General features: G+C 37.3%; 2 protein-coding genes and 1 non-coding gene across 8 annotated transcripts in view; all 3 read right to left on the bottom strand.

Annotated features, from left to right (window-relative positions):
* Calhm6 (calcium homeostasis modulator family member 6) overlaps window positions 1-1,650 on the bottom strand; it is a 6,934-nt gene extending 5,284 nt beyond the window's left edge. The window contains exons 1-2 of the mRNA XM_047557082.1: window positions 1,028-1,650; window positions 1-266 (exon numbers count right to left, since the gene is read on the bottom strand). The exon at window positions 1-266 is cut by the window's left edge and continues 5,284 nt beyond it. Coding sequence (XP_047413038.1) covers window positions 1-266; window positions 1,028-1,555 — 794 coding nt within the window. The 5' untranslated portion in view covers window positions 1,556-1,650. The remainder of the gene's footprint in view (window positions 267-1,027) is intronic.
* A 20,314-nt stretch (window positions 1,651-21,964) lies between these two features.
* On the bottom strand, window positions 21,965-90,746 carry Dse (dermatan sulfate epimerase). Of its 6 annotated transcripts, none has more exons than XM_047559619.1 (6): window positions 90,618-90,732; window positions 60,556-61,024; window positions 31,863-32,116; window positions 29,057-29,296; window positions 26,691-26,898; window positions 21,965-24,580 (listed from the first exon to the last, which is right to left on the bottom strand). In XM_047559619.1, the coding sequence occupies exons 1-6, from the start codon at window positions 90,631-90,633 to the stop codon at window positions 22,819-22,821; spliced, it is 2,949 nt and encodes a 982-aa protein (XP_047415575.1). In that variant the 5' UTR covers window positions 90,634-90,732; the 3' UTR covers window positions 21,965-22,818. The 6 variants fall into 6 exon arrangements, with proteins under 6 accessions (XP_047415575.1, XP_047415577.1, XP_047415576.1 ...); XM_047559621.1 differs by having other exon boundaries at window positions 90,622-90,716; XM_047559620.1 differs by lacking the exon at window positions 90,618-90,732 and adding an exon at window positions 86,453-86,800.
* On the bottom strand, window positions 59,560-59,633 carry Trnaa-cgc (transfer RNA alanine (anticodon CGC)). The gene has a single exon. It is a non-coding gene; the product is annotated as a tRNA-Ala (tRNA).
* Window positions 90,747-129,257: the final 38,511 nt, after the last annotated feature.

Genomic DNA, 129,257 nt, shown 5'->3' on the forward strand with positions numbered 1-129,257 from the left:
TACAGTGTTGAAATTTGCTGCCAGTCTTTAATGCTTGGGGTGTTGCATTCTTTTGGACTGGAGGACTCAAAGAAACATTTAATATTCTCTTTTGCCAATTCAGTGGCATGTTCCTTGGCTTGACTTTTAAAGATCTCCTGCTCCTTTTCCAAATAGATTTTCCAAAATTTCAGCTGCAGAAAACTAACTGGAGACAGGCACCGTGAAATAGATGTAAAAATCAGAACGAAGATAATAACAGTTGCTATGAGGATCCAGCCCAGTACCTTAAGAAAACACAACAACATAGCAATTTTTAGTCACTCTTTAAAAACAAAACCAAACTCATATATCCTCAGATAAAGTTTAAACTTCTCACCGGCTAGGATTGTGAACAAGCAAGAATCTTAAGTCTTAACCCCTTAAGAGTAAGGAGTGGCGGAAACTTCCCCAACTCTTCAGTACAATTGCTTGCTTGGAAAGTCAGACACAGTCCAAGTCATGTCAAGGACCCAGGAGGAGCCCATATGTCGATCACTCTCCCTAGAACTCAAAACGTGAATTTCCAACAAATCTAGCAAAAGGAAGACTCTACAGAACCTCTGAACTTTATAAGCCCAGAGGCAGCTTGCTGGTGGCTTTAGGTCAGGCAGACCCATTTTATTTGTACAGACCCATTTTATTGTGATAATTCTGCTGCCTTCTCCTGCACAGACAACTTAAGGTAGATTCTTAGTTTTCGCTCTTCGCTCTACGGAGGAGATAATAATATCCCTGCAGGGCTATAAGAATAATTAGGAGGTAAAGGTCCAGCGCAGCGGGGACGTGCCTACTCTCACTCTCCACCTTTCACTCACAGTGCCTCAGACTATATAGAGTGCCTTTTCTCCTTTTTATTCGTTTTATTTAAATATTCGCCTATGGTTTCATTAGAAACAGGCGCCACTCCAGCTTCTCTTTGTCACCGATTTGGAGAAAAGTCACCGATTTCTCCTTCAGGACGTCGCCCCCCTGTTTCTCCCAACCGCGTCCAGCGCCAGCGCCTGACCTGCGACTGAGCCTTGAGTTCCTTCAGGAGGTCCTGGAGATTGGACTTCTGGTCCTTGCTGCAGGGGACCCGGGGCAGCTGGTCCGCGCAGTCGGGGTAGCGGTCGCTGCACAGGTACTGCGCCAGGACCTTGCTCCCACTGGCCGCGCACTCATAGAACGAGCCCCCCAGCAACGCCACGGCCACCCAGGTGAGGGGTGCGAGCGCCGCGGCCACGCTGATCTGCGCGAACACTAAGGTGCCCCGCAGCCCCGAGCTGCACTTCGCACGGGCGCCGTGCGCGCAGCAGCCGGTCAGTAGGCGCCACGTGCGCGCGCTCAGTACATAGCCCAGGAGGAAGAGCGCGAGCGCCGGCACCAACAGGAAGACCAGGCCGTAGGGCAGGTTCCAGGTGGCGCTACAGGGGCACTGGAACACCGCAGTGGAGAAGATGCGCTCCCCGCCCGCCGTCAACAGTGTCACCAGGCCGTAACCCACAGCGCTGGGGGGCTTGATGTGCAGGTCCAGCACTGTCTTAAACTTTTCCATGGCTTCTCCTAACCCAAGGGAGCCGTGGACAGGCCCAGAAGTTTCTGTCTCTTCGCTGGCGTGTTTGTCAGATGAATTGGGTGGACTGAGTCTGGGGCTTTCCAACTTCTGCTGAGAAGCAGCTTTTGAAAAGGGAAGAGGGCTGTTCAGGCCTTTTGAGGTTTCACTTTCTTATTTCAACCAAACCAACTCTGGCTGATAAAGAGACGCAGTTATATACCCCTGTTGACTTTGATCTCCCCAGTTCCCAACCCTTTCCAAAGGGAGAGACACTGCTTAGCTTTCCCCCCAGCTCAGGAACAGGGTTGTGTAACCCTGTTCAGTTGGTCATTCTCTTTGTTTCCTTCAGTCTGACAGCAAACAAGGGCACGTTCATTGCCCTTTCTGATTTAGAGCAGTCACTTGAGAGAAAGGGGAAAAAACACCAGAATTTCTTCTATTGCAGTCACCCCAGTTCCGAAGTCAACTCCCAATTACAAAAATGCTGACCATTTACATGTAACATTTAAAGACAAACTTTTTCTTTCACAAACTAAATCACACCACAGCCCAGAACAAAGTCAAGTTCTAGTAATTCCATGGTGCTCTGTCCTCCTGAACAGAACCATGGCCTTAGTTCATATGGACTTTTCTCTCCTAATCTCCCCCATGGCATTAGACTGAATATATTGCATTGATTTACTCTAAGACCATCAAGTTGATAGTACTGAAGGGGGTACTTGGTTGTTCAAAGATCATTAGTTGAACCCCCCAAAATTCAAACTGCAGCTACATCTAACCTGTTGTTTCCTCTGCCCTCAATTTTCTCAAGGCAGCTTTGCTTTGACACAAACTATAACCACTTCCGTGACACTGAACCTTACTTTGGCTTCAGAATAAGGTGAGTTACTTAAAAGAACATGGACCTGAAGTCAAGTGCATTGGATCTGTGTGTAACTTTACGTGTTCAACAAGTTAGCTTCTCTAAAACCTTCAGCATCCTCATCTGTCATAGAAGGATAATAGTGCCACTTCTTAAGATTGTTGAAATGAGTAAATTGAGTAACATATCTAAAGTGCCTTAACATAAAGGGTCTGTCATTAAATTAATGCTCAATGGGAGGGATTACCAAACTGCACCTTTGGGAGTAGAAAACAAATAACTGTACAATAACAAAAATCCTAATGCATGCTCAGTTTCAGATGGAGGATTGCATGTAGTTACTTGATGACTATCTGTTTTAAAGAATAGGTGTATCTCTTAGTTAAGTCTCCCTAACTACAAGGAGTGTATTCAGATGCAAAATTCAATTGGACAGTTTTCAATGAACCGGTTGCTGTTGGCATCTATCCATTAGGTTTGTTGATTCTATCAGAAAAAAGTAAATAGTTTATGGAACTAAGTGATTTGTTAAAGAAGGGGCAAGAAACATACTATTCTTTTCTTACTCTTACTTGCCTTCTTAACTACTTCCTCCCACCACCCCCATCAAGGCCTAGCATAGTACCTAGCACTCCTGGTGTGACAAATAGCTAATTTTTTTTTCTGTGTATTTAGAAGTCAACTCCAGATCAGGATCTTCATTTTCCTGCAGGATAGTTGGGGCCCTGTTCTCTGAGATGAGACCAGGTACTGACACGCATTGTGTAAATTTGCAGCAAGGTTGCATGTTTGAGGAAAATCACTTCTGCTATGACTTATCTTTGTGATCCTCCATCTTCAAAAGCCCTTCCTTCCTTCCCTTGTGCCTTAGGTAACTCTCCTCTTACTGATAGACACTTCTTTGCCCCTTCTCACTCCCCTAAGATGTTTTCTCTCTCTTCCACACTCCCCATATACTCCAACAGGAACAAATCTCACTGTATCCACAACCTTTATGCAGAGAACTGTAGTTTATACTCTTACAAGCCTCAAGTCACTCAACACCATCTCTTCCTCCACCTCACCCCTACCATCTGTCATTTCTTCATTTAAGATTTTAATTAAGGTGACAAACTTCTGCTATTTTTAGTCAAGGATTTGGTTTCATATGTGTTTAGCTACAGAAACTTTTATCTGTTAGCCCCTTCCCTCAACTAAATTAATTCATTTATTAACCAAACAGGTACCCTGTTCTCCTTGAGCTTATAGCACAAAAGCAGGGAGAGTTCTAAAGATTATTCAGGGAATGTCATAGTGTCAAGGAAAACCTCTGTGAGGAGATGACATCTAATATGAATGACAAAGAGCTTGAAATACAATGAACTTGGTCTGGAAGGTCAGCATGGTGTGGGCATCGAGGGTGAGAGGCCAGGGGACATGTCAAGAGGACAGAGCTGCAAGCAGGTCAGGTTTAGGGGCTTCATAGACCAGTTATGTCATTTTTAATTCTGCTCCAGAAATTCATCACAGAATGAATTGCATCCTGACATACTGTCCTGTCAGCTTGTGTCTAAACAGCACCTTCTGGATTTCCTATTTCTGTGCCTCCCCAATAACATATCTCTCAGATACTGATGATCATTCTATACTCATTATATAGGTTTTTTTTAACTGTTAAGAGTCCAGGTTCTACATGTCAGCCTGAATTTTCTCTTAGCACCTGCCATTGACTCTAGCTCCCTGCCACCCACCCGCAATATCTCCAGATCAGTGGATAATTCCAGTTCTGGTTCTATTAAAGATCGCCCAGTCCTTCAGGTTTAGTTGTGTGCTAAGAGAACATTGTTCAGAAGTTCAACTCTCAATGAAAACAGGCTAACATACTAATGGTGTTGAGAGGATTCAAGAATTACCCTTTGAGAGTAGACTAAATGTTTAAAATAATAATGTTTAAAGAACTTTCGAAAATATGATTCTGACACTATTTTTCTTTAGCTTTTAAGTGAGTGGGAGAGTCTCATGTTAAGCACACCGGAAAATCAATGTTTATGGGTTTTGTTTCATTTCCTTTATGGTACTTTGTTTCTCAACACTGTCAGGAATGGGTGACAGAAACCACAAACAATTTCTCAGAAAAGAAATTAAGAGAAACCCTTGAAAGGGAATACATAGCACTCTGTGATTTGGAAAGTTCTTATATTTATCTTCTAGGGAGCTGGTTCCCAATCCTTATTCTCTGTAGCTCTAATGAGAACTCACAACCATATCCCCCTGCTTGTGTGACTACAATGTCAATTCTAATCATAAAGAGAATATCTTTCTGCATGTTTTGTTGTTGTTGTTGTTTTTGTTTTTGTTTTTTTTAGTGTGTGTGTTGTTGTTTTCTTGTGGTGCTTGGAATTGAACTCAGGGCCTCATGCTTGCTAGGCAAGTGCTCTGTTACTGAGCTACATCCCTACCTTTTTCCTTTGTGCTTAAAGTGTGGATGTTATTCATGTTAAGCAATGTATTTGAAAGTCTGGAATATATTATTATCTTAAGGTTTTTCTTAACTAGCCTTATTGAGACATAATCCATGAATCATTCAATTCATCCATTTGAAGTATATAATCCAATAATTTTAGTATGTTTACAAAATTGAGCATACTAAACCATCACCACATGCAACTATCACCATAATAAATTTTAGAACATTTTTATCACATTAAAATGAAACTCCATGACAATTAATAGTCATTCCCATTTCTCTCCTCTCCCCCACCTATCATCCTCCCCTAACCCCCTGGGGCCCTGACATGTACTAATCTATTTTTGTCTCAATATATTTGTCTATGCTGGACAATTCTTTTTTTTAAATGTTCCTCTTAACTATAATTATATATCTTTTGGCCAACATCTCTCTGTTTCCCCACTCCCCCTCACCATTCCTGCCTCTGATAACCACTATTCTGCTTTCTACTTCTAGGACATCAGCATCAATACAATGCGGTCTCTCTTGACTCAACATTGTTTTACATAAATTAGTCTCTTCCTGGGATATTCTGTTAGTTCCTCTTTATGAATTAAGTTTTGGTTTAAATACCTCAATGAATTTTTCTCTGTTGGATGGGTTAGGCTATGCTATGCTATAACCAGCCCCAATCTTGGTAGCTTAATACAATTCATTTAATTTCACACTTCCAAAACATATTCCAGTGCCCTTGTTCTCTATGCTACTTTGAATATATAGTACCTTCATCTCAACCCAATGCTTTCTTATTCTCTAGTCAGTGGTCTCTGGAAGAATAGAACATACATTCTATTAGTATGTATGGGGTTTGTTATATTGATTTATATGATCAGAGGCTGAATAACCCCACAATGGGATCTGCAAGCTAGAACTCCAGGGAAACCTGGAGCTCCTCCCTCCATGGAGCTGGAAGCCTCAGAACAAGAAAGACCAATCTTGTAGCCCTAGTCAGTGGCCACAAGCCTAAAAGCACCCTGAGAATTCTATTGCAAGTACTTGTGCAAAGTCTGAAGACTCTGGAGTCAGATGTCCCCAGATCATAGCAGCAGCAAAAATACACCAGTTGAAGAAGGGTTGAGCAAGTTAGCTTTTCCCCTTCTTCCACTTTTTGGTTTCATCTGGGCCCCCAGCCTATTGGATGGTACCTCCATGTTCAAAGCAGGTCTTCCCCACTCAATTTGTTGGCTCACATGCCTAACTTCTCTAGAAACACCCTCTCAGACACATCCAGAAGTATGTTTTACCAATTTTCTAAACATTTCTCAATCCAGTCAAACTGAAAACCAAAATTAACTGTCACATTCTCCATGACTGTCACATCAAGAAGAGTACTGGTGGGTCTCCTGGCAGTCATTAATGCTTCAGCACAGTTTGTGCATGGGGACAAGGACAAGTAATCTGCCCATTGGCCAGAAAAAGTGGAGTGATCACTAGTGTCTGTTATAGCATCTATCTTTTGTTTCAGTCTTCAAACTTCCTTCTGCAAAGACCAAAATCCAAACTGGTCAATAGTGGGACGTTCACTATGTGTGGTATTCTGTACATTAGGTCTTTATGTGGTCCTCTTGGTTGACAGACCTATGAACTATTAATGATAGATTACTCCATCCCCTGAAGAAAATGTATAGTGGAGGATCAAGGCCAGAGCAACCATGGGAAATATTCCATTCTGAAAGGGAAAAATGGAAGGCAGTGCCAGGCACTAACCTGATACTCTTCTGAAATGACCCCTCAGCAAAAGCCATAAAGATCCCTACTCTTGGGGTACAAAATGTTTCTTGCTTATAAATCTTCCACTTTCTGAAGTATATCCTTCTGTTATGTTCCTTGGCTACATGTATCTACCCTTTTTGGTGTTTGAGCATTTTTTTTTTTTTTGGTCCATGTCCTTTTTGTGTAATGTTCAAAGACTGTGGGTGGTCTTATGGGCTGATGATTCCTTTGGTGTTAAATCTCAACTGAAATTTAGTAAGGAAATTTAGTAATTCCTTTGATTCTGGTGAACTACACTTGCCAACAATCCATAGTCCTTTTGGAAATGTGCTTCTCAGATCTACTATATTCTTTTGTGGTTTTGACCCATTCTCTCCCCTCCCCCAAAACCATCTCTATATCTTTTGCCTGTACAGGTACCCTGAGTCTACATGAATCTATGATTTTCTGTGGAAAAACTATATCCTAATTGGATCTTTGCCTGAATATGTATCCAATTGAATACCTTAACGTTATCTGTCCTAACAGTCTTAATTTACGTAGAGGCATTACCAGTAAATGCAGAAGCCACACTGTTAATTTGATCTCTCCACAGTTTTATTTTAATGGACTTTGTCTTTCAAGGCTTTATCAATTTCTAAGTGTTTGGAGTCTAAATCCTGTCTGAATTTCCAATTTTGCAAGGCCCAAATTTCTTAAATTTCTCTTTTTCATTTATGTTTACAAATCAGCTAATTCTTTTTGAGCTTATAAATCCTTATCAGAACATAGCCCATAGATCACATACACTAGGAACACACACTAGAGACATTGTGTTCCTTTTTCCCCTAGAGTCACATTTTCTTTACCTACATCATGTTTTTCAATTTCATACAGAAGGTAGTTTTACTAAACATCACACAAGAATAAGTTTCATCTATCTAGCTTTCATTATCAATTTCCATGCTGTCAACTACTGGTTGCCAAATTCCTCACCCTTATTATGGAAGCACGCTGCTTCAAATACCATTATCTGGTCAGAACTAGCCCCAAGACTCCAGAAACCTGTGAGAAAGTACTGTTCTTTCTTATGCCTTAACAGCAAAAGGTACTGGATGGGGTGAGCATGGGAGTCTCCAGTACATGTTCCAGGACCAGTCTTTCTTCACAGCTCTTCACCTTGAACTTCTCTGTCATGTATTTGTTTCCTTATACATGTGACTGTTTTATAATCTTTTATTTCCTGCCTACTACTTCCTACTTTTTGTTTATCTTCCCGATTAAATTTAAAGTTCCATGAGGGCAAGAATCATTCCTGACTTTTTTCTACTTAGGTCCTATCATAGCACCTAGGATATTATAGATGTTTAATGAATATTTGTAGAAATAATGAGTGAATGAAACAATTGTATGATTGAATAAGTGAATGAGTGAAAAAAGACTTGAATTTTTATCTTCTCTTTCTACAGTTAGCATTATGCCTGTTTCATTCAGCTCAGAACTTGAGCCCTTTTGCAGCTATCTTGCCTGTCTGAGCATGTCACAGCTCAGAACAATAGGCATCTTGAATTGCCAACCTTGTGACAAGCAGCCAACAGCCTATCCAGAGTGGGTCAGGGCAACACCAGGATAAGACAACTGTGGGGAAGGTTCTAGGTGCAGCTGAAGAGCCTTGTAGACACCCACTCCCTCCCACTTTCATCAGAGTCAACTAGACATGAGGGATGGTGGAGCTGCAGGCATGGGTAGAGCAGGGAATCTCCCACGACTTCCTCCTGCCCAAGTCAGCTGCTTCTGTCTGGTTGACTTAGCACAGTTGTCTTCCCCACCACCTCCCCTATTTCTCCATCTTCCCAAACCCACACATAATTGAATTACTTAACGGAGGGATATTTATTTTTATTTTAGCTGTAGGAAGCAACCAAAGAGCAATAACGATTTTCCCATATTTTATTTTTAGATTCCTTAAGAGGTTTCACTTCCTTTCTTGAAAGCATGGAACCAAGACTGAGTAAGTTTTGTTCACAGATGGACCCAGAGCTTTACTCTTGTGACTTTACTTTGGCACTCTACCTGACTTCTGCCAGAGTCCCAGGCACCTGCAGTACTTACCTTATTAAGTTAATCCAAGTTTGACACTTCTGGCTCTCCTTGTAACTCTGTGACTACTCATCCAGTCTCCTTTCCAGGTTGTCCCACTTCCTCCCAATCATTAATATTACTACTCACAACAATTTAGTCCTTTCCAAATACACTCCCTGAATAATCTCCTCTTGGCTGCACCACTAACTAGACATGTGAACTTGGGCAAGTGAATTATCTCTCTGTGCCTCAATTCTCTCATCTGTAAAATGAAAATAATATCTGCTTCACTGGCTTGTTGGTAAGACTAAACAAGTTGATAGATGTAATATTCTCATAATAGTGCCAGGCACACAGTAAATGTCCAAAAGGTGTTGGCAATTTATGGTTATTCCTTTCCCATGGCTTTGACAACCAACTGAATGTTAACATTCTCAAATCTTCATCTCTAGTCATCCCCTTCCTAAGTTGTACATGGATGCTTTTAGGTGCAGCTAAAGATTGACTGGTGGATGTATTCAATTAGAGGTCCATCAACCACTTCAAACTCAAAAGCAAACTCATTTTACCCTAATACTAATTTTTTTTCTCCATAATCTTAAGGTAGGTTAAAGATATTAGTCTGTTAAGTTAGGAAACTCAGGCACTCCATTTCTCTGAAATGTAATTCTGCTCCAGGACTGCCCCTCAGTTTGGATTTCTCCTCTCCACAAGTGGACCAAGTCCTTATTACCTCACCCCACTGAAGTTTATGCCACACAGTCCTATCAGAATTAACTTTTTTAGAAACTCAGATAAGTCAGTGCTGTTGGAAATGCAAAGTAGTATAGTCATTTTGGAAGACAGTTTGGTAATTCTTACAAAACTAAAACACTCTTACCTTATGACTCAGTAATCTCACTCTTTAGTACCTACTCAAAATAGTCAAAAACTTATATTCACATGAAAATTGCATATGGATGTTTATAGTAGCTTTATTCGTTCCTGCTGGAACTTGGAAGCAGATGAGATATTCCTCAGCAAGTAAAAGATAAATAGGTGTTTACTACATCTAGACAATGGAATATTATTCAACTCTAAAAAGAAATGTTCTCTCCAGCCATGGAAATACATGAGGCAAATTATATGCATATTACTAAGTCAAAGAAACCAATCTGAAATGACTACATACTGTATGATTCCAACTATATGACATTCTGGAAAGCTCTGGAGATGGTAAATGGTGATTGCTAAAGAGGGAAGGAAGAATGAATACGTAGAGCACAGAAAAAACTTTAAGGCAGTGAAACTAGACTGGATGATAGGGAGTGCAGGTGTAGTTCAGTGGGAGAGTGTGAAGGAAGATTCCAGATATAATACAATGGCAGATGCCTATCATTATACATTTATAAAAACCCATGTCAATGTGGGTCCATCGATTGTAACAAATGTACTAATCTGGTGGGGATGTTGCTATAAAGGAGGCTGTGCATGTAGGGCACAGGGAACATAGGGGCAAATTCTGTACCTTCCTCTGAATTTTGCCATGAACTTTAAAGTGCGCTAAAATGATAAAAGTCTCTTTAAAAAAAGGAGTCTGAGTACACTCTAGGGTCCGTGTCAACAAGATACAGAGTACAAAAGTTTGTAGCAGTATTATTCATAATATCTCAAAAAAATGGTAAAAAAAAAAAAAAGACTGGTAAAACATAAGAACTGGTAAAGAAATGCAAGAACAAATATCCAACAACAGCCTACAAGTTAGGCTGCAAAATAGTCAAGAAAGGAATGTTATACAGAAAGGTAAATAAATTAAAATTACTATAGCAACAATCAGCTGCAAGGATGAATCTTTAAAATATAATGTCAAGAAATAAAAATCAAACACAGAGTAGAGTGCTTGCCTTAAGCACAAGGCCCTGGGTTCGATCCCCAGCACCGCCCCCCCCAAAAAAAATCAAACACAGAGAATGTTTGTTGTGATTTCACTTATAAATAGTTCAGAAATAGTCCAAACTAAACTATATTTTGAGGATGTATGAAGAAGTGATAAAGAAAAACAAAGTGATTAAGAATCAGGACAGTTATCAGCTTTGGGGTTTGAATGAAATTATTACTGTAGGGAAGGTGGAGAGGAGTAAGGGGAATGTAATATTTCCATGCCAGTGTGAGGGTTACAGAGGTGTTTGCTTTATATTTATGCTTTATACAGTGTATCTTAGGACACTGTTTTCTGACTTTGGATTATTTCTCAGTTTATGAGGCAGGAAAAAGAAAGTAATCCAATTACATTATTTTCTAGTTTAAAACCCCTGTGCTCTCTGTTGTCAGGAGAACAAGTGCCCTATCCCTACCTTGGCAGGGAAGAAGCTCTTTCTTCAAACACCTCTGCCCCACTCCATCTTGTGTCCCACTGCTTCTAGCACCATAGCTCCCCTTACATTTCTTGTTCTTTCTCAACATCATACCTTCTCACTTGCTTCCTTTGCTACCTTGAATGGCATTACTGTGTTCTGTCCTTTACCTGAAAATCTATCTTATTTTAATTATCACCCCCATGTCATCTCTTCATTGAACTATCCTCAAAAACCCAATCAGAACTAGTAATTCGTTTCTTTGCCTTCATGCCATTTTAAAATAAATGATGGTGCAGTAGTTCTTAATGTGCCCATTGCAATGTTTCTTCCCAGGGTTCTATCTGTGGGAGACTGGGCACTCCCAGAGATCAGGATCTCTTCTCATTTACCACCTTGCCTTCCGCAGGGTCATTTTTTCTCCGCCTGAAGTTCTCTCCTTACACCTGAAGTAGCCCTCACTACATTGTATAATACTTTTATTTACTTAGGGTTATCTTAACCTTTGTTATACAATCTTTGTGAGAATTAAAATAAGAGTCTGGGGTGGTGCCACATGCCTGTAATTCCAGTTACTTTGGAGGCTGTTGCAGAAGGCTCACAAGTTCAAGGTCAGTCTGGGCAATTTAGTGAGACCCCCTATCTTAAAATAAAAAGAACTGGGAATGTAGCTCAGTGGTATAGCACTTGCCTAGTATACGTAAGGCCCTGGGTTCAATTCCCAGCACTGTTTAAAAACAAAAAACAAAACAAAACAAAAAGCAATATAAAGAGCTCCCCACAATACTAAGAACATTTTAGTTTTTTTTTTGTTGTTGTTGTTGTTTTTTGTTTTGTTTTGTTTTAAGTGGAGATGCAGAAATGTGCTAGAGGGCGCTGATTCACTGTTTTATAATAGGTTATACTTTGGGGGCCTTAATATTTGACTTGGTCATCTTATCAGGAACCAGAGAAAGAATCAGATGTTTAGTAAGCAAAATATTAATCTTTCCAATTCAATGAAATAAATCACTGAAATTTAAGTATTTAAGTCTATAATTTATTTGAAATTATTTTGGGCTAAAACAATCCAACAGTCAGATTGATGACCAATGACATTCTATTACTGGTTTTAGTCCCTGTTTTCTATATTCCCTGACCTAGGGTTGATCCAACAAACACTGGAAAAATCAGGTAGGCAATGTGAATTTTGGTTATACACATGCATACATTTGGTTATGTATAACCTGCCTAGAGTTACTGTAAAATGAACAGGCTAGACTAGATCATCTTCAGGGTCCCTTCAACTCTAACATTCTGTAATACACAATTCTAGTCCATTAAAGGAAGGAAACATTTATCCAGTCATTTAAAAATGAATAAATTTTCCTGTGTACATATATGAACATACCACAGTGAATCTTACCATCACAGACATCCACAAGAATAGGGTTGTAAGTTAGAGTAGGACTCATTCCATGCTTGTATAATTATTTATATCAAAATGGATTCTACTGTCATGTATAACTAAAAAAAAAAAAACTTAAAAAATAATTTTTTTAAAAAAATGAATGCATTCTTGTGGTTTCTGGAAACATGGATGAGATAGGAGGACATGACATTAAATGAAGTAGGCCAGTACAGAGACAAATTTGCATATTGTCATTTGTAGGTAGAAGCTCAGGAAGTTGATTTCATACAGGTAAACAATAATCTGGCAGCAAAGGGAGAAAGAGATAGGATGTATAACAGGTACTAAAATATAGCTAGAGAGGAAGAATAAGTTCTCATAGTCTATAGCACAATAGGTGACTACAGTTAATGAGATTTTTCTATATATTTCAAAAAAGTTTAGAAAAGAGGATTTTGAATGTTCCCACCACAAAGAAATGATAAATGTTTGATGTGATAGAAATGCAAAGATTATTCTGATTTGATCATTATACGTTGTATACATGTACTGTAATATCAGAGAGGACTGCATAAAAATGTCCAAGTATTGTGTGTTGGTTAGAATATTTTATAAAAAACAAGAAACAGACATTACCTCTAAAAACAAGTTTTGAAATCTTGACCAAAAAGTGACAAAATTCAATCAAAGGTAATAAAGAACATTTTAATCTGACAAAAACAGGAAAAAGTAAAAGCAAACAAAGCTGCCTTTCCATTTTCCTTTCTCATAGTGCTGTTTTTAAAAACAATAAAACAATTGGCTGTCTGCATGATCTATTGACTGGGAACTATATCTTAGCCTCTTTTTTATCTTCATACCTTCTGTTAATCTCTAGCAAAATCTTGCCTTCTTGATTTACTTTAAGTAAAGTATTAGTTAGCTGATGGAAAGCATTGTAGTTTTACAATGACTTCATTCACTTTGACCCTGAAAAGCCAGACATTTACAACTAGGGCAAGGTGGGGAGTAATAAATACTAAATTAAGAGATGGAGACAGAGACTACTATATAATTTGGGTTTTTTTATTTGTTTGTTTATGAAGGTCAAAGGAGCTTGCAGTTTGGGTACAAGATGAAACCAGAAACAAAAAGCAGAAGTCTGATTTTTGCCCTGATGTTATCATATGCTCTCTGTAGTCTGTATAGCAGAATCCTAAACTATGGCTAATAGTTATGGTAATTCATAACTATGAAGATGTCCTTTAGTCTATCTTTAATAAGGATAACTTACTTTGACAATAAATATTTGCTTGTTATTTTGTTTCATACGATTAAGGGTAAAAATTACAATGATAAAATTTTTTGATATAACTGTGCTTCTAACTCAATGTTTTAAATGATTATAATTTGGCATTTTGAACACTCCAAATAACTAAAATTTAAGTATAAAGTATAAGAACTTTTTTTTTTTTTAGTTTTGATTTTTATACAATAGCCCATAATAATTGATGGCTGTGTCTCTGGTCATTTTCTTAATCTCTCTGAGCTTAGCTTCCTAGTATCAGCCTTACAGTGTGTAGCTGTGGACTTTCTTTGAATTCTACTAGGCCTCAGTAAGATGGTTATTACAATCACTGCCATTCAGTGTCCCCTTTTGTAGGAATGGTGTAACATGAACTGGGCAATGTTTTCATGAGTTTAAGAACATTGTGTAAAATAAGCCTAGTGCATGGGTTCTTTATATGCTATTAAGAAAAAAAAAAAAGCTTAATTTAAAGAATTATCAAATACTCTTTCTTTCATTCCCTACTTCTTCCTCTGGCATCCAAAAAAACATACATACATATACATACATGTGTATGTGTGTATATACATATACACACGCACATATATATTTATATGTATTTGTGTGTTTGTTTGTTTTTAAGAAATGACTTCTTGGTAGTGAGTTCACAAAGTTCTTGTCATCATCTATAAGGCTCTTACAATATTCATAGCACAACAAGAAACCCCATTTAGAAAGCAGAAAAAACATGCAGTAACTTATATGAGACACTCTCCTTGCCTGAGTTTTTTTCAGGAAATCAGATGTCCTGATGTGCCAATCCATGTGCAGGTGTGGCTGAAGGGCCAGCTGAATAACCAAACCTCCCCAACATGCGGCCCGCCCACATTCCCCACACCCACACTGCATTGTCCTATGTTCTCTAGGAAGTCTGAGGTGCCAGGGTGCTTTCTGGGTTGCACAATATTGTGAACTCAAAAGGCACTCTCTCAGGCAGTTGCTGAAGCTTAGCAACAGCCTGTTGATTACTAGTGGTTTACAACATCCCACGCAGACAGTATGTTATTTTAAGTTGTGCTTTGGCATCTGGGCTCTTTCCCACTTGGGACCAGCCTATGTACAACAGTCTCATGGCAGCTGCTTTTATGTATCTTGTTAACATCTGTCTTTCAAGATACCCTTTCCTGGAGATGGAATTTAGGGCTTCCATATAACTGGGAGGTGATAATGTTGAAAAGGCTCCAGGATCTATTTGGAGAATCTCTCAGGACCAAGGTTCATAACTATGTGGGAGGTTAATGAGGCTAGCTCATTACAAGAGCTAGAGCTCTTAGCTTGCTCAGTCTGCCATAACAAAAATATGACAGACTGGGTGACTCACAAAACAGAAACTTACTTCTCACAGTACTGGGAGCCAGGAAGTCCAAAATCAAGTTGCTGGCAGATTAGGGCCAGTTTCCTGGTTTACAGGTGGCTTGCATTCAATGTAACCTCACATGTCAGAAGAGACAAGGGATCTCTCTGGGGTCTATTTTATAAGGCTGCTAATCCCACTCATGAGGGCCCCACCCTCATGACCTAATTACCTTCCAGAGGCCCCTTCTCCTAATACCATCACACTAGGGATTAGGTTTCAACATGTGAATTTCGGGGGACACAAACATTCAGTCTATAGCAAGTTCAATGTTAAAGTCTTCTAGGACTAGTCTTCTGTATTCCATTCATTCATTCAGTCAATTCAGTATGCATTTTTTGAATACCAAGTACTATATACAGCAGGCCCTGTGTAAGAACCCTGTATATAAATAAACCCCTTCCCTAAAGGAATATAGTCTAGTGGGGAAGATGAACAGAGCAGCTATTTTTATGACCTCTTTGTGTTTGTTAAGTGTGAGCCACCCAAGAGCAGCAGTGTTCAGTAATAACAATCTGTTTCAAATTGTTTTTGCAATTGATATTTCAACGGTGATAAAAATTCTGTAACTTCATCTTTCAAAATAATCAGATTTTTCTTTTTCTTTCCTTTTTTTGGTATCAAACACAGATTATAATATATATTCAGTGCCCCATGATTTCTCCTCAGGACTCTAATAAATGACGTGGACTCATTCTTCTGTCATTAAAACAAAGTCCTTAGAGAATGGGGTGGAGGAGTTAAAAAAATCAAGATTATCTGCATAGAAAGGCAATAAATGGAATCTCTTTTATTATATTTCAGGTCTCTGTGAACAAAAAGTGGTGAGCAACAGACTGAAAGTTAAAAAGTAGGGACAACTCATAATCCCTTCACACAAAAATGTATTCCTAGTATGTTGCTATTTCCATTTGTTTAGAAGAAAAGGAAGATGTCTAAACCATTGAAAATTCTTTTGTTCAGGAAATAATTCCTAAATATATACTAAAAACATCTCTCATTGTTTAATTTGGAATGTGCTGGGTAGACTGGAATGTTTTTAGAAGCTCTAGCCTTAAGAAATTCTACCTTAAACCAAAGCCTCAGGAGCCCATTCCAAATCATTAGTGTTTCCACAGGGACTTACCACTGAAATCACATGAACATTCCATGACAAAGACTTCCCACAAACTAGTTTCTAAAGATACACAGAGGCAGCACTGTGACTTTTCTGATTTAGAAGGTATTCATCGGCTTCTTAAGGAATCTCCAGGGTGATTAGGGCAGGGCCGTGCAGGCAACCACGCTCTTCTACAATAAGTAGAACTGAGACATATGCATCATCAGACACCCTTGATTCATCCTTTCTGATCAGTACTTCTACAAAACACACATCCCTTTGATCATACATTCTGCCTGTGAGCTGGGCCCTAAGTATTTCCTCTCCAGACCTGGTTGAAGAACTATGTATCTCCTGCTTAGACTATGGAATACTGTAGCCTCCTATCCTCTTCCCCACTGGGTTCATCCACTACCCTGAAGCTAACTGTCTTTCTATAATGCAAATTACTTGAAGAGAAAATCCTTCATGGCTCTCCACTGCTTATTGGGATTTCCAATTAGAGGGAAATTCTCCCTTATAGTGTACATATGGAATATGGGGTGCTATGGTTCGAATGTCCCTTCCAAAACTCATGTTGATTCATTGCCACTATAACTATAAAATGTGGTCACTTTAAGAGGTTATAAGGTCCTGAGGCTCATTGTTTTGTAAGTGGGTTAGTTATCTAAGGGAGAATTTGGCAGGCTCTCTCTCTCTTGCCTCTCTTTCTCACCATGTGATGCCTTCTGTCATGTTATGATGCAGGAAGAAGGTCCTCATCAGATGTGGCCCCTTGATCTTGGGCTTTCCAGGCCTTAGAATTGTAAGCCAAAAAAAATTATATTCTTTATAAATGTTCTCAGCCTGTGGTATTCTGTTATAGCAGCAGAAAACAAACTAAAACATATCAGAACCGCCTCAAGGATCAAAACACGGGGATATGTGACATCATCATATCCCCTCAGCCATGCCCCTTCCATCCACCATATACATTTCTCTTGTCATAAAAACTGCTTTGTGCTCTCTCAGTAATGGGTGTATGTTGCATCCTTCAGTAAGGCTGAGGCATAAAAAAGGCTGAGAGCATTCATTATATAATCAAGTCCAAATTCCTTCCTATAAAGACCTGCACAGTATCTTCTGTGCTTTCCTTTCTAGTCTCATCTCCAACCACTCCCCATTACATGCTCTGTGGCCAACAATACTAATCCGGATTAATTCCTGAACCAGACTTGCTTTCTCATATTTCCATTTTTTTCATACTATTCCACTTACCTAGCATGCATTTCTCCTCTTCAACAGCTAGTGAATTTCCATTTAACCTTTAAAAAGGCACAAATTTAACTTCATTAAACAAGTTCCCACCCCTTCCGTTTCTTCTGTCGTCATCTTACTTCACAGCAACCCCATCCTTCCAGTTGACTTCCTCCTCATAACACAAGTCTTTGCTACAATCTATGAGCACATGTTATCAGATTTTGTTCCCATAATTTTCCCTTTACCCACTCTGCTCCGGTCACACTGGTCTCTAGTCCTGAAACACACCAAACATATTGACCTCAGGACATTAGACACTGCTCTTCCTCTGAAATGTTCTTCTCCATGTCCTTGTGGATCACACTTTCATGTCCTTCAAGTGTCTTCTCATATGTAATCACACCTGAAATCACTTTTTATAGAACAATACCAGCTTGCCATCACCTTATACCCCTCTTGCTCTGTTCTCCATCGGTTATTGCCACTCGACATCTTGTATTTTTGTCATTTTGGTTCCAAACCCACCTAAACTAGAACAAAAATCTCATGAGGGCCAGCCTTTATTTTTTCATTGTTGTTCTCTACCTATTTTTGTTTCTTAAAATAGAATTTGGCATGTGTTGTCATTTTTGTTATCTGTCAACTCAAGTGACGTGGGGTTTTTGGTTAAACAAATTTGATTCGATATATGACTTTACTTGTTCCTTCCTAAATCCCACTAAACTGGTAGTAAGTGGATTTTTAAAATGACAGAGTAGAAAAAGAAAAAAAAATGCAGTCTGTAAAAATAAAAATATTTAAAAAAGAAAAAAAAAATGACAGAGTAGAGGAATAGCTGTGTTAATAAAGCCTAACCTGATCATCCTGGTTAAAATAGGTTACTGTTCCCAGTCTTTTCACGGTGCCTTCTCCCACCCATTGCACCTCTTTCTCTAATGAATTATACTATTAACTCGTAAATTATTCCAGTTTGTCACACCCATCCCTAAAATACAAGCACTGAGAAGGCAGAGACCTTTGCTTTATTTTCTGATGCAGTATTCTAAATGCCAGGCAGTACTTAGCACTTAGTGGGTGCTCAAAAAGTATTTAAGGAATGAATGAGCAGAGAACAGAACAATCCTGTGCAAGCTAAGAGCAGATGGATGACTGGTAACTCAAAGGGAAAATAAAGTCCAAGCCAACAAGAGAATGGGATGGGAGTTGTCAGAAAGAAGCCACTGAGTAGAACCAAAAGGAGGCTCAGACATTTGTAGCAGGTACCTCTGAAAGTGGAGATGCACATGAGTGGAAAACAGAATCATGACAGGTAAAGCATAACAGTCAAGGCAGAAGATGAGGCTTTGACTCTCTGAAGAGACTGGGAAGAGGGATTCAGGACTTAAAGATGAGCACAGCTGAGAGTGCAAGGGCTGTACTTAAGCAGAGGATGAGGTCGCCCCACCCAACGGTGAGACCTGTAGTCCCCTTATTCCACTTGACTCTGGGGCCCATGAAGTGGCCACCTCTCTTAGCTTCCCCACAAAACTAACCAGGGAGCAGACTGGAGTTTCCCTGGTAAAAATTATTAGGTCCAAGAGAAAACACTGTAACAGACTTCTCAAAAGCAACACCAGAAACCAGAAGAAGATCATGGAGCCACTCCTTCGCTGTTCTGAGGAAAGGCTATTTCCAACCTAGGCTATTTCCTGTTGGCTAAGTGATCAATCAAGTAACAGAGAAAATACTTTTTTTTCAGACCAAAGGAGAAAAAAAATATTTACCTCGCATGCAAACTTTCTCAGGAATTCAGGGAGGCTACGCTGCACCAAAATGAGGTGCCAGGGAAGCGTGAGAAGCCAGAAACAGAAGAATTTACACAGTAAAGAAGCACAGTGAATGGAGAAACAGAGTTTCAACCTGTCTACTGAAACAGATGACCAAAACCTAAATATTTAGACCATGTAGTGGATTTCATGATTTTTCTCCTTCATTTCTTGAAAATGTGTCAGTTCTTAAATGGGATTACAAGTATAAAGTAAATATCCAGTTAAAACATTGCTGAAAGCATATGTCATCTTTGCCAGTTAATTAAGCCACAAAAACCAATCTCTTCTCAACATGAACCTGAGGAGGAGAGAGTTAAGCCAAGGGGCTTTGCCAATAGAAATTATATAAACACAGGCAGGGAGAAGGGAGGGGATCCAGTTCCCTTTACTTGAGCCTCCATTTCCTCACCTGTAGATTTAGGTGCTCAATCAGATCACCTTAAGTTCCTTTTTTGGCACTAAACTTTGAGAAAGATTCACATAGCTCCCTCACTCCTTTTTTTCCTGAGTTATCTAGACATCTGACAAAGATGACCACACAGCCCAGTTTACCCAATACAGTCCTGGTTTTCCTGGAGTAGCTCTTAAACTGTTCCTCCTCTAACTCTCAAAAGAGTGTCCCAGTTTGGAGGATAAATACATGGCCCTTCTATCTATAACTATATCCACTTTAACCTTATTTTATATTTCTAAGGAAACACATGAATTTATTTTTAAACTTATGAATTCCATAACTTGCTTTTTCTTAAAATTTAGAGAAATTTCAGATTACTTTATGAGTAGCTTGTGAACTATCAAAAAAAATTTTTTAAGTCCAATAAGTTACAAGGTCAATTCTTTAAACTTATTTAAAACTTATTTTTCAGTGTGCAAAGTATTGTTAAAACATTTTTAATAACCTTAGAATGTGGTACTTAAAAACTATGACTAAAATATTTGTTCCAGAATTAATTTAGTAGTCTAGGTGATACATTTTAATTATTGAAACAGTTTAAGGTCTTCCATCTGACTTTATTCACAATCGTAACAATGATCTCTTAAGAATGTTCTCTCAGTAAATAATAGGGTCTCATCCATCATCAGGGCTATTTATAATCTAATTGGTTATAAACAAGGGAATATATCATTCCCACTACATAGACCAGCTCTGTATGCTAATGATGCTCACATTTTGTTTAAGGCAAGAACCAAAAGTCCTGCCAATCCCCTAAACAACAGCTCATATATTAGCCAATGAACTTGAAATACTCCTTTCATAGTGAGCAAGACGGAAACAGATTCCATAACTGATTACTCAGTTTCAAGGGAGATTTAACATTGCTTGGGTTTCTTGAAGATACAAAGAGTTCCTTAGTTTTACTCAAACATGCACCATCCCTGATATAAAACATGTCTCATTATAAAGAGCTGTGATTTGTTTCAGCATTATTTTTCACTTACCCATTTAAAATTACTGCCTGAAGAAATTTCTTTTTAAGTGAGAAAAATATTACATTCATTACAAGGAGGGAGAGAAAAACCCATGTAATTTTAATTCATTTTGTTTTAAAGATACATGATTACCACATTTTAAAAAATCACTTTAAAAATGAGGTAATGTGTTAGACTGGGTCATGCTATAGTGACTAATGTACTGCCTAGCCTTCACCTAATGAAAACAAAAGAAAAACTGGACTTGGCACACTCTTGCACTGTTCGTCTCTGTTACACAGTATGCCTGAGTTTTGGACCTGAGATCAAGTTTGCTTGTAGCCTCAGAGTAATTTTTCTTTCTTTCTTTCTTTTTTCAAAATTTCCTTTTGATCATTTCAGACAATTCGTCTTTCTGAATGGGAAAGAGTAGAAAAGAGGAATGTTGAATGAGGTTAAGTAAACAGAGAATCTGTCACATAAAGCAAGTTTAAATCCCAGTAAGAGCATCCATGCAGGACAAACGGAAGCATTATTCTTTTGAAAACATTATTCTTTTAAACAGTGTGTAATGACATCCTCCCCAGAGACTTTCCGTGAGAAAGAAAAAATACTTCCTCAGAAACCATTTTCTAGGTTCCACATATAATGAGAGAAGCATAGTTAAAAGTCAAACTTATTTTTCTCTTTGTAAAAAGTTTCAAAATTAGAACTCTGAAGGTGCTCACAGGATTTATTCTGAGTTCTTTTTTTTAACATTTTTATTACATATGGGTATTTCCATGAACCCAAAAGAAAAGTAGGAGAAAAGGTTACTTTTATTACTTTAGATCTATAAATCAGTGAATGTGTTCTTACTCTAAAATTTAAGCCAAATACATTTTCTATTTTCAAGGGAGAAATAAATATATCAGGTTCAAATATGCTGAATATAAGATAATTTATTCTTTAAGTTCCTCCAAAGTATATCATTTTCATATGCTCAAACATCAATTGTGGATTACATTTCCAGTATTCTATGCTCCTGTTACCTTCTGAGGACTTGATTGCAAACTTAAAAACTGATGCAAACTTATAAAACCATAATGTTTAAAAACAAAGTTTAGTGTTACTTAAATATCAGATGTTGGTTGTTGTTTTAAATGTTAAAATGTTTAAACAACAGAAAGGTCAAGAAACAGAGAAATTACTTCTTTTGAATCAAACACTACTTTATAAGTTTAACGAATGCATGTCCAAACAAAGATCCCTCCTCCAAGATTTTAGAAAATGTGAATTCATTTTGAATGTAACCCATTACACAGAAGAAACACACTAAAAAGAAATCATAATTATGATCTGTTTATTTAGCAAAATAAACTTGAAGAAAATTTTCTATTAAAAAACATTAAGAATCATATCCAGATTAGACCCCCTATACTCTTTGGTATTAAAATTCAGGATATAAAATACTTTATTTTGAAAAGTTTAGTCATTGGGTCTAAACGAGTTTTCCATATAAAGGAAATACAATATTAAGATGACTGTAATTGTCTTACTTATTGAAAAGTCAATGAATTATAAAAGCAATCAATTATATACTTGCAGAGACTGACATCATCAAGGAGATATTCATTTGTAGATATGTTTCCTACTGGAAACAAGTTTTAAGTTTTTAATGCTCTTCTGCCATCATTTTCACTGTTATATAAATAGTTATCCAGTTCCTATAATAACACATCCTGTCATTCACTCTGTATAGGTCTGTATTTCTTGGAATTAATGTGTTTTGGTCTTTTCCACAATACACTATCTGGAAATTGCTAATAGCATTAAATTTAAATTAATAATTATAAATCCAATTCTATCTAAATCTTTTTTTCATTTACCTTAAGAAAAAATATTTTAAAATCAGGCTTTTTATTTATTCCAAGAGTAGTACCACTGCTAAATCAGCAAATCCAACTCTTCCAAAAACACTAGGGGACAAACAAGCTATTCTTATTCCTTTGATAAATTCTTTTCCTGCTCCAATTCTGATTTTTTCATGTCTCTGCTTTCTTATGTGAAATTGTCTTCCCTTAATATATTAAAATGAATCCAAGGGAAAAAAATTCAATAGCAAACTGGGTTTTTTGTTTGTTTTTTTGCATAGACTCTTATGATCATAAAATGATCAAACAATTTTATGGCTTCAGTGCTAACACTGTGACTGGGAACAAGAAGAATACAACCATAATAAAATACAGCTATCTATTAGAAGGACCGCATAAAGACATCTTTGGCCATGTAGACTCTGGGACCTCTGGAAATAAGTCAGTTGCATTGCTAACATGACAAAGAAAATTGCAATGTTCAGAATCAAGAACAGTCTGGTATATGAGGCAGACAGTGATGGGGCTCTGCTATGAGTAGTCGTCACCATCCGTGCCTGTCCAAATCGGCCTTTCATCGAGCCCCCATTTTTATGTTTTTCATATGTTACATCTGCAAAATCTAAAAGGTCTTTCATTTCTTCGTCTTCATCTATGGGTAGTTCTTTCTGTGCCAAAATCTGAGCTTTTTGTCGAATTTTTTTCTCATTGACTTCAATCTGTGCAAAAATATCAGGGACGGCATCCACAAATTTATAGCGTTTGCCTGCCCTTCGGTTTTTCTTTGACTTGCTTTGCTGCTGCTGCTGTTGCTGCGATATGGCGAAAATCCTGTCAATGGCCTCCTCAGTCTGTCTCTTATCTGAAAATCTCAGCAGGCGCTCGGCAGTCTTCCTAAAGCTAGCTGTGTTCCGGACTCGGGACAGGATCTGCTTCTCTAGCAGCTGGAACACTGGCTTAAAATGCTGCAGGTTGTGTTCCACGATAGCAGTGTAGTCCTTCACCTCAGGAACAGTGGTGCTCTTGATGGCTGAATTTCGGTCAAACAGAATTTTCTGGCGATCTGCAATGACCTGTGCAAAAGCAGACTGTCCTGTGGTCTCACCTGTCCACAGGTAAGTTGCATAGACATGTTCACTTGTGGCTACGAACACATCCAGTCGCTGAGAGTCTCCGTGGATGCTGAAGCTCTGAACATCCACAGATGGCCCTATGAAGAGGTAAGCTGCCCTAGTGATGGGACTTCGGAGATGCATGGTGACATTCACATAGTTTGTTCCGTTGTAGGGATAGCCCCGAGGGTACGTCACTGAGGCAAAAGTTGCTTTCTCACTGTAGCCAGTATCATCCATCCAGTACATTTTATAGAGACCATCTCGTTGCCTGATGAAAGCCCCATGGACCCCATCTACCACCGTCTCCTCAAAAGGAACATCTACATTGTGGAAGAAACTTGCAGCTGTCTCCAGGGGACTCTCCTCTCCCAGGTGTATTTGGTCCACAAGGAGGAGAAGCTGTGGGTGTAGGAGGATCAGATTCCTCTGAATGTTCTTTAAGTTGAGGCGGGGGTTATAAGCTCCCACACCTTCCCCTCGGATGAAAACCACTCCGTCTTTCTCCACTGCTGCAACCACTCTCCCCTGACAGCTAGCAGCCAGGTCATGCTTGTATTTAGACCATTTTGATGAGCAGTCTTCTGTGACCTGACCCTCCCAGGGAGAAAAGCAGCTCTTTGACACAGCTGGAGAAAACATCAGAACATTGTTAAAGAAGGTATATTTTGGCCCATAGAGAGCCTCAGTAATGAAAGGCACACCATTGGGAGCAAAAGTAAATGAGTTTTGATCAGGATGTTCATGCCCTGCATTAAAATTTCTCCATCCTTTGATCCACTCTTTGTATTTGTTTCTGTGGACAATGTCATATATTGCACGTCCCCCAAGTTTTCCTGACTTGAAGGAAAGAAAAGACCTATTGACTTCTGCAGGCAGTGCACTTCCATAAGTCACAACACCCCAGTCTTCAAAATAATGCAGGGTAGGGGTGCCAAAATCTGGAGGAGGAACCGATTTCAAGCTGGCATCATACCTGAAGGGATTAATTTTTAAAAATTAAATGGTTTTCTGACGGAAGTGAAAATAACTCACCAGAACTGTGATGCCACATGGTAATGTGGCTGGAACACATGAATGTTATCCACAGCAGTGTGAACTATATTAGGGACACTTCTGAAAACACTCACAGATAATCAGCATGCACACGAGAAAACCTCTGGTGACTGGAGAGGAGTACAACTTGTGATTCTTGAGTTTAAGACCTAAAATGATTTCTGTTGCTAATTTCTACATAGACATTCTTCACTTGACAATTACAGAGCTGCCATCCAAACTACTGGGGCCCACAGATTTAAGCATTTCACTCAAATTTCTAGCCAAGAGGCACCTTTTCTAGGAACCTCATATTAGGATCTACACTCTTAACAAGCCTTGAATTGTAATAGGAACTGTTCTATAGGAACTGATATTATTGACCATTTGGTTTTAAATCAGTTCATTCATGATTTTTTTCTTCTAAAATAATTAAAATATGGAAGAACTTCACACATTTAATGAAATACATGGCCAGTATTACACCTGAGAGCATAAATGGGTGAAGTTTCAGAAAACTATTTCATATTAGAGGGTTTAATATTGTGGTAACTACTGCCTAGAGCAGTTCAAAAGGTTTATTTTAACTTTGTTTTAATTTACAGATAGTGCCATGCTTCTTAGAGAATAAATGACTTCTAATTTTCATTTATGATAAATATTTATTTTAAAGCAATACAATAATTAACTTTCACAATGATTAAGAACAAAGGTTGTTTTAAATCAGGAAAATCTCCAAAAATAATAATGGAGATAATTGTTTATTTTTGATGATTTGGGATAACTGCCTTGACAAAGTCATATGATTTGTTGCTCAAGGAAAGAGAGGTAGATTCACATTATTAGCTCCTCTATGCCCTGGCCTAGAGAAGTCACCCATGGTAGAGTTGATCTTATTGCCATTTGTTTTGCCATTTCATCTGTGGTCTAGAGTCTCAGTTTTGGGACATCAGAAATCAGATCTCTACTGAAGCTGAGTATAACATTGGCTTGATTAATGTGATTTCATAAATACAAGCTGAACTAATCATCCTTCTCTCAGTTTTTGATTGGTCTGCATATTCCTATAAAGGCAGATTTTTAACTAAGCTTAGACTTAGCATTAATCTAACTCCTATAGTTGGCTTTGTAGAACTCTCTTGGTTGCTTACTCATGGTAAGTGAAAGCACTATTAAGTAATTACTACACACCCCTCAAAGGAGCCAGGGGATGGTTGCACATATTTAGCTCATCTGTGAAAATAATTTTAAGATGCTGGTTAAACTACGTTATTTACCACTTTTCTAATTTTTTCTTTTATTTTTTTCCCTTCTTAACTGTATAAACTTTGAAAACAAGAACAGAAAGAAGCAGACTATGGTCAGCTTATTTTGGAGCTGAATGCAAATTTCAATAGCCTGAAAGACATCAGAGATTAATGATTAACTGCTTCCTTGTAATTTTGATTTTAACTTATTGGATGCCAACAATATATTTGGCAATATTTTAAAAACGAGGCTCAAGCTTCTCCTTCTGGGCTTAAAAGATTACGGCAAAAAAAATTACACGGTCCTTTTATTATCAAAGTGAAGCTGTCAAAAACCGTCAAGAACTTTTAAATACTTTTGAAAGTTTAGGAACAGCTTTGCTATTAGAAGATTATAATGCTCCATTTACTAAAACAAAACAAAGTATTTTACTACCTTTTTATTTTCATGTGATCATAAGAATAATCTGGACTAAATTTTGTGTCTTTCTTCTTAAATGATTTAAAAATGATGTCAAATCAAATTGAGCTTATCTATGAGACAGAAAAAGCCTAAGACATCTCTTACACAAGGGAACCAAGAGCTACACTTGGTAATTAGGTCTTAACGTAAAGAAATGTTTCTAGCATAGTTTCAAACATTGTGATAGTTTAACTGAAGCTGCATATATTTAGGTGACATGGAGAAGGAGTTTTAAAAGGGATTTTAGATTACTATTTCCTTTTAAATGCAAAAAATTAGTGCACAGCATGAATAGCAACCCCATTACCTTTTCTCTTTAAAGCCAACCCAATGTGTCATACCAGAGAAATTCCGTATGCAGAGTGCACCAGCGTTGCCCTTTGGATGGTGTCCCTGGACCTTCCACCACACGGTTCCTTCTGATTTGGTCAGCCAGCCAGTTTCCACTGCCATTACGCATGACAAATTTATCCAGGAACACTAATTGGCTTTCTGGGCCATAAAACCAGTTGTAATTTGAATCTGCAATGGCTACAGTTCTTTGAAACCCTGAGGAAGGAAGTTTGAAAGAATTGAGATCAGCTTAAAATGATATATTCACATAAAGATCTCAACATTGATTTTCCAAACCTAACTGCAAATTAGAATCAATGGCGTATTTTGGATAAAAATAAAACCTGATGTCCATGCTCTATCCCACATCAAACAAAATCATGATCCCCTTGAAAGTCTTCCATAAATCTTGTATGCAAGCTTGTATTTGTTATGGAGCAATCTGTCATTGATTACAGATGTGTGTATGTATGCATATATTACCCTCTTTGCTCATTTTTCAACATTCATACTATGTACAACTATATTTGCACCTACTCAGGGATATTCTCTTGTGCACAGTGAGTTCTTGAACATGGCACAAGCACTAGCTCTCCCTCAGCTCAACTTGCATTCTAGGCCAAGACAATAACACAAAGTACTTAAATTTGGCTTCTAATAAAATGGAAGCTATACCATAATATAGTGCAGGACAAAAACTTAACTCCCAGAAAGATTCTGCCAGTACATACTACTTGCAGTTAAAGAAGCAGAAAATGCAAAGATCATCAAGTCAAGTATCATTATTGGAATAAGGAAAGAAGAAAAACAAGAACAGATACGCTCCAGTTGCTCTTGAAGAAGAATGGGAGAAAACTCTGGGCCAGATAGCAATAACCATCACCAGAAACCAGACTATCAACTATAGCAAAAAGGAGATTGCAGTTGAGAACAGATTGATAAAACACAGTCTCTTCTAAAAATTCCACCATGATTGTCTTTATATAATTCAGAGCTAATGATTTTTCCTTCTAATCTTTTAGTAAATGCTTTTCCAAGTGAATCTTAGTATAAAATGTGATAGTAAAAGATCACACTTCAAAGTCTGTGAGCTCCTCGAAGGAGAGGATGTATTTCAATCCTCTTTAAATTCCCTGCCTAGTCCAATGCCTGGCATATAGATGAGCAATAAAAGTTTGTTGGATTAATAAACACAAATATGTAAATGCTTCCTTTCCAGGTGTTCCTATTATCTTTTCCAGTTTAGGAAGTAGCCACAAGCAGGGCTCAGGGTTCAGGGTAGACTCAAACCCTTAGACTCAGCCTAAAATGGTTGGCTGTTAGAACTCTGCTCAAATTTCAAAGCACTGGAACCCCTTAAAGGTCCCTTACTTTACATGGTCTTTGTTTACCAAACAGCCCTCTCCTGTATGTCTAAGAGTAAGCAATAACCATATGGCTCTGAATCTAAGTCTAAACTTAATCTTGAAATGGTTATTTTGCTCACAGCATTTTCTGGTAACCATCCAATAAAGGAACAACCAGATGAATTAGATTCTGGAAGGTTTAAATACTGGATTCTGTGTTATAGGTCTAGAATTACCAAATAAAAATTGTATTTTGGCAGGGGCAAGAATTCATCTTGATGAAAATTTATCTCCTAAAACTTTTTCTAATATCTTAGTTCTGTCCTATAGATAAAGTGAGTTACAAAGTTCTCCTAGAAATAAATTATTAAAACACGTGCATACACACACATGTATTTTAGAGCCAGTTGTCTTATAAGACTGATCTACACAAAAATATGAAATTAGAAAGTTTATAGTAACTGTTATTTTTGTTTTCTATATACTATACTGTTTATTTAAAAAAATAAAATAAAATACTAAATCTTCACTACAAATATGTGGGTATAATACATTTTGAATCAAGTCTATGTGGTTCTGAAGAAAAGATTAAAAATTTAGAACTACAAAGGGATTGATCAGGGATCACAGAAAAAAGAAAACTGACATTTGATCATTAATGTTAGTATTTTATTTAGATTCATGAAAACGAGTTTTGTGAGTACCCAAGTTTATGTGTGTGTGTGTGTGTGTGTGTGTGTGTTTGTGGTCGTGTGTGTGTAAAAATGTAAGAACTGTGGGGACTAGGAATTATATTTGATCCATTATGCTCCTACCTTTATAATACCTAAATCATAAAACCTCATGTCAGCTCAAAGTGTTTTATCCATATGCAGCTCTTAAATTCAAATTTTCTTTGGCTTTTAAACAAATAATCTCTTTAATCTCAGCATAGCAAACCTCACTTCTTTTCTTTATCTAGCTCATTTTCATAGTAAAAAAAAATTATAACTAGGTAATATTTTCTGACTTCTGAATCCTCACTATACCTGGCAAGATGGTTCTGTACATAAATGCAAAGTGTTGCTTGAGCCATGGATGGCCAAAGTGGTTGATATCAAAGTGCCTCTGAACAAGAAACATATACTGGAAAAGTGATCTAGTGGTGTAGCTGCCGTAAGCAACGCCTTCATAGAGGGAGCCGTCTGTCACCTCCCGGAGTAAGACCAGAGATTTCTCCATGATGGTCAGAACTTGTTTGGTCCATAAGTAGGCTTCCTGAAGGTACCCTGAAGGATGAAAACACATGCAAACAATGACGAAAGACTGTAACAAAGCATAAACAAAAATATGACCAAATACAACCTTGAGTTATCTAACCAGTTTGTATTATTATAAATTACATTTTATAAAACTCTCGCTTATCAGCCTTATAAACAACACCCTGTTAATCCAGGTTTGAAGTGAGTGCATGATGTAAGTGAAAAGTTCTTGAATATAAGTCATTTATTAACTAAATGAAAATAAACCTCTGAGTATTAAGTAATTTCCCAATCATGAGTAAACTAAAACTACATCATATAGATCACAAATGGCCTGTAATTTTGTAAGACAAGATTTGTACATTGAGACTCCTATTCAATTTTCCTAAAAAACTCCTGAAAATATTTTTTAAAGTTTATCACTTTGTAAAACTTGCAGTATTATTTAAAAGAATTTGTAATAAGATACAAAGTACTATAAATGCTAGACCATCTTCAATTTGTACTGTCATTAGAAGACAACCTCTTATTATTTACATGCTTTCAAATTTCACAGATTTTAAAAAGGCAGCACTGTGGAGCTGAGCAATCATTGAAATGTAAATCTGATGATTTAAAAAAAAAAAAACAACAACCCAACTGTGAGTCTGCCAAAAGTGAGCTACATGACTTTGTTCAACTACTTTTTTAACCTGTCACATTTCTCAATCTCCCCAGTGAAAATTCAAAATCTTTTTTTTTTGGTACTGGGGATTGAACTCAGGGGCACTTGAACCATATCCCCAGCCCTAGTTTGTATTTTATTTAGAGATAGAGTCTCACTGAGTTGCTTAGTGCCTTGTTTTTGCTGAGGTTGACTTTGAACTTAAGATCTTCCTCGCTTCAGTCTCCCAAGCTAGGCGTGCACCACCATGCCTGGCCTAAAACATCTTATAAAATCTTTTGAACATAGAAATGCTAGTTTTCTAGTATTCTTACATTTAGATAACAATTAAACTACTCATATTTCTATCGCATTTATAATTTACACAGCACTGGAAAGAATCTTCCTTAATTCTTTTATGGACCCAGTTAAGCTTTGTTACCCCCAAACTATAGGAAAGTTGATTTGTTCGTTTGTGGCACAGGACACAAATGAACAGAACTTTGGTCCAAACCTAGGACTTTAGATGTAAAGTTTGGCTTGTTTTGTTAGCTTGTTTTTGAAACACACAATGCCTAGGGATAAATTTAAGCTGTCCCCTAATGTGGGCGGATCTTTTTTGCTTTACTCTCAAAAACATGTATGCCATCCTCACTGCTGACCACTCTACCATGACCTATGAGGTGTGTCAGGCGTGAGGGCTTCCAGAGGCCCAGAGCTGATGGCATCTAACCCCAGGCCCCAGGCTAAGATCTGATCCCCAACTCACAGACACACAGCATGCTTGCAGGCTTGGCTGCTGTGCAATGGTGACTACTAAATGTTCCCCTGACTCCTGCCACCCAGCTCCACACTGGACATGGTAGTCTTCTCAATAGTTTTCTACTCCCATTCTCTGTCATTTGAATTTAAAATTACAATCATTGTCATCTTTTTTTTTTTTTTTCCTGTGTCCTCCATCTCCATCTCCGTCTCCAAGCAGATACTAACATGACTGATACCTAAAGTCAGGACACTATTCCCTGGATACTACACTATTGATTTTCCTTGTTTATTCTTTTCAATAATTCCCTTCAGGCAATGTTCACTAAAAACTTCGTAAACTACAAACTTCTGTCAGTACAAGGTATTGATATTGTTGTTAAATGAAGATTTTTTTTTTCCTAAGACAATTTAAATGCAATGGTTGGTTGTTGTGACGATGTGACAAGGGAGGAGAAAGTCAGATTTGAGTAAAACAGTTGATGAGCAATCTATTTAAAATGCTGAGTAATTCTTACGGGGAAGATAAACAAGAGTAAAATCTTTTAAACTTCCAAGCTTCGATTACATATTTAGTATTCTAACAATTCACTAGGATCTTAGGGCTCTTTTTCTTAAGTACAATTTTAGTCATTTGTAGATTTTCAAAGGAGCTGAAATTAAGTTAGCTACAAGAACAAAGAAAATGTGACATTGGGAAGTATGTAGTATATTAGTTAATGCAAAGTAGGTAAACAATCCACAAAAGTTGTTTCTCATTTTGACAATCTAGTCTGGTTGCTTTAAGTCTTTACAGAAAAAAACAAGAATAGTGATGTTATGAGTCATATCTGTGTGCTAGGAATATTTATTTCAAATAAGACCTTCATTTATTTCAATCTGGTTATCTTCACGTCAAAATTAAATGGAAAAATGAATGTCACTGACTGTACTATAAGGATATGGCCTGGAATGATTATAAGTCATAATTAAATAATATACAAGCTAATATAACTAGTAGAAATTAAGAAAGGTATGTCCTTTAATTAACTAAAGGGTGTCTTAGTATTACTTCATTTCACAGGTTTAGTTAGGATCCAAGTATGAACATGTACCTAAGAGCAGTTATAAAAATGCTTTGCTCACTACATGGCAACGATGACTGATGTCAGTCAGGCATCACCTTGGCCATGATGTGATCACACACACCTTGATTCATTAGAACTAGGCTTCCTGTGAGCAAAGCCATGCAGTTGGTGGGCTGATGATTGTGCAGGTATTGAAATCCCCATCCTCTCCTGTATGAAGTTTCATACATATATCCTGAGGCATTGGCAATCACTTCAAGAAACTTCTCCTGCTGTGTCTTGCTCAGATAGTTGTACAAGAAGTCATAAGCAGTGGCAAAACCAACCAAGGAGTGAGCAAGTGGGACTTCATCCCAAGGAGCATCTTTCACCAACCTGTAAAAAAAAATGAAACATATGAATTAGTGTACCAGGGCTCACAGCTTTCAACACTCTCCATAAGTGTCTATTTTTCAGAACTACAGGGCACAAATGCAGAGGTAATCTAAGAGGTTTAATGACACAGAATTGACTTCCCTCCACATAAGACACAGGCATAACGTGTCTCATGAAAGTTAAAATTAACACTTTTTGCTCCCAGACTTGTGGCAACATCAAGTTTAAGAATTTTTACTTTTGTGTTTTCCTTCTTAATGAGAGGTGGCAGAAAATATTCTAAGAGATCTAAAGTACAGAACATGTAATGGCAAGGCAAAATTCCTGGAGGACCCGCTCAATCAGAGTTCAGCCCTTCCTTTCCATTACCTAAGGGGCTCTCAGCTCTAACTCATAGACTCACCTTTCAGTGAAGTCTAAAAATTGACCTGTGAAGTATTACAGTGTCATTTACTAGGAAGCTAAATTTCTGTCTGACTTGCTAAAATATTTTGCACATATTTTAATATTTTAATATATTTTAATAGTGTGTGGCCTGCATCAAACAAGAAGTGCAAAAAAAAAAAAAAAAAAAAAAAAAAACTTTCACAATCAGAACAGGAAGGAATTATCCAGAAAACCCTTCTCATCTGTTCAGGATGTATTTGAGTAATCTCTAAGAGAGGGAAACAAATCAAGAGTGTACTGTGCCTGGGGAGGTGGAAGAAGTTATCAGTTAGGAATTAAGCTAAAGCTTCACATTCTATGCCATGAAAAACTTTGGCAATTGAGTAAAGTCTTATCTGCTTTCTCAAAGTGGTTTAAAATTCATAAGATAAGGAAATGTCATATTTTGAAATATAATTATCAGTACATATATTTTTAAAATAATGATGCTTATTTATCAAGGAATTAAATATGAACATTTAATAGTGGGGATAATAAATTTACAAGTGGTGATGAGCATGAAGTTTGAGATGCTTATAACAACTATAATATAATATGAAAATATCTGATAAATATCTGTAATAAAGTTATAGGTTCTCCCAGTACTATTAGAGTTGGAGTTAATGAAAATTAAAGTCCAATATTTTGCCCCAATGAACTCCACAGACCTTAGGTTAAGTACATTTTAAAATATTCTGAGAGACTAACTCTTCCAGATTATGTTCTTCTTTCATTAGTTTATACTAAAGAAAGGATCTTGGTTAGACCTTTCCTGGTCACCCTATAAGAATTTCAAAACCTCCCCAAAGAATATTTCATTCACTTTCCCACTTCTTTGCTTTTCTGTCCCTTTAGTAGATGTATGTTTATGTCTGTGCATATTTGTGTATGTGTGTATATGTGTGTTTATCAGTCAAAACTGGATCTCTAGGGGCTAGGTTGTGGCTCAGTGGTACAGGGCTTGCCTAGCACGTGTGAGGCACTGAGTTCAATTCTCAGTACCACATAAAAATAAATAAAATAAAGGTCCACTGACAACTGAAAAAAATTTTTAAAATTTGGAACTCTGGTTGTAGAGTCGTATGTAGCACGACAGACTCTCAATAAATATTTCTGGAAAGAAAGAAAAGCCAAAGTCACAAATCTATAGAACCAGGCCACACTGTTGGCAATGATTATGTGATCATTATGAAATCAGGAATTTGGAGGGATGCCTTTGCATTTATTAATAATTTCAGCTTTCAGTTAGCTGCCTTTGGTGATAGAGCCTGGTGCTAAAAAAACTAAGATTGACCAAATGGTCTTAACTATTTGGTCACAGAAAAAACTGCCTTGTTCTAGTAAGTCAACTTTCCAGGGTGTGTACTCCTTGTAAACAGAGTGAGTGCAAATTTAATTCTCTCCTTCTAGGAAAAAAACAACTCAGCAGGCTGATTACCAGAGAGCTGGGAATATGTTGCTCAGTGACTCGGGGACTGGGGAGCCTGACGGGGGCCAAGTGATCTGGTGCCCAGCCCTGTGTTGTTATACCATTCATGATGGAGCTATACTTCACCATGATAAAAGTGAGGTCAGTGAACTACTACCACCTACCAAACCCTCATGCATTAGTCAATGGGTTTATCTACTTATTTTTCTTTCCTTTTTTTTGCAGTGCTGGGGGTTGAACACAGGGCTTCACACAATCAGCAAGTGTTCCAACACCAGCCATATCCCTAGCCCTATGGGTTTATTCTTACAGATAACAGAATTCGTGGTATACTTCTCAAACTTCAAGAAATATTATCAAGCAAATTTCTATGAAAATTTCTATACCCTAAGATAAAATTTTCTCATTTCATGTATTTCCCAATTCAACAAAACACTAGCACACAAGTATAAAATTAGTTTATGGTCCTTTGTGCCTGAAGGACCCATACCACATCATAAAAGCTGACCTGTAATAGCAGTATTTCTAGAAGTCTATCTTGATTCTGTACAGTCATACCCAGTCTCAGATTCAAAGTGTAATAATGGAAGAGACCATATTTTATAGTCTTTTCCATATTTTATAGAAATTTGCTCCTAGCCCACGGGTGGCACCAGAAAAACCTTATTCAGTGTGATTCTGACCAGTGGTTAATAAAATCACTGGAAAAGCTAGTTAGGTGAAGAACCATTAAAAACAAAAAAAATCAGACATCAATTTGAATTTTTTTCAACTTAAAATATATTTATATGTGTTCACCAACCTCTTGAAGGTGAGTCAAAGCCTGTTCTTTATAATATGGGTCTATGAATGGAGATTCACTGTTATTTACTGCAAAGAACACACACATATCATCGTTATCTCCAGATTTGATTTCTTTGTTATATTGGAAGAAATAAAAAATACTTGTGAAGGAATGCAGAATCCTTCCAGATTTTTAAGTTTTCCCAAATTTTTTTTGCAAATATCATCCACATAAAATCACAACAGCAATTATTTTTTACAGTAAGTTGTTCCAAAGGATTTAAGTTGGTTTTAGAAACATTAGCTTTTTCCTTCTTCAACTCACACTTCATCTATTTACACAATATTACTAAAATTGTGTAATTACCGGTGTCATTGAAACTGGGATTAACCATCTACAAAACAGCAGTTAATTCAGCTCTCAACTCAGTGCACTGAAATGCTTTCCTGATGAAATCAGTGAGGTCAACAAAGGCGGTTTATTTTTATATTGTATAACTTAATGGCTCACCCTCTGGAAGACTTAAGAACACGGTCAACAAACATTCAAAATAACAAAGACGTGATGTTACACAACCATGCACGGATAAAAGAGCCATTCTACATGCAAAATATACCAATGGATTTTGATGTAAACCAGTATGAAAAGTTTGTTAACATGGTTTGCAATTCCATACTGTGATTAACTTTCATAGAAGCACCACTGGTCTAGTTTTAGCATATAATCAAAGAAGAATATCCGTAATTATATGAAAAGATTATTAAAATACCCTTCCTTTTCCAATCACATATCTGTGTGAAGCTGTGGTTTTCTTCATATACTTCAACTAAAACAGCACACTGCAAAAAACTGAATACAGAAGCAGGCCTGTGAGATTTGCAAAGCTTTAAAAGACTTTCTATCTTACAAAGTACTTTTCACTTTTGAAAGTTTTTTCCTAAAAATGTTATGATATGAGTATACTATTTTAATGTAATAAATATGAATAAATACTTTTAAAACTTCTATTTTAACTTGTAATATGGCAAAGTTTACTAGATATAACCCAAATAAACAAAGTTCTTTGATGTCCTCATTAATTTTTAAGACTACAAAAGGGTCCTGGGTCCAAAGGTCGAATACTGTTGTTCCAAATATTTTCAAAAGTAAATTTACATGAAATAGAATGATTTGAACACAGAAAAGAACAAGTAATTTCCTGGATTTGAGGGTAGGCTGTTAGTGGGGAAATAAAACTTATCACAAAGTGTTGTTTCCATGAACTGAATTGTGACCACAAATGGAAGAGGTATAAACATCTTTTCAAACTTTAGCAGTCTCATTCATCCAAATTTTATTATGATAATTTCATACACATAGACAGCTTCCACTATCATAAATGCCTTTTGAACTATTGATTATGCATACAGTACTACAGTAGGGAATCTAAGTATGTATTACTTAAAATTTGACAGTTTGATTAAATAACCAATAAAAAGTCTAACAAAATATTGATCTTTTATATCTGTATTTAAAAATGTTCAAATGATTCCATCTTAAAACTTTATAGTATTAATAAAAATCATTTATAGAAAACAATTACCTGTCAAAATATTAATTTTTAGTATTATAAAGTCCATAGAATATTATTACTGGAAGTTTTGTAGTGTCAAACTGCTATAACAAAGTGCCACAAGGGGCTACAGTTGTGGCTCAGTGATAGAATGCTTGCCGAGCATACATGGGGCCTGGGTTCGATCCTCAGGACCCCATAAAAATAAAACAAAGATAAACTAAAACTAAAAATGGATGTATATATAAAGAAAAACTTAAAAAAAAAAAAAAAAAAAAAAGCCAGAGACCAGGTGGCTTAAACAACAAAAAGAAATATCTTCTCACAATTCTGTGAGGTAGAAGTCTGAGACCAGGGTGCCAGCATACTTAGGTTTGGATAAGAGCGCTTTTCCTGACCTGTAAATGGTCATCCTCTGTCTTGCTAAGTGCATGAATACAGGGAGAGAGCAAGTTCTTGGTGTCTCTTTTCCAAGGGCCCCACTCTGGTAACCTCATCTAAACCTAACTATCTCCTAAAGGTTCCATCTTCAAATATGTCCACATTGGGGGTTAGCTAGGTCTTCAAAATCAGTTTAGGGGGGATACAGTTCAATCCATAGCAACTATCTACTTAATTTATACAATCACTTTTAAAATAAACACGCAGAACAAAAAAAGTTACCATTTAGAATCTAAGTGGTGCCAAGAGATAACTGATACTTATTTAAACTAATCAATAGTACATAAGAAATAAATACTAGAAATTAATGGGTAACTCAACTCTCTTTATAATATAATATGGCTATTAGTTCTATTTTCTAGTACTTTGCAGAGCTAACAATTTTATACCAGGCTTTTCCATATGTAGCTATGTTCTGAAAATATAATCTATATTTGATTCATGGTATAAACAAATCCATGTATTTTTCAAAGTGTGTTTAAATGAGGCACTACTGTTTGTTAAATCTTTCCAGGAGAACTAGAACCAAAATGATTCTTTTTTTTTTTTTTTCATTTTCAGAATAATATAAAGCACAGTTTTTAAACAGGAAATATTTACTTATTAAATCATAAATTAGAAGATTTGTATATAAAAATTTGATTCTAGACACTAAATAGTTTCAGAACTACAAATTTTAGAGAAAATGAAATAAACTGAGAAAGAATTACAAATTTAAATTCAGAACATAACAGTGAACTCTTCAGACACTCCTAACTACAAGCTTAACAAGATAGAGTAGCCTCAGCGCCATATCAACCAGCTTCATTGCAGTTGTGTCTACCGGACACTTGGCCACACCACCAAAATATGCCAAGTAAGGTCAACTCTGTTTTTAAAATCTAAAATTCTCCTGAAGGCAGCAGTCTAAGAGAAAGTCATTCAACTTTCAACTGCATGCCTTTATGTTTGAAATAACCTCCAAGATGTTAGGAGAACTATGTATTATCTCTCCTTTTAAAAACATGACTGTGGTGGAAGTGATTCATCTCCAGCCCCCTCCAATCTGGCTTGATGTCCATATTTAAAGTGTTTGATCAGGTAGCTAGGGCTGGCTTTGGCATTACAAAGCAAAATACAGTATTTATAGCTACTTTGCATCAATTAAGTACACAGTATGTAAGTCATTTACATACTTTATTTCATTTCATCTTCACAACTCACATTAGGTGTTACATCCACGTTTTACAGATGGTTAGAACAGAATCTGCATAGAAAAGCAACAAGTTCAAGGTCATATAGTTAAGTTATATGCTGAAGTCAAGGATAGAATCCAGAACTATCTGAATCTATGACTGTTTATTTCTTCCTCATGAGGGAAAGCACTGAGCTTTCAAAGTCACCAAGGTTATAAGAAGAATCCAGAAGAAGAAAGTGCCAGGGTTAAGGGATTTACCAAGAGGCAAGAAGCTGGGCATTTCTGCAGAAATCTAATGGCGTTCTAAGTCCTGAGATTTTCATGACACCAAGACATGAGATCTGAGAAAGGTCTAGACAGTAGAAGACACTACCATTTTGTGCTCATCTGGCTGCTCAGGATCTACCCCAGGAACCTGAGAAACCAATCACAGAATTCCTGAAACAAGTCTTTCCTTCCCCACAGACCTCTGATGGTCCTGGGGCTCCAAAGACATTCCAGGAAGAGCAGGCATAGGAGAGGGTGGGTCTCACCTGCATGCTCAGAAACTTCTGCCACATAAGCTGAGAACAAAGACTCTCTCCTTGACTCAATTCTAACCAGGCTTCTCTGAGCCTTCTCTCCTGCGCCCTGGCCTTGGTCCACAAAGATCTGAACAAACACTGTAATAGTTTCTAACATCTCAAGGTCACAACCCTAAGATGACCCTCTGGTTTCTGAAAATGCCTGCCTGAGAAAATCAAGCCTCCAAAAAAATGTACTCTTTGTTCCTGCCCAAGTGCCCTATTTAAAGATAGGGTCTCTTGTCTTCCAGTCTGTGGGAAGACAGAGCTCCACTTTCAATAATCACCATCTAGCAGACAGTGGCCCAATCGCAGGCACACTGGCCAACCTTTGAAATTTTCACTTCCTTAGCCCTACTAAAACTCTGCCTGCCCCCGACCCCCTGCATTCCTTCATTCTCCCTTTAAATTGTCTATCACTTCTATACAAGTCAAAGTTCAGTATAAGATATCTTCAAGGAAAATAATTTATGAGCCCAAAATATAAAAGATCCTTTTCTTCCATAATCTCTATTTCTTTATTTAGCATATCACTAGATTTAAAATAGCAGAACACTACCAATTAATTTCATTTTAATGCTATTAATCCAATATCCTAATTTTAAAATATAGAAACTAGCGTATTCTTTTACTTAAATGAAAAGTGTTCTACGTTATTTGTAGATAAAAAGAATTAATCTAAGTGTCAAAATGTGCCATGTTAATGAGAATAAAATAAGAGTAGTGCTATTAAATGGGAACAGTACTGCCATGTCATTATTCCAATGTTTAATCCAAAGGCATCAATTCCTATTGCCCAAATATCCAAGTATTCTATCTTCAAAAATCTATTTAAGTGGACTCAAACAATATTTAAAATCATAATCCCTTTTAACTGGCCAAGTATGCTTTGGGCTGGTGTTTACCCAGCAAAGGTACAAGGAAGAAACATGATAAGGAAGATTATTCAACTTCATTAATAAGACTTCCGTCTTGGCAAAATGGCACAGCTCAAAGAATTAGGGTTAAAAGCAGGCTTACATCTCAAATTTTTGAAAGAATCTCTTATAATAAAGAAATTCTAACACCTGGAAATGTGCTAAAAGAGAATAACCCAGATTTGCCCATACTGTTCCCAGAAGCATAATGAAATAATTTTCACCCATTTCAGAAAATAGCTTGGTATTTTATATGTAGACATGTTTTACATTTACATGTGTAAAATGTAAAACAAAATATGTTTCAAAAAGTTCAACCAGGCAGCTGACCTGATACCATCACTTCAGTTAGTACAAGTATCCAGTGATCAACTAAGAAAATCATACTTGGAAGTAGTTAATAAGATTGTAAGAAAAAAATTAAACATGCAAGAATGGCCAGGATGATTAAGGGTGGCTAGCTCTTCCAGGGAAGAAAACATAACTTATAAAAGTTGGCTCTGACTGTAATTGATCAACTGTAATAATTATATACATTCGTAAGTATGTATATACTAATAACTTTTAAAATTCAATATAAATTTCATGGTATGCAACATCAAAAACATATCTTCCATTTCAAACCTAGCATGATACAGGAAGGGCAAAGTTATGACTAAAGATCTAAACATTCTGATATCAAGTGTTTTCAAAGGAAAAAGGTTTAATCAAATTGTTGTCAACCTTCTAGTGTGGTCAAAATGCCCCCACCCCTGATTCACATGGTGGACAATCAACTATTTAGAGCCTGTAATAGGCAGAATAATGGTCTCCTCAAAAATGTCTACATCCCCAGAATCTATACATACATTACTTTCCATGGCAAAAATAATTTTATAGCTATAACTAAGGACCTTGTGATGGAAGATTATCTTAGATTTTCCAGGTGGGCCCAATCTAATCACATGAACCTGGATCACAGCAAGTCAAAGGTCTGTGGCAATCCCCTCAAGAAGACCGATATGAAAGGTCTTATGAAGAATATCTTCTCAAAGAAGATTCATACAACTGGGTGCGAGTCTAGTTGGTAACAGTGCTAAGTGCATAGTAGAAAACTAAGCACATAAACAAACAAAAAAGTATTAATCCTAGACAACATAAAGAGGACAAAAATTGAAGTCATCATGGTATACAATATGGTTCAGTTGTCAATAGCTTTTGCCTTAACTAGGCAAACAATGTTGATCTGATTAAAATTACAATCCGTAAAATACGAAAGAACTATATTGCAATGGGAAGGACAACATATTTGTATAAGAGTGAGGAAAAGAGAGAGGAGGCAATTATAAGCCAAGGAATACCAAGGGCTGCCTACCACCATCAGAAGCCAGGAGATGGCAAGAGACAGCTCCTCCTTTTCAGCCTCCAGAAAGAACCAACCCTGCTGACATCCATAGTTCAGACTCCCTGCTTCTGGAACTGTGAGAGAATAAATTTTCACAGTTTTAAGCCACCTGGTCTGTGGTACTTAATTATAGAAGCTCTAACAACAAATATATTGACCTTTAAGAATCTGATGTCACTGCTTTTAAGTATCTGCACCCCAACTCCTGCTGCCCAATCATTCAGACACTCCCTGTTTAAAGAGCAATTCCCAACATTCTGATAACATAACATACAAAGGGGGAAAGAATTACCTGGTATAGTTTTAAAATACAAAGGATCCCCTAACAATGTCAAAAACAGTAGTCAAATCACTAAATCTACTTGCTCTCCTGGTTAAGAAAACATCAAAACCAAAACGAGGCACCCCTTAAAATGCAAGGATACAAGGAATGATATTTTACTTTCTCTTATAATCTCCCCAGGGTATTCCTGTTTTGTAGTATTTATCAAAAAGTTTCTTTTACTCTGGATATTGAGGCAAGAGGATACCAAGTTCAGGGCCAGCCTCAGCAACTTAGTGAGACCCCCATCTCAAAATAAAAAATAAAAAAAGGGTTGTGGATATAGCTCAGTGGTAAAGCTTCCCTGGGTTCAATCTCCAGTACTTAATAAAACGAAATAAATTTATTTTACAATATTCTTTCTAAAGGTTTTGCCCAAGTTGTATATATAACTTCATAAACTTCAGGGGCCTTTTTAAAACAGAGAACAGACTGTGACTTATTTTATCCTAGGCATAAGTAGGAGATAATATGCCCCAGAGTTTATTCCATCCAGCCCTGGAAACCTGAAATGTAATCATTAATTACTGACTTTCCCTCCTTCTTAATGAAAAAAGGATGCTTCCCAAAGTATTTTGGGAACAAGCATTATAAACACTAGATTATAGAATAAAGAGGCCATACAAAGTGTGGTATAGTCCCTCCTGAGAGATGTTCAAACAGGGCTATTACGAAGGGATTCTCTAGAAAGGAAGCAAGCATCTCTCAGAATGTTAGGCAGGCTTTCAGACTACAGATGATAAGAACTAATGGCTTGTGACCAGCATATTTTTAATGATTTTCATGAAATGGAACAGAATGGACTAGAAGACAGCAAGAGTGCAAAGCGTGATTTAAATGCAAGAGCTGCTGGACATGGTGGTACATGCCTATAATCCCAGCGGCTTGGGAGGTGGAGGCAGAAGGATTGCTAGTTCAAAGCCATCCTCATCAACTTAGCAAAACCCTAAGCAACTTAGCGAGATCCTGTTTCAAAATAAAAGATAAAAAGGGCTGGGGATGTGGCTCAGTGGTTAAACCCCTGGGTTCAATCCCTGGCACCTAAATAAAAAAATAAAAATAAATGCAAGGGTTGTTTTGTGAAACTGTAACTTATTTATTTATATATGCAAAGCTAAAGTTATGGGTGTGTTGGGTTATGATGTTAACTTGGTTTCTCACTGTGGGTCACAGTCAAAAAAGGTCTGAGTGCCATTGTCTTCAAGGATAAACATAATAACCTCCCAGCAGATGAGACTTGCAGACAGAGAGAACCTGGACCCAGAGCCTTCTTCCGTGGAGGGAGCAGGGTTGAAACCCTGACTGGCTGGGCACTTTCCAGCAGAGGGTCAGAAACCAGCAATGAGGGAATACCCCACTATGAGACCATCAGGAAGTGCCCCAGGAAACCAGAGAAGTTCAGAAAGTTCAAAGCAGAGGGCAAAAGGTGATGTACAATGGCAGCAGATGTGATGACACTAAATGGGCTCAGGCAGCCAATTTAAGAGAAAAAACAATAATAATCACTATGTTAAAAAAAGCATTCCTTGCCCTCTAAAACTTTTTGTTGGTGTGGCTTAGAAGCAGTTTACATTCAAGAGAGATAATGAAATAATAATTAAACCTGTGGCAGAATTTTGTATCAATAATATTTATTTTATGTCCTGGGACACAGTTTCAAAGATGACATCTTAAAAATAATTTGTCAAAAAATGGGGGGGGGGGGTAGGCAAATTAACTTTGTTGTGAATCATTATAAAAAAAAAAAAACATTGTGGGTTGTATTATCTTGTGTTTCTTGTGTTGTTACAAAACGATAATTTAAGTACAATCATGGGCCAAATTTGTGAGCTATCTTCAAAATGCATTTAACACTTTCCCAAATGGCTCCCTTCCTCCACCACTTGGCTGATTCCTATTTATTCTTCAGGTCCCTGCTGGAAAAGTTTCCCCAATGCTCCAACATTGGGCAAAGTACCCCTAGGTCTTCTCATTGCATCCTGCACTTGCCCAATCACAGCATTTATCATCTACATCAATATGATTAGTCTATATCTCCCATAGGCCAATTATGTTTGCATGCTTGTTGTTCTCTATCTTGACTATGTAACTTTCAACCTAGAGTTAACTATCATATTAAAAACAAAAACTGAACCTTGAGGCTGAATGAAATCACATTCCCTCCATCTTCTCTGACCATTGACAGACCATCAGAAAAGCAGAGAGCAAAAAATTCAAGCTGGATTCAGTCATACTTCGAAAACTTCCCCACATCAACAGGCCCTACTAAGGTGAAAGAGTCTATAAGCTTTATATGGTTTGAAAAAATCGTGGCAATAGTTCAGGATAGGAAATCATTGAAGTTAATACAAAATTTTGGCCACATGTGCAGGTTTTATTAATTCTTATCTCTTCCTTTCCCCACATCTTTTTTCTTATAATAGCAAATTCACAGTAAATGAATGTTTAGTTCAGATATGAACTAAAAATTGTTCACTAAGTTGGTCCAAACTCAAATCACTATGAACACTTCATCAAGAAATCTGTTTTTCTTTTTCAGTTACAGAAGCAGCATTACAATTCTCTCTCTCATACTCTCTCCTCTGATGCCTGCGCAATAATTCATTTTGGCTCCAGAAAGGGATCTGAGGACACCCATTTGGCTGCAATGTTGTGCTAGTGCCTGGACTTTTCCTCTCATTCTTTCAACTATAATTCACTGACTTATTGTGGTTGAACTACTTTAACTAAATCTGATCTTCTTTGAGCTTCCCTTCTACATTTTTCTGACATCAACAGAAACTGTGCATACTGTACTTGAAGACATATTTTGTATTAAATAATTTTTTTCTGGTGACAGTTGTGTGTTTATGTTATTTAAATCACAATATACCCATTGTTAAACAGGAAGTAGCTACAAATAAGCTTGAGAGATAAGAATTAGACCTTTTCTCCAGGTCCACAGGCATTTTGAACTTGGTATATCCAAAACAAAACCCTTTATTAGCATTCCCCAACAGCTTCAAATGCTACAAGTTCACTGAGAGGTCGTATCATCCCCTCAGCATCCAATAAAGAAAATTCTCTGTTCCCTTTGGTCTTCAGATAAGTCAAGTCGTACAAATACTAATTCGTATCACTGGAACCTATCACTTCCTTCCAATATTCCAGGATCTCATCTGGATAAACACAAAAGACCTAATGGTCTTCCTGGTTTGACCTCTGCAATCTTCTGCCACATGCAATCAGATTCTTTTTAAAACACAAATCTACCACAGGAGAAATCACTAGTCCAATTTATGTTTCCTAAGGAAAGAACAGCTGCCACTATGTGTCTGAAAGATCAAAACTGAGTTAGATCAAGCCTTACCATCCAGCTGTCAGTTTGTAGGAAAACCCAAGGGTGGAGTTAGTTGGTCACTGAATGGCATCTTGAGTATGCAATCAGTAACATCCAGACTGTGGGAAGTTATGCAGGTCAAAGGGCTCGGGTTCTTCCATAAAGTGGGAAGAAAACAAAGGGATGTAAGGGAACCTGCAGATAATAAGTCTTAAAAGGCATTTCTAAAATGAGCAAAGAAGGAGCTGGGGGTACTGCTCAGTGTAAAGCACTCACCCATGCACAAGGCCCTGGGTTCGATACCCAGCACTGGGCGGGGGGAAGCAAAGACACACAGGCATGCATGGTGGCACATATCTATGTCCTACCACTTTGAAAAATGAAGTAGAAGGATCACCTGAGCATAGGAGTTTGGGCCCAGACAGGGCAACATAGTGAGAATTGGTCTCAAAATTTTTTTTAAAAAAAGAGCTAATACTATATATTTACTAGCACACACACATGGATGCACTATAAAGAAACAAAAGGACATGATGACTGCAGGAGTCAGGATGGTGACTGAGTGTGGGTGTTGGAGGGGGGTTGTGATTGGAACAGACCCATGCAGGGACTTCTGGGGGTAGCCTTAAAAGTTCTATTCCTTGAGCTGTATCACGGCTGCCAGTGTTTGCTTTAATATACTTTATTAAGCTATGCATTTGTTCCTTTGGTGTTCTTTTATTTTACAGTGAAAAGGTTAACTCATAACACGGCTCTTATCATTCACTGCCCTGTTAAACTCTTCAATGGTCTCACATTGCTTATTAGAAAAAGTTGAGATTACCAGCCTCCAGTTACCCCCCACTGCACAAAGGTTTTCTGGCTTCTGGTCAACCTGAACAGATGCTGAGTCATCACAGATCTCATCAGTCACATCCGCCAGCGATTCGGTTTCAGTTCTGGGGCCCTTCTAGGTCTCTACCTGGAGTGGGGGCTCTTGCCCCCGGCTGAGAGCGCGCGCCTGGTGAGGGACAACGACTGCCTCCGAGTTAAGTTAGAAGAGAGAGAAATTTCTGAGACTTCTCTAGCAGTCAGTAATGGTGACGATACTGATTTACCTAGAAAAGCAAAGAAGCGGGCTTTTAAATTGGAGGAAGATGAAGAAACAGAACTAAGTTACAGAGATTCAAAGAAGCAGTGGAAGAGGCAAGACAACAATAGCATTAATGAGAGGGTCTTAGATCTGGAACCAAAAGCTATCACTGATTAGACTGGAAGGAAAAAAGGCAAGAGAAAAAATAAAGCAACAGGTGGCACAGTGGATGAGGAAGAGGAAGAGACCAGAAGGAAATCTTCAAAAGAAAAAGGAGAAATGTGAACATAAAAAACAGACCAAGAATTCCAAGTGTCTTAAAGCATAGATGTCAAAAGAGGGGCCCACCCAGAAGTCTAGTTCTCAGAAGGTTCTGCTAAAAACAACCTTGTGAAAGTCAGAAGGAAAGGCGGGGGAGGCACATGTTCAAAAGACAGCCCCAATTCCTCCAGAGTCGGAGTCTAGTTCTGGTCATGATTCGAACAGTGATAGTATCAGCAATGTCACATTGGAGGTTAGAAATTATGCAGAGAAACTGTCAAATGAGTTATCAAAAGAACCCTCTACAAAAAATATAGCGGCAAATAGAGACCCTTCATCTTATAGAAGAAAAAGTAGGTCCAAATCTTCACCTTGTTGGCTTAGGATCAGACTTCCTTAACAGGACTCCCATAGCACAAGAAATAAAAGCAAGAATCAATAACTGGGATAGATTCAAACTAAAAAGCTTTCTCTCAGCAAAAGAAACTATCAGCAATGTGAAGAGAGAACCTACAGAGTGGGAGAAAATCTTTGCCAATCATACTTCAGATAGAGCACTAATTTCCAGAATATATAAAGAACTCAAAAAACTCTATACCAAGAATACAAATAACCCAATCAACAAATGTGCTAAGGAAAGAACACTTCACAGAAGAAGATCTATAAGCAATCAACAGATATATGAAAAAATGTTCAACATCTCTAGTAATAAGAGAAATGCAAATCAAAACTACTCTAAGATTCCATCTCACCCCAATTAGAATGGTGATTATCAAGAACACAAGCAACAACAGGTGTTGGCGAGGATGTGGGGAAAAAGGTACGCTCATACATTGCTGGTGGGGTTGCAATTTAGTGCAGTCACTCTGGAAAGCAGTGTGGAGATTCCTCAGAAAACTTGGAATGGAACCACCATTTGACCCAGTTATCCCATTCCTTGGCCTATACCCAAAGGACTTAAAATCAGCATACTACAGAGATATAGCCACATCAATGTTCACAGCTGCTCAATTCACAATAGCCAGATTGTGGAACCAACCTAGATGCCCCTCAATTGACGAATGGATCAAGAAACTGTGGTATATATATACACAATGGAATATTACTCAGCCATAATGAATAATAAAATTATGGCATTTGCAGGTAAATGGATGAAACTGGAGAATATCATGCTAAGTGAGATAAACCAATGTCAAAAAAACCAAAGGACGAATGATCTCGCTAATAAGCGGATGATGACACATAATGGGGGATGGGAAGGGAGCAAGAATGGAGGAAGGAGGGACTGTATAGAGGGAAAAGAGGGGTGGGAGAGGTGGGGGGGGAGGAAAAAAAATATATAGCCGCAAACAAACTGGTTGCAAAAGCTGCCATTACCACTGGTAAGGGCAAGTCACCAGAGCCTCATCTTTTAGTTCTGACTCCACTTCAGATTCAGATGACCACAGCATGGTGTCCAACAGCACCCCGGAATATACTACAGGGTTCTTAAAGACAGTAGGCCTCTTTTCAGGAAGAGGCTGTCCAGGTCCCGGACTGGCAGTACAGACTCCAAGTGTGATAGGGTGGAAATTTGTGGGCTCGAATACTAACAAACAGTCTCCTGGTCCTCCTCCAGTGTGTCTCTCTCCACCAGTTTAGGAAGAGGATGGGGGAGAGGAGAGGACCTTCTTTCTTGGAAGGGAGTGAGAGGTCGGGGCATTCGAGGGAGAGGTCGAGGACGAGGGCATGCTGTTTCCTGTGTTTTAAATACTAACGCTGAATATCAGAAGCAGCAGCAATTGAGATAGTAACAAATTCATCTCCTATTATCCAGAATCCAGTAGAGATACATAAGAAGGACTATAATCTATTACCACTGTTAGCAGCTGCCCCTCAAGTCGGAGAAAAGATTGCATTTAAGCTTTTGGAACTAACATCTGATTACTCTCCTGATGTCTCTGACTATAAGGAAGGAAAAATATTAAGCCACAAACCAGAGACCCAGCAAGTAGATATAGAAATTCTCTCATCCTTACCTGCCTTAAAAGAACCTGGGAAATTTAATTTGGTTTATCACAACGAAAATGGAACCAAGGTGGTTGAGTACGCTGTGACACAGGAGAGGAGGATCACTGTTTTTTGGAGAGAGTTGATTGATCCAAGACTGATTCTTGAATCTCCAAGTACACCTCAAGTACAGAACATGTCTGAGTATGACCTTTCCACCTCATAGTTTAAAAATGTCTTTTTTGTGAAAGTGACTATAACCTGAACTTTTTATTATTATTATTATTTTAAAGAGCATTTGAAAGTCTGGATTTTTGTTATCTTCACATGATTGCACTGAGGAAAAAAAATCTACTTCATCATTTAAAATAATACAGGTGTTGGTTTGTAGACCCATTTTTTTCCTTCAAGTTAATTTCAGTTCACAAAAGTTAAAACTTGACATTCCCTGCAGACATTGTTATATACCAATAGTCTAGTTTCTTCTCTTTTTTCTATTTTTTGGACCATTAAGTAGTGATCATCAGTAGGAGTTTATAATACCAAGTACAAGAATGTGCTGCATATCTTGTTTCAATAAATTTCACTAAGTAACATTTAAAAATATTAAAGCATGTTGCTTGACCTAATTTTTTAACATTTGAGTTGTTCCATTAAATTTGGAGCATCTTATAAATTTCAAGTATACTTGAAACTGCCAAGAGTTAAGAGATAGTGGGGCTTTTTGCAGGCAATGGGTTAAAGAATCCTTTCACATTTTCCTAATTTAAAAATGAAGGATTCACAGGACCCTGTGTAAGAGCAGTGTGCCTGGAAGAGAACTGTGTTACCCATCCGTGGGTAGGGGATTTGCTGTGGGCCTCAAGACCACAGAATGTGTTACCAACTACAAGATGCCAAGTACCTGGCTCAGTGCTTTGGAGTGAGGATCTTGAACAGAAACTTCCTGTTCTGTTATTATTCAATACAAAGCAAAAATGGCTAACAAATGTATACTGTGAAAAAAACTTTCTTCTAACAAAAGATCAGATCCCTCCTTCAGCTTTGCAAATTTTTAAATAAAATCATACTGAACATAAAAAAAAAAGAAAAAGTCCAAGTTCCTTTACAGAGTAGATAAGGTCTTGTAGCATCTGGTTCTCTACCCAAAACCTCAGAACTGTTTGTCTCCTGCTTACATTAAATGTTCAGTTCCTGAAAGCTACTCTGCTTTCTTACATTGCCAGGCCTTTGTACATTGGTTACTTCTTTTTGCAACAGTCAAACATGGCTCCCTTTCCTCACAACTTGGCTGATTCTTATTTGTTCTTTAGGCCCCTGCTGGAATACCTTCAGTGCTCCAATGCTGGGAGAAGTACTTCTGGGTGTTCCCATTATACTCTGTACTTTCCTGATCACAGTAATTATCATCTGCATTAATGTTGTCTATTAGTCTATATGTTCCAGACACTAACAGCTGGATGTGTAATTTACCCTCAAAATTTTGTATGTCTAATACTTAACAAAGTGTCTAAAACAGAGTAAGTTAATGTTAAGCTTATATAAAATGAATATGTACATAATTTATTTATAAATGAAAAGGGCATTTGTTGGCAACATTTATAAGGAAGCAAAATACAAGCAATGTAATAAACATAATAATACCTAACACTTACTCTATGCCTCACAGTGTTTTGTTAACTTATTTAATCTTCTAACATTATAAGTGAAGTATCATGTTTGTCTCCAATTTACAGATGAGGAAACTGAACCATAGAAAAACCAAAGTAACACGATCAAGGTCACACAGCTTGTAAATGGGATTAGAACACAGGCCATCTGACTCCATAGTCCTTACTCTTAATTCCAATAATGCGTTACCTCTACCATTCACTTCAAAGATGGAAGCAAATGGTTTTAAAGTGAATAAGACCAAAGCTCTGTTGTGGTTACCTGATTGGGAATACACGTGGACATTACATATATATAAGATCATGGACGCTCAAATGCTAGGGACCAGGGAGGAAAGGATACCAGGTGTGAGGGAGCACTTCAAAGAGCAGGTAACCTGAGACTCTTTAACTGAGCTATGCACAGAGATGTCAATCCTGACATTCCTTCTGAGGGCCTTCAATCAGGTAGCAGGTACACTGTCCCTGTAATTATGGGCTGACAGACAAAAGGCAAGTCTCCAGAGTAAAAGGGAGATCAAATAAATATGGGCAGCCGTATTGTACGAGCAACAAATCAGTCAAAGTTGTGTGCAGCTTCAAGACTTCTGTTCTTGGTAAGGTTAGACTATCAGTCAAAATAAATCTCTCATTCATTCATTCCTTTGTATAATTTACTAGTGCCTTTGCAGCAGGTATACCATACCAGGTTCTTGGAACTCGAAGGTTAAAACATGTTGGTGCTCCCTTATTAAGTTTATGTGCCAAATCAAAAATTGCAGTATAAGCAAAACAGCCTATGCGAGTTTTCCACAGGTTCCTTGGAGCATCCAAATCATACTGTCAGAGTAGGGGCAGAGTCCAGGAGGCTTCTGGAAAGAAATTTCTTTGGGGTCACATCTAGAAGACATGCACTACTGGTCAGATGACCAGTTGAGCAACCCAGATACGACTGCAAACCAATGGGTCGAATAAATAAACAAAAATGGGAATTTCCAGGGTTGAGGAGCTAGAGAAAATGAAATAGAGAAAGAATAAATGTGAAACATGAAGTACAAATAGGTACAAGACAGAAAGGTAGAAGGAACGAGATGATGAGTTTGGGATACCTATAGGAAGCAAAGTCAGCTCAAGGTCTGTAAACCTATTGTTTGTGGAATCAGGGTAAAGTTGAAAATGCTGTGCCAGTAATCCAAGTAGACCACTGGAGAGACTGCATGTCAATCTGCTGGTGAGACCTTTTAAAACAATAAAATTACAGAATTAATGAGAAAAGGGAAATCTGCAAACTCTGCATGGGGCATGTATTGTGGTGAAGGTGACAATAGGCTGATCTTTTTTATTTCTCAACAATACCTTTTCCTGATGTGCTCGCCTACATTCAACAGTGATAGAAGCAGCAACAGCAAAATACATTCAGAGTAGCAAGAGTGAAAAACACAAAGAGGGAGAGAGGAGAAAAATGACTGTGGGTAATGAGCGTAGCAGCAGCAGTACAGGGTGCCATGGAACCGAAGATACCCAGGGTAAAAGCAGAAGACAGCAAACATACAAGAACTAGGAGGGATGGTCTAAAGGTTCTGAAGGGGAATAATAATCACTAAAATATCTGCTTCGAGGACATCCATGAGCCCTGATAACCACAACTGGGACAGAAGGCTTTGACGGTCATCTGTCCCCATGATTGGTGACATAAATAAAGTGAGAAGACAAAGTAGACAGGAGAAAGACATATGGGTAAGTGAGCTATCTTTTCCCTCCCACATACCCTTTCTCTGTTCTAAAGTCTTTCTCATCTGGGCATCAACATGCAACCAGACACCCAGGACAATGCCTAAGACCACCCTCTCTTTTACAATTTAAATTTCAGTATACCTGAGAATCACATGGGAAATGTTATGCAGAATCTTAGGACCACTCCAAGAGGTCATGATTCAGTGAGTCTGGTGAAAGACCCTAGAATCTGTCTTTGCAAGGACACTCCCTGAGATGAAAGAATCACACTTTGAGATCAAGTGCTGTTAAGACTTTCTTTTCCTAAATGTTGCTAAAATTCATTCCTTCTCCTCATCCTCCCTGTCTTAATTGTGTCTTCATTTCCCTCCTAGACTAATATTATAAGCTTCTAACCAGTTCCTCTTTTCCTGATTCATTCCTTCCAGGCCATCCTACACACAGAAAGCTTTCTAAACCACAGGTTCCTATGGGATAAGCAATGATCTGACCCCTGACTATGTCTCCTCCTGCTGTCCAAAGCCAGCAGTGCTGACTTTAGAAACGCAAAGAAAAGAAGCGAAGATGGATGAGAGAGCCCTCAAGCACGGCTAAAATGTGTTCCCTTTGTGGATATGGCAGAAGACATGAAAAGTAAAAGGCCATTCTGAAGATACCCAAGGTAAAATGAACTATCCGGCTGTATAAGCGAGACTCTGAGCACATGCATGCCATTATTACTCTTAGCTGTTTAAATATCTACATAGCATTAGCAAGAATGCAATGTCAGCAAGACTCTACATCATAAGTGGTATTAGAATTGAACACGTATTTTATCCAACAAATAAAGCCAACTTCAAAAGTATATTAAGAAACATCTCTGAAATAGATTACAGATATACATGCAGGACTTGCCAGCTAACATTTTCCCTCAAGATATGGGACAAGGAACACACAAAATCCAAACATCTGTTTGTCAAGTTTTTATATTAGAAAAATTTCAAGTCAGACTGTAAAGACTGCTTGGAACTTTATTCATAGTACCTGTGTTTGTAACATGAGGTTAGGGGTACCACCTTAGACCCCACTAAAAGAGGGATGAGGATTCTTCCCTGCCTTGACACAGTTTGAAGTAAGACAGAAAAAAAAATACAAAACAGGTCAAAAGGAGACATAAAGGGCAAGGAAATAAAATTTCATTTCAGAAGTTCTGCATGCCTTTCCAGGCCTGACATTCCCTAATCTTGTTTCTTTTCCAAGTCTGTTATTTCCTGGAAAATCTGTAAATGTATTTGTATATTGTTAATTAACACCCCTTCCCCAGTAAATAGATTTCAAGTAAAGAGAGATATGTTATTTTGAGAAACCTATAATTTAGGGGACATTCCAGCACTAGCTACTGATCAGACAACAAAGATCACACAACAGCTTAAGGATCCAGAGACTGACCAGACCACCATAAACTGTCTTGCAATCACCAGACTGATAATCATTCCTACATACCTTCCCAAACTTACCCCTCACCAAGTTTCCTTTAAAAGAAGAGTCAGGAAACCCCAAAGTGCATCTCAGTCTTGAGATGCCTACACTCTCTCTTGAATGTGTTCCTCTTGCTTCACCCCAAACCTGTCTCTCCAGATGGCCGAGTTCTCCCTTCAATGTGTTATTTACTTTCCCAAATAAGTAAACCTCTGTCTATGCCTCTGACATGTGCTGAAATTTTTTTGCTGTCACATAAGCCAAGGACCTCACTGGTCCTGAGTCCAGTTCCCCCTTCTTTCTGGGAACTCCTTGGTTCCTTCTTCAGACACCTCTTCTGTGACAAACTTTACATGCAACTCTGAAAGCCTGTGTTACATTTAAAAAGCCCATCTTCACATCAATGTTCACTGCTGCTCAATTCACCATAGCCAGATTGTGGAACCAACCTAGATGCCCTTCAGTTGATGAATGGATAAAGAAACTGTGGCATATATATACAATGGAATATTACTCCGCCATGAAGGATGATAAAATTATGACATTTGCAGGCAAATGGATGAAATTGGAGAATATCATGCTAATTGAGATAAGCCAATCTCAAAAAACTAAAGGACGAATGATTTCGGTGATAAGTGGATGAGGACGTATAATGGGGGTGGGAGGGGTTAGCCTTAGGGTTAGGGTTAGGTTTAGGATTAGGGTTAAGGAGGGAGGAAGAAAGGACTGTATAGAGGGAAAAGAGGGGTGGGAGGGATGGGAGGGGTGGGGGGGGAAGGGAAAAAAATAACAGAATGAATCAAACAACATTACCCCATGTAAATTTATGATTACACAAATGGTATGCCTTGACTCCATGTACAAACAGAAAAACAACATGTATCCCATTTGTTTACAAAAATAAAAAATTTAAAAAAAAATTTTAAAAAGATTAAATCAGAGGTCAAAAAAAAAATAAAATAAAAAGCCCATCTTGCGTCATCTCTGAGCTAGCTGGCACCAAATCTTAGAATCAACCTACAAATAAAATAAACTTTGAATTTCTTTTTAATTGTGTATGATTTTAGTTGTCAAAAAATATATTAAAGTTATTGCTAGAACGAAATTTTAATAGAACTACTTTAATCTCTTTGGCATTTGAAATAAATGGGAAGAGTTTATAGAGTTCAAGTTAGTTGTTGCAGCAAGAATTTAGGTTAGTTGCGCATCCCAGTGGAGTGTGACTATTCAACACAAAGCCGCTCAACAGCACTCTCAGACAGATGATGCTCAGCTCTCCTGCACACCTGACTTCACCTCTCCTCACCTCTTCTCCACAAGCTTAATTCAGTCCCAGGTCTGCTCACCCAAGACAAAATAATAATGCTGCAACTACCTGCTTATGAAATAGTATTCAAGAAAGGAAATCCCAATAGCCAGGTTCCTAACATATGCATTTCTGTAAGTTATAAAGAATCTGATCAATGTAAAAGGCTTCTGGCCATTGGTTATTTTACCTTCTTGTTTCCAAGGATCTGAACTGGATAAAAGGAGAAAACTTTCTTGAGATCGCAAGATGAAAGGGAAAGAGAAAAAGAAAGGCAGAAACTGTGAAGGGGGAGGAAAGAGAAAGGAAAAACATGAATGAGAAAAAGCTAGGGGAATTGGGGGCTGGGTTTCTGACAGCCCCACACTTGTTTCCAGGAGTCTACTTTAATGGATTCCAGGTGCATTCTGGACTAAGCCTCCATCACTGAAAGGTCATGAGAGGAAAACCTGATCTTTTTACTCACGGTGCCACGACTCCACATGTTGGGGCCCAGCTACTTCCTCCCTACTTTTGATTTTCAGTCTTAACTTGCAATTTAGAAAAGTAAAAAGCCTGAGAAACAGCTGCAGGGAAATGCATGTGGAGCCTAGCAGGCGATGTTGAGGAAGGCGGGCCTACTCTTCATTTCTGTATGTACAGCTAGGAAACCAGCTGGTCCACTTCAGTGTGACAGAGGCTTTTTCCCCCTTCTCTTTATTATATTATTTTATTTTATTTTGCAAATACACCCTCAGATGTCACCATCCAGAAGTTTGCAATCCACAGGCAAAGATTTAATACTCAGTCTGTTGCAGGAAAAAAAAAATACAATTACTTCTCTGTCCAAAAGTTCAACTTCTTTGTTTCCCTCACCAGTTCTGATTTCCTGTAGCCAACTGGCTCTAATGCAAGAGTGAAGTAATTTCTTTCCTCTGTGATTTATTTTCTGTCAGATGATAAGTAAGCAAAAATACTATAAGGAAAGGGAGAGAGAATGATTCACAACAAATACTTCAAAAAATACCACCCTCAAATGACACAGTAGGCAAAATGGAGTACTGTGCACCATAAAAACAGTTTCATCTTCACAACTATTTCTGGGTAATAATGACAGACTTTTTAGTAAAACTGTGTGCCAAGCACATAATACTAAGAGCTTTTACATGCATTATGTAGCACCGAGGAAACATCCATATTTTACAGATGAAGAGATAGGTTTACAAAGGTTAAGGAATCTCCCAAAGGACACAGCTAATTAAAATGGCAAAGCCAACATGCAAACACTATTATCGATCTGCCTCCAAAGACCACTATGCTAGGACTGCTACCCATGCTTTACAACTTAAGAGGAAAACCCTGGAAATCCTACCACTGGGGAATGCACACTGGATAACTATCCCATCCTAAGGCTTACATATAGCCACTCTGTTACAATCCTATCTTAAATCTCTTTCATTGTCCTATTTGATTAAGTGAAATAGGGTAAACTTAATTATATCTTTCTTAAGTGATTCAGGTTCTGGTGTTTTCCAATAATTCAATGAGCCTTTGGTTTTGTTATTTGTGTGAGAATTTGCTGAGGAGTTATGATGTCAAGTTCATATGAAGAACTTGGCTAAGATATGTAGTGTGCTGCTTGATGGACACAGAATCATTTAATTTCTTTACATATAAAAATATTCAACTGAGGAATTAAGCTAGACTGAAAAAGAAAAAGTAGCTTGGGCTAAAAAGTCCATCTCCTCCATCCCCACCCTGCTTCCCCAGGATTCCTCCCTCCATCTCTCCCTCCCTCCCTCCCTCCCTCCTTCCTTCCTTCCTTCCTTAGCCTCCCTGTATTTTAATAATATTTGCTTAGGATGTTCCCTATTGAGGGATATGCACATGAGAAAAACAGGCAAGGCAGTCCCCATTCTGTGTATTATGGTGTGAAAAACAGACTCATGCACTATAAGAATGTTTATTAAAATGGTGGGGGTTCTTCATGAAAACCCTAGGAGAAATTTCTTTGGGGATCCTTGGGCAAAGAGCAGTAGTTCTACAGAGTAAATGACCTGCTTTTTAATTTCATGTACATTGCAAACTTGAAAATTGAGGAAGCCTACTTTCTTTGTGTACACACACACACACACACACACACACACACACACAAACACACACACAAACACACACACACTCAGGGCCTACTTTTTGACATGGTCTGTAAGATGCATTTTAGCAACCAAGTCAGTTCTGCCTCTTCCGGTGGATATCCCCAATCCCACCCTCTTTTATTTTTCAGATACTTTTAATTTGAATCTCTTATTTTACATTTCCTTAAGGGAAGAAGGATAGCATGCACAAACAGGCACAAATAAGCAAATAAAAATGCAGGCATATTATGAAAATTTTATTTAAGTACAATAATATGTACTGAATCCAAAAACTCATTCTAGAAATTGATTTAAAAAAAAAACCTCTTAAATCTCGACTAAACCCTGTTTTTATTATTTTCCTATTTTAAAGTTTAACCTCTTGAGGGTAAAGAAAAAAAAATAAAAGAGGATTTTACTTATTTGCAATATTTCAGTAAGTTTTTTAAGCTATGTAAGACTGGAATTCAGGAAGCAATCATTTAAAAATGAAGATAGTCCCATGTGCCAATTGGCACACACAGAACTTGGCTCCACAGACTAGGAGATAGTGTAGAAAAAGTGAATTCACTTTAAGTGCACTTGTTATCAGTCCTAGGTTTATCATCTTAGCTCATTATGCCTTCTAAAAGTGTTGTATGGTAACTTCTAATCAAGTTTTTACATAAAACAGACCTGACTGCAATCTAAATCCTGGCTCTCATTTAGAAGACAAGATCGACAGAGAAAAAAAGTTTAATTAAAAGGACTTTAAAAAGAGACAGACAGTATCTTTTTTTTAATTTGATTTTAGGAACTAAGTGAAGTAAAAACTTAAAATATTCTGTTACTTTTACTGAAAGGAAGAATGTGTGAGTATGAGCAGAAATGAGAAGAAAAAAAAAGGAAAGATCTGGGAAAGAATGTGGGCAGCCCTGCAAAAGCAGACACAGTACATAGATAAACTTCATCTTCCTGGGGTGCCCAGTGGTCTGGGTACTCAGAAACACGCACAATTAAAATGCATGCTGTCCATTTTCAATCACCACCGTTATTCTTATCAATCTTTCAGATTCCCTTCCTACTTTGTAGTAAATTAGGTGGAATCAGTACAATTATATAGTATCTTCCACTTAACTTCTTTTACAGTGGCCCAAATTCTTAAATTTATTTACAGAGGTAAACTTTTAAGTTTCTTATTTCCTACTCAATGAAATGAGCCACATTAGTAAATTTGTACCTTATTTATTTCATATGCACTCCCAGACAGAAGATGTCCCACTGCTACTTTCCCCAGAGCCTTCTTCACTGGTGCTACCATTAAAGGCTTGGGTTAAGAAGGGGCCCAGGGGAGCATCACTGAATGTTTTAATGGCTTAAAGACAAACGGAAAATTGTATTAGTTAAACAGATCCAGTTTGAGAACATTTTGAATACAGGTGGTAAAATCTCCAAATAAATGCTGTTTCCTTAGAGTTTACATATACTAAGTTGCAAGCCAAAGAGGGTCGAAGTACTAGGTAAAATAACAGTAGTAGTAACTACCATAACTGTCACTGTTCTTTACTGAAGGCTTTCAATGTGACAAGAACTTTGCTGAGTACTTTACACTGTTTTTCTCACTTAATCCTCCTAACAACCCTAGGAGTTAGATACAGAAGCAATGTAAGATACTAATGCTCAGTGAGGTGTGGTGGTATATGCCTATAATCTCAGCAGCTCAGGAGGCTAAAGCAGGAGGATTGCAAGTTTAAAGCCAGCCTCAACAATTTATTGAGGTCCTCAGCAAACTCAGTGAGACACTGTCTCAAAATAATAAATAAAAAGGGCGGGGGATGTGGTTCTGTGGTGCAATGTCCCTGGGTTCAATCTCCCATACCAAAGGGGAAGGAAAAAAAAAAAAAAAAGATACTAATGCTCAAACTAAGAAAACTAATCTGATCTAACACGAATCAAGAGTAGAGAGCTGGAATTTACACATAGGCCAGGAGGGTTACTCCAAGTGGGTACTTTTACACTGCACTAGAGTGCAATAGGATACCACTGTTGAAGTCAGTCATCAATGAAAACTAAAGAAACTCCTCACTAAATAATCCTTATACTCCATTCCGAACAGAAGAAATACCTCTAGTATTGCAGAAGAAATACCTCTAGTACCCAATGCTTGCAACATTTTGCTGGATGCAAATTATAAAATTACTAGGCCATTTCTTCATCTTTAAATCTCTAGCACTCAACACAGTAAGCCCTAGCCTTACAACAAAAAGTAAATGCTCAGTATATGTTCGTTGATTGAATAAATCAATGAGCACAATTCAGTCAAATCGATTTTTCAAAAATCCATTTTAAAAAGTTGTTAAAACTTCTTTCAGTTTTTTAAAAGCTGAAATTTATATAAAATCATTTAAAAGCACAACCTAAAATGTTCAAATAGCTCAACTGTCTATTCCTCATCATTTCTGGAACTAGAAACCAGTTGTAAAGGCACACCCTCAGTTTCTATCCTTCAGCTTCCTGAGGTCAACAGAAAGAGTCAATTTCAGTCCCCTTAAATCACAGAATGGCTTTTGGCTACAGACAATGGTACAGAATTGTACCTATTGTTATCAACACTTGCCATTAATAAAGTATTCATCATCTAATAAATTTCTACAAAGGACTTTAAAAAAGAAAATACCCTTGTAAACATTAAAGGTTTTTTTTTCCTAAACAAGGTAAACGTGGTTACCATTTTTAGTGAACTGCATCAATGTCAAGTGAGTTACTGCAACACTGGATAATATCCATCTTATAGTTCAAATACCAGATAAATTTTCCATCTATCTTTTATTTATTGATGTCATGAATAAAATATGGTCAGTTAATATAACTCAAAACTAGAAACTACTACATACATGTGTAGGCTCTGTATTTGTAACAAACCAAATAAAGGTTCTCCTCATCCTAAAATATTATAAGCTTTGAAATGAATGCATAATGTCTTAACAATAATGCTAAAAAATCAGTTCTGGTATGGATTTAATGTCAACTCTTCCATAATCTTTTTCATCAAGAAATTTCAGATATTTATCAGACTCACAAATCACTATTCTTCACCTCTGCAATATGCAAAATATAACTCATGGAAGATGCAATTATCACAGAATTACTTGCATTCATTGATTTTTTCTAAGCATTTAAAAATGAGCCCTCCCCAGTCCTATCATAAGTAGCAGTTTATGTAATTTTAAAAGGATATTTCATATATTATATACATCTTTTTAGTGTGACTGAACCATGAATGTATATTAGAGCACAATATCAGTAAAAATTACTACAGAATGCCTAGTTTAGTAAATTCAACTCATATCTTTCTGGGAGCAGCTGGAAGTATCAATTATAAACAAATAAAATGAATTCAAGTTAATCAAAAAGTAGAGGAAACTTGTTCTTGAATCTTAAGCCTCTAAAAGTAAACTATTAAATAATTAGAATTCTTCACACAATTACACTATAATACTGATTTTCCTATAGGTTTGGATGGTCTGGTGGTTACTGGATAGAATCTTTTTTTTTTTTTTTTTTTTTTTGTGGTACTGGGGATTGAACCCAGGGCCTTGTGCTTGCGAGGCAAACACTCTACCAACTGAGCTATATCCCCAGTCCTGGATAGAATCTTATTTATAAATTGCTAGTAATTCATCATACTGACTTGTAGCTCCTTATTGTCATAAAATGCAAATAAGACCTTATTGGCTGAAATCTCTTGCTAGTCAAAAGTTTAAATCACAGGGGGAGATCAACCAAAAGCTAATACCAAAAAAAACCAAAATGAAAAAAACTAATAATCTACATATATGTATATGCAAATGTGTGTACATATGTATGTATAATGTAATTATATGTTTTATATATACATACACACATGCTATATGAATATGTGCAACCATATATTACATATAGGTAAACAGTATGTGTGTGTGTACAAGGCCCCCTAGTTGTTTCCATAAATTTCATTCCAGCAGGCACTGTAAACCTTGGAATTCCAGGGAGGGAGGCACTCCAAGAGACTGGAGTGTATGTACATATTTGTATACACACACATACACACTAAACGTATACACAAAATAGCACAGGTGTGCAATAGGCTATATTATCTAGGTATGTGTAAGTACACCCTATGATGTTTGTACAATGACAAAACCACTTAATGATGCATTTCTCAGAATATATCCCTGTTGTTAAATGATGCATGACCATGCATGCAGGTTACACAAAGGAGAAAGAATTCTCAACAATCAACATGACATTGTTTGCTCAAGTTAGCAGATTACTTTTTTCTTTGATTAGATTGCATCTAAACATTTTTCTTCTTACTCGAAACATGGTGGTTACTGCATTTTTTTGAAACAGGCCATTTCATAAGCCACGGGCAACACAAGTAATAAGCATTCCTCCTACACACACTACACACACACACACACACACACACACATGAAAATCTGCCCTCTGAGGTTTCATTGATGGATTCATTTCTTTCAATTGCAAAGTTAATAGAGAAGAAAGAAAAAGACAAAAATCTACCAACTAGGCTGCGCTGCCATCCTCTCCATGTAGTCTTTGGCCATGTCACGGGCTTCAATGTTCTCAGGATATAGCACGCAGAACATTGCCAAGGCACCCAAGTTGTTTCCATAAATTTCATTCCAGCGGGCGCTGTAGTCCTTGGGATCCCAGGGAGGGAGGTACTCTAAGGGGCTGGACAGCATGGTGTGCACAGCCTCGCTGAGCCGGGCTGCGATGTGCTCATGTGAGCTGGCGGCCCTCAGCTGGAGCTCTGCCACCTCTGCCCTGGAGAAGTACAGCATTGGGTGGCTGTCGTAGTTGGCATTGGTGAAGGGGATCATGACTTCCGGGTTCTCGTCGGTGATGTAGGCTGACACAAAGCAGAGAAAATATATGAAAAACACACTGGGGGCCCCCCGTGTGTGAGTCCTCATTGTGGCATCAGATCTCCAAACCTCCAAGGCAGCCAAACCATCTTCGAAAGATCCTACATGAGATGAAAAAGAAGAGCATCTGTCAGTCAAAGGAACAGGTGGAGGATAGGTGGAAACTTCACTTAGTAGGAAAAGGATTAAAATTTAAAAATAAATTTTTACTTTTTAAATACAACAAAAATTTGAATTAGGAAGAAATTTACTAGAGAAATAATGTTTGTTCAAAGAGGGAAGGAAAAAAACTTTGACATTTTTTTCTCAAATATTACCATGCAGAGAAGTTTAGATTTTATGGTATTTTTTAGACATTAATACATAAACCACAATAATCAAAAGCTGGGGATGAACTGTCAGTTAGGAATCTGAGCAGACATTATGAAAAAAATAGAAAATTCTGTATTTCTTAATATAGGTTCCTTCACTCTGACTTCTCCTGTCTTCCAAGCATTTTACAATCTGAACCAGGGATTAAGATCAAGACACCTGCGCACAGGTAAGCAGACAAAACATTATGAATAGGGCTAACGATTCTCTTTGTGTGGACAGAAGGTGGAGACAGAGAGGATAAAGAGAGTGTGAACATCAGCCAAGCCCATGTCCTCCCTGGGCTGATACCAGCAAACCCATAGTGAAGACCAGGCCCTGGGTTGCCCGGACTAGAAACTGACATGCCTTCATTCAGAAAATACAATCTCAGAATTAAAAAGTCAAAATAACACATGTGTCTTTTCCCCTTATCTGAAACTACAGTCTACTTTTCATTTTGCTTATGAGATGTTGGGTGTCATTCACTAAATCAAAAATTTAAACCAAATTCACATATTTTCTTAACTACTTGAGTTTCCTAAAAGCCCCTCTTTTCAGTGGCAGATTTGTGCACTGGTTAAAAGAACGTCTTTCAAATGTAGGAATACACACAAAAAAATAAAAAATAAAAAAACTCGGCCTAGTCTATGTCCACATCTGGGATAAAGCAGGCATAAAATCCCCCAGAGGAAAGTCAGGGAATTCTTAAAATTCTTAAGAGGGGAAAGGTTATAGAAAGCAGACCAGAGAAAGACAGTTTTATGTAAATAATGAACAGTGGTTTTCAATTATTAAAGGGAAAAGCCGATGGTGAAAAATCCACCTCCCAAGCTGAACGCAAACTATTTTTCCAAGGAAAAACTGCCTCATCACATTGAAGAGAAAAAAACTGAGAACGTAAGACACACTAAAGGTCAATCCACATTCTCGACCTGCTCTGTCTCCAAGAGAAAAGCAATATGGCATCCCTCATGGGTGCTACCTTATTCTAAGTGTCTATATTCATAAATGTGCTTTAGAGTATAAATATATGTATATGAAACTCAACAGCAGTGGTTTGAGGAAGCACTCTAGATTTTAGAGCAGAACTTCTGGTGAATAAAAAAAGTTAATACAGTCATGCTAAATAAAACATATAAAACAGAAATAACTCTTGGATTCTGCCAATATTATGTCTAGCACCCAAAACTTCAAGGCAGCTGGGTGGATCCTTCTAGGTCACAGACCTGGCCAAAAGAAACAGTCTTCCAAGGTTATGCCTGAGGAGGAGCAAGGTCTCTGGCAACACAAGAGAAGTGGCTGAGTCTGAAGTAGTATTCAGTCTCCTCGGGGGATTATTTCTTGCTCCTTTCAGGAAAAAAAATCCCACCAGTGATTTTAAAAAAGAAAAAGATAAGTTGTATATTTATAAAATCCCCAGAAGTAGAAGACTGGAAGCTGGTATCGATGTAATTAGCAGAGTGGGGATTTAGGCACCAAGAGGTTGGAAGGTTCTCCTTTAATTAGCCCCCACAAACATGCAATCGAAGTTCTCTCAACTGCTGGTTTGTGACTGTGATGCAGGGAGAGGACGGAGAATGGTTCAGGTAATGGGGAATATGTAAGAAGGTATGTGGAGACCAGAATTTTGCCATCTCAGATTCTGTACAAACATTCCCTAAAATGGCAAAGGTTGATTTGCTTTATTCTGTTTCTCCCAGCCTGCACACACCACCCTGCTACCCAGACATGGAGTCACTGAGATTGAGTTCCTTACACTTGTAAGGGCGACTTGTCTAACCTGATAAAACTCACCCTGTAATCCCAGTCACACTGCTTCCAGTTACATAGGGCAGACATGAATATATTTAAATGGGAAGAGTTGACCCTGAAGCATAGACCCTCATTAAGAGGTTGTTTTGGAAATGATGCCATCTCAATGTGCCAACTATTTTTTAAGGTTCCCTGATTGTTGTTTCAAATTCATGTGGGAAAATGTCAGAGCAGCAAGGTTACAAGTTATTGTATATTCAAAACCTTAATGGCTGCTTGGAAAATGATGTGGGCCAATGCAGAACCCACAGAAATTCTGTGTAACACACAACTACGGAGATTACCAAAGGAAAAAGAGCTCAGAGTGCCACAAAGTCTATGTTGCCTACCTTATGTCCCCTCAATGTGCCCAGGTCCTATTGCTCTCCCAGCTACAAAGGTCTTTGTTGATCTACCCAAGGAGTTGGTTTCTCCTAGATTTGGCACATATTGTGTCACACTGGACTCTTTCGGCTGTTCACATGTCAGATCTCCCAGAAGGCAGGAGCCATGGCTTCCTCTGTGCATCACTGGGCTCAGCACTGAATCTGGCATATAAAAAGCAACTCATAGACACTGGCACAGAACTGAACTCTTGGGTTTAGGAGTTAGTGAGTATATCTCATCACTAACATGAACAAGAAGAAATCTTGTTCCCCCCACTATTTGAAGCCAAGGCAAGTTTAAAATTTTCCAGACAAAATTTCTGCCAAGAAATTAATGGGAGAAAACACAAAGTCTAAAACTTTAAGTAACCTAAACACCACTCAGTCAATTTTTTGGTCTTTATGAAAGACCAAAAGAAATGAAATGTAAGTTTAATTCAAATTTGCTTTAGGCTGATAACCTACAGGGAAACCTGGTTTTAATCCATCATTTTAAATATGTCTAGAAAACTCTACCCCAAATTCCTTATTTCCAGTCTTTGAACTTCCCCTTTGACCATTTACCACCATAGACTGTCTACCCAATCTATAAAGAGAAGAGCTAAAATTAAATGAAATATGCATGTCTCAAGATAATTTTAAGTGAACACAAATAGGTAGGTTTTATGCTAATTTATGTATGTATTTCTGTATACAGTAAGAAAAACTGTAACATACTACACTTGAGATTAACAGAAATATAAAGTTTCTGTTTAAAATCTATTCAAGTTTAAAAGTAAGAAAAGTAAGTATATGAACATGGCAAAAATTGTTGAGTATAGTGTCTGAATGATTACTTTGGGAGACGCTAAAAACGTTCAGAGACACAATGGACATTGAAGCCAATGGAGTTTACCAGAAAGGCCAACCCCAAACCTCCCACTCCACCTACCACTCCCCTCTCCCACACATGGAGACTGGTAGAAATGAGACTGAACTCTGAGATGCCATGGGCGATCTCTCAAGCTACTCACCCCTTCGTTCACTATGTTATTTCAGAAATAGCAGAGCACTGCCAGCTCCCTTAAGTCTCTGGCCTAATTCATGAAGGTGGCATTTCCATACTGTAAAACCACCAGCTACACTTAGCAGCTGACTCTATTAACACATAGTTAATTCAGAATTCAAGTCTTAGGATCTTTCTGAATGACCCTACTGAGCCTCACTTCCCTGAAATTCACTCTTCCCTCCTCCCCTATACTTAGATCAAGTCCAATGAATTATAATTATCTTAGGTAGATCTTCATAATACCATGAAAAGCTCTAAATTATTTTGCTTTAATTCTGACTGCAGTGATCCACTACAGCTATTGTGATTGCTGACATACAGAGAAACTTTTGTTTCTATGGTTCTAAAAGGTTGTCACTTTTTTTGTTTGTTTTTACTTTTTAAAATTCCCATTTTATTTAAGAATAAAAGAGTTAAGAATCATTCAGAATTCCCATATGCCCCACACCGTTGTCACAGTTAATGAACTAATACTGATATGAATTAAAATCCACTTTATTCATACTTCCACGGTTTTTAACGAATGTCTTGTTTTGTCACATATTTGATCTTTTACTTTATAATAACCTAAAAATGTGGCAAAACAGTATTGTTTGTTCCAATAGAATGAACTTCAGAGACTGAACTAGACCCTGAATCCCCTAAATATTAAGCCAAGTTTCTTTCCTTTACCCAAACAAATTTTTAAGAACTTTCAACAACATTAGTAAGTTCCATTTTTGCCATCTTTAAACAAAGAAAGTACAGAAAGAGTAGGCTGAGAAGGAAAGAACTGAACACTAAACTAGTACATTGAGTTTCAAAAAAAGATATGAGTTTCCAAATCATCTGAGACTGCTTATAGAATGAAACACATGGTAGTACAAAAGTTCTTTCAATTCCTCAGGCTTTAGAAAATATAGAAAGTATCAGGATGGAAGAGAAAATTCATGCCATAGAGTAAAACATGTCCCAAATTAAGATGGATTAAAAACTGTTGTATGTGCCAAATCTAAGAAGCACAGCATAATGATTAATGGTATAGAGTGAGGAGTTGAGCAGAACTAAGTATAAATCCCAGCTTGGCTGTCTGCTAGCTTTGATCAACTGACTTCCACTCTCAAAGCCTCCATTGTCTCATCCATAAAATGGTACCTTCTTCATGGGGTGACTAAATGCCTGTGATGCACTCAGCCTAGAACTCAACATGGAATAGGGGTGCAATAAATATTTATTTTTAGTAGAAGAGAAGTTTCAGACATGTAAGTTCATATTAGCCTATCCAAAAAGCTTTTTATTTGAAAGAAACTAAATCTTCAGACTTTACAGGCAAATATTGAGAACCAGAAATGTTAACTGACCAGGGTGAGGTCATGCTGCTTGTTAGAGACTTAGCTGAAATTAGAACACAGTGATCCCAACTCATCAACTCATCATTCATAGTAAACTCATCACTTACTGGAAAGGAAAGCATATGAATCTTGAAAATTTTCAAGTGCTTGGTGTGGGGAGATTGCTCCAAAGGAATGAATAACAGATTAAATAAACTATGACCTGAGTATGAATGCTTCTCAAGACCAGTATTTCCTCATGCACAAAAGGAACTGCTTCTTACTGAATTCTTTCAGAATAAAGGCTCAGTGATACCATAGTGGCTGGGAAACACAATCTCCAGCTGGAAAGTTTGCCCAGTAACATATTTTACAATGGAAAAGATACATGAATACTCAGGGGACATCTGCTGCCATTGTCAAAGGTGATGGGTTAGCCTCAGTCCAGAATCATCTGGTTTGGGTGGTAAATTTCATCAATAGCTCAGCTGATTATTCTGGGAGGTGAGATGCTACCTAATGTTAATAAACTCTCTCCCATACACACACGCACACACACCCCGACATTCTAACGTTCTAGAATGCTGACATTGTGGCTCAAATTTCAGCATATGTGTTTACGATAAATCAACTATCAAGCAGATTGGGAAATATTTCTGGCTTCTTAGGAAACTGACAAAGGAAGTAAAATTATCATATGCTTGCCTGGTGAAGGAAGAATAAATCAGAACAAAGACAATAGGAAGGACCCTGGACCTGGGTTAGCTTGACTGGTCTTTACCACTTTTACCCCTCAGAAAAATCTATTTCCACATGCTTGGGGAACACCTTGCTCATTTACAGGTCCTACTTTACACTGTTTCTATATATTTTAGTTAATGGAATGTACATATTTTTTAAGTTCTCCTTACTTTTCTGTTTCAATTTCATTAGATGCATGTTTAAAATAATTTGGGAGTAAAAACTTCTCCCTCAGTATCAAAATAAAACCTTCTCTGTCTTTGATAAATTTTTGTAGTGAAATAAATCTAATCTTACCATTAAATATGTCAAATCCTAAGAAAACATATGGTTTGAATACCATGCAATCATTCCCTAAAACTATATTCCCTGATGGGTAAAGTCTGTGGACTCAAACAAAATAGAAAAACTTAAAAACCAAGAGCTCTTAATCAAAGTGAAACTTCCTTTTACTGAGGGCTTATTGTTTCCTTACCTAAGGGTGAAATGAAAAATACCTCCCAAAAGTCATTTCTAAACAAAAATTCACAAATGAAATGAAGGCATATGGAACTCTCTAGAATTCACACACACTACTGAAGAAGTAATTATAACCCTTGAGCCCACATGGCAAAACCACACTGTGGATAATAATGGTGCTCACCACCTTCACATACAACATCAGAGAAACATTTGGTTAGGTTTTAAGTTAAGTGCAGCTCTGTGCAAAGAACATTTCTGTAATTGCCCCCTGGAAGGTTTTCATGAAGATACATTTTCTCATAATATAACATGAAGCCCACTCACTTTCCTGTACCAACAATGATAACTGTACTACTTCCTTATATGAGAAGAATAACACTTCTAAATTATGTTTTAAATGGCCACAAAGATTTTCTGCTGTCAAACTGGAAAACTCCATCCCTGTTTGCCAGAGACCACTTGAGTGAGTACTTCAGTGGCTATCAAACTGAATGCATAATTTAGTAGTAGAGGTCTGTCTGGTACACATGACTACAAAGCTAAGAACCATTAAGATCCAGCTTTTCAATTTTTTTTTTTTCTTTTTGTGATGCTGGGGATTGAATCCAGGGCCTTATGCATGGCGAAGCAAGCACTCTACCAACTGAGCTATTTCCCCAGCTAAGATCCAGCTTTTCAAAGAGGGGTTGGCATTTAAAATGCAGAAATCAAGTAAAATTTTAATCATTTTCATGATGGCAAAGAGAGAGGAGGACAGAGGTGGGAGGTATAAAGTCTCTGATGAGACAAGCAGGGTACTTAATTTGGCTTACAAAGAGGCTAAAAGGGAAAGTGAAATGATTGGACTTTTTGAGAAGCTATAAGTAGATTCTATTTTTTGTAGCACTCTAACAACTAAACATCATCTGCTACTTCTTTACTACAATTTTAATTCATTTTCTTTTGGGGGGATTGGCATCAGGAGTTGAACTCAGAGGCACTCAACCACTAAGCCACATTCCCAGCCTTACTTTGTATTTTATTTAGAGTTTACAGGGTCTCACTGAGTTGCTTAGCGCCTCACTTTTGCTGAGGCTGGATTTGAACTCGTGATCCTCCTGTCTCAGCCACCAGAGCTGCTGGGATTACAAGCATGCACCACCACGCCCAGTTTAATTCATTTTCTTAATGATGGTCTTGGAATACAATACACTGATGTATTTTCAGAAATTCTTATATTATCCTCAGAATAAACTAATGTTGAATATAATTAAGTATATTTTTATATCCTGAATCTTTAAAAGATAGTAATTGATGCATGTCATACTTTTCAATGCACTGTTACACTGGACTGGAATATCAACTCCATATCCACGTTGGGGATCAGAATTTCTTGCCAGTATCAATTGATTCTACTATATATCGAGCAGCTATTCAGGAATTACGCTAGGAACTGAGGATAAAAAGTGAACAAGAGAAACTATACCCTTGTCCTAAATAACTATAGGATAAAAATAGAAGAAACTGTGCTTCTGAGATTTTGTAAAGCTGCAGTACTTATATCACTCTCCAACAATAAAGATGAATAAGCACTTCCCTCCATCCAAAGCATGTACTTAATCTATTGTTCCTGGCCCCAGAAGAAAATACACAATCTTTTTTTTTTTTTTTTTTTCCAAAATTTCTCCAAGGGTAAGTAACCAAAGATTTTCTTGGAAGACTACCAAGGGCCAGCTATGGCTTTCTCAGCAATAGATTTAACTATGAGAACACACTTTTGTGGCTTTATTGGCTAAAAAGCCCGGGAGAGGGCAAGAGGAAAGAAAGAATAAAGATAATGGAAGTCACCAGCTAAATCTCAACCATACACAGTTTCAAACAGCAGTTAAACTAAACCATGAGATACTCATAGAAACTGAGGTAAAACTTTCTTCCTGACACAGATTGATGAAGAAGAGAGCTGGCATGGGAGTCAGTGTCTTGCTTCATCACTGTATGACTCTAGACAAACTGTCTACACCTCTTTCTTCATTTAAAATTAAATAAAAATTACATATTTCTCTTATAGACTGGTTGTAAGATTAAATGACACCTATAAAGTATTTGTCACTTTATGATGTTCAAAAACTGCTAGTTATGATTCACCTCAGAACACGATTAGTGGCTGAGGGCACAAGCGGAACCAGACTTCCTGGGTTTGAACCCTAGCACCACCACATCCTTAGCTGCATTCCTGTTTTCCTCCCTCTGAAAAATGGATAAAACCCTTCTTCACGGGGTTTCTGTGAGGTTTAAATTAGCAGATAAACTTAAGGCATTAAAAGGGTGCCAGGATTTAGAAAGCGTTTGACAAACACTAACAGTCATCATCATCTTGTCAATGGGAACAGCAAGGTCAGGCCAACTGGAAAGGACGTGCACCCTGACCCAACCCACAGGGAAGTTCTCAAAACTCACCCGGAGACCTTCATTTCCCAAATAGGCACAATGCATTGTTGATGGACTATCCTTGCAGTCTCTTCAAGAGTCTAAAAATACCAAATATTTTGACAAATATAAAGTATTTGATGACAAGAAGTTTCTCCTTCCTGCTCAAATGCACATTTATAATTTTCAGGCTACGGATTCCAAGTAACTGAATACATCTGAGGAAGAAAGGAAGTCTTTGAATCAAGCATTATTTCTTCACTAACCAGAGTTTGTAGATGAAGCTTACCGGCACACAATATACCGATATATATGTGCTTATACAGAGAAACATCCTAAATGTAGAAACATTAGTCCTTTTGAAATGTTACAGGTGAAAAAGTTTCTTTGGGATTTAAACATAACTTTTTTAAAATTTGATGCTCAATGGAAAAACATCTGCTTCCTGAAAATGACAAGAGACATTAATTTTCAGTTGGCAATGTAACTCCTTCAGTTTGTGTACAATACTCTCATTCTGTATCACCAACTTTTCCCCCATGAGTTTGAGGTAAGTGACTTTATTTCTTGATAGTTGTGATGGTTCCTTTTGTGTGGACTTGACTGGGATGCAGGGATATTTAGTCAAAACTTGTTTCTGGGAGTGTAGGTGAAGAGGCTTCTAGAAGGGATTAGCCTTTCAATCAGTAAACTGAATGACGCAGACTGCCCTCCCCAACGTGGGTGGGACTTTTCCAGTCCTTTGAGGATTGAATAGAACGAAAAGGCAGAAACTCTCCCAACCCCACCTGAGGGCTTGAGATGGAACATTAGTCTCCTATCCTGCTACTGGGACTTACACCATCAGTGTTCCTGGTCTCAGGCCTTAGGATTCAAGCTGGAACTATACTGCTAGCTTTCCTGAGTCTCCAGCTTGCATATGGCAGCCAATGTTGGGATCTCCCAATCTCATAATTGCATGAGTCAATACCCATGATAACATTCTCTCTAGATAGATTAGATAGGTAGATACAGATACAGATAGATAGGGAGAGAGCTCTATTGGTTCTTTCTCTGGAGAATACTACTGATGCATTAATTAAAGTCACTCATGCCAAAAACTCTTTCAAAGACCCTTTAGAGAAACCCAGTGGCCCTTTGCTCACTCTCCAAAAGCTCTCACTGCCTATGATACCATAAAGCATATTTCCTCTTCTTCAACATGTTGAAGACTTTCAGTTTCAGGGATACCATACTCTCCTAATAATTCTCTGGAAAATCCTTCTTATGCTTCTTTCTGAGAAAATAGTCATTGCTTGTACTGTGCAAAGCAAACTTATTTCCTTATCAGGTTTAATTCTGACATTTTCTTGTAGGGGAGTTTCTCCTTCAACAGATGAGGAAAGTGAGATTTACAATGGTTACATAATTTAGTCAGTGTCACTCAGTGAGTAGTCAAGTTTGTTTATGACTCCAGATCTGACTTCAGAGTCAAGATTTTCACCACACCTCACTTGCTGTCTTCCCATGAGTCTCCTCTAGCACCTCCATCCTAGGACTTCCCACAAGCGTGCAGCTGCAGCGTTTCACATGGAGGGATCCTGACTAAGTACCTCCCATGTTCACTCTACTTGCTTCCTGATAATTTACTGCTCATAGTGCTCATCTTACACCTAAAACTAAGTTCATCTTCCATTCAAAACTAATTTCTTCACTATATTTTCTCAAAATGATTATTTGGAAATCACCTTCAAGTCCTATCTTGTTTCTTCCACATCTAATTTTCTTACCAAAATATGTTTTTACTTTTCCCTTGAAGCAACATTACTTGCATTTTAAAGACAGATTCCTAAGACTATGTTCTAGAATTCAACATCAACTTCTGGGCTATCTTTTCTCCATTTGGCCTCTTTCTTGAATCCAATCAATACCACATATACTTTCAAGTCAGTTTTCTGTTTCTTCTAATTAAATATTTGCAAAGTCCTATGGATGAGTCATAATCTTATCTATTGTAGATTTTTCAGGGGAAGTACCACAAAACATGTCTAACCTCTTATATAATCTACTCTTGTTTGATCATTTATGAATCTAGCTAGACTCTTTTTAAAATGATGCGTATCTTGGATATGGCCTTTTATTATCTCTTCCAGGATCAGGACTTATCGATTTATCCTGTAACAATCCTGTAACAATAACATGTCCAAAAAGCAGTAATTCCATGTTCAGTGCCCTACCCTGCTATGCAGGAAAGGGTTAACTCAGTAGGCCCAAGAGGCTTAAAAGCTTGCTTTCCCAGAGAAGCCTGTCTTTAGGACTGGCACTGGGCCAGCTCCTGGCAGATGAGCACTGAGCCCTGGAATATTCTGCCTTACAAAGAATATTTTCTTTATGCCTAAGGCTTTGGGTCAAGTGGTATTAGTCTGATTAGATATGTATGCTAGAAACATTTCTGGTGAACTACTGTCTTTGCTCTAACGGGGTTAGATTCTGAGTAGCTGAAGTCAATCACACAGGTGCTACAAGTCCACACAACTGAACTCCAGCAAGAGATCTGGACACCAAGGCTGTGAGCTTCCGGGACTGGCAGGCTGGCAACAATTTCATCACATGCTGTTGTGACTCCACTAGGACAGGACACCTAGAAGCTTGTGTCTGGTTTCTCCTGGACTTCGCCCCATGTGTCTTTTCCCTTTACTTATCTTAACTTGCATCCTTTGGCTATGTTACACCATAACTATGATTATAACCAATTTTGTGAATTACTCCAGTGAATTACTGAGCTGAATGATAGTCTTGGGGATCCCTCATCCTACATGCCCTTTCTCTTCATTTTAATGGAACATTTAAGGTTCTGCTAAAATTATAAGAGTGTTGCACAAAGCTTTGACCTATTAGAAAAGAAAATATTATGATAGTTTTCACCAAATATTTTCCTTACTCAACTTTTGCTAATTTTCTCTTTGACTTTTATACTCAGAAAAATTATTCTATCCAAATGATTCTGTCCAAAAACAATGTTGCAGTTGAAGCAAAGGACATAGCAAAGGAGACAGCAGAATATACTAGTCTTTATATATATGTTAGTTATACATGAACACAATACCTTTATTTTATTATTATTTTTTTAATATGGTGCTGAGGATTGAACCCAGTGCTTCACACATGCTAGGCAAGCACTCTATCACTGAGCCACAACCACAGCCCCAGAATATATTAGTCTTTTACCTTTTTTTAAAGCTTTAGAAATTGTCTGAAAATGAAATATGTAGATGTTAAGCAAAAGACTTAAGGGAAATTCACAAGAAAGTAATTTACTGGCATTACACCATCATTTCAGTTCATTTGATTGAAAGGTAAATTCAGTTTACTGGGTAAGTATACATGGAGTAATGTTCTTATCATATACGAAGCTATTTTCAGTCCTTGCTTATATTCAAGCATTCCTCCATTCTTTTTCAGTCTTCAAATCTTCAAATGCTCATCAATGATAAGATTTAACTCCTTTTTTGTTCTTGCTGCTTTTCACATAAACACTTTTATAGGTGTAGGATTTTTGCGTTTGTTGTTTTTGTTTTTTTGTTTTGTTTTAATTTGTTTTGTTTATATTTTTGTTTTGTTTTGTTTCACATATCTTAGTTCTTTAGCCTCAAAATCCCTGGGTACTTTGGAAATGTCCTCCTATGAATCATAATTACATTCAGAATACCACAGATTCGGTTTTTAAAACAATGATACATGCACGTAACCAACCCAAAGACGCAAGTACTGCTTTCTCAGACTTCCCCATCTCGGTTACTGGCAACCAATCCTGCCAGGAATTCAGGCGCAAATTCCAGTCCCTTTATTCTCCCTTCCTACCTTTCTTTCCCTATCCCAACCATCAGCAAATTTTGTTGGCTCTTCCCCAAAATCCATCTATTTCCACCACCACTGTAATGGCTTAAGCCACACCACGTCTTGCTTGCAACAGCCTCCAAACCGGTTCCCCTGCACTTCCTGTAAGGTTGTTCTCAACATAGTCAGAGTGATCCTATTCAATCATAATTCAGATTGTACGGTCAGTGCTCTGTTTAAAACCCTCCAAAAGATCCCTACATCTTTAAGAGTAAACACCAAAGTATGGACAGTAGCTCTCTAGGCTCTGCGTGGCCTGGCCATGCCTCTCTGCCTTCTGCCTTCACATCCCCCCACCCTCTCTCTCTCTTCCTTTCTCTCTTTACTTTCTCTCTCACCCACCCCATTCCCAGAGCTTATATTCTAGAAGGAGAATACAGGAACCAAAGAAATAAATAAATTATATAGTAAATTAGCTGGTCACAAGTGCTGGGAAGAAAAATAAAACCCAGAAGAGAGCTGGGGAAGGGTGGTAATTGGTCAGAGTAAGGATATAATTTAAATAAAATGGTCGCTGCTGGCCTGAGAAAGTGATGGCTGGGCAAACATTTAATGTGGATGAGGGTGCAAGCCATGCAGATACATGAGGTAAGCATTCTAGGTGGAAGGGACAAATGCACAGACACTAAGGAGGCCACACCTTGTGTCACAGAAAGAGCAAGGAGACCAGCTTGGCTAAACAGGAAGCGTGCCTTGCACTTATAAGACACTACTTATTGACTGAACACTCAGAAAATACTTATTGAATGAATATATTTAACTAATGTGTAGACCTTTAAATACTCTTGAGATAATTGTATATATGTTTATACAGCAATACGAATACAATTACATAAAAACAAAGCAATAAAAATCTTTATGCACCCAGATGAACCCTTTGGAGGTAAAGTATACTGTAACACTTAAACCTTCAGAGTTACTCAGGGTGATTATTACAGCTTACTGAGGGCTGTGGTTCAGTGCCCTCCCAACCCCGCTGAGCACAGGCTCCTACTAAAAGTCCACTCCAGGCTGACAGGTGATTTCCTCAACCAAGTCTTGCGATGTCATCAGCAACTTGCCTAGTGCACTTATGATGGCAGGTCACTTTCTGAATGTCCCTTGTTGTTTCCTGACATTCTACTGATAGTTCTCACGATTCTTATCAGGGACTTTTTATTAAATGTCACCTCAAAACATTCATCCCATCTTACATGATTAGACATCCCATCCTCAAGACGACCAGGTTTCTCTTTCTGCTGGATGACTATTTTGGTGCTGAGAATGTTATTTAAATTAAAATTTGAAATTTAAAGTAATTCCCTTCATGTTCCCACTTTTAAACATATTTCTAAGGATAATTATTATTGTTAGTGGTTTGGTATAGAGGTTTTATTGATGTTACTATTTGTGAGTTTAAAAAAGACTTTCTGCACTTAAAACTTTTTCAACTGAACAATTCAAATGATGAGGATGCTCTCTGTTATTTCTTCTTTACCTACACTTTTTTTTCTATGACATTTAAAGTTCTATCTATAGGAATACAAGTTTTAAGGGAAAGAAATGCTTTAGTAGATTGCTACACTATGTGGAATAAGAGAATAATTTCTGAATTGACGAGTTGGATTCATAGGACAAAAAGTCATGCTCCTGCATAAATATCCCAGTTCAGTTCCACATCTATAAAATGGCAATAAAAATATCCATATGTCAAAGTGTAAGGAGATTAGGGATAATCTCCTTACACTTTGACATAGGTTCCTAGCACTATGACTAGCAACTAAAACATAATAAGGAGTTTTGATCTTTTTAAAAAAGATGAAAGAAATACTCTGACTCAGAGCCTAAAATGTCACCAGATATATAATGTTTTTGTCTGTGTGCACGTACAAGGTCATGAATGTTTAATTTGGTATATGCAGCCTCACTTTGATGAATGAACTGTCTGTATTTCATTCTGTACTCAGCATCATACGCTGACGTTAACCCCATTCTTTGCATCTCCTGATCTTCTCTCTTGTCTATTTCTCTATCCCAACTTTCATATTTATCCTACCCATTGGATTCCATCTCTATCCATGGCTAGATTCCCCCAACCACTTCTTTTAATCAAAGCTGGTGAATTCCTTTTTGCCCATGCTGAAGAAAACTCACTTTTGTCCTAATTTTTCAAATTTTCCTCTCATGTCTGTCCCAAATGGATGTATCTGATGATTCCTGAGTTAAGTGAGGTGGGTGGAGGGGAGCAGATATCACCAGGACCCTTTTAAATCAGATTTTATGAGGTAACTGATGAAGTGACACCTTATCCCCTGCTGGCCTCCCATGGAAGACAAACTCACATTCTCCCAATCCACAAGTGAGGCCAGGCCATTCTCTTCAATCCCTGGGGGCATCTTAGTTCTCTGAGTGACTCTCCAGGAGTGACTCTCCTGGCACTTTTATCACTTGAATCAGCATATGACCTTTGTCTAAATATTCTTTTTAATCTTCCCAAGTTATTTCTATTGCCTTGGGGATATTTCCAACTTCCTCGGTGACTAAAGGAACTACTATCATATTTGTCCATTTACCTCAATCCATAAGCTAGAGAGGTATCATTTTCTGTCTAACCACACAGCTGCATACATACCTGCTTATTCATCTTTGATTGAGTCCATAATAAAACCCTTAGCATTTTGCCTCTTTCCAAAAGCATTCAGTTTTTCCTTTATCACCTATACATTGAGACAGTGATGTCTCATCCAAATTTAGAGAGAAGACTGTACTGAAAGTATCAAGTACAGGCATGGCATCTCTAATTTCATCTATATCTCTTTATCTCCAACCCCAATTTTAATAAAAGTCACAAAGAGTGACATGCTGGAAGGAAAAAGAAAGGTAGAAGATTATTTCAGGAAATCATGGAGAGCACACCGATCTTCCAAGGCCTCGATGGCATGTCCATCACAGTGGCTATCCAGGGAATGGTGCAGAGCCAGGCAAACAAGAAATAGAAGAATCAGGACAATAATACATAAACAGGCATTTATTTATTATCAAATAAACCCACAGACTCCTCTTTTCTATAATCTTTCTCACATACTATGGCCATAGTATTGTAGATTTAAAAGATCTGACATGGAATTTACTATAGGTTAAGTTTTGTCTCTTCAAAATTCATATGTTGAAGTTCTAATCCTCAATATCTCCAAATGTGACCTTATTTGAAAACAGGGTGATTACAGATGTTACTGGTTAACATTAGGTCTTACTGGTGTAAGGCAGGCCCTCATCCAGCATGACTGGTGTTAGTAATAAAAAGGAAAAATTTGTAGACAGACCCAAGTACACAGAGAATGGTATGTGAAGATGAAGGCAGAAAGGGGGTGAAGCATCTATCAGCTAAGGATGCTAATGACTGCCAAAAACCACCAGAGGCATGGAAAAGAGCTCGGTGGTAGGGTGCTTGCTTGCCACATGCAAGACCCTGGGTTTAATCCCCAGTCTGTCTCTCTCTCTCTCTCTCTCTCACACACACACACACACACACACACACCAAAAAAAAAAAAAAAAAAAAAAAAAAAAAAAACCCTGGCCGAAAGGAATGAAACAGATTTTCCCTTATATCCTCAGAAAGAACCAGTCTGCCAATGCCTTAATTTTAGACTTCTAGCCGCAAGCACTGAGAGACAATAAATTTCTGTTGTTTAAGCCACCCAGTTCGTGGTACCTCATTTTGGTAGTTCTAGTAAATTTAACACAGAGTCCTAGCTCTACAATTTTCTCCTTTCTAAAGTAGATACCGTAATTCTTATTATAACTACACCAATAAATAATAAATACATACAGTATATACCAAATGCCAGAATACATACTAAGTATTTCACATAGATTAGCTCATTTAATCCTCTCCTTGGTCCTATGATACAGATATAGATAGATATCATCCCCTTTTCAGAGCAGAGGAAACTAAAGCATAGACTAAATAAGTAGGTTACCCAAGGTCATATACGAAGTGAGGGGAAAATATATAAATCCAGGCATTATGAACAATACTTCCTATGAAACAATAAAATTCCTCCAAAATTAGTCACCATCATATCATTTCCCTACTCAAGAGCTTGTTTCCCTCAGCAGAATAAACAATTCTCTTACTCATGAGCTTCCCCAATCTAGCTCTGACCTGTCTTTTCAATCTTATCAGTCATTGCTTCTATACACCAACTCTCTTTTCTGCTTAAGCAGAACTCCCATTTTTCTCCAAAGTTTACTTCTTGCATGCGATTCTATCTCTCTATCTGCTTCACACCCCACCGGGTACTTTTCTTATTCAAAGAACACACCTTTCTTTAATGAAGTCTTCTCATGAATAAGTCATCTCCACTGGGAGTCCATCTATGTATTGCTCAATATTCTTTTTTGAGAATTCAGAGATGGTACCAGTGACAAAGATGCTTACAAGATGAAAATCAAGATATTTACACAAACTGATAAAATAAAAGGAAGTCAGACTGCAAGAGAATGACCAAGTGCTATAGAAATTTGTAAAAGAGATAATACTTCTGGCTGGGTTGAACGAGGAAGGATGTACTGAGGAGGTAGTATCCTCAAAAGGGGCCTTAAAAGGGGATCAGTAAAATTATGTAAAATTTTAACTGTCTCTACTACACTTTTATTAATAATTATATGTATACTGAGTTACTGTAAGGTATATGGTCATCTTCCTTTTTTGCATTTATTAGTTCAGTCCTCTCTGGATCCAAAAGGGATTTGAGGTAGAAGTCACCTCCTCAGGGATAAACTGCTGGGAGTCAGAGTCTTAGGCATCTTTGTCTAAGTCATCTAGTGTCAAGCACCATTCATTACACGCAATACAAGCCTTCAAAACACATGTGGAAAACAAGAGACTATATTAAGAAGGGAAGAATAAAAAGGAAAGAGAATGTCATAAAAAGAATGAGTGAATTCTCATAATTTTTCCAAGAAGTCCTCCTGGATCTGACAGCCAATTCATTTCTCCTCCTCCTCTTCCTGTGCCTTCTCTCCTGGGCCTGTCTGCTTGCAAAGCTTCCTCCCTATCATTTTTTACATAAAATCCTTTGAGGTCCAATTCACCCCCCTCCATAATTGAGCCTTCTCTGCCCTTGTAAGCCTCTCAGATCTCTTCCTTCCTGCAATCTCACTGCATGCTTTTGTCTCCATTCAGTGCTTAATTGTTCTCATAAAGTTTCATACTCGGTTATTCTTTTCCAACAAGATTTTATAGCTCAAGTTGAAAACCATGTCATATTTATTTTGTATACCCCCTCAGTTCCTGCCACCCAGACTTGCCCTCAAACAAAAAAGTACCTAGCAAATACCTGCTGAATGACTAAATCCTTTCAGTATTCCTATCGTTGAAGTATAATGTTCTTTCATCTGACTCTCCAAGTTCAAAAGTACATTGGAAAAAGTTATACATCAAAGCATTCATTCACTTGGGAGAAACATATTTATCTTTTTTAAAACCTGCAATCTCTGAGCCAAAAAGTCAATGACTTCAACAACAAGAAAAAAGGTATAAGCACACACACACAAAAATCTGTAATATAACCACTCTAACACTGTTAGCTCAACTCAACTTCCTTAGGTATAGGGTTTATCATTTTTGGAGAATTTAACAGTATAAATACTGCCATACATACCTTGCCACTTCCAGAGATATTGGAAGTGGCTCAATAATACCAAATTTGCAAGATGAAATTTAGCAGGTTGAAGTGAAATTGTGCTATTAAAGTTTCCATAGCAGACAATTATCATGTTAATTTTCATAAAGAATGATTCTTAAAAAAAAAAAAGAATTCTATGCAAGTCACATTAAGTCAAAAAATTTCAATGAAGAAAATTTAGGATACTAACATAGTACAAACAGATAATAGGATGACTTCAATACTAGATTTTTTACGGGAAAAAAGACAGATTTTAAAATTTTACACTAGTGCTTACGAAGGATAAACCACAATGTTGTATAAAAGCAACAGATCAATTCTTATTTGGTTCCTATTTCTCCTGAATTTCTCACTGGAATCAAGAGGCTCTAACTGTGGGAGGCTTCAGGTAAAGATAGAGGAGGAAGAGAACAAGAAATAACCTTGAAAGTAAAGTAGCCAGCAAAAGACACTAAGAGAACTTTGCAGGTTTTCAGTGCTTCCAAGTATTAGCTTCTTTTGAGAAGGGCAAATGTACAAAGCATGTCAAGTTGCTTTAGGGGCTGGAGATGAACCTCACTGCCTAGCATGTGTAAGGCCCTGGGTTCAATCTCCAGGACTGCAAAAACAGAAAAAATAAAATAACAAATTTATTTAAAAAATAGCTTTAAAACTACTGGCTATCTAAGTAAGACAAAACACTTAATGCCAACTGCCTAAGAACTGACTTTGCTAAGCTCCATTTTTGGCATCCACTAAGCCCCCTGACCCAATATGAACTGAGAATGCATTGTCAACACTCTCTGCTGCACCAAAATGAACCTGCTTTCAATAAAATTACATTTCAAGTACAATACTGCTTGACTTCAATACTGAGAGGAAAACAAACAAACTCACTCCCTAAACCATAGGATCAATTCTCTTGGAGAGTCTGTCTTTTAAACACAATGAAACAAAGTTTACATTCAATTTCTTAAGATATCATTATTAGTTTTAGCCATAACACTGCTACAACAAGCTTGGTTTTCTAAGAGTCTTTCTGACGTGGACAACCACCATATTTTGACCACATGATTAATGAAGACCTTTGTTCCTATGACCAAAGACTCCTTCCCTCTGCAACCTGTCTAGGTCTACCAACAGAAATGGAGCAGAGAAAGGTAAAAGGTAAATAAAAGTCCAAACAGAATACCATAGTCTGGTGCCAAGACTGTTTTCTAAAGATTTTCTGGAATAAGAGAGAAATGTGGATGGGGATCTAAGGTACAGTATAGGTAGTAATTAATCTGACTGTATTAGTCATTGCGCAATGTACATGAATATCAAACCAATCTGTCAATTAAATATTTCCTTATTTTTTGTAAAAAATGTAGGGGAAAAAGTTGTCTTTAAGGGAGAAAACAAATTCAGCATTTGTTTGAGTTTTGAAATTTTTACAAAATGAAGGCTGAAGGAATCTTAAATGATTGATAAGTTAGTAAATATTTTGTTCTAATAAAAATGGTGAGTAGAAATTGCAAAAGCAACTTTAACTTAAAACAGCAAAACTGATCATGCCTTCTACTTTCACATAATTAAATCATTTTTTATTTTTAAGATTTTCAAGTTCAGATGAGCTGAAGCAGTCTCAGAAAGCAAAATCTAACATCCTTTCAAGATAACCTCATTTAAACTTATCCAGAGAACTCAAAAGCCTCCTTTCAGAAACCCATCCTAAAGGATAAAAACATTCAGAAAAACTTCCTTGTATTTAGTATAAATCCCTCTTGATGCTTGCTATAAGTCAATTTCCCCCTTCTTTTTCTTCAGGGAAGATGGAAAACAGCTGTTCAACATTCTCTTTCAGTCTACTTTTTCCTTCCTGCCAGGCCCAATCCCCCCTTGAGAGAAGTGTAAACACTGCAGGTGATTCAAAAATCCAGCTGGTCCCTGTCTGCCTGTCCATGGGGCTGGAGAGCCTGGCCCCATTCATACCTCCCAGAATTAAGTCATTAAACTGCAAAGGCCACAAGAAAAAGTTTACCCCAGAATTTGTGGAATTCTGGAAATCCACTGCTCATAGTCTGTCCTCAGATATATCCAAATAGCACAGCTTCAGGAATGAAAGCTTACAGTTGGCACTGTCTAGAAAGGTAAGCTGTGCTTTCTAGCAGCCAGGCATCTTGGTCTTTACCACCACTCTGCTGTGTGTTGAGTGTTGAGTGCACCTTGGCCTGAAATATTTTTAAACTACTTAGTGGTCTTGATGCAATTCTTGAATTTCTTGCAGCTCTCGAATTTCTCATCTTTGATGCAATTTTCTGGCTGTAACTTTAGAGATGCAGTAATCCTTTTGATACTCCAAACTAAGAGTACTCTGTAAACAATAGTCAATTTCTAGTCAGTTATTCCTCAAAGGAGTAATCAATATTGGATTAATGACATAATCTGCAGATTATTTCATTTTGCACCAAAATTTGTATAAAAAACACTGTTACCTCCTACTTCAGGAATTGCTAACAAATATCCTCATTTTTCCTTGCAATAGCCATTTGACAGCAACAGTAAAGCCAGTATACTGCCTGCATATTTCATCAATAAAAATATTATAGACCCACAAGCTTGCTGAGCCCATTTCCTTTATAAATTTCCTTTTAAGAGTTATGAAATGCTGATTCAACTTTGTTGTGGTGTAACTTCTGCATACATTAAATGCCCATTCCTTAGGAGCTAAGTTTGTAGTACATGAAAAAAAAAATGCAAACACCAGATTTAATCAACAAACACAACTTTCCACCTCTATGGTATATAAATAAATATAGACAGATAGGTATGGATAGGTATAGATATGCAATGAGTATTTTAAATGGAAAGATTTAAAGACAACTTTTTAATTTGAATGTGGACCTATTAAACTTCTACTAAAAGAGTAGGAATGCTAATTTAAACACACACTAAGGATTTTAACATGATTGCCTACTTACTGTCTTCCACACTAATTGGGGAGAAGAGAGGTACTATTAATTCTACAAATACCCCAAAAAAGTTTTTAATTTGTCTGTTTTTTTTAATATGCAGACACATTCATTTAGTGATAAACTCTGACTCTGTTTAGCACAAAGTAGACAGATACAAATAACCCACAATTAATATGTCACATATGTGTCATTAAAATCTAATTGAATATGTCTTTTGATAAGTTTTCATAAACTTAGTTATAAAATAGTTTTATAGCTATTCCCAAATATAAAATGCCAAAGAAAATCATGCTTATTATCAATATTGTCTACAACTTCTACATATTACTGTTCTTTCAGAATTTCTAACATTTGATGACAACTCTCACCAAGATGACATTTACAGAACATTCCAAGGAAGTTAAAACGAATAGAATGAAACTCAGTGATTATTATAACAACACATTAAAATTCATAGTGTATTCTGAATTAAGAACTAAACAAACTATTCCTTTCAAGAAATAAACAGTCTCAACAGTCTTTTCTTTCCAAATTAAAATCACTCCCTTCCTCGTCCGTGATCTCTAACAGGCTTTCTGAACACTGCTCCTCCAGCAGGTTTATACTCTTCTGAGCATGTGAAAGAGGATCTGGAATCCACACCCTCAACAGGCTGCAGCTTGCCTCCATATGGTAACACTATTGGTAAAGCAAGGACAGTAAAAGACAGAAGCCAACTAATGAGAATAGAGATGAGCTCAGGGCTCTGTAGGAATTTGGAAGAGGCCTCAACATGGAATCCTTACAAGACACAAGAGATACAGAAGACTGAAAGAACAGGGGGTTGCAGAAAGTCAGTTACCGAAGCCTGGGAAGCACATAACCATTCTAGGAGACTGACAGTTCATGGGCCACAAGGAGATAATAAAATAGCTGTATAAGAAAATGAAATCTAAGAGTCTTTAATAATATGAATTTGGAGTCACAACAGAGAAAAGTAGCATTAAATGTGCAATTTATGTTAATTTCATGTTTAAGGTATGCTATAATTACTTGTAAAATGATAGGCAGGACTCTTACCTTCAGTATTTCCATTTCCACATTACCAAAATGAAGGTAAGACACCTGTTCTACATCACCCTCCATTTCCACTAGGCTAAAATATAATATTAGCATTCTTTGTTGAAGGGAGGGGGAAATATTAATCCGTTTGAAAATGCAATTAAGTATTTGTGTACATAAGTATTTTGTATGATCTATCAGGAACTTTTCCTTTGCTTCGACTGTCTAAAAGCACATGGGCTTATAAGTGTTAGTTTATTAATACTAATAGTCCCTCTTTATGCCATTCACAATACTTCCTATTTCTCTTCTTCTTTAATTATTTTTTGAAATGCTTCACCATGAGCTACCCAAACCACTCCTCTATAGATAACTAGAAATTGTGAAACACTGAAGTTAGAAGATCAGAATTTGGGATTACATTTATTTATTATTATATACATAGAAAATTTTGTTAAAGAATAATTATTTCAATCAAAAATACTATCCACTTAATATAAAGTCTAATTTTTAAAGGGGAATTTCCAGTTAGAATTCAGCAGTAGAGTTCAAAAGACTTTTTGAAACTTCATTTCTCATTACTGCTATCAACACATAGAAACATGCACCAGTAGCTCAGGAATCTGGGATTCTAATCTCTACTTCCCATTCTCTCACTAATTCACAGTATGAATGTCACAGGAAAATAGCTTCCCTTTTCTGAACTCTAAGCTTAGCACTTATCTCATTCCCTTGTTGGGTACCAACTCCAGGTCTGTAGAATTTTGTCGTACCATCCAAACATTTGCTGGTCTCCAGAGTTTTATTCTATAAATCACTATAGGGGAAGTAATGTAATTCCAAAATGAGAAAACTTTAAGGCGTTTAATATAGTAATAAGAACTGTTGGGGAAAAAAACAAAAAAACTGTCCTTTACTTGGACATCCTTTCAGTAGGGTTGCTGCTCCTGGAAGCTCCTCAGGTACCTTACCTGTTCCTTCAAAATAACAAAGATCAGCCCCTCTCAGTAAAGGGAATCATGTGTCCTCTATGATGAAGTTCCCTCTACTACAGCTTCTGGTTGTCCTCCAAAGCCTGCCATAAACACATCCCACAACAATAATAGTATTTCTGTATTTAATTTAGGGGGCTGTGGATGTGATAAAAAAAAAAAAATAAAAATATTCACTGTACTTTACAAACATCCTAGTGTCTAAGTAATATTTAATATATGCCTCAACTGCAAAAATACCTTCTTTGCTAATTTATTTAGCCCTTTTGAAAACAAAGATTACCCATTTATTAAAACCTCAGTTTAAATGTTTTACCTTCCTTTTTTCCTCTCCAGTCTTTTATTGAAATCATAACACTGATTGAGAACTGTGTAATTTCTTTCATGCAACACAGTGATGGGAGGAAAGGAGCAAAAAACAACAAAGTAGCCTATCACAAATAACAATGAGAAATGTATAAAGCAATATTTTGTTAATTGCAGAATGCATTTTCATCTATAATCATAAAATACTTTCTCAGTTATTAAAACAAGATTTTTTTAAATGAGGCACTGGGAAACATTGGTGAATTTAAGAATTTCATCTCAGGATGACTACCCCAGGTCCTCCCAGAGCAGTACTGCCAGCTATTGGACTGGACATACCATCTCATTAAAATCCAAGGTTCTAGCTTACTGTTGCACTACTTTTCACAAATACTGAAGTACATGCACACACAAACATTAGTCACTAAGATGGTTCTGACCTCACCTGACTAATCTAGCTGATTTTTCTTACCAAGTGTTTTCCCTCCACTAGGCCTCAACCTCAGAAAAGGAACTTAAAACAGTGTCTACCCAGCAGGACCAGGAATGGGACCTACCCCACCATGCAAAGGCCCACACTGTATTTTGCTGCATATTTCCCTCTTATCTAAGTTCCTTTTTTTTTTTCAAGAGTACCCTTTTACTGGGTGACTGTACTATCATTTTCAAATCTGAATGTTAGAATGTGATTCGTAGTCCACTGATACTATTTAACTAAAATTTGATGAAACTGACATCATATACCTGTTAATGAAAAATAATTCTTCCCACACTCAAATTCTGCGAGGCTGCTTATATGTTCTTTCTACATTTGCAGTTCCAAGAAAGCTAGAGCTGTTTCTCACCAGGTGCCTCTCTCTGTACGTCCCTTTATTTACCAGCACTCTCTTGCATTTTCCCTAAACTCACAGAGAGGGTCACAAGGTAATGGAAACATCAATTCAGTCTTCTGTTTTTCTAAAACAGATCTCACCTACATACTTCACAAAAGGGCTTATGTCTGTATAGCAACCTTAAAGGAAAAAAGAAACCTCATACTCAAATAATTCTATATTTATTTCTTCCATGCACATTTCATTTTTGTGACCACATTTAGCAGTATGATCTGAATATTCTATAAAATATTTAACCTCAATATTTCATTTCATGGAGATTGTCCATTTATTGAGAAATAAAAAGGGGATTCTTGAAAGGTTAACTTCTATAATGCAAAAAATAATGAAAATATTTATAAGTGAGAGTCCATTTTCAAATTTAATGTAATATAAACTAAGTCATGAGGAGCGAAAAAGTTTTAAAAGAACTTTACTTCTTAAAGATACCTAAAAACTTAACGTGTCATATTTCCTGACCTAAAGAATTCCAGGTAAATGAGGTTCACCTCATACTTCTGGAGCAATGGACTGGGTTTTAATCTTAATGCCAGCCGGCCTAATAGGAGGCTGCTGCCTTAAATGAGGGATGAAAACGAAAAAGTTCTCAGGTCACAAACAGCTCAGATTCCAGGGCGATAGATCCTGAGCCCATGTGGCATCGCTTACAACGCTTCCTAGTCGGTGAGTCAACCCCCTGCCTGGGCCGCCTCGGCGGTGAGGTTTACCAACAGTCTCTCCGATCGTCGCTGGAGCCAAGGAGCGCTGGAATCCAGCATCTGGGAGAGGCTCGCGACGTGCTCCTTCGACTTCCACAGCCACAAAGTCGAAATGCCAGCGCCAGGAAGGGCTTACGCGACCACCACCACCCCGGGCTGGCGCGCGTACGGAGGGAAAGGAGTGCAGAAGTCTGTGCCACCCAACCCGGCAGAGGGAAGCCGAAGCCCCCTGGGCCGTCCTGGAAATCGCAGCTGGGCCAGCAAGCCCCAATGCACCACCAAAAGCGATCCCGGGTTCCTACGGGGCGCCAGACTCGGTGCCCGCCATTCAAGGAGTGGAAGGGACTAACAGCTGCCTTCAAGGCAGCTCCGCCGCTGGGGAAGCCCACGCCTCGGGTTTCACGCATCGGGCGCCCTTAGGGAGTCCAGCCCAGCCGGGCCCCGGCGCGCAGCCCGCGGCGCACGGCGCCCAGCAGGGACGTGGCTCTGAGCTTCCCGGAGGTTCCCAGCCAGCCTCGCGGGCGACCCGCCAGAGACTCTGGAAGAAGGTTGTGTGGCGCGGGACCTAGAGCGGTGCCCGCCACGCGCCCCGGCCGCCCCGCGCGCGCCCCTCCGCTTACCGCTCCTTGCCGAGGCTCTGTCCTCTCCGGCGTCACCCCCTCAGCCTCGAGCTCCTTCCCGCCCCGGTCACTCCAGGGCGTCCGGGCCCCCGGCCCGCTAGGAGCCGAACCCTCAGCGCGACCGCCGCGCCATGGGTGCCGGTGGGCGCCGCGCCCCGGGATGCGCCGCTGCAGCCTCGGGCGGCGCTACTGCGAGCCGGGCCAGAGCGGGCGGGTGGGGTGTGGGCGAAAGGGGCGGAGGGCGGTACGCGGCGGGCGCTGAGGCTCCTCTGGAGGGAGGAGGAAACCGCAACGTCAGCAGAGCCCGGGGAGGCGAGGATGGGGAAGGGGAAACTGGGACCCCTCCCCTGGCCGAACCCCGACCTCCGGCCCTCCCCGCGCTCTCCTCTTCTCCCGGGACTCGCTGCCCAGAGCTGCGCTCGGCCTTCCCCTCCACCGGCCGTACTCATGCACCCCTGCCCTGCCAGGCCTCTTTGACTCTAACTTGCTCTAGCAAGTTTCTTAGAACGCATAGGCTTCAGGTTCAACTCTGGGATCTCACCGAAAGGAAAGATCACTTTTGGAGGCCCGAGAGGAAGAGCTGATGCTTCCCTGAAGCCCTCAGAGCATAGCCCGGAGAACGCAAAGAACTCCACTACAGCTGATGCCTGCTACTTCTGTCGCTTCCAAAATAGCGACTCCCTCCTTTCTCCCGCACCCGATTTTACTCCCAGACAGAAGAGAGGGAACTCACTTAATCAGAAGCAGTTCTCGCCTTGACTGTACCAACAAAATACACTAAATCCGGAAGCACTGAGCCCTGCAAACTGAACAGATTTTAATCATAAGAGATAAAGGGTTGGGAGCAGAGCATTTGATGTTTGCAACTCACAAGAGGAAATTTCATTTATCTTAACATCTTATCTCGTGTGTGTGTGTGTAGAGGGGCAGGTGGAGCACTTGCCACCTTACTAGTTACAGCCTTTTGGAGAAAAGTTTCCTCAAGTTTTGTTAAAAGCAGATAAACAACCCAGTCCAGCCAGCCCCACGGAGTTGTTAGATCTGACCAGGGACATCACCTGGGGCCAATTTCCCCTAAGAATGAGCAGTAATTAACCTACCAAAGCTCAACTGTACAGAAGTGATAGATGTGTAGACTACTTACCCATTCATTACAATGGAAGGTGCTTTACTGGGAGAAGTACTTTTCTCAGTGTTTGCTTTCAAGAGCTTTGTTTTGAGTTCTGAAGGGCCACCTGCTTCCATTCCCCCTGGCCTTAGAGGTTCCCAAAACCTAAAGGAGCTTCTGTTCAGCTGCATTTTTAGAAAAATAGTGGATGTCTACTTTTATGCTTCTCTTTTTTCAGAAATTGCATTTAAAAAGTTTCCTCACAAGCAGGTCTGGAGGAAATGGTATTGTTAAAGTTGTTAAATGTTCACTCAGGTAAACCACTGATTTGCATACATTTTCTTAAGTGTTAGAGATGGCCTGTGGAGGAGAGAAGGGACTCTGGAATTCAGAACTTGTCTTAATATGATTTAAATCCTTACTTTGCAATTTACAGTGAACTGTGGAAAGCTAAGTTAAATTCAGTCTTAGTTTCTGTTGTGTAGAGAGATAATACCTCCACTCAACAGTTACAGAGGGAATGCATTTAAAAGGGCTAATATTTATTGAGAGTTACCTTATGTCACACACAGCGCTGACATTTACATCTACTAATTATTAGAATAAATTGTGTAAATGCCTAGTAGTATGTAATCCATTTGTTAATTTCCACTTATCTTTTCAAATTTGGAAGAGACCTTAGAGAAAACATTTGGTTTAATTTATTTAACTTCCCAACAAATGATTTTTTTGTTTGTTTGTTTGTTTGTTTTGAGGCAGGGTCTTGCTATTTTCCCCAGGCTGGACTCAAACTTGAGACCCTCCAGTCTCAGTCTCCTGAGTAGCTGAGATTACAGGCATGTACTACTACACTCACTCCAAAAAGTAGCCTTCTAGTCAGTTATTCTCCAACCTAATACCTTAGAATCATCAACTATTATAAATTCTGTTTATTACACCAATAAATCTGGATCTCTAAGGAGGGAGTCTAAGCATCAGCGGGATCAACATTTTAAAATCTCTTTCCACTTGATTATAACGCACAACCAGTATTGAGAATTCTTGAAAGGAGGCAGAACCTATGTCATTTACCATTGCTTGACTTGGAAATCTACCTCTGTATGACATCCACTTTTGCAAAGAGCACCCATTACAGTATGTCTCCATAAATCTGTAATTCTGCCTTCTGAGTCTACAGGATGCATCTAGCCTTGGTTGTAAAGGATAATGCTTCAGTTTGCCTGGGTATATACCCATCTCCATCAACATTTCTTCATCCATTAGACTTTGCCAGGATCCCTCTCAAAACCTGATCCCAAGAACTGAATTAAGGCTTTCATCCAAATGATAGAGTATAATGATGTTAAATGCTTCGTTCTAATTACTGTATTTTTCTTTTAATTATATTACCCCCATTGATTCTTATATTACGATCTGCTAAAGCCCTAAATTGGTAAACTGTTATTCAGAATTGCTGCTACAACACGTGTCTCCAACCAGTAGCCATTGTAGTTTGTGTTCAACACTTACGTGTGCTTCTAGTGCATTTTATTGTGTTAAATTTGGCCTCTTCTTTAGCTTGTTGATATGTTGGTACTATGGGCATAACTGAGAAATTCTACCTCCCAGTTTTACATGCTCTGGAAATCTAGTCTGTATTCAGTTAAATTCTCGGGTTCAGGTACCTCCACTGCCAACTGTCACAGGTTGCCCATGCTGTGGCATATTCTTATCAACTGAGGAACCATACTCCCTAGGCATATTTTCTTCCCTGCCCCTGGGCAGCAAGATAGTATGCATAGGTATATGGCACCTTTATAGGAATTAGGAAAGGGGACCCTCACCCTCACCCCAGTTGAAAGATGAGGAAAAAGTGAGCCCTTTCTCCCAGATGCAACTGCAAAAAAATAGCAGATGCACTTTGTTAGATGTCTTTGCTCTACTGGTATAGCGACATTGTCAAAAAAGGAAATGACTACTTAGTGAACGCTTGTTAACATCTACTAAATTGCTCCTTCCATTCTAGCTGCAAGTCCTTATTGGTAACTCTCCTTCTGAGATGTAAACTTCCTGGGTAAGGAAAGTTAAGCTTTAGAGACCTAGGATGTTTTCTTACAACTTATTCATCTCTCTTAGTTTCCAGTTAATTCTTAGGAAATTTATTTTACCCTTTCAGTTCAATGTTGTTGTTTATGGTAGAAAAGAAAAAGGGAATTCTTTCTGTTTTGAGGTCATCTACATAGAGCAGAGGCATCCCTTTCATGTTCTTCATGGACCAAATTTTTTAAAATGTATTTTTTTGCCAAGTGCAGAGGCACAGGCCTACAATCCCAGCAATTTAGGAGGCTGAGGCAAGAAGATGGCGAGTTCTAAGCCACCCTCAGCAACTTAGCGAGAACTGAAGCAACTTAGAGGAGACCCTGTCTCAAAATAAAAAAAAAAATTAAAAAGAACTGGGGATGTGGCTGAGTGGTTAAGCACCCTGAGTTCAATTCCTAGTACCAAAAAAAAAAAAAAAAAGTATTTTTTGTTGTCATTGGTTTATTCTCGGTTCTAGCTAAAGGACACCAATATTACAGGGTTGTTACATTTAGATGGTTTCTGTTCTCTTACTGAGTTTAATTCACTCAATTAAACTAAAATCTGCCATATAGGTTTTAACTAGTCATGACCCATGATTGTATGACTCCTTAAATTCTTAAAATACTTTTTCCCCTCAGGTCAAATTTATTCTCTTTGTGAAACTGCCTTACCCTCCACCTATAGATTTTCTCATCCTTGGAACACTAAAGAGGGATGATTATTTTGGCATATTCAAGCCATTTTGCCCTCTGCTTGTACTTACTTACTCATTGACAATCTCCTTGAGCTTCCCCTTCCATTTCTGAACATTCAGTTCTGACCAGACATCCACTGAGACTTCTCCAGACTTCCCCACGAAGGCTTTCCTCCCTGGTTTTTCCACCCCTGGCCTGCTCTTTTCCACTACTCAACCTGTTCTGCTGCTGTGGCTCCATCCCAGATGACTCAAGTTCCTTATCCATAATTTTCATCATTAAAACAAAATGGAACACTTACCTACATTGCTAATCATAACTGAGCTCCACCTCCAACCTGGGCCACAATTTTACATACAGTTCTCCTTCAAGTACATATTTTCTGGCTTCACAGTCTTCTAACAAATGATTGAGTACAGCAAGAACATCCACATGTGTCTTATTTTATCCTCACAGACACTGATGTTGGCCTTATGTCATCTGACAGATGAGGAAACAGGCTCAGAAAGTTGAAGGGGATTTCCCAAAACATAAATAGCTCAGACTATAAATGATTTAGTTTGCTGATAATAAGTCCAGCCTCTTTCTACTAAGCCACCTTACATATACTTGCAATAGTATATACCCCTATTGAAGTTTTAAATTTACTAAGTATTTTTCTAGGAAAACTGAAAACATAAGGCCAGAGTAAATCTATTCATCAATAACTTAAGCACACAGTGACTCCAAAAGCAACATAATTGCAAGGAACTAAACTTGCTTTTCAGGATGCCTGTTCTCCTGTCCCTGGAGAGTTTTCTTTTAGAGTGTTGTTTGTTTTCCTTTTATCTCCTTTCCTAACCTATATGCTTCTTCTTGCTAGAGACTTCTTCCTTTCAAAATCTCTTTGTCCTATTTCTTAGCACAGTGTACATTTATTAAATTAGAATGCAGTTTCAGATTATGGCTGTGTCCCAGTCTAGATGCAATCGTGGAGAATTTATTGTGTTCATCAACCAAGAGTTTGGATTTTGAGGTTGAACAAAACTGGGCTCAAATGTAGACTCTGTCATGTCGCTTACTTGTCTGCTTCAGGCAGACAAGTCATTTAACATTTTTTAGTTCCACTTTCCTCATCAGTAAAAGTCTAATATTTATACTCACCTCAGTTTCTGTAAGGAGTAAATAAAACATTGCATATGAAGCACCTGCCTGGGAAGGAGTGAGAACTCAATAAACAGTTGTTTATTATCACAGCTTATAATCAGTCATATGTGTACTGGAAAGTGTATAGTTTTTGTTTGTTTGTTTGTGGGGGCGGGTGTTTGATAGATACATTGACTCTGGCTTGATAAATATGTGACTGACCATCACATGATAATATTTTGCATCATCAGAACCAATTAAGCTGAATTACACACCACCCCTCACAACCCTGTTAAAAGTAGTTGATATTACACCAGTTTTGCACTAGCTGGTAAGTCGAGCCTTATGGGATTTTGTACTGTAAGATTCAAGAGGAGATAGGGAATGGCCCTGGCACTATTCTGTAACAGATATCCAAACCCCTGGCTGCATAATAGTATCACCTGCAAATACCTAAAATATCAATGCCTGGTCTCACCCTCAAAAATTCTGACTTAAATCCTTCCAATGTGCAGCTTAGGCATCCTGCTTTTAAATGTACCAGATGTTTCTTTCTAATGTGTGATTAGTTAGAACCAATGTTACACATAGCAGTGGTCCCCAAGCCTTGCCGTACATAAGAACCTTAAAGAACATTTAGAACTTCTGGTGCTCAAATAATAATTCCCAAGGTTTTTGAATCACTGTAATTCTAACATACAGAAAGTTTGGGAACAAACATTCTATAGGACTGTTACTAAACAAGCACTCACACTAAATGAAGTATTGATTAAAATATTCATATTTGCATCATTTGTTCTGGTGTAATAATTATATAAAATGTTAAGAAAATTGGTTTTATTCACTAATGTATTTCTTTCTAAATGATTTTTATTGGCTATGCAATTTGGAAAATAGTGCTTGATTTTGATTTTGGCTTATATGATGAAGTTGATTTCACATTGCAGTTAATGTTTCATTTCACACTTTAAATGCCTGAGTATTAGACATAAGGAATTCTGATAAAATATTTACATTGAGGCCATCCAGACTTCTGCTGATCAGATTAATTATGGTAAGCAAAGAAAATTTAAGCTGTTTTTGTATTTATAGTATGTTTTAGATGAGGAATAATCAACACTTTGTTAATGTTAAATTTGAGTATAGTAGTCCAATGATATGTTTCCAAATCCTTTTCTCACTTAACTCCAAATAATACACAGATTCTTCTGTTTTCTTTAAATTTTATGATTGTTTAAATAGTACCATTTTTGAGCATTTTTATTTATCATGGTCATTTGGATAATGCTACCATTTTTTAATGCTAAAATAACAAAATTTAAAGGCCTAACTACAGACAAGAAGGCTAATGCTAGATACCAATTCCCATTCATGGTGGGCAGATTAATAGTATGTTGTAAAGATTAGTCATGAAATATATACAAATATTGCTTTCTGATCTTAAGCATGTAGCCACTGTTAAAAGTAGAACTAGAAAAGAGGTTACAATAATCTTGGATTATAGTGTATTAGAAAAGTCCTTTAAACTGAATCTGAGTTAGGCAAATTTTCATGTGGTTTGGGGGAAGATGATTGGGTTAATACTGGAAACTGAAAATTCTGAGTTCTAGGATTGGTCAATTTACATATTTGGTATAACCACAGAAGAAATTATTTCTCTTTTTGTCCTTCTAACTTTGCAAAATTAAGCAACAGCATATACCATGATAACATGGCAAATCACTTAACCCCTTTGAGTCTTGGTATCCTTAGTTATAAATGGAATAAACTGGCCTAGTTGTTCTTGATACAAGTTATACTTTAGAATCACTTAGGAAACTTCTAAAAATAGCCTTGCACTATCCCCCAGACAAATTAAAATAGAACTGCTGGGGGATGTGGCTTACTCAAGTGAAGTATGGTTCATGGACCACTTGCATTAGCTTGGGACACCATAATGAAATGCCATAGACTGGGTGACTTATGCAACAGAAATTCATTTCTCATAATTCTCATGCTGGGAAGTTCAAAATCAGGGTGATAGTCAATTCAGTTTCTGATGAAATTCAGTTTCTTTCCTCCTGACTTGGTGACAGTAGCTTCTAGTTGTGATTTCATGTGGCCTATGCAATAAGATTCTCTTTAGTCAGCTTTTTTGTCTTTGTAACCAAAATATCTAATAAGAAAAATGTAAAGGAGGAAAAGTTTATTTTGGCTTATGGTTTCTGTCCATGGTCAGCCAACTCCATGACTCTGGGTCTGAGGAGAGGCAGAACATAATGGTAGAAGGGCATGGAAGAGGGAAGCAGCTTAGGACATAGCAACTAAGAAGCAGAAAGAAAGCTCTGTTCACCAGGAACAAAATATATATCCCAAAGGCACTCCCCAGTGACCTATCTCCTCCAGCCACACCCTACCTGTCTACAGTTACCTGCATAGTTAATACAGATTAATTCACTGATTACATTAAGGTTCTTATAACCCAATCATTTCACCTCTGAACATTCTTGCACTGTCTCACACAAGAGCTTTTGAGGGACAGCTTATTATCTACACCATAACAAGCCCTTTCTGAAAATACAATTACATTTGGGATGAAAAATCACCTGGGAATTAAGATAATTAAGGTTCCTAATCAGCTGGCCTGAGATGGGGGAAGCATCCTGGATTATCTAAGAGTGTGCAAGTTAATCATAAGATCCTTACAGGTGAAAGAAGGGCAGGAAGCAAGACTCAGAATGATGCAGTTGACAAAGATGCAACAGATCATTGCTGGCTTTACAGATGCAGGGGCGTTGTGATCCCAAGCCAGAGGGAGTCCTCTAAAAACTGGTAAGAGACAAGTAAATGGGTTCTCCCCTAGAGCCATCAAAAAGGAACCCAGTCCTTCTGACATGTGGATTTAGTTCAATGAGATCAACTTTGAATTTGTTTTCCAAAACTACAAGATAATAAATGTGTATTATTTCAAGCAGAAAAAAAGAAAAAAGAAAGAAAAATTACCTGAATTTTAGGGAAAACAATTGAGTTCATAGCACTTGGGATCTTGAAATTTTCAGATCCAAGTCCAGATCTTTTAAATTACATTCTCTCAGGTTGAGGGTCAGGAGTATGTTTTAAAAAACTCTGTAGGTAAATCTTATGTACATCTGAGTTTGAGGTAAATCTTATGTACATCTGAGTTTGAGGACCATTAGCCTAGGACATTAACTCTTATATTAGGCTGTGTATTTGAATCACCTAGGGAATTTTAAAATCTTGATACCTAGGTCCTGTCCCAGAGATTCTGATTTAATTATTGTAGAGGCACAGCTTATGGAAGTTTTAAAGCTCTGAAGGTGAATCCAACCTGAGAGTTACCAGTGTAGAAGGTCTGTAAGGGTCTCTGCATTCTTAAACGGTATGAATTTTAATATGATGGCATCTATAATATGTTTTATTAATATAATACAATACATAATCTAGATAATATGCATCAGGAGAATGATAGGACAACTCTATTTTGTAGCTCTATTTTATGCAACTAACATTTATTAATACCTTTTCATTAATCACTTGGTGATATAATACATTTAACAAGAATTTTTTGAGACTTATTAGTTTTGATAGTATATATACTGAATGTATGCTTCTTTATTCTATGATAAAAATCAAAGATTTATTGGATGGTCAGCATCTTTACATGGGATAAGAATAAATTAGATTTGGAAGTAGTCAAATTCTTATGAGGTATTTTAAAAGAATCTTACAAATTTAGAGTCTAGGAGTAATTTTTAAAAAACGGATATAATGTGATTAATTTGTAGATCTCTGAAAAGTTTTTATTTAACATTAAAACAGAGGAAGTATGGGTATTTCTTAATATTAAAGCTTATGTCCAGAGTTATGTAATTTAAAAATTCTTTTGATACTAAAATATAAATGTATAATAAAAATTATAGGGGTCCATTTCCTCCAGAATTTATAATAACAGGTAGACAAATGGCATTTTAAAATATCTCAAATCACCAGAGTGCTGACTGGTGAATTTAATTGTAATGCCATCAAATATTAGCATGTAAAAGTGGAAAACTCAATGCCCTGGTATTTCCCTTTTCCCCCCTCCCCAAAGTACCTGAGTCATTTAAAAACTCCATTTAAATATTTAAGACCCATCACAGAAGAATTACTAACTGATGAATTAAAATAAACAATAGTCTTAGAGCCAGGTATGGTGGTGCACGCCTGTAATCCCAATGACTCAGGAGGCTGAGGCAGGAGGATTGCAAGTTTGAGGCCAGTCTCAGTAATTTAACAAGACCCTAAGCAACTTAATGAGATCCCATCTCAAAATAAAAAATAAAAAGCCTGGGGAAGTGGTTCAATGGTTTAAGTGCTCCTGAGTTCAATCTCCAGTACCAAAAAAAAAAAAAAAGATAAAAAATAAAAATAAACAATAATTTTAAAATCCTGTGGCCTAATAGAAGAGTTATTAAGAATGGTATTTGAGTACTTGTCTTAATTACAATTCTGTTTTGATGAGGCCAAAGTGGAAATATTTTCCAAACATACGTGCATACTAAGAATTCACAAAGTGACTGGGAGAGTTAATATTAAATTGGTTCATCCACTCAAAACTTCCAGCTTTATTGAAAGAGGTATAATGGTGTCATCTTTGTTTAGAAGTCCTTCAAATCCTAACCTTATAATTCTTTTCTTATGTTTCAATAAGTAAGTATTACCAAGGAAATTACAAATGGAATACTAGAGTAGATATCAAAATGTGACTTTCTTTCCATATACAGATAGAAGGCAATATTTCTTTTCTTTAAGCAAGGTTAGGAATAAAACAAAATTTGGCAGGGAATTGTTTGAAAACATTTTTGCCATATTGTCAGTCTGTTCTGTGTTGATGTAACAAAACACCTGAGGCTAAGAACCTCATCATGAAGGAAAGAGGTTTATTTAGCTCATAGTTCTGGAGGTTCAAAATAATGATGCCAGCATTTGTTGGGCTCTGGTGAGGTCCTCATGCTGGATGGTATCACAGTGGCAGGAGCATATGTGGAAGAGAGAACTCACATGGCAAGACATGAAATGAGAGACCGGGGAGGAGCCAGGCTTATTCTTTTATAATAACTCAATCTCTCAGGAACTCAGTTCTGGAAGATCCAATCTGCCTGAGCCCAGCGTTCATTCATTCACGAAGGTGAACCCACAATGACTTAAGTATTTTCCACTGAGTCCCATTTCTTAAAGTTTCCACCTTAACACTGCTACACTGAGGACCAAGCTCCAGCATGTGAACCTCTGGGGGACACACTCAAACCATGTGAAAACCATAGTACAAATGAATTGGACTTTCACTGAAAGCTACTGAGAATGACTGTAGCCTGACAATTTAAGAGATCTTCCTCACGCGTCTACAGAAATCATTTTATGAGTAGGATGGACTATACCAATACTTAGAACCACAGATAAAGTGAGATTAACATATGCTTGAAAAGAAAATGTTAAATAATCCAAATTTGTAATAATATTGCAAAACTCTCATCTGTTTCCACTTAACCACATACCTATCCTGTATGCTGTATTGAAATGAAAGGTCTGTAGTACAGTTTCTGAGTGTGAAAGGATAGTACTCACTTCAGTATGTCCCTGATCAGACAGCTGTTGTCCTCTGAAAATAGAACCTAGCCAAGAAACTTCTGGACTTCACAAATATTGAAACAGCGTTCGCTGTACATAGGAAACACACAATGCATAACTATAGTAGCTGAACTAAAATTGCAAATAGGAAGAAGGGAATATTTAAATTTTTTCATGATGTTTGACAACAATTACTAAAATACCTAAGATTTAATATTAATCCCTTTTGTAATGTCTCTAAACACAGTTTAAACAAACAGGATGGGAGTTGTGAAGGAGGAATTGTGAAAGACTGGCATCATCTTCTAGGCAAACCTACAAATGCTCATCTAGTAAGTGTTGCCTATGTAGTCTACCATGCCATAAGAATTGCTATGCTAATAACATTATTAGCATATTATTTCTATGCTAATAATTTATTTCTGACAATTTTATTAAGACAGATTTTCTTCAAATCATTTTTATAAAACTGAAAAATAATGGCTATGTAAATGATCAAGATATAGAAATAGACATATATACTAAGTTCAGAAACCAGTGTTTATCTGTCTCTTTTGGTCTATTTCACTAAAAAAGAAAGATTTTGATCAACTGAATATATTTCAAGACCCACTAAAAGATTGCAACTTAAAAACATTGCACTAGGGTTATATTGTGTATGTATAGAGAAATTTTGTTCCTGTCTACTTTCAAAGTTTAAAAGCATATAGGCCTCTGAGAAATAGGAGACTGAAACAGTGACTTCAGAGCTCTTTATAATCTACATAAATCTAACCAATAAACACTTAAGAAGATACCTTGGTGCTTTAGCCAAACAAGAGGCAAAAGCAGAGACAATTTTGCTTAAAATCAAACTCTTTGTGGCATTTAGAGGAACGCCCATACTGACTGAAGGAAATGGTAGCAAACAGATAGGTTTAAAGACTAAAGAAAACATACAGGAGCTTTGAGAGTTCCCCAAGAACCAAACAGATCTTCTCACAGAAAGATGTAGTTGTTACAGCAATAAGATGCCAGGGATTCATTGATTCCCTGAGGAGGAATCAGTGGTTGATCAGTAGTCCTCAGTTCCTGACACTGAGAAGGAATGCAAGTTCCAAGGGCTGCATTTTCCAGACCATGCCCACCATATTCCATCACCACTTCAGCTCAGATTTTTAATAGTGAAAGAATAACTTTTCCTTTAACAAAGCTCCATTTATAAGTATTATATTGATGTTGTACCTGTGGCCTAGACTACAGTCTTCTGTTACCGATGCTGCTGATACTGTGATCTCTAAACATGTTCTTTTTGTTTTTATTTCTTTCTTTTCACAGAAGATTCTCATTGCCCTGGATTTCTATGATCAGAAACAATCAGCAGCGTAAAAGGTGGCTATAAATGATATGGGAAAGAGCTCTGATCAGAAATGTTTGCTGCCTTGGATACAGGGCTTTGAAGACAAGCAAAGAGGACCCTTGCTTGCCTTGTGCCACCAGTGAGATTTCAACTAGACAAAATTGGATGAAAATTGCAAAGTATTTGCATGACTGCTTCCAATAAACATTTTTTTAAAAAGAGATTTATTCACACATTCTTATTTGCCTGGGAGCATTATGATTTATCAATGACTTGGGTTAAATATAAATTCTATACTTGACAGCTCAGTTTGAGGAATTCAGAAAGAAATACATCAAAAGGGAACAAAGATATCAGCCAGGAATTTTTCTCGATCTCCATTGGCTTTGACACACACACACAAACACATGCACATACATGCATACACACAAAGGGGTTTTAATACATTTTGGGACTTGTAAATGCATGGGTGTCAAGAAGCTTAGAATCACAGGGGAAAGTAGATCCCTGAAATGCACCATTCACAACAGGATATACTCCCACAGGAGCTGGGGAGGAGTGTCTTCTAAATATTTTGAATAAAACCAATAACACAATTTTCTTAAAATTCTCAAATCTTTTATTACAAGATAAGAGAAAAAGAGCATTAATTTTTTAAATGTCTTATATAAGCCAGACTCTGTTGATGCCATGTAAAAAAAAAAAAAAAAAAAAACTTGTTTTTACACTGCAGGAGCCAGGGAGGGAGTGACTCACACCCATTAGCACTTGATCCTTCTGAAGAATGAACTAGAACTGGAGAAAGGAGGAGAGCAAACACTGGTCTCTGGATGCCAGAGAAAACCAGGATGCTGGTAAATGCTCGAGGGAGGGACCATTATTAGTGAATTTCATAAGTTCACACTGCTCAGTCAAATTTTTTTGAACCATGCTTTGGAAAGATATCAAGGCCTCACAGAAAAACACAGTTCCTTGTGGAATAAAAACTAGTAAATAATGGGAGATGGTGACAAGGGGAGGCATCCACTTAAGAGCCTGAATATGGCTTTTCAGTGATGAACTTGGAAGCACTAGCTATGCAGACAGAATCTGAGAGACTGTGGGAGGGGGTACAGATGGTGACACTTTCTATGCCCAGAATTATAGGAATGCTGAACACTGGGTATGACTACTGAAGCCAAACGTAGGCCTCATGGGAGAAATAAGCACTGGATTGGTATCCAGAGCTGTGGAATTCAGGGACATACTGGCTCTACCACCAGCTCAGGTGAATAAGTTCCTTCAGACACTGGGGTCCTTTTCCTCATTTGGGAAATGAGAGGGTGTATCATCTGCGAGATTCTTTTAACTTTAGAATTTTATAACACAAAGTTTATGAGTTATGGAACATATGTCTTCTAGATGAGGAGTTTTAAATACTTTTTGCCACATTAAAACACATAAATGGAAACAGGAGAAAATGTTAAGTTTTATAATGTTTTCTTGATGTCCAAAGTACTATTTTAACATGAATCACTGAAATCTTGACCAAGTATACATATGAGCCACTTGTGACTAGTGAATATTATCTACCATACTGGATAGTGCAGATTTAGACAGCTGTGTGAATTTCACAGGAGGGGAATGAAAGCTACAATTGTCTTTGATCCTCTGAGATATGGTTCCCAAGCCTAGATATCCACCAAAATTACTGGAGGAACTTAAAAATATTTCTGATCTCAGTCCATTCCTTGGACATAGGTCATGTCTTAGAAAATCCCTAGATAAATTGATGTGCAACCAGTCTGCAAGGCAGTGTTTGAAAACCTCTTCACTGGGGACTGGGTTTTTAACTCAGTGATATAGTACTTGCCTAGCACATGTGAGGTACTGGGTTCAATCCTCAGCACCACATAAAAATCAATAATAAAATAAAAGTATTATGTCCATCAAAAAAAAAATTTTTAAGGTGGGTAGAATAAAGGAAGCAATGATCATGTGATTAACATCCTCTCTAGGGATTCTCCAGATAGTTAACTATTATGTGGGCAGGAAGATTTCAATGCTAATTCTATAGAGTACTTCTAGTTACTAAAAGCAATTTAACTTTTTAAGTTAAAATTTATTAATGCCAGTCTTTTGAAGTTATGTAAGTGAAAGATAAGGAATATAAACCGTTAGACATAATGCTAGGCAGAATAAATGCTCAGTGATGGTTATTATTTTAAGACAAAATCTGTTTAAATACCTTATTGAGAACCATTTATAAGATTTTTTGGAAATTAAGAACATGCTCATGAAGAAAGGTATTTATTCCTAATAACAATCCATGACATAAACAGATTTATCTGGAAGCCTACAAAGGAAATATCCCTAAATTTTCCACCCAATATTACCTAACACATGCATGCACAATTCCTCCACCATTACCTCCTTGAGTAGTCTCTTCATGTCTCCAGAGAAAAAGTAGAACATCAAGTTCCTTCTCAACCACAGTGGGAGGTCAGCATCAGTTCATTTGGAAAAATATTCATCAGTGTTTATACACACACAGACTCATCCACATGTATACTTCCATGTGCGCACACACACACACACACACACACACACTCACTCACTCACTGTATTTTTAAACTATAACTTAGCAAATACCTTGATTTAATATTTAGATAACATAAATGAATGAGGTAATAGGGAAACGCAACCGCTTATGATGACCACAAGACTCACGCTCTTCTCTTGTTTTTAACAATTTCTAATGGACTTGTCTGACAAACACATTTCATACTGAATAGAATTCATATTACCATAAAAAAATGGAGGGAGATGGGGAGAGGCAGAAGGAGACAGAGAGGGAGAGAGAGAGAAAGGAAGAGTTGGGCACATGTGTGGGTTGAGCTTGCAAGCTGGGTCAATTTGGGGAAGACAATTTTTTGAGCACCTAGGGCTTGCCAGACTGACCCTAAGGCTGTGTTGTGCAAAATGGGTAATGATTTTTTCTGCCAGGTATATTATTAGAATGAGTTTAATTCCAGTTCTGACTAATGTTTTCTTCTTGGCTCTCTTACTTCTTTAGCACAAACATCTGGGGTTGTGGTGATTTTAAGTGTGCTCTTCAAAGCGTCACAAAGTTTCTACTTTTTTTTTTTTTTTTCAATTCCTTGATGTTTACTACAAATTCAAGAGTTCACTGACGTTTGTCCCATCTAGCACTAACACTGTGGTTTTTAAGTCCTCCTGTCTTTCATAAACACCATTCCAAGCACAGCTACCTCCATGCAGAGCCTAGAAAATAAGATCATAGCCCATGCAAATTCTGCGTATCACATTGAGAGATTTGTATTTTATTTTGAGGCAGCCCTGTGTTGGTGGGACACTTGTGATCAAGGTGGAAGAAATGGTTCTAAGCAATACTTTCATTTCGACTGATCCTTAAACATAGTAACAGAATATGTTAAGGTCTGAAATGATTGTTGTGCCAAAGAGGTTACCTGTGTGCACATAGATAATCGTTGATGAACTGAGGAAACATTAGGTAAAGCACCTCTCTGGATTAAAACTGAGTGAGTAATATTCTAGATTAATACTAAATGAATTAACCCAGGAATGAGAAAACACCTAAAAGCAACAAACATTATAGCCACATATCTATATGACTCCTTCATTTCACATATTTACACATGGAATTTAGGTCTGGAGATTTTAACCAACTTTTACAAGGTGATGGGCAGACTAAAATGAGCTTTGTTTACAGACCATTGGAAACCCAATGTAACCAAAGAGAACCATTGTGAGACAGGAAAACCACTAGAAATGTGTATGATACAATGTAAGAGACAGCTCTTCAGGTTCAACCAAGAATTGGGATGTATATTCCTCATAATCTCTATCACTCTTCACAGTTCACCAGGAAGCTTTAAGATTACAAAATAAAATTCCTAAATTCCATGAGTTTATAAGTGGAGTACTCTGGAGAAGACTATTTTAATCACCAAAGACATTTGAGTTAAATTGATAAAATTTATTTTCTTTTAAAATTATATACTTGAGAACTCTGGACCCATGAAAAATAGTCCAAGATTGTTTAAAAGGTGATGACTTTTATTCTTTTTTTTTTTTTTCCTTTCATAGAACATTACTAAAAATATCAGCATTTATGTATCTCTTTTGCAACAAGGTAACAATCATGAAACTATTAATGAATAACATTAATATAACATAATAGAAAATAGTTGTGCTATATTTAGTCAATAAAATATAACATTATAATCAGTTATAAAACGGGTTTTAGGAATTTAAATATTATTAAGCTCACCTACATATTAGCAATTTCTTAAATAAAAAGTAAAAGTTTTGATATATGAAGATAAGGTATCAGGTTCAGTTTTCATCTCCTACCGTACTCAAAACAGATACCGGAAAGAGTTACTTTGTTTTGTCTCACAGGGACCACCAAGTTACTCCATTATTTCAAGAGATCTGGGATGGACTAGCCAAACTGAGTCAAGTGACTGTACTGCTAAGACAAAGCTCTGAGGCTCAGGATTCACCAGAGAGCAAACATTTGTATCTGTTAGGGGGAAGTTGTTAATGGTGTTGTCTGTTTGGAAGAAAAAAGAAGGAAGATGAAGAACCAAACTCTAAATCACAACAAATATTGTATTAAATACTTTGTAAAAGCAAACTATATTATTGATAATATTAGTTAATTTGGATAGCTTTTAACAAATGAACATTCTTTTCTAAGACTGTAAGTTGTACGTAAAATAATACAAAGCAGAACATAGACTGGAACGGAACATTTTACCAACAGAGGAACTTAGAGAAATTTTTTTTTTCCAAATGGAAGATATGGTAGACCAATCTTATATAGTTAAATAGACTACGTTTGCCGTATCTAAAGTCATGGAAAATCCCTAAAAGTTTTTTCATTTCCTTACTTGGAGGAAAATTATGTAGTAAATACTGTACATCGTTAGTGAAAATATATGTGTGTGGCATAACTCATCTTTGAGAATAATCCATGAGAACCCACCTGAGATTTAGAGAGCCATATTCCTGTTTAAGGAGCAGTCATGAATATCATAATCACCATTTGAATACAACCCAATGTTTGACTGACTGACTCAAAAAATAGACAATTGTGTCAGTCAGTCTTTATATTATTAAGGGGTTAAAAATGGTCCCATTTAATACTTTTCCCTGAGGAAATTTTGATACAATTTCATAGCCCTGTAAATTCTAAATGTGATTATCAGATTGGTTTACCCACAATTCACTCAAGCAAGATTTTGTAATATGAAAAGGAGAGAGATATGGCCTTTCCTCTGAAGATTAAATTCTGATGTAATCCCACTTCTCTAAAAGGAGTTATTGCCACAGAAGTTAGATAGTAAAAGATTTTCATTCTATGGGGAAGTATGTAGGTCCCAGAAGAATATATATGCATACGACAATGGTCAACCATATCCTCTTGCATAGTTTATCTTAAGGTAAGCAGAATGGCCTAATCACTGTTCAGTTGTCTTACTAACCTATTCTCTTATGACACAAATCACTTTTAAATAGAGAAAAAATAAGATACAAAATTTGAAGCTGAAATTTATATTTGGGCTAATTATTCCCTTGAAATTACAAGCTCAGTTTCCTAAATACTGTAAAAGGGACAAGTATACTTTAATAATCTTTAAAAAATCATGCATATAAACACAAAACAATTAGTATGGAACCCATTCTTTTTAAGAAAATAGGCATGGAACTTTCGGTAAAGCAAGTAGAATGACAAATGTTTTCTATAAAGCTAACATAAAACTGGATAAAATTGACAAAAATTTATCTTTTTAACACTCTGGAAATCAACCAAAACCATAAAATAATCTTTGAAGTATTTAAATGGGAAAAATTGTTAAACTCTGGGTAAGAAGGATGAGGATATGTGGCATTCTGAACTGAAGCTGTTCACTTCACATATTCTACTCTCTCTCCCTAGTGAGGACAGAAGTTTTGCCCCACACAGATCAGGACTTGAGAACTGGCAGCTTCTCTGTCATGCTTAATTGGGGCTCATTCAGGTTGCAAAGGTGGGAGACAGTCACTCCCTGCAGCATTCCTAATGGATGTGATGGTCTCTGAGGTGGATGGACAGGGAAGGTCAATGGCTTTACTGATCTGAGGTTGTATAGTCATAGTGGACCATGAGCATATTTATCCGATTGTGTGTGTGTAAATACTGTAGTCACCTATTCCTGGTCAACCCTGAAACTGCATGCACACAGAAGATAAGAAAAGGTTCAGTGAAAAGTAGAACTGAGTCTGAAACAGACTTGAAAACAGCCTAACTTTAAGTGAGCTCCCCTGTCCACATAAAGGAGTTATCCTCTGGCAGAGGACAGAGCGTTACTGGTTCTCAGTGTTTGAGCATGACTCTGTCCAAACACTAAGTGATACAGACACAGGGCAATTCTTAGGAGTCCATGTTCAGGTGTGTGTGTGTGTGTGTGTGTGTGTGTGTGTGTGTTAACCAAGCAGAAATAGTATGTATAAATGGCTAAATGGCTGGGGATAAAAATATCACAAATTTTGCCCAAATGAACAAATAAAAAAGAGCACCAATAATAATCTTCAGAAAGTTAAAAAAACTCAGAACCCAGACTCACTTCAACATATTATCTAATATATTTAGTTTTAAACAAAACAATTATGAGATGTGCAAAGAAGCGAGGATATGTGATCTATATTTAAGAAAAAAAAAACATTCAGTAGAAACAATCTATAACTATCCCCAAATAGTGGATTATGGAGACAAAAAATACAAATACTTTCCTTTTAAAAACAGTTATTTAGTTCAAAGAATGGAAGAAAACCATGTTTAAAGAATTAAAGGGATGTATGACAGCAATAAATCCACAAATAGAAGTCTTCAGTAATGAGATAGAAATTAGAAAAAAATAAACCAAACACATATTTTGGATTTGAAAACAAATGAAAAACCCACTAAAAGTTCTCAATAGCAGATTCAAGATGGCAGAAGAAAGAATTCATGAACTTAAAGATCAGTCAGCAGAAACTGCCTCAGTTGACAGCCTCAGTTGAAGAACAAAGAGACCTGTGATATGTCAAGTCTGTCAGTACACACGTAGTGGGAGTTCCAGGAAACAAGACAGAGAAGGTAACAAAAAAAATTATGAAAATGCAATGACTGAAAACTTACCAAATTTGATTTAAAATATTAATTTTGCATATCCAAGAATTTCAAAGAACCACAGATAGATAAATCTTTTGCCTGAAATTCTCCTCCCTGGCATTGTGTGGTTGAGTACTCTCAAGGGACTCCTCACACTCCTTAACTCTCTTGCCTGTGTTCCTTCTTCAGAGGAAGGGAAAACTATCTTGGTGAATTTCAAAATGCCATGGAACTTAAATCTTTCTCTATTCTACAGTCTTACATATGGATTTCCACCCATTTATATAGGCCATCAATAAACAAATTTTCAAAACTTATTACATGGCTTCTCTATTTCCATTAGCTGATTAAATATATCTTCAGGATATTTCACAAGCATCCTGAATGTAGAATGGAGATTTTACTTTGGTTTCTTATTTCTGTAACAGCATGAGCACCAAGAGTGGACAACAGGCAACATAAACTTCAATTACCTTTGACAGTTCCTTCTCCCTCAACTTTACTTCATTGCCAGCTCCTGCCAATTCTATTGACAATTGTCTTTTTCCTATTCACTCCAACTGAATACTTCCCTAGTTCAAGATTTCATTAGTTTCTCACCTGCATTGATCCTATAACAGTGATTGGTTTTCATGACACTCTCCTCTCTTTAATGCATCCAAAACATAGTAGCCAGATTAATATTCAGTTTCAATCATTTCACTGTTAAAACAATGAAAAGATTTGATGATTTCTTATGGCTCATAAAAAAATTTGAATTTCTTAGCAGAACATTCCTTTTCAAACTGTATTTGCCACTTCCCTTCACCAACCCAAATTCCAGTTGTAAAAAAAATTTTTTTGGATATTTTCTTCAATTTAATTGGAATAAACCATGAAGTATAAAAAGAACTAAATAAGGGGAAAAAAGGTTTATTACTTGTGGGTGGGTACAAGTTCCCTGACAACTTGTAAATATTCTTAAGAATTAACATTATGTAAGTTTTTGGAAGTGTGGAGTGGCCACATCAGCTACGGGAGATGAAAAGTTCATCTTTCCACGTGTCAAAAGACACGTGGCCATGGAATATGGTGAACAGATGGACAAGACTAGGGTGGAGGAGATCCCACCCAGGACTTTTTTAGCCAGTTATAGCTGATTTCTCAACTGAATGGGAGCAACTTACCAGTAAATGGATTCAGATAAAGAGCGCTTCTAGCATAGGGTTCATGAGACAAATAAAGATTAAAGCAGACAGTTTTGGAATACTTGGTTTTGTTATTTAAAGCCATGGAGGAACTTCTAGTTGGATCTGGGCAACCAAGTCTGGGCAAGCCCTCAGGGTACCCAGACCCTGGAAAATGGGAAGATGGAGGCTCTCATTAATTGGCTTGAAGCTGTTTTGTTTTTAGAGATATACAATTGCCTGTTCACTGTTTTGTTGGAAAATGGAGGCTTTCTATCACTGTATAGCTTTGTGAATGAAATAAGCTTTTGCAAATTAAGTAGCAAAAACTCTGCAGCTGGGTTGGGCGTGGGTCAAATTGTTTAGCTAAGGTCCCTCTCTTTCTATATTTATGCAAAGTTAATTTGGGATTCAGTATAAGAATTATAATGCATTTTGAATTCATTGGATCCAAATTTAAAACATTTCATGAAGAAAGCTAGCACAGTAACTAAGGATAAGTAGAGGCAAAGTAGGAAAGCTGATCAGACCCCAAACAGAAGTGTGGAGAATTACAAAGCTCCTGCCGAACAAAGAACTCAAGAAGGTAATTATCTGTTGTGATTGTCGTTTACCTTACTAGACAGAATCAAGGTGACTGTAAATTCCTGCTGCAGTCATTGAAGGTGTAATCTTCATTAATGTACTAAGTTTCATAATGCCTCCCCCCCAAAACTGCCAAGGGCATTACTGAATACAGGAAAAAGGAAAAGCCTAAATAAATCGGAATAGATTGACTTTATATTCAATGCCTCAAAAAAAGCCTAAGTAAAATAGAATAGATTGACTTTCATTCAATGTACTCAAGACATTTCAGGAAAAACAAATTCACACGATATTTTTGTTCACTAATAGACGTAAGAAGTAAATAAAGCCATTTTATGGAGCTATATCTGAAATCTAGTCTTCATGAAAACAACTTTTCTGAATCTTCAGCTTTTATTTGACCTCAGCATTCACTATAATCATCAGTATTACTTTTCAGTTTAATTCTGGAGCTGGAACATTTCTAATTTTAAATAATGAATAATGATACTAGAATAAAATGGGTCTAAAACAAATCCTGTGCAAGCACAAGCAGCATGTCTTACTTGTTTTCCTCATGTATAGGAGGTGCTGGAGTATGCTGGTGAGGAGCCAGGGGTCTAAAGTCAGATTCTCAGATTGATGGGCATTGAACAGATGTTAATTACTCTCTGTGCCTCAGTTTTCTTTTCTGTTAAACAGAGGTAATGATCGTACTTACAACTCATAGGGTTGTTGCATTAAGAAATATGTAAAAATTTGCCCCAGCACCCAAAAAAAAAAAAAGAAATATGTAAAAATTTGCATTATCAGTAAATCACTATGATTAGCTAATCTCGTTATACTTATGATGTTTTTATTTGATTTACATTTTTAATCATGAAGTATAGTTATATAGATAACAAGAAAATTATTTAATATGATTATTAAAAACTGAATTTGGTAAGATTAATAGTTTGTACAACAAAGACAATGAAGTTAGTCTAAAATATATAGCCAGATGTATTGACCACAATAAATTATACCAACTGAATTTTATGTTTATTCTTTAAAACATTCAGGCAAAATATATCAAACCACATACTGCTTACAAAGTGGCATTATAAACTTGTTTAAAAATCATGCTTCTTTATCTTTAGCACAGCTTTTAGAAACTACAACTGCTACATTCAGATGAGTAAGACTTTTACTAAAATTAAATCTCACACTATTTAGTATTCTCTAGGTCTGCATAATATTCTCATTCAACTATTTAGATACTCTCTAGGTCATCACGAACCTTTTCAGCAGGAATATAGTTTCTGTATATATATATATATATATATATATATATATATATATATATAATTTTAATTTCCTCCTCTAAAACAGAGATGTATTTATAGTATAATATAGTATAATAAATATACTCAAAATAAAATTCTTTCCGAATCCTGAAGTAGTTGATATCTGACTACAAATATATACTAGGGACACTAATATGCTAAACATAGTCCTGGAAGAGATATTTATGACTGATTAAGTATTGTTAAGTTTATAAGATGCCACAATTTTGAACTAACCTCCTGTACTAGTCCCCAGCAGACCAGACACAAATGGAGTCGCCCCTGCTGTGTCACATGACCAAACTGAAACTTTAAATAGGCAGGTAGATCACTAACAGATCAGTTTTTCCTAAGAATGGGAAATTCACAGCAACCAGTCAGAAAGAGCCTAGTCTTCCAAAATCAGCATAATAAGGAGGTCACCAATGCTCACTTATAAGAAAAGTGACCAAGAGTAGCCTGACCTTTACCAATCTGCTTTTCAGCTGTTCTATTTCCTTGTTTCCACTTTACAAGAGTCAACCATTCTGCCAAATTCTAGAATCACAATATCACAATTAAAGATCAATTAGATCTTTCAATTAAATTTGTCACAATTTTGTCTTTTGACAATACAAACAAATAGAAGAGAAGAAAACGATACCTTTATCAAAGAGAATCTTACTTTCTGGATACAGTTTGTTAAATCTGGGCAGTGTGTGAATTAGGCCAACGGGAAATGGAATAATCCATGAATCACTTCAAATGGAAAAATGAAGTGGAATCCTTTATCTCTCAGAATGTGATTTGACTTTAATTCTGCTAAAAAGTAGCAGAGAAATTTCAAGTTTTCTTTAAGCTGATTAAAGCAGAGACTTGCCCATTTGGAGTGAAGATGTTGAGGACAAAAACTCATTTATTCATCAACAGAAAATTTTTAGTATGCTGAAGGTATAAAGATAAGAGATTGTTCTCAAGAATATCAGAATCTACTGCTGGGAGACAAATGTGTTAACAGATTAGTGCAACAATGTTCACTAAGCAAAATACAATACATTAAAATATAGCAGCTAAGATAAAGATCTGTGCAGCAAAAAGTAGAACTTCTTTTGCAGATAGCAGTGTTTTGCAAACAGCATTGTCTTACCTCTGGGTGAGAAATCTATAAATTTATGAATATAAAACAGGATGCATTCGTAAATAATACTTCCATAAATATGATGAAAAAGCCTGGTATTGTTGTTGGCTTTTATATAGTAGCTTCATAAACTTTATAGGGTTTTAACTTTCCTGAATCTTGTTTTCTTATTTAACTAGATATTGTACGTACCATGAAGAATAGTCGAGGTGCAGCAAAGGTCAGAGTTTGCCTGGCATGAATTAATTGATAAGACTATATGTTAATTTGTTCTTTGTTTTTTTAACTGACAATTGAATCTGAAGAAGCTAATGTAATTACATTTCACTCTAACTGTAAATGGGAATTCCTGTTACTGCACATCCTTACCTACACTTGAGATTGCCAGCATTTTTAATTTTAATTTTTATGAGAAAAAGAAAAAGTTGGCAGTATTTAACTGTGGTTTTCATTTGCAATTCCATGGTTACTAAAATATTTAAAAATATCTTCTTACACTTATTGGTGTATTCTTTTTTTTCATTCAAATCTCTTGCCCATTTCTCCCTGGGTTGTTTTACATATTGATTCATATATGTAATTTAAATATATACTGCAAACAAGACTTGCATATGTTGTATATTCTTCTCTCCTGTAGCTTGACCTTTTGCTAAATAAAGGTGTATTTTTGATAAACAGAGGTTCTTAATTAGTCTTTTCTTTTATTGTTGGTATTTTTTGTGATCTATATATAGATACTTGATTTATTTCAAAGGCACATCTTTTTCTGGACTCTGATTTGTTCTATGGATATGTTGGTCTATTCTTATTCCAATATTGCTATATCTTAATTAGTATGGACATGTCATACATATTAGTATGTTAGAGCAAGTTCCCTCACCTCTTTCTTCCTATTTAAGAGTGCAATGAACTGTGATTCCAGTTGTTGAGGAGGATCATACATTTGAGGTCAGGTTGGGCAATTTTGTGACACTGTCTTAGAATAAAAATTTAAAATGAGCCAGTAATAGATCCCTTGCCTAGTATGCACGAAGCCCTGGACTTAATCCCCAGGACACAAACAAAACGAAACAAACAACAGGGACAAAACAAAGTGCACTGACTATATCTGGTCCCTGGAATTTATATATTTTTTAGAATCTTTTTCAAATTTCTCCCTCTCTCTTATCCCCCCTAAAAACCAACTAGGATTTTGAATTGAATTTTATTGAATCTAAAATTCTGTTTCAGGAAAATTAACATTTAAAAAAAGTTGAGGGGCTGGGGATATAGCTCAGTTGGTAGAGTGCTTGCCTCACCAGCAGGAGGCCCTGGGTTCAATCCCCAGGACCGCAAAAAAAAAAAAAAAAAAGTTGAGTCTCCCCATCTATAAATGCAGTATATGTATTCATTAATTTGTATTTTTAAATGTTTTCCCAGAAATGTTTTATGTTTCATTAACAACTTTAAACATATGTATTCCTTGGTATTACATATTTTCGATCCTACTTTATTTGTTATATTTTCTATTGTTACTCAGAAATGAAAAAAAAAAAGAATTTTTATACTACTGGGGATTGAACTCAGGGTACTCTGTCACTGACCTCTGGTCCCTTCCCTTCCCTTCCCTCTCTCTCCCCTCCTCTTCCTCCTCCTCTCCCTCTTCCTCCTCCTTTTACCTCCTCTCCTCCTCCTCCTTCTTCTTTTTCTTCTTCTTCTTTTTTGTTTGTTTGTTTTTTCGTGACAGGATCTCACTAAGTTGCCCACGCTGGCCTTGAACTTATGATCCTCCTAACTCAGCCTCCCTAGTTCCTGGAATCACAGGTGCCACAATGTCTGGCAGAAATGGAATTTTTTAAATATACAAATAAATGTTAGAATTAAGTGAGTTTAACAAGGTTACTGGGTACAATCATATTGAACTCAATTGTAATATCTGCCTGTGGAATCTTTGATATTTTCTACATAAACAGTAATATCAAATGTCAGTTTTATTTGTTAATATAGTTCTTTTTCTTTTCTTACTACACCAACTAGGACCTCCAGAAAAAGTTTCCCTAGAAGAGATGATAACAATCTTACTTACCTTATTCCTGATCTCAGAAAGAAATCTTTCAATAATTCTACAGTGTCTTCTACTGGTGTTGTGTAGATATCTTCTATTAGATTATAGAAGTTATCTTCTATTCTTAGTTTGCCAAGATATATTTTAATCACAAAGAGATGCTGACTTGAACCAATTGCTTTTCTGCATTTAGTAATATGATCTGTATTATTCTGTCAATGTGATGAATTCTATTGATCAGTTTTTAATGTCAAAATAACATTGCATAATTATAACAAATTCAACTCATTTGAAACATATTGTCATTTGTACATACTCTTTATCTAATATTAAGAATTTTGATATAGTTGCTTATGATTGAGGTTTCCCTGCAATTTTTTTTCTCACAATTTTCTGTTCATGTTCTTATATCAAAGATAGGCTGACTGCATAGGTAAGTTGGAGAATGTTCCCTATTTTTTTGCATTCTGAAAAGGTGTAAGATTGGGATATTTGCTAGAGTGGAAAGTTTTATATTAAAATTTCAACTTTTCCAATTATGAGATATTTCTACTTCTTCATGTTGAAATTTCAGCAGGTTGTATTTTTCATATCCTACTACATTTACAATAAAATAGTTAAGACATAAAACACATATGTGTAAGAAATATAATTATTAATAAGATCTCTCAGGGATGAGAGTTATATTTAAGTGTAGTTCTTTCTTGGTTTTTTAAAGTCTGCATTATTAAAATGAGTTGTTACTTTGGAATGATTTTCAAACACAAGTGTGATACTAGAAAGAATGAGAATGAATTCTATTTGTTCGAGTTAAAATTAATAGCTGGATGCAAGGGCTTACTCAGTGTACTTGGCACCTGAAAGAGACCATTTTTCATCCTTTCTCTACATTACAGAAGTATTTACAGTTATAATTCTGAAATAAATCAAACAATAAATTTTCTAAAACAGCATGTGAAGTTTTCTTCAATTTTTCATATATAATCATGCTAGTAAAAATTTTAAATGACATACTTTCGTCGAAAATGCAAAAATGATGTTTAACACATTGTAAATACATTAATGTGATTTAAAAAAAGATGAAAATACTTGTATATTGGTTTGCTACAAGGTGCTCCTTAATCATATAATGGTTTAATTATATAGTGGTTAACTTTTGCAAATTTGTCACTGGCTTTGTCAAATTGAACTTTGACTCCTCATGATCAATACAATCAGTACAGCCAGATTCATCAACATATCTTTTATTCAGAGTTGATTGAAAAAAACTTTTTATTTAATTCTTAAAGTTTCTTTTACATGAAAAAACAGATATAGAAATAGCAGAGATTCATAAAAGTCCCACTTCACAATAAATTCCAGAACTTGCAATATTGTCCATGACTTTGTTTCTTTGGGATCCGTTCTAGCAGTTCTCAAATATTTCTGCAATTGAAAATTTTCTACTCAAGTAACTTTACCAGATAATTTATCATAAATTTCTATCATACTTGATAAAATTCTCCAAAACTTGCAATGACTATGAATTATTTGAGTTTGTTTCAGTCTCAGTTCCTATCTTCAATCCCTGTGGTACTATATAATCTTGTGTTTAAACATAGACTAAACAATTATAGCACAGTGGTTATGAAAATGCAACAGAACTTAACTGCTTATTCTTAAAAAAGTGAAGCTGAGCCCATGTGATCTGGGAGGTAAAATTATTTCTCTGTAGCATACAATGTTTATTGAAGAATAATAATTTTAAAAGTAGTAATCAATTTCAGTAACTGCAGCAGTCATTTAGCATTTACACCAACAAAAGTTTTGCTTTTGCTTTTTTTTTTTTTTCCTAAGAGGAATAGTATTACTGATGTTGCTTGGAACTGTCAGTACATAGTCATAATAGAAACCAGACTGACTTTTTATTATTATTTTATTTTATTCCTTTTCAATTTTCTACACACAAATCACCCCCTAGTTGCCTATTCTGGGGTGAACTACTCCCATCATCTTCCCCTTGGTACACCACTGGCTAGGTGAGAAGAATAATGAAGCCAACTGAAAAAGAACACTCACTTCCTGCCAACCAGCAGGCCAAATTGGCTTCTGAAATTAAGAGAGTCCAAGTAATTATAAGATTAATGAAGTGACTTGTTGATTTATTTCTAGAAATATTCATAAAACATACAAATTACATTCCCTCCTGTTCCTTTTAAGCTTGCTCAAATTCTTGTCATGTGCTTCATTTTTATCATCTCCAGATACTCTCAGTGAAGCACTGGAACCTACTCTGATATATTTGAATGGATGAGTAACTGCTACCTCAAAGTCAAAATTTGGGGTTAGGCTTATAAATCTCTGCAGAACCATTTGGAGTATTTCCTGGAAGGCAAAAGTATCTGCTTACTCTGTGTACATCCTCCTTGGTCTAAAAAGGAAATATCTGAGAAATTTAATTAAAGTCTAAGTGACCCATATTGTGAATTTAATAGACTGTGGCAGATGTTACATTTTTGGTTCATAGTTTTTAAAAAGAAAAAATAATAATTTGTGGTTAATTATTTCAAAGTTCTTCCATTCTAAGGACTTATTGTATAAATTGTGGTAAGTAAAATAACTGAAAAAACAACATGAAATGCTTTTGGAATCAGATTTTCCACTAACTAAAATGACTGCACCTTGTATGTTTCCTAAGCTTCACTGACAAATTTGGTTGAAGGAACTAGGACCCGTCTTTTTTAATAATCACAAAGTAACTATAAGAAGTGCTCATTTGGTGCTTCCTGTTTGGTTCTGCTGATGGAGTAATGTTCCCTCCTGCTGCACCAATTGAGGATGTTTGTATTCTTGACCCCACTGCAGGGAAGCAGGAAAGAATCTGAACTCTGATGACTTGCTGTGCTTCTGGCTTTGATGTTCTGCTCCGGCCTCTATGGCAGAAGTTCAATGTGCAGAGGTACAGACCTGAACTTAAACCAAAAGCAGTGAAAATGCCAATTGAGGGGCTGACATTTAGCTGTTGTGTCTCTTATTTCTCTAACAACAGAATTTCTCTAGGAGCACACATAATTGTTTCAACTGCCCTCAAAATTAGGCAGTAAAGCATGCAACAACATATTTTCTAAAAAGTAGGTAGAATGACCTATGAGGTTCATACAACAGTAATGGGTTCATCAATAACAAACAGAAAATTTTGGAATCAAGTATTCTGAGAACACTTCAAAAATTTGAATTTCAAATACTCTGTAATCCAGTGATTTCTCTCCCCTAAACACCAGCTCTGATTCTTTCAGCATATCATTTGCCCAAAATCCTGACAGGGAAATCCATCCTCCTCCAGTTCTACCTTTTCTGGATCACTAACATCACAGGAGCCAGAAAGATAATTTAGGTTAAAGTTATGATCTTTCAGATAATATTTGGGAGCTTGGAAGTTTAATATAGCCCTGCATCTTAACTTGATCTTCCTTTTCCTCACTTGTTCACCCTGTGAAGGAAGAGTGAGAAATCCATGAAACATTGTTAACATTTTAGCCTTCTGCTAGAAAATAATCCTGTAAAGTACTTGGCTTGCTTCCTTCTTTATCTCTAGGGCCAATAGCTTGTTCTTGGTGATTTGCTGTGTAACTAAGTAACTGAGAAAAACAGGATCCATTCTGGAAAAGGATGGAGCTATACCAACTGGAGTTACCTGTCCCTAACTTTCCCCTTCTTTATTATATGCACTGTTAACCCCTTTAGATTCCACTGATGTTTCTTTTGGGAAACCAATCCACATTCCCTGGAGTGAGAAGGCCTTCAAAGAAGACCAGCATATTTGAAAAATCACACAGATGACCCCCAACAACAGCTTTATGAAACACCGTGAGAATCTAACTGCCTGACTAATCATTTTGAAAAGTCTACTTAAGGTTTTATTTTAATTTGGGCTCCCTTCCCTTTATAAATTGTTCCCCTGGAATGAAGCCAGGAAAATATATTTAATTTTCTCATCTCTCTAGTAATTTTTTTGTCTTCATTTTGCCCTTACATACTACTAGATTTTTATATATTCACTTTCTTTCCATTAAGTGTTCACTAAATTTATGCTCTGCAGCTCAGCAGTAAGTTTTGGGGAGTGCCCAGTATCTGTACATTTGACAAATGAAGAGAGAACCTCACAGTTTTCTTGGCCAAGCAAAAGAGTCGTGGAGCCTGACTACAGTGAGCCAGGCCTTGGCTGCCTCAGCACCCATTCAGACACCCAGTGTCTCAGCGCTGGATTAAGGCATGAGGCAGTGAGCGAGAGAGGCAGGTGGGCCAATGGCTTTACATTGGCATCACTTAAATCTTATCAGCAAAACATTCTAAAGAGGTGAACGGGCATGAAGATCACAGAAATTGCCAAAAGATTTTAGAACTCTTAGCACGAGCAGCTTCTAAGATATTTCAAACATAGAGTTGCTTTTGTGTGTATGTGTGTTCACAGAAATTGCTGACAGGATCCTTACCTCAGACTTCCCTCTCTTCTCTGGAGGCTCTGACTCCTCGGGCTTCCCGCCTTCCTCCCCTCAGATCTCCTCTAGGATGAGGGCTATCTCCCAGTTACCATAGTGATGGGCCAGGAAAATAATCTAAATGCTTGCTTAAGTCAGACAGCAATTTATAAACCAGTTCCATATTTGAGAAGGCAAAATTATGAAAAACAGAGGAGTGGTCCTCACAAGGAAGGCAGATGACAAGTTCACAACATGCTTGCACGTGACAGAGAAAAGTTGTCAAAACATCTGAGTGTTTCAAGAGATCATTTACCTACTTCGGTTCCAATACAGGATAATTAGGTTTAAAAAAAAATAATGAAAAGTACAAGAAAGTTAGAGATGAAAGCAAGATAGAAAATAAAAATAAATCATTTTATACAAATTCTCTAAAAGGGAAAGAGACCATGTGATGACAGTAAAGCCTTCCCCTACAACTAAAAACCTGATGGGACCTTAGAGATTGATTATTACAATAGTACCTATCCAGAAGTACACAACCCAACCTGTGGTAGACATTTTTCCAATCACACCTGGCCTCATCCCAGACTTGCTGAATCAATGTTTGAAAGTGAGACATTGGAACTTGCAAAGTCCAGGCAACCAGCCTGATTTTTCTTTTGCAGGAATCACCTCTTACCAGTGACTTGTGGGCTTGGAGACTTTGGTGTCCAAAGGACTATTCTGATGCCACCAAACATGATCCTGGGCTAGCAGACAACTGGTCCTTTCAAATAACCAGTTGCCCTTAAGAGAGTAGCTTTTCACTCTGGGTAGACCAGTTGAAGTCCACTTCTTACAAAAGAACATAGAACCGAACAAGAGATGCGTGGTCTCCTACTATCATGCAAAGGAGTCATGAATACTCCTTATTAGTGCCCCATGGTACAGATATAAATTGAGAGAAAAATATAAGCTAAAATGCACACAATCACCTGAACCTGCACTACTCACAGTTTTGACCAGGTAGACATGATTCCTGTGCTCCCTGGAAGAGTGAGACCTAACCTCTATAGGGAAGAGATCTCAGTGAATGAAATCAAAAGAAGTACTTAAAATATCAACTTGTTTTTTCTCAGGCTAACTCAAGCTGTTTGAGTTACCAAAAAAGAGGGGATAAAAAGAATCTGGGCCCACTTGGTCTACCACCAGTGTTCAACCAAACCAGTCTCTTTGTGTGTTTTACACATACAACGGCATGCAGTCCTCAGAATCTTCTGTAGATTACAAAACTATAAAACCTGCTTCTACTCTGCTCTTCTAAGACAACTGTGTTTTCCCCGCCCTTTGTGAATTTCAATAGCTATAAAGGAGGGTGGACTTGAGAATTCACCTGGGTCCATTTGATTTCACTGTCACTAATCTATACTGCTAACTCCCAGGAGGATACTCCTACTCAGCTATTAAGGCAAACAGGAGTAAGAGGACAGGAAAATATCTTTGTCTTCTTGGATCTTGCCTGCTGCTGCAGATATCTTGGAGTCAGGCCAAAAACTAAAGAAAATCTTTCCATCTTCCAATAGCAAGATGCTGAGGTAAAGTCACATCAAATGATTGTGGAATTGTCAGAAAAGGGTGACAGTAGACATAGCTCTGGGACATGTGTTTCCTGTGTGTAGGCATGAAGAAAATCCCTTCGGGGCCTGGATGAGGTGAGGGAGGGGTCTATTAACTGCCGAGTTCAGATTCCTACAGGTAGGCTTTCCTTTTTTCCTTTGGCTTCGTGCTTTGCCTTGGAGGAGTGTTAATGAGATGTGGTTTTATAATGTGAGGCATGGAAGAAACAGGACCCAGAAAGAAGGAAAAAACTAAATAAATCAGCCACTAAAAATATACTGGCTACAGAAGCTCCCCTAAGTAAAATTGATATGTTATCTAGAGGTGAAGAGAAGACAAAGGAAGAGGGAATGAGAAAAGAGGATATCAGAAAAGATACACTATTAGGCTAAGGACCTACTTTTCCCTCACAGAAACCATAAAAATTATCTATGACTCCTCACCAACTTAAATTTTCTCTTGGTGTATGATTTAACTCAACTTGAATGTTGTGCTGTTTAATATGTTTGTTTTTTGTTTGTTTGTTTAAATTTTAAATACTTAAAGTTCAATACTTTCTTCAAAAATGTTTCTAAACCTTTGTGGTCTGTTCACTACAAATGAAAAGACATAAAATTTCATTATCCCTAGAACTAAAATCGGAGAAATAATAAGGGGATTTTTTCTGGACATACTTTTGAACGAGAAAATTAAGAATCAAATTCATAGATAATTAAAGCATGCCATAACACCACAGTTGCTGGCTAAATGAATGGTCAGGAAATATTTATCATCTGCATTGCTGTCACTCCATTTTTCATTTTTCTGGAAAGTCAAATGAGAAATTCTCTACCCAATTTAAAAGAATAGGCATCCAAATTACTTATTAGCCTAATGGAAGAAGAAAAGATTGAATATATTCCTTGAGGAATGTAGTGAATGATATTCAGTTCTTATGTCTTCAGTGTAGGATTTCCTACTATGTAAGCGAAAATTGCCTTGCTAGCAATGCGGATGCGGGGGGTGGGAAGAGCATTTAAAGAAATCTGTTTAATAGCTGGTTTACATCCGACAATTTACAAGGGAACTGGGAGGAAAATTCTTCCACTGACTTTTTAAAGAACAACACTAAGAAAACCAGACTATAAGCAAACATTGAAAATATGGGACACGCTATTCCAATACCAGCAAGGTGCAAAATACTGTGAAGTACACTGTCAGGCTCACTGTTTGTTTTGCTGCAAGACTCCTGAGCTTCCTACTTAGGTAAATTCTTTCCTGCAAAGAGGAAAGGACTTGCACAACTGGGAAGTAAAACATGCCCCTCTTCTAACCCTCCAAGGTGTACTACATGATAGTCAAATCTCAGAAGTTAGCTTTCTGAACTATCTTCCTGCAGTCTCCCCCTTCTACCCCTACTCTGTCTTCTTCCCTATTAAACATACGTGTATAGTCAACCATGTTTTAGCAGAAACTATAAGCCACTGAAATCTCAATCACAGAGTTCAATTAAAATCTTATCACTGGATAAGAAATGACTTTTTCCTATATTAGAGAGCTATGGGTATCAACAAAATGATGTGTTTTGGGAAGAATGACAATTATATAGAAATCTTTAAAAATCACTCTAGGATTACAGAGCAGGCAGCAAAGGTAAATCTTTCCTAATGAGGGAGAGGGGAACAGTAATCTGAGAATGGTAGAGAAGGAATGGTTTGTCCAAAGTCTCAACGACAGAGGCTTTGCTCCCTCTGGGAGGTCAACTGAGGTCCATAGGCTCTTAAGAACATCTATGACTCCATCTCTCCCCTTTAATATCACATTTCATTTATTCTTTCATATGAAAAAAAATGTTGCATACTAATTGTCAGGCACTGCACGTTCAGCAATGAACAAGAAAGACAGTTCCTGGTCTTATGACTTGGTATAGGGGAGAAGACAGACACTAAATAAGCCATTATAAACGTAACAAGTATTTGAAAGTGTGATCTTGGGATGAACCCAGGTCAAGCAGTGATGGGGGAGCTCCAGAACTGTTCATAAAGAAAAATCTTGCTCCAATGACCTATTTCTTCAACGACGACTCCTAGCGCAAGCCACCCTGCTGATATAGGTAGCCTGTCTCCAACTCCTTACTGACTGGAATTCTGGTATCAGTTACCAACTGCTGGTTTCAACACTTACTAATTGAGAGCTACCAACAAGTTAGTTTTGCTCTGTTGGTGTCTTTCTCTACTTTTCCAATATATATAATGACAACTATCCCACTGGCTTATTGTAAAGTATAATAATTTATGATGCTACAAAAAATGAAATCATGTCTGTCAAATGCCTCATGGTGACATAGAGCAAAGGCTTAATGAATTTTTGCTCATTCTTTGATCATAGAAACGCAGTGAATAAAAGTTGCATTGATTAAAGTTATTTTTCATACTATTCAAGGTTTTTAAAAAATATCTACTGTTTATAATGCTCATTGTTACATACACTACTTACACTGTGTGTGTACGTGTGGTGGGTGTGCACAAGATCATGTATACACACATACTTTTTCTTTATCATGGCACTTTCCTTACCAGATTCAGAGAAAAAGTGAGCTTTATGGGTTTTTTAAAAATATTTTTTAGTTGTAGATGGTCACAATACCTTTATTTTATTTATTTATTTTTATGTGATGCTGAGGATCGAACCCAATGCCTCACATGTGCCAGGCAAGTGCTCTACCACTGAGCTACAACCCCATCCCTGAACTTTATGTTTTTAAATTATGGAGTGTGCATGTTAAAGAGTTGAACACAGGACTGATAATCAGGTTAAAGAGTGAAAGAGAAGTTACTTTGGAAAGGACACACCTTGGTCAAGACTAACTGATCTGAGGCTCTAGAACTACATCTCTAAGTGACACCGTCCAGTGGAGTCAATTTGGTGCAGGAGACAAGCGAATAGCGAAGCTTCTGAATTCAGAATGGTTTATTGTAGATTCAGGAAACCCGGGAACCCTGGCGCTCAAGGAGAGTCGGTTTATATCCCCTCCAGGGGGCGAAGGGTAGGGCTGACGCCAATTGTGCGAAGATTAGACGCAGAGCTAGATGTCCGAGCAGGCACAATTAGGAGCACTCGGGAACACCTACACACACATTGTGTGCGTGGACTTAATTGAATACGGCCAATGACAAATCACCTGGGTGTGCTTATGTTAATCAACCTCCTCACTGCCAATGTGACCAAAACAACTTCTGGCTAACTGCCAGGCGCCATCTTGGTGTAGTCCGTATGGCATAGCCCCCAGCATCTAAGTATGAGGACATTAGAATGTACCTCCTGGATACCAAATGCTGGGAGCAGAATTGGCTTAAGGTTCTGCTGCTATGCTTGGAAATCCATAGGGGCCTGGCTTCCCACAGGTTGCTCCCAGCCGATGAGTCTGTGCAGCAGAGATACTAGGGCAGGCCCATTCCTGTGAGACGAGGGATTCCTCTGCCGGGAGACTTTGACTTGAGGATAGCTTGACAATGTTGCCTAACTTGGGAATTAAACTGCAGTCTAAACTGCTTCTTTTGTTCTTCTTCCACCCTCTACCCTTCCCTCAGGTTGAGACACGCATCAAAAACTCCCCTAGTTTCCCCTGGATTCTTTCCTATTTTCTCTCACAGGCATTTACCTGAAGGAATTTCTTGCACATTTAATCCTGAATTTGGTATCTGACTCTTGGACAAGCCATACTAACAGAATTTCTAGGAGAAGTAAACAAGTGAAGATATTTGCACAGCATATTAAAAAAGAAGATACTCAACTTCCCAGGCATCTGTTAAATACCCTCCTTTCTGTAATAAGTTTCAGAATCAGAAGTCATCTACAACACAACCAGTACCAATCTTTCTGGGCTAACAATTTCAGGTCATTCAGTCCCAAATCCAATTCATTACTATAATAAAAAATGTCTCATGATTTGAAAGGATAATGCTTTGCCAAAATGTACTTTATTTAAATTTTACTCATCTAGTATAATATATAGTTCATTAATTGAAAACTATAAAAAAAAACAAGTTCTTAACATCCAGTCCCAGGGTAGGTAAGTTCAGACTGTCCATATATTATTAAACACTAATATCTGGAAGGTAAAAAAATTCTTGAAATGATTAATATCATTTTAGTGAAAATCATGGTCCCATTTCTCTTCTATTACAAGAGTAACTTTTCTAAGGTACAGCATGATGTTTTGATATATATAATGAAATGATTACTACAATCAAGCCAATTAACATATCTATCATTTCACATAGTTATCTTCATAACATTTTCTTTAGAACATTTCTTATTACTGTTCCCTTTCTCATTAGGATATTAAAGTAGTGATGCCATTCCTTTCTTGGTGCACTGTTATTGAATTCCTCGCAGACAGGACATATAATATACTCCAAGTAGTAGAGCTTTTGGATAGATGTCTAACTCACCAAATCACCATTTATGATTTAGCTATCATTATGGATTTTAAATCATGCAGATTACTAGCAGCTTATTGTCAGCCTATAGTTAGGTATCCAGATATGAGTCACAGGTCATTTCTACTTAATTTTTATGATCAACTGAAAAATCCTTACAGAAAGATCCATGAACCTATGCCAGAGTAGGTTCTGGTCCTGTTAGTTTCTGTCTTTCGGGTTTTCAGACTCAATCTTAATTCTTTTGAACAAATTTCAAAGATTTATAAAATTAAATGATTTATTGAGATAAAATTTCAGCACTGATTCCCTACTTCAGATACACATTCAGTTCAATTGGGAATTTTAGGACAAAATGTAGTAACTCTAGACTCACAAAATACCTTCACAACATGAAATGAGGAGGAGGCAGCAGCAGACATTTTTATAGCACTACATACAATTCTGACATAAAACCAATATTATGAACCATAGATTGGAAGCCATCAATTGCCTGATTTTTTTTATTAAAATCTTTTTTATTTTTACAGACTGCATTTTGATTCATTGTACACAAATGGGGTACAACTTTTCATTTCTTTGGTTGTACACAATGTAGATTCACACCATTCATGTAATCTACATATACATAGGGTAATACTCTCTGTCTCAGTCTACTATCTTTCTGCCCTCCACCCACTTCCACCTCATTTTCCTCTACACCATCCAAAGTTCCTTAATTCTTCTCTTCCTCCTGACACACCACCTTGTTATATATTGTCATGCACTTATCAGAGAAAACATTCAGCCTTTGATTTTTTTGGGCTTGGCCTATTTCACTTAGCATGATATTTTCCAACTTCATCCATTTGCCAGCAAATGCCATAATTTTATTCTTCTTTATGGCTAAATAATATTCCATTGTGTATATATACCACAGTTTCTTTATCCATTTGTCAATTGAAGGGCATCTAGGTTTATTCCACAATCTAGCTATTGTGAATCAAGCTGCTATGAACATTGATGTGGCTGCATCACCACTGTAGTATGCTGATTTTTAAGCCCTTTGGGCATAAAATGAGGTTCACAATAGTCTCAAAAAAAAAAAAAAAAAAAAAAAACTTGGGAATCAATCTAACCAAAGAGGCAAAAGATCTCTACAATGAAAACTACAAAACATCAAAGAAAGAAATTGAAGAAGTCCTTAGAAGATGGAAAGATCTCCCATATTCTTGGATAGGCAGAATTAATATTTTCAAAATGGCCATACTTCCAAAGGTGCTATACAGATTTAATGCAATTCCAATTAAAATCCCTATGACAAAAATAAAATACTTGAGAATCAATCTAACAAAAGAGGTGAAAGACCTATACAATGAGAACTACAGAACACTAAAGAAAGAAATGAAAGAAAACCTTAGAAGATAGAAAGATCTCCCATGTTCTTGGATAGGCAGAATTAATATTGTCAAAATGGCCATACTACCAAAAGTGCTATACAGATTCAATGCAATTCCAATTAAAATCCCAATGACATACCTTACAGAAATAGAGCAAGCAATCATGAAATTCATCTGGAAGAATAAGAAACCCAGAATAGCTAAAGCAATCCTTCACAGGAAAAATGAAGCAGGGGGTATCGCAATACCAGAACTTCAACTCTACTACAAAGCAATAGTAACAAAAACGGCATGGTATTGGTACCAAAATAGACAGGTAGATCAATAGTACAGAATAGAGGACACAGACACAAACCCTAATAAATACAATTTTCTCATACTAGACAAAAGTGCCAAAAATACGCAATGGAGAAAAGATAGCCTCTTCAACAAATGGTGCTGGGAAAATTGGAAATCCATATGCAACAGAATGAAACTAAACCCATATCTCTCACCATGCATGAAACTAAACTCAAAATGGATTAAGGACCTCGGAATCAGACCAGAGACCCTGCAGATTATAGAAGAAAAAGTATGTCCAGATCTTCAACATGTTGGCTTAGGACCAGACTTCCTCAACAAGACTCCCATAGCACAGGAAATAAAAGCAAGAATCAATAACTGGGATAAATTCAAACTAAAAAGCTTTCTCTCAGCAAAGGAAACTATCAGCAATGCGAAGAGAGAGCCTACAGAGTGGGAGAAAATCTTTGCCAATCATATTTCAGATAGAGCACTAATTTCCAGAATATATAAGAACTCAAAAAACTCTACACCAAGAATACAAATAACCCAATCGACAAATGGGCTAAGGAAATGAACAGACACTTTACAGAAGATCTACAAACAATCAACAGATATATGAAAAAATGTTCAACATCTCTAGTAATGAGAGAAATGCAAATCAAAACTACCCTAAGATTCCATCTCACCCCAATTAGAATGGCTATTATTAAGAATACAAGCAACAGCCCGCTCCAGCGGTCTGGGCGCTAGTCTGGGAGCACAAGCGGTGTCGGGCCTGCCCACGTGGCAGCCCAACCTGAGGGCCGGCGGGGAAGGTAAAGCGGCCACGCTCCCGGGTTGGGTGCGACGTCCGCCGCCGTGCAGAGTGCCCGCCTGGCTCACGACTGGACCGGGACGGCCAGGTGTCCCTGCGGCCCCAGGGCGGGTCACGTGAGGGCGGACAGCCGCGTGCAGGCCCTCGGGCATCGCCCCACAGCCGCCTCTGGATCCCGCGGTTGTGGAGAAGACTTTCCAGCGAGCTCAAAAGGAGATGCCGGTCGCTGTGCGTGCCCGGAGAGGCCACTCCCCGCTGCGGTCGCTTCCTTTCACCGACAGCCCCTCGTGCCTCCGGGCGGGCCTGACACGCCATTGCAGAAAACAGAAGAGGGGGCAGCAGAGGGCACAGGGAATTTGGGGGCCTGGTGGAAACAATTATCTCATTGTGTGTTCACACAACTGCGTGCTTCTCAAACCGCTCAGGTGCGTGCAAGATTATATAGCAACTTTTTTGCCTGTGTTACTGGGGATTCAACCCAGGGGTGCTTTACTACTGAGCTACAGCCCCACTTCATATGTGTATATATCAGCCTCCTCACTAGCTGGGTTACAGGCATGTACCACCATGCCCAGCATGTGTGTGTGTGTGTGTGTTTACTGGAAGAAAATTTAAATGTAATTGATGTCCTTGATTAAAAAAAAAAAATCTGAAAAAAAAAAAAAAAAAGAATACAAGCAACAACAGGTGTTGGCGAGGATGTGGGGAGAAAGGTACACTCATACATTGCTGGTGGGGCTGCAAATTAGTGCAGCCACTCTGGAAAGCAGTGTGGAGATTCCTTAGAAAACTTGGAATGGAAACACCATTTGACCCAGCTATCCCATTCCTTGGTCTATACCCAAAGGACTTAAAATCAGCATACTACAGAGATACAGCCACATCAATGTTCAAAGCTGCTCAATTCACAATGCCAGATTGTGGAACCAACTTAGATGCCCTTCAATTGATGAATGGATAAAGAAACTGTGGTATATATATACAATGGAATATTACTCAGCCATAAAGAATGAAAAAATTATGGCATTTGCAGGCAAATGGATGAAATTGGAGAATATCATGCTAAGTGAGATAAGCCAATGTCAAAAAACCAAAGGGCGAATGATCTCGCTGATAAGCGGATGATGACACATAATGGGGAGTGGGAGGGGTTAGTGTTAGGGTTAGAGTTAGGGTTAGGGAGGGGTGCAAGAATGGAGGAAGGAAGGACGGTATAGAGGGAAAAGAGGGGTGGGAGGGGTAGGGGGAAGGGAAAAAATAACAGAATGAATCAAACAACATTACCCTATGTAAATTTATGATTACACAAATGGTAAGCCTTTACTCCATGTACAGAGAAATAACATGTATCCCATTTGTTTACAATAGAAGAAAGAAAGAAAGAAAGAAAAAATCCCTATGACATTTCTCATAGAAACAGAAAAAGCAATCATCAAATTCATCTGAAGAACAAAAGACCCAGAATAGCCAAATCAATCCTGGGCAGGAAGAGTGATGCAGGAGGTATCACAATACCAGACCTTAAACTCTACTATAGAGCAATAGTAACAAAAATGGCATGGTATTGGCACCAAAATAGACAGGTAGATCAATGGTACAGGATAGAAGACACAGAGACATATCCACATAAGTACAGTTATCTATACTAGACAAAGGTGCCAAAAACATACAATGGAGAAGAGATAGCCTCTTCAACAAACGGTGCTGGCAAAACTGGAAATTCATATGCAGTGAAATGAAATTAAACCCCTCTCTCTCACCCTGTACAAAACTCAACTCAAAATGGATCAAGGATCTAGGAATTAGACCTGCGACCCTTCACCAAATAGAAAAAAAAGTGGGCCCGAATCTCCATCACGTTGGTTTAGGACCAGACTTCCTTAACAAGACCCCCATAGTGCAAGAAATAAAAGTAAGAATCAATAAATGGGATAGATTCAAACTAAAAAGTTTTTTCTCAGTACAGGAAATAATCAATAATGTGAAAAGAGAGCCTACAGAGTGGGAGAAAATTGCCTGATTTTGATCAGTACAACATAGTGCTTCAGAGTCTGGGATCTGGAGATAGGCAACCTGTAACCAATTCCAAGTGGGAGCCTTAACTAGCATCAGGACACGACTTGATCTCTGAACCTCATTCATTCAACATTAACATCCCGTCTACAGGTATGGAGTGCCAGGCTCTGTTCTAGAGGTGCACCTGTGAACAAAAATACCCCAGAAATTCCTGCCCTTATGACATTTACATTTTAGAGCAAGGAGACTGGCAAAACAATAGCAAAAACATAAATAATAACATAATAACATAAAACATAATAAATAAGAAAAACACATATTAGAAAGTGATAAGACATGGGGGGGACATGTATGTATGTATGTATGTATTTCATTTTCTACCCTTAGAGTTGTGAAGATTTTTTACATGAAAGTTTTTTTTACAGTTTTTATATGTAAGATACCTAGTACACAATATTAATGAAATAAGCATTGGGGGCTATTCCCTCCTTGTACTGATGAAGGTTCTGATATGTAGTAGAGAGGTGGAGGAATGTACCTAAAAAACCCCAAGAATTAGGAAGAGAATCAGGACTTTCCTCACTCAACTCCTAGAAGAATTTCAGTCTGGTCTTGGAAGACAGATGTAAAACAATGGGTTCTCAGCCTACCTCTTGGACACATATTCCTCTACCTACAGTACTTCTTGCTGGTACCATACATCAGAAGCAAATATTGCTCAATGGAACTTTATTGGACATTCCTGAGGGCATGGATCAGATAAAGGGCTAAAGGAAACTCATCTCACTTGTAGCTTTAGCCAACTCCTTAAATATCTTTGTATAACAGTGGACATATGAGGGCTATTTACTGGTCTCCATTTATATCATAATAGGCAAGCAATGCTAAGAAAAATGCAAAAGGAATTTACAAAATGAATTTTGACCCACAATTTAATGTAATTAATAATTATTGGCCAAGTGCCATGGTGCATACCTGTAGTTACAGCTACTCAGGAGGCAGAGGCAAGAGGATCACTCTAGCCCAGGAGTTTGGGATTAACCTGGACAACATAGCAAGGCCCTATCTAAAAATTTATTAAACTCTCTCATAAATAAAACAATACTTAGCTTGTGAATAATGCAAATATAATCATTTTCCCAGGTATTACTTAGGCCAGAGTAATATTTTAAAGCATTTTTAGAGTCAGATGGAACTTAGAAAACATATAGGAGATCAGAAGTCAGGAAAGTAATAATTGAAGACATTTTCTCAAGAAAATATATTATTGGAATAACTTATAAGCCAAAGTCTTATGAGATGTCCAAATAATTCTTCTAATCCTTTATTACTTGTTTGGGTTACAAGATAACTATGAAGGTTAAAGCCCATATTATGTGATCAAGCTCAAACTTGTTCCCATAACCCTGAAGTAAAAAAAAAAAAAATATATATATATATATATATATATATTGCATTAATTAAGAATTAAATTTGAGGTTGACTGAAAGAAGGAGGAGTAATCATTCAAACATATTGCAAACCAAACCAAACTAGAAACTCCTTGAAAAATACAATTTACTTTGCTTATAGTCTTGCCTTATGATAACACAGCAAAATCTTCTTTTATCTTTATTATGAAAGCACATGGACCGGAAAAGAAGAAGACAAAACGGTAATTCTTTGCTTAGTATAAGAGATTACATTGACAGGAAAGAAGCAGGGGGAAAGGAAACCATCAAGGCAGTGACTGAGGGCCTTAAAAACAAAGATAAACAAAGTGAAACTTGAATGTAAACAGCAGAGAAAATTGCCATGTTTCTAGGAGTGTTTAAGTTTATCTATAATTCACTTCTCTCTGAATTTTCTCTCTGGTTCTGGGTATGAGTTACCAAGATTAGAGGGATAATGAGTCCTAAATCTCATATTACAGTTAAGATAGTAGGCATAATAAATGACTGTGTGGCACATATGTTCACAAACTTAAAAGCAAAAGAGTTAAATTTTTTTTCCTTATAGGAAAGCAATGACTAAGTAATTTGATTAAATATACACAGGAATTAATGCTTCAACGAGAAGAGAAAACGAAAGCCTATTGAGGACTGAGCTTTTCCATGGGAAAACAAAAACAAAAGACCTATGTCTGATTCTCCTGGTGACTTGAATTACTCCAATTCTGCTTGCGATTAATTTACAAAGGACTTAACATCCAAAGCATTTAAAGATGCTCACATTTATGGGTATTATGTAGCCAATCATCACTACTAATCAGCAAAAACACATACAAAGTTGTAATCAAATTTACCAAATGCTCCAGTTACAAAGTAGTGGGAAGATTTACTTCTGTTTGGCTTCATTTCAAAATTTGACTGGAAAAGTACAGTCTGTGTATTGGTTCCCTAGGGCTGTCGTAACAAACCACCATAAACCGTGTGGCTTAAAATAACAGAAATTTATTGTCTCACAGTTCTGGAGGCTAGACGTCAGAAATCAAGGTGTTGGCAGGGCCATGTACCTCCAAAGCCTCCAGGGAGGATTCTTC

The sequence above is a fragment of the Sciurus carolinensis genome, chromosome 7, assembly GCF_902686445.1.
Source record: "Sciurus carolinensis chromosome 7, mSciCar1.2, whole genome shotgun sequence".
In the NCBI taxonomy this organism is placed as follows: domain Eukaryota; kingdom Metazoa; phylum Chordata; class Mammalia; order Rodentia; family Sciuridae; genus Sciurus; species Sciurus carolinensis.

Coding starts and splice junctions, on each gene's coding strand:
- Dse (XM_047559619.1), bottom strand. Junction 29,297..31,862: donor CCTAGTTCTAATGAATCAAG/GTGTGTGTGATC, acceptor TTCATCCTTCAG/GGTACCTTCAGGAAGCCTAC. Junction 24,581..26,690: donor CTGCATACGGAATTTCTCTG/GTATGACACATT, acceptor TAATCCCTTCAG/GTATGATGCCAGCTTGAAAT.